Consider the following 144,179-nt stretch of genomic DNA (forward strand, 5'->3'; position numbering starts at 1 on the left):
ATAGGGGCACGTGAGGTGACAAGTGCAGGAACAAATGCGGCTTCCATACACAGCAATTAAATTATGCTGCACTTTATCAATAAATTATACTCGAAAACAAGTCAAGCGCAGAATATAGATACTAAAAAACAACAACAGTAATTTTACACACTCTGGATAATCGACTCTATATCTAGCAGTGCATATTCTGGGACAAGTCAAAACAATATTGCGCATACACACACACACACACACACACACACACACGCGTTTAAGCGACGCAAGTTCAAGTCAGTAAACAAACAGCACAAGTCTAGTGATGAATACCACTATTCAACAAAGTAAAACAATGAAATAAACACATTTACACACAACTGCAGACTCCTGTCGATAGATCGCTTTACCTGAATTACCTCATTACACGTTTTGCTGCAGTTTCCCAGTGAAATGTCCAGTGGGATGCGCCAAAAGCAAATGTAATTGATTCGTTTTAACCTAAACCTTGCCAATAGTGTCCAAAAAGCAAATGATATGTAAACAAAACATCCTCACCATAAACCAACACCTTAACTTAACTTATAGTGTCCTAAAAGCAAATGTGACATGAAAAGCACATTTTCTAAAGCAACCACGTGATTTGGTGTCACTTCTGTGACACTTTCGGCTCACATGTCAGCTTACATGCTAGGCTCCAGCCTCTGTATTCTATGCCTAAAGTCCAAAATTATGCAACCTTTAAAATGTACTGTTTTTCAAATAATGCAATATAGTAAAAGTGTTTCGATTTCATAACATAGCTGTGTGTAATAGAGCAAAAAAAATAAGGCTTTGTAAATCATAATGTGCCATTGTAGTCGTGATTTGTGTGTAAGTGAATAAAACTCACAGCTGTTATAGCGTTAATTTTCTCTAATAAAGCTCTAGTGTTAATTTCACCTGGAAACTAAGGGGAAACTTAGAACACAGCATGTAAAACTCAGTTTGAGAAATGTCGCTATAGTAACGTTAATTCAATGAAACTAGTTTGCAGCCACAGCAATGGCATAAGAAGTATTGATATATATATATATATTCTATGAAGTAAAAAGATAGCATTTTTGGGTATAAGCCCTATGTTGTTGGGGCTCCCTGTTGAAAAGAGCCTCTGTGGTCAAAAATACCACCCAAAACCAGTTGTCAGATAGAGAAAATGCAGCATCTCTGAACTACAATAAACTGAAAAAGTTCTAAATTGGCTGTTTTATCACCATGGAGAATCATACATGAAATGTGTTGCTGTACCCTGAAAGTGACTCCATTCTGCCAAATAACTGCCAAGCACCATCCCACATCAAACCTTTTTGCATCAGTTCAAATGTGTTTATCTTTTGTGGCACTACAACTGACAGCGCATTGTGTAAACAACTTTCAAGACACAGGTTCTGGTCCCCTGGAAACCAAGAAGTAATCACTTTCACATGACCAATTATGAGCGCAATTTGGAGTTTGAATTTTTGCTATATTTTTACACCGCTGACAGTTAGGTTTAGGGTTGGGTTTAGGGTTAGGATGTTTGGTCAATAAAATATGCATTTCAGTTGACTGAAAAACACAACTCGTTTTTTGTGCCACTCTGTGGACATTTCACCCGGAAACTGGAGCTCACACTTGCCCATATGATAGACATCAATTCCAACTTCAGCCAGTGGGGGGCATTGGTTTGAATTCCGGTTAGCATAGACACATTTTTAGCACCAGAACTTTTGACCTACTGTTCACAGTGAGATCAATCTGACAGTGTTGTAGTCAAGACCACCTAAACCAAGACCAAGTCAAGACCAAGACAAGAGTGTACCGAGACCGAGACAAGACCAAGCCTTTGAGGGGTTGATACCAAGACAGGGCGAGACCGAGTCAAGACCAAGACCAGTCCAGTGTGAGTTCCACACTGCATGACACACTTACGATAAAATGTGGAACATGCAAACCATATAGGCACTACTCAAATTGATCTGAAAGATCGACATTCCCATAAAAACTCCTACAGAAAACAAATGAAAATTCCTCTTCATTCACCTCTTTTATTGCCATATATATATGTGTATGTGTGTGTGTGTGTTGGTGTGTGTGTGTGTGTGTGTGTGTGTGTGTGTGTGTGTGTGTGTGTGTGTGTGTGTGTCAGTGAACCATGAGAAATGTCTTAATAAAATAATCAAAAGGCATTGCAGAGGTTAATTTTATGTGTGTGAATGTTCCTTTGTTTTCTATGAACAAACAAAAACAAACACTAAGGAGCTGAAATCAACTTAACCATCTTTATTCAACACTCCTTTTCTAAGTTTTTTATCATCTACCTAAAACAATAAAGGTTTTGTGCATCACATCAGGTTTTCTGTATGACTCTTCCACTAGAAACCATCAAGTACAGACTATATTAAACAATTATTCAATACATAAGTCTTCACTTTTCTCTGTCTTTTCTTAAGCAATATTGTAACTTTCTGAGTAGAATGGAATGCAGCAAGAGGCAGATTGCTAACATTAGCTAGTTAGCGTTGCTAGCATCACTTACACTTAGCTTACCTTTCTTTATGATTCCATTCTAAGCACCGATAAAGGTTTGACGTGGTCCGAGTTGTCTCTGTAAGCATTCCATTGTAGAATTTACATACTGATGTGTGTTTAATTTTGGATGCTTTTTCACATATTAACTCTTTGTGGTTTAGGTCAATGTTTCCCATCATTTATTTAGCCCCATTTTAAAGTTATTATATTGGCTACCCTTTAAATTTAGTTTTAATTTTAAAATTCTGTTAAATACATACAAAGCTTTGAATGGTCTAGTACTTAAGTGAACTTCTACCACGATATATTCCATTACGTTCATTAAAATCACAAAATTCTGCCTGTTAATAGTTCCTAGAATATCAAAATCCACAAAAAGAGGTAGATCATTTTCATATTTGGCTCCTAAACTTTGGAATAGTCTCCCTAACACTGTTCAAGATTCAGACACACTCAATCAGTTTAAGTCTAGACTAAAGACTCCTCTATTTAGCCAGACATACACCTAATTTATCCTTCAACTCACAATTAGGCTGCTTTAGTTAGTTCTGCCAGAACCAGAAACATTGATCATGATCTTTAACTTTGCAGTTAATTCAATGGCATCTATACTAATTTTATTCTATTTGTCTAAGGACTCCTATCCTTAAGTCACCAGAACCGGCTGGATCCAGCTCCATTCCTGCTTTGTGTTGGACTCCAGTGCTACGTGTCTCAGTGATGACAACTAATAGCAGCCATTGCCAGCCAAACATCACTTTAGTCTATTGCAATGGACTTCAGAGTATGAACTGATGCCAACTCCAATCATAAGACATGGGATATTTCATATGCCTGAACCTTATACGTAGGATAGACCTCACCGAAATTACCAGCTAGGTTGAACTGCGATGACCTCACTGATCTCTGCCTGCATCACCTTGGTCTAATGATGGACTACACTATTGAAATGAAATAGATAGACTATCAATTCATTGCCAACAAAACCCTTCATTAGCCAACTAACAAGGACAATTGCATCTTTGCAAACTTCTGCAGTTAATCCAGGATGGACTTCAAAGATATTGGTCATTAATCTTACAGTTCATACAAAATTGTTTAAACGCTGACCCTTAACACTTACTTAGTTTAATAATTTTAAACCATGACTTGCATTATACATAAGTAATATTGGCATTATATTCATGATGTTAGCCAGAGGGACACTGGCCCCACAGTGAGTCTGGTTTCTCCCAAGGTTATTTTTCTCCATTATCCAACATCTGTTTTGTGTTCCTTGCCACAGTCGCGTTCGGCTTGCTCACTGAGATGACAGATGACATACAGATGTCAAACATGAGATTCATTAGAGAATCTACACATCGTGTCACAGTGTTTTTGGACTTGTTTAAAACAGGAGATTTTGCTTTTAGTAATTGTATGTAACAGTTTCTCATATTCTTTTTATGGTTCATGAGAGAAACACGACAAGTAAGCCACATACAGATGTTCATAACATCTGTAATCTATGCTGAGCACAAATAAACAGCTTTTAGTCTTTGAGTAAAACAATACACCTGTTATATTCTATTCATTCATTCGGTTCACTGACTGAATGTATTCGGGGGGGCAGTATTTATTTATTTATTTTGAGGAATTTGATGATTTTCCTTGGCACACCAGACAATCTTTCACGGCACACTAGCGGGCACAGTGTTTGGGAAAACTGGTTTAAGTAGCCAAATTGTATTACAGAAAATTTGTCTGACATCTCTCAGCCAGCCACAGTTTCTTCTCCTGTCTCCCACATTCAGTTTCTTGGAGTGCGTGTGAAGGGAGGTGGGGAGATATGACAGCCGTTAACAGTAACAAAAATTTCAAATTAGAAATGAGTCAATGCATTTGAAGCAGGAAGTTTAACATTCACTCACAGTAATTATGTTAACAAATAAATCTCACAATGCACAGGCAATTTAGTGATATCCACACAGTTGTGGGCTTGACCAATCTTGAAATAAAATCCTGAGTCCTCTTTGTCTGTGACTGGTTTTACGAGGTTATAACTATTATAAAAGGTACTTTAATATTACTCAAAAACATCTTTCTGTTGTGTCAGTGTTTATCTGGGATGCAGACGCATGCAAACTGAGCAGTATGTATAATGAGTTTATACTGAGATTGATTGTATCCACTTAAAATATTAAAGAGGTTGAGCTTATTAACAGCTTTTACACACACTATACATAATTTCTTAGTTTAAATTTTAGCTGTCTCGAGCTGTTTTAGACAGCATGTTTTGCCATTTCAGTAACATTTTAGGGAGAGGTTAAATTACATTACACATAAAATACTTTGTCAGGGACTCATTTAGTACATCATGACATGCAATGTGTTTTTATGGTTTTAATTTGCAAGGGTTGAGTGTAAAATTAGTGTGTTGGAGAAACAAAAAGGAATAAATCAGGAAATAATGTATTTCCACCAGTATAAGCACATTTGCATAGTTTGTCATTATAAAGCACATTGTTTCTTAATAGTTTTTATTACTATTCGAAAGTATAATCATTAATTAAAGGATTTGAGAGCATAACTATGAAAGTCAACGTCACATACAGTATGCAGGTTCAAAGGTAAGTTATTTTCTTGCTTTTTGTTCAAATTTGTTCTGGATCTTATAGTTTACTATTTTGCATTTTTTTAATGAAGTTTAGTGGTATTTCTTATGATTAAAAAGCAGTCCATTCAAGACTATCAAATATGTGGAGGAGAGGGGAAGATGTTCAATAAATAATAACTTGAAAGATCGCTAGTCATTGCTTGAACTGTTGTTTTATGGTTATATTCCTTTTGTGTTTCACAGAAAACAATTATAGCTATAAAAATCAGTTTGGAACAACATGAGGGGAATGAGGATGACCAAATTTCCATTATTGGATGAACTATTACTTCTAGACAGCTCTGTATTGCTAGCCAAATAATATATTTTCAGGTTTTAATTTTGGTGGTCAATTCATTTGGTGCTGATATTTGATCCTTTCACCCTTTCAAGCTACCTTCCAGATCCTCTTTGTTATAGGTGCAAGCCCACTTTTATGATTTCCATGCCCATCCAAGTCTGTGAAATCCACACAACTTCACTGCAGTTTTGTGTGGTAGGTTTTTCTGCCAAATATTTTGCTTTGAGTTGAGCCAACATTTATAGGCCAGGCAAAGCCTCCGTCTGCCATGCTTGACTGTGTAACAAATGATGGTGCCTCATGACTATCTTGCCAAGTGTAATGGCGATCACCCACTGTGCAACAATGCTCCAGATAGTCTGGGAATGTGAATACCATTTACCTCCATGTGTGGGTTTGGGAAGGCAAAGTTTAAGATGAATTGAGTCTTTTCATTGCCTCTAGCATCACCAAGCAGAGTTGCAAAAAAAATAGCTGTTGTCAAATAGGATTCCCAAACATAGTTGCAACTTTGAAATCCACACCTGAAGTCCTTTGCATTCTACTATGGTTCTTCCAGCTATCAAGAATGCATCCTGTGTTTGTGACACCAGATTTCATTCTGTGGCTGGGCTGCTGGTGAGTTTGATGAAGCACACTGACTACCTCCTGCTGACGTGCCATGTAAAAACATAAAGCTACTTGTATTTTAAGCTTTAATTACTCAGATAATAGGAAAATACATGCATTTATTACTGAATGAGTACGGGTCATGGGATATAATTAATTTTCCAGGTTACAGTGTATACAATAAACCCCCTTAGGCTCGTACCTCTCATTTGTCTAATGCATATGCTATTAGTTATGACTAAGTATTAAGCAAATCTATATTTATAAGCCAATGAAAATGTGGCTTTGTGACATGACAGTAAAAGCCAAAGAGGTCAGTAGCATATGCATGTAATGACTCTTAGAAGGGGCTTATGCAGTAGATTGTTATACAAGTCACTCACTCAGCCAGAGTTATACATACTAATAATAAGTATGTCCACCATGATTGACAGGTCTCTGCTGTCATTGTGAATGATGTTGAAAGTACAGAATATTGATTCCTCTTCAGTTTTCCCCCCAGTGGGCAAGTAAACTTGGTTATTACAGCATCCAATTCCCTGCATATATTCATGGATGGTCAACATCAGATTTGTCTTTGGAAGTATCTTTTGAATGTTTTGCAAATTATCTTATATTGTATATATATCACTGCATATGTGAGCCTTATTCTCAAGAAAAATAACTTTCCATTTTAAGATTTGTGGAAACTTCGTGAAGACAAAATGTAGGTGAACTTTTATGTTCTATTAATAGTGATGCTGTAACTTACCTTTTGGATGACATTTTCTTTGCTTTCTCCATTTCATTAAAAGTGAGTACCCTTTCTCGTATTGACATCAAACATATTTATTCATCAGTAATGTATCGAGTTGGCCAAAATGATTGGCACCCTTGGTAAAAATGAGCAAAGAAGGCTGTTAATAATATGTCTTTATTGTTTATCGTTTTGATATGTCATTCAAAATATTCACAAAAATATATCCTCTAAAATTGTAGTGATGCTCAACCCTGTTCCTGATGTAGGTGACATCTGATTGTAGTTTTGGAAACTTTCTGACCCCAAGGCCCAACTGATTTCTACAATTCTCCAGCTGTGATCCTTGGAGAATTTTTGGCCACAGGAACCGTCCTCCTCACCATGCTAATTATTGCCCTTATGGTGGAAATGGGTATTTTCAATGCTTTAGCTATTTCCTTAAAGCCATTTTCCATTTTGTGACACTCAACAACATTTTGCCACACATCATAACTTTATTCTTTGGGTTTTACCCATTGTGATGGATGACTAAGGGAATTTGGCTTGAGTGTTACTTCATATTTATTCCCCTCTGAAACAGGAAGTCATGGCTGTACAATTCCATGTCTCTAGACAACCAGGTGTACTAAAACATTTAAAATATGAATGGGAATATACTTAAGATATATTTTACTCTTAAGAATGTCTAGGGGTGCCAATAATTGTACCAAACATATAGTTGACAAAAATATTTGTTTTTTTATTCTTCAATTGTTTTATATTAGATTATAGGAGATATATATATATATATATATATATATATATATATATATATATATATATATATATATATATATATATATATATATATATATATATATATATTTATTTATTTTTATATTTTGAAGATCAAAAGGATAATGATGATACAGCTTTCTTTGCTCATGTTTACCAATGGTGCCAATATTTTTGGCTTCCACTGTAAATCTGATAGACAGCTTAAAGTCTGTAAAGTCTACATATAAGGGATAATGTAGTACAGTCAACCAGACATTATGGTGAAATAAACCCCAGCGCAAAGTGGAAATAATGTTATTATGTGATAAGAAAGAGACTGCTGAGTAATATGAGAGATAAGAAAATTGCACAGCTATGTAGAAAATCTAAATCAAGACCATAAAATGTTGTCTGGGTCAATTGTGCAATTTAGTGGTTGTTATACAAAATTATTGATTGACCAATCAAAATCAAGTGTTCCAGAGAGCTGCATAATAAGATGGATTAAACCCTGCACAACATTCAGAAGTAATTTGGTCCTTTCTTCCTTACAGAACTGCTCCAGCTCATATTCTTATGATGTCTTTGAGTGAACGGCTCTCAGGCCCCATGATGCTCCCTCCACTGTACTTCACTGTTGGCATGATATTTTCATGCTGGTATGCAGTGCACATTTTACGCCATACGTAGTGCTGCATGTTCTTCCCAAACAATTCAACCTTAGTTTCATCAAAGGTTTAATTTTCCCAGTAGCATTGTGGAGAGTCAAGGTGGTCTTTGGCAAAATTCAGGCACGCAGCAATGTTTTTCAGTAGCCTCATGCTGTCTGCATGATGTGCATCAGAGAGTGAGTTATCGGACCGGTTATAAATTATTAATACTGAGTGCACTGTAATAAATATTGCAGATGCTAAACACAATTTACATTTCTGCCAGCATCATCAGTCTAGAAAAATGGCGTAATTATTTTTTTCCATGTGGCCTGCTGTGCTCAATGGAATTTGAAGGGTGAGCAAGCATTGAGTACCTGTGCTGCGTTGTTCCTTACTGGCTTATGTTAAAATGCTGATTTATAGCTGTATTAAAGTAGGGCTTAAGGATGCATTTCACCTTCACTAGACCAAGTTCACTGAATGGCTGGGGTTTAGGTCTTTTTAGGTGGACAGCCGCCCACATAAACAGTGCGTCAGCTCACTTGGTTCTGAGACTGCCAATAATGAAGTGCCAAGATTAAAAGAGTTGTACATCAATTCGCCAGCTACACATACTGACAAATGTACATCCTTTCAGGTCACAAATGGAGATTGTCTTTATAGGGTTTGAGAGGGGTCCAAAGCTGTATGAAATAAATAAACTTAGTTTCTCTATTGGGTAGACTGGGGCTAGTTTTCACATGGGTAAGTTGTCACCACAGCTGTATTTCAGTGAATATAAGGTGTTGAGTCAAAGGTCAATTTGCACAAATTATTGTTTTCTCTAGCAGTGCTTTTGTATTTTTGTGGCAAAATGTTTTAAAAGAATGTATTTTTACACTTTTCATGAATTACAATTTCTGTTGGCCAAAATAATTATATAATATTTTTTTGCTTTTGGTCAACATTCACTTGCATTGTATGGACCCACAGAGCTGAAACATTCTTTTAAAAACGTCTGGGATGGCATGAGGGTGAGTAAATGATGAGAGAATTTTCATTTTTGGGTGAACTTTTCCTTTAAATGTTTGCTTTCATTGATTATTTTGCTCTTATTATTTTACTGTTTACATTATAAAGAAAAAAAAAAAACTTAGGCTATTTAATGACAGGTAATGATGTGTTTAACTTATTTTAGTAATTAAACGATTTGTCAGATTCCAAACAATATATGGTTGTAAATTGATTATTGTTTTACAGCAGGGTTGCAGAAAGTGGGCTATAGGCTACCGAAATATACAGTACAGTTTATGGGAATATTTAGCGATTATCTCCGAAAGAGAATCAAAAGGGAACGTTCTAAATTAGTAAAATAATAATAATAATAACTTCCCATCTGTTCTGGGAACGTTTCTGAACCAAAAACTAACGCTCCCCAAACGTTCTGTAAATCAAAAAATTGTTAGTCAGAATTGTCTCTCAAATATAAACCTAACCAAAAAAAAATAATAATTAACTCGGGTTAAAAAAATGTGATAAGTTGACCCGATTTGTCATGCAATTCTCAATTGCATGTATTTCGATAAAAAATATAATTAATTAATAAATAAAATAAAATAAAATAAAAATGTGTTTACCTCACGCAAACAAAGAAGCGTGATTTGTGATTTGAGGGCATGTACAGTCATATTTTCTTCTTTAAAAATACATGTAGACTGATGTAGATTTCTGTATAACGCCCGGCTCTTGTCGCGTGAGCTCTGCATGTGCTGTAGGAAGCGCATGAGAGTCGCACACTGTCGTTTCTCCTGCACACCGAGAGAGAGAGAGAGAGAGAGAGAGAGAGAGAGAGAGAGAGAGAGAGAGAGAGAGAGAGAGAGAGAGAGAGCGCGCGCAACCGAAAGCATCATTACTTCACAACACCTCACAGAGACAGTCGAGAGCCTAAAGCACCTGTGTGCAAGTTCAAGAGCGACTTTTTGTGCCAGAGTTGCAGTATGTTTCCCGCTCGACATTCTGAGTCCAAACAGATTCACATGGCGTTTGCTTAAAGCGTTGATCAGTTCTGGAGGACAATTATTTTTTTCCATCTAATGTGAGATCTCAGCTGTCTTTGGAATGATGTGGACCTTACATGACAATATTGGATTTGTGCTCTTTTCCTGTTTGTCCATTCAAGTTGGATTTTCTCTTGACGGTAAGAATAATGCTTTTAAGAGGAGTCATTGAAGCCGGATTTTTTAATGCATTAAATCAGTCCACATACCATTTTTCGCCCCCAGAGAAACTCAAAATATTTTCCCAATGTTCGCTATTTTACAGTTAACAAGACTCGCTACATTTAACTCTTCTTTCTACCTCGTTATATGTGATTATAAGTTATAAATGCGCCAGCCTGTTATTGTAGAAAAAAGCTACAATAGAAAATGCAACTGTTGATTGCGGATAACTAATTAAATGTTCGCGCAATATGGTCTATTTTTTGTCCTTTCCCTTCGTATGAACAAATGGTATATGTTGTTTGCAAACATTATATGTAGTAAAATGCTAATTTTGAAGGGACTGCACGCGCGACTTGCATCTCAAGTGGCGGATGTTCAGTCAGAATTGGGCTTCGTTAAAACGGACTGCGGTTGTTTTTCAGCACCACGGACAGTTCGCATTAATCGCGCAGTTATAAAAACAGGACGTGAGGGTAAAAGTCCTCGATTTATTCTAATTTATCAACGAGTGGCACTACTGCATGAATGCGTCGATTCTTGTGTGGAAATCTCAAAAAATGTAATCATACATAACAGTTCAGTCATTGACATAATGGAAAATACAGGAAACGTTTTAATAAGTCTATTTTTCAATTGAACAGTAAGAAAAAGCATATTTTAGCCTATTGTAAATATTGTATTTAAAATGTTTGAAAAAATAAATACTTTAATAATACAAAATATGATTACATATATATATATATATATTTTTAAAAAATTGTTTTTTAGAGTTTTGTATAGTTGAGTTACCGAACCAGAATTGATTATTACAGTGTAGTATACTCTGCCTTTAATTTCAGATTGGCTTATTACATCTCTTTTGCAGGAAAGTTTACCGATTTACCTTCTAACATCACTGCCAGGGAAGGGCAGAACATTGAAATGGCATGTGCCTTTCAAAGTGGGATGTCCTCGGTTTACTTGGAGATCCAGTGGTGGTTTATTCGTGCTCCGGAGGAACCGATTACAAGTGATGAGGATGAGGATGATACAGAGGTAAATAAGTTTAATGCAAGAGGTCAAGGAAGGGTATATAACTTCATTCCATAACTACCCAGTATAGACTAGAAGTCTCTTCTCTTGTTAATCTAGTGTATGCAGTAGCCAATTGGAAAAATCGTGACAGTGATAGTTTTAGTTAAATCATGTCCTTGGCCCTTTGCATACATTTTGACACACCTATATTATGCACCATTTTATCCACTCAACTTCTCTCAACTTTTTTTTTAATGTGGTGAGCATCATGTTTAATCTACAGAAAGGCTGCTACTTTTTATTTTCTTGCAAATCCCTTCTTCTGCTAAGCCACCTCAGCTATTAGTTTCACTTGTGTTCCTTTTGTCTTTTTGAAAGGCAGTGTGTGCAACATTCCTGCATTCCCACTAATGCCACAAAATTAGAGCCCCAAACCCTCTATGTCAAAACAAGCACTTACATGGTTCACAATACATGTCAGACTAATCAGTTGTTTTGCTCAAGGATGCTGTCTTGTGAGCAGTAGCCTGATTTACTTAATGTGATTTATACCGAATGTAAGATCCCTAAAGGCTTTGAGATCAGCAAAGAAAATAAAAGAAAATTGTTGTGACACATTAATTTTGAGCTCGCTTGTCTTGATTTGAAGGACAAGACTTAGAACTGAGGCCTATCTGGGAATAACACCAAGGTTTAAAGATTGTATATGCCGCCATGGGCTAAATATCAACAAGTCTGTGTGTGGCTGCCTTCGTCTTTGTTTTGAGACAACTTACCAGTGACAAAAAGCACTGCATGATGTGGCATGATGTTTAATGACAAACAAATCTTAAAACAATTGTGAGATGTGGGTAACGTCAACATTTATCACATCTGAGTCACGGCTTGCCTTTTTGTGTCAATGTGGTGGGTTTACCTTGTCATAATGCCTGTGAGTTTTTGGCAGTTTTTGAGATGTCTTTCGGGAATAGAAATCTTGGATGAAGGTTCTGTATAGTCAGATGTGTTAGTGTTAAAGCCATTAGATTCTAGTTAGAATTCAGTCACTCTGTCAGTCATACTGCTATTACAAAGCCATTGTTGTTCTCATCATGCACATATTGCCAAGTCTTTGATCCATGTGATCTATCAATTTGGAATTAGCATGGCTTAACTCTGTTGCTGTACATGGCATCATTCAATAAATCATTCTTTTCAGAGCTCTCTGCGTCAAATGACATGCAGCTGAATCCCTGGTGAAGCAAAGTCTTAACAAAAATTAGGATTGAAGAGTCATCCTATAAAAAGACATCCTCGACAAGTCTAATAATAAAATGGGTTACATCCGCAAATGGATTCTCATATATAATATCAAAGTGTTCACCTCTGAAGAGTGGCTATTAGGAATGATATGTGACTTTCTGCACGGCACAGTGAAGAGAGACTGGTGCTAAACTGCAGCGGTGCCATCGCTGTGTCGAAGGGTAATGTATAATGGATACGATCTAACCCTGGATCTACAGGCATAAATATATTATGGCCGTCACTATTGCTGACACCAGGACTCAAATCGAAATATAGAGAGCCCACCGAGCTCACAATTCTATTAATAGGCATAAATAAGAGATGGTATGCTTTCGAAGTAATGATACATTAGGACTCACCTCTGGCTAGGCAAAGTTTTGGGCACTTAATCTGCACCAATAGTGTTTTCTCTGATATCAGTTACCTCAAACCTTAAAAAGCCAGCCTGATCTCATGAAAATTTTGTGACTGTGGTGACATTTTTGCACAATTATTTTACGTTTCATTACACATATCGTGGCAGTTCCAAGGTGAAATGTCAACTGTGTGGCACAAATCTTATGATTAACAGAAATGTAATATATATATATAACTTCTGTTGTGTGTGTGTGTTTGTGTATTGTATTTATTTATTTTGTCATAACTTTGTAAACATGTACAGTAATTATGGTTCTGTTCATTTTACCTCAAAGTCTCATTTCATTCCACTAGATGGAAGCAAGCGCTAGAAAAAAAAGTTTTTCTCTATCACATTTCATCATAATATACAGATCCGAAATTTAGGTGGCGCTATAATGCATTTTAGAACAGATGTGCTCATCAATAGACATTCAGTATAAATGGCAATTTTTTTTTAGAAACCTGCCTAAGGTAAATGCAGATATAACATTTTACATTTACATTTATGCATTTGGCAGACGCTTTTATCCAAAGCAAGTTACAGTGCACTTATTACATTGACAATCCCCCTGGAGCAACCAGGAGTTAAGTGTCTTGCTCAAGGACACAATAGTGGTGGCCGTGGGGATCGAACCAGCGACCTTCTGATTACCAGTTATGTGCTTTGTCCCACTATACCACCACCACTCTTGGCTACTTGGGGCTTACAGCAGCAGTTATCAAAACCTAACAATAGTGTCATAAAAAGCAAATGTGAGATAAAAGCATGAATGCTTGCAGGGGGCCAGGGTAGCTCAGTGAGTAAAGACTCTGACTACAATCCCTAAAGTTTGCGAGTTGGCTCTGTTGCTAGGGAGGGTAGAGTGGTCCTCGTGGTCGCCATAATGTGGTTCAATCTCGGTGGGGCATGTGGTGAGTTGTGTGTGGATTTCACAGTGGATGGTGTGAAGCCTTCATATGTGCTGTCTCCACGGTAACGTCCTCGACAAGCCTCGTGATAAGATGTGCTGATTGGCAGTCTCAGATGCGGAAGAAACTGAGATTCATCATTTGCCACCTGGATTGAGGCGAGTTACTATGCCACCACCAGGACTTGGGAATTCCAAATTGGGAAGAAAAAGGGTAAAACATTTTGATAAATAAACAAATAAAACATGATTGTTGAATCAACCATATAATTTTGTTGTGATACTATGGCAGTTTTGGTTCACGTGTCGACTCCCATGCTCTTCAGGATTTGTACTCCGGGTCTTACACACCAGAGCAACACTCTATTAGTTAAGCTACCTCACAATTTGATCGTGTTCAAACAAGCTTGTAAATTTAGTTAGTATTAATTTCACTCAGAAATTGCTGTGATAAGTGATTCTATGAGACCAAGATGCAGTAGCTTTCCATTTGCTTGGTCTCATGCACTATGTTGGGTAAATGGTTGCTGTTAACATTGTATGTGTATCTTATATCCCATTGCAAGACTTGAGGTTATTTATCAGAGGAGCTACATCTAACATAAATGCAAATAATAATGCAATTTCAAAAAAAGTTTTTTACAATTTGCATACTTATGGGAGTGTTGAGACACCTGTAGCTTCTGGATTCAAAGTTAATTTGCTGATGGTGTCAGAGAGCGAAAGCCAGAAAAAGAGACCCAAGAGCTGAGGAACACTTTAAAGAATTTATTAACAATAAATATTAACTTTCACTGTGCTGTGCATTGTGGAAGTCAGGAGCAGATTCATAGGAATCCTCAGCTGAAGTGTAGTGAGGTGCAGAGAATAATGGCCAGCAGACCGAAAGGCAATCAATCTCCCGAGGAGGCGTCCCCAGCAGAATTACCTTGCTGGAGGTGAAACTGGTCTATGAGGGTGTGGTACAGGATATCCCGAGCCAGGACCCATCATCTCTCCATAACCTTCCCAGTCAACCAGGTACTGGAACCCTCTGCCCCTCTGCCTGACTCGATCAGTCTCCTGACCGTTTACGCCAGAGAGCCCTCAACAAGACATGGAGGAGTTGGGACGGGTGTGGTGGGGTATAAATTAGAACATAAAACAGCTCAGTTGTGGTGACATGATAAACAGGGTGAATGCGCTTGAGGTGAGGATGTTTAAGATGGGACCCAGCTTAAGTGAGGGGAGTTGGAGTGGAATGTCCTTAAAGGAAAAACATACCTACTGCCCTCACACGTCAGCTGAGGGCTTAGACCGGTGCTGGTTCACCGACCTCTTAACATGAGCACCAGTCAATATGAAGGCTTATCTGGCGGCTTTCCAGGTCCGTGACCTCTGAATAAATGCGTGGGTGGATGGGACCTGAACATCGGGTTCTTGTGCGGGGAACAGAGGGGGCTGATATCCGAGGCTGCACTGGAAGGTTGATAACCCCGTAGACAATGACTGCAAGGAGTTGTTGGCATACTCAACCCATACTAATGGATCGCTCCAAGAAGACGGATTATAGAAGGCCACACACAGCAAATGTTTTTTTTTCCAATTCCTGATTCACCTGCTCCGCTTGCCCATTTGTCTGGGGGTGGAACCCAGAGGACAAACTCGCTCTAGCCCCCAGCTGTCGACAGAAAACTGCCCAAAAATTGGGGGACTCTGTCAGAAACCACATTGACCAGGAGGCCATGAATGCATAAGACTTGGATTATGATTACTACCATGGTCTCCCTGGCTGTGGGTAATTTAGGGAGGGGAATGAAATGAGCTGCCTTTGAGAACTGGTCCACTACAGTCAAAATGACGGCGTTGCAATGGGAGGGGGGAGACCAGTTACAAAATCCATGGCTATGTGCGACCAGGGTCTCAAAGGGACAGACAGCACTTGGAGGAGCCCAGGTTACAGGATGTTTTATTAGTCACACAAATGGGGCAAATGGCTATGAACTGCCATATGTCCTGCACAAGTTTGGCCACCACAATCTTTATCTAATGAGCATCTGGGTGCAAGTCGCCCTTGGAAGACAAGCGATGTTGGATGAGTGACCCCACTGTAGAATGTGCATCCAAACTGATCGTATAGATCTTGAACTTGAAACATCGAGACAATGAGTCAGGCTTGAGATTCTTGGAGCCCGGGCGATATGAAAGAACAAAATGAAAAAGGGTGAAAAATAGTGCCCAGCGAGCCTGTCTAGAGATAAGGCATTTGGTGATACGGATAAACTCTAGGTTCTAATGATCAGTCCAGACCACGAAATGTACCCCCAAACCCTCTAACCAATGACACAGCTCGCACAAGGCTAACCGGACAGCCAACAATTCTCAGTTTCCGATGTCGAAGTTCCGTTCTACTGGTGATAAATGGTTTAAAAAGGCACACAGATGCAACTTTACATCTGAGGAAGAGCACAGCGACAGGACCATTCCAACACCAGCCTAAGACGCATCCACCTCCACCACGAACTGAATTTAGAAAACAAGGCCTCAGCCCGCAGAGACCAACAAAAATCAGTGTGGGTGGAGGTGAGATCCTTCAGAGGTGTCGTGAGTTGGCTGTAATTCACTGGTTTATCCTCCAACGAAACACAAGACTGGACCAGAGAGACAACAGAATTAAAACCGTAAGGACTCCAAGCAAGAGCAGTATTAGTTGACCAGCCTGTGTGTATTGTGCATTATCAACCAAGGATGCCCCAACACTACCGGTGCCGGAGAGTTGATCAGGTAAAAGGACAACTGATCCATATGATTTCCAGAGATAACGGTGACTGGCTTGGTGGACTGGGTGATGATGGACAGGGGCATGCCACAGAAGGTGTGGGTGGTGTAAGGTTCATCCAACTGGATCAGAGGAAGCTGCCATTTGGAAACCGATTGATGTCCATAAAGTTCTCTTCAGCTCCAGAATCCACCAGGGCTGAGACCGTGTGACAGGTAGATCCATATTACAGCTGGGCTGGGAGAAGTGTCCGAAGGCTAGGGGTTTGTCCAAATGTGTTGTGCTTACCAGTAATCCCCTTTCTGCTGACAAGCGGTGTTTCTTCCTATGTGAAATCTGTTTTCTTTCTGGGCTCTGTGTCGGGAAGTGATTCTGGTGACCTGTCTGAAGAAGCGGACCGGGTAGGATGGCCAGCCGCCCAAGTAGGTAAGTGAGGTAAGTAACTTCACACCAACCAACAATCTAGCAAAGATACTGAGAACATGAAGGGATGCTAGCATGCTAATTAGTGGCATGATCAGCGTTCCCCTGGGAACAATCAATGTTCCCATGAAAACACTGATTATGCATGCCGGCAGCACTTATGAGACATAAAGGAGAGAAAATAACAAAATACACAGAACAAACCACAAAATCACCGGAGTCATGGCAGATGGGTTCAACTGAAGTAGTAGGATATATTTTATGCATTTGTTTTACAGTAATGCAATGACTTAGTTTGTCTTTTATGTTTAAATTCAGAGATTCAAAAAGTGGCTTTAGACAGTTTGACATCACTGTAATTGTGTACATGAATGTACCATGCATCCCTTAGCACTGCTGGCAGACCATCGAAAGTGAACACAGAGTAAAAGCAGAGAAAATAAGGAACTTCCAAAATGTGGATCATCCTAATTTCTCACAAACTCAAACAACATATTTTTATCATCATCATGCTTTTGCACTAAGATTACTAGTCATGACAATACCTCAATTTTTGCAATTATGGCTGCTCATCGCACATTCAGATTGTCTTTATTGAATAGAAAAGGCATTTAAAGTCTTAAAAACAATTTAAATGCCTAGACTGGCAGCATGATATCGAGGTTTCTATGTTTTTATCTTGCCCTTTGTAATTAACCTTTACATTTTTACAATAGCCATCTTTAAATATGTTCCTCAGTCACCAATAAAATGTGGCTGGTATCATAAGAAGCATCAAGATTGTATGGTAGTCATTATTTTCACCAAATCTGTGAGATATTTGCTGGACATAGAAGCACTGGGTATGAACAAAATAATATTTGCTAAACCATACTAAACAAAATAATAATGTGATTGCATCCTGCAAGAAAAGTGCACCACATACTGTAATAGCACATGTTGGCAAGTACCTTTCTTGATCCTTATCTTTGACTTATTTTTAAGGTATAAATTACCATTGGCATCTCAGACAAGAAAATAACAGTTCTTATGGCTTTAAGAGGAAAGATCCATCAGTGTAATCATAATGTACATGAACAGGGAAAGCTGTGAGACAGGAGCATGAACCAGTGAACCACAGCAAGTATGCAGCATATTAATGGGACATGTTTCTTGTTCATGACTCACAGGCCAAAATTATACAGCACAAATTCACTTTATATATCATGTGCCTGCACATCCTGAAGGACCGGATACTGATGCTTAATCTCAGACCTTATGCACTTACCAAACTTAATGTAAGGTAGACATTTACAAGTTTAAAGAGAGCTTTAGAAGTAATATGTAATACTGTTCTACCGATGTGTTTTTTTATGGTAATGTGGATAGCATTACAGCACTGTGCAAAAGTCTTATGCACGTAATATGTTTATTTATATCTTCAGCTTTAATGTGTCAACAGGAATATATATTTTAGACTCACAAACATTCCTTTTAAATAGAATAGAATAGATGAACAGGGAGCCCTGCAACAGATGACATGGTCCTCAGAGAGCCACCCATTGAACATCAAGTCATTTTGGGATTACATGAAGAGACAAAAGCAATTGAGACTGTCTACCAACAACCAAGTAAAACTGTGTCCATGTGTACCTTGGAGAATTGGTGCTGTTTTGAAGGCAAATGTGGTCACACCAAATATTGTTTTAGCTTTTTATGTTTACTGTACTTTGCATGATGTTATATAATCAATTAAAACTATTTATGGCATTATTTATGAAGAAATCCTACTATGAAAATGTTGCCTAAAACTTTTGCACATTACTTTATATTTACATATTTACAGCTATGTACAGTACATATATGCTGTAATATAGCATATTATAATAATATAAAACAATATTAGCTAATGATGAACTCAAAATTTCTCAATTCAAACAAACACTTATTTTACACAATATTTATTAAAATTTGCAAAATAAAGATATTTAAAAACAAAACGTGTGCATTATTCATTTAGATGGTTGCCATTCGATTTTGGAACTAACACTTGGCGGAATGGCCACTTCTGTTATCTGTCCATCATTAATATTTAGTAATATTTCGCAGGTGAGTTTCTCCTAAACTGATGGATCAGTGTGAGATATTTAATGCACTCTGTAATTAAACAAAATGCCTCCTTACACTTCACAGCAGATCCAATGGAGGACAGATGATTTATTATCAAACATATACCGTAAAGTGATTTTTAGATGTTTATAATGATTGATTATGATAAGATATCGTGCTGCCATGCTGTTTATAGTGCAATGCTGCATGAGATTCTGAGTTTATCAGGCATAGATGGTTCTGAAAATCAAACCCTTCTACTTTCCCAGCACCAGAAGTGTTCAATTCATTGCCACATTGCTGATTCAAAACAATCAGCTCCAATGGTAATGGCTTTAAACGTTTATTTTTGTATACATAAAAAACTAAATATATTGCGATGTTGAAAAGACAATTAGAACCGTGAACACTATCCCCTCATGTTTTTTTAAACAAGCAACATTTAAGCAGATAAGAGTTGTCCGACTCGTGATTCACCGCTGTTATTTTAAGTCCAGCATTTTGAACGTGACGTCACCTCAACTCCTGAGGGATTACGGGATCATAAAGTGTCCTGTCAATCTGCAGAATCTCACTGGGAAAAAAAGGGCATCTGGGTACTTCTCGCATACTGCTTCTTCAATACTGTGTATTCGGACATGCTACTCCATTGGCTGACTGTTTTTGGCATACTATATATTTGGGAAGTATGGATATTACTCACCTGATAGAGTGTTGGACTTGGGACTTGGAGGAGACCGAACCTTGAGCCCAGCTAATGAAGTTTGAAAGGAAGTGAAAGTGAAGTGAAAGTGAAGTGAAAGTGCCATAGAAGCGAAAATACATGATTGCTTCAGTAAATGTGTCTTAATGTAGAATTAGCATTTAAAATGCTTTAACGCTACCGGTTATGTTTAGGTGTTGGTTTAGGGTAAGGATGTATGTATTGTTCAACTCCCATTTATTTATTTTTTGATTGTATTTTTTAGGATAGGTTTAGGTTAAAGTTTTAGGTTAGCAATGTATATTTTACTCAATGTTTAATATTCAAATTAAAAACCTCATCTGATTAAAACATCATTTCACTCGATTTTGGCTGCTTTAAATTTCACTGGTAAACTGCAGCCAAATGTGTAATGAATCACATCATTTTGGTTTGCAAAAATATTGCCATTGTCACATAAATTTAATGAGATCAGTCTGGCATTTTCAGTCATTTTAAATGTAATTGACAACTGCTAATACTGCCACACATACAAGGATAGAAGGATAGAAGTGTTTTGTTATATAATATTTCACACAAATGTCTTGTCTTCCAAATGGAAATTACTGCCTAATCTAGAAAGCATACTCGCTACAAGTATACACTAATGCAAAATCCATACCATACAGTCTGCTTCTGTCCTAAGCCCAATTACCAACCATTTCTGTAAGTCCCTCCACCAGACTTTTAAAGACAATAAGCCCTGAAGGTCAATGAAAATATGTACTTCGATTGCTGTATCTATCAGGCTGGGCTATTGTTAGGGCAGACACATTTACAATCAATGTAATGCTGCTCTGATTAAGCTTTCCATCAGTTGATGGTACTGAGTTTGGACAGGTCATGTCCCTTGTGCCTTATATTTGATCTGCCATTCTCGCTGTAGCCTGATGCAAAGTCAAGTCAGGACAGTGGTTGAAAAAATTGCAAAAATGAAAAAGTAAAGAACACTTTACTGCATTAGTCAATGCAGTAGCTAAAATAAACCAACAATGAACAATATGTTTACATAATTTATTCATTATTAATGTTAATTTCTACACATTTTCTAATGCATGTATATTATTAAATTAAACATTTATATTTAACATTGGTTAATACATTATGAACTAACATGAGCTCTCAATGAAGAAAAGCATATTTCTAAATTAAGATAAAGCAAGTTTAATAAATGTTTTAATGTTCATTGTTATTTCATGATACATAATGCATTACACATGTTAACATATACAATCTTACTGTAAAGTCTTACAGAAAAAAGATGAGTTAGCACAGTAGTTAACACGAACTAACAATAAACAATACTTTTACAGCATTTCAATCTTGTTCTGAGTACATTTTTACATATACTGATAGAGTAGATGTTTACATTTCATAATAATAACATTTATGCATTATACACTAACATAAACACAAAATGAGCAATATTAACAAAACAGTATTAACAATATGAACAAAAGTTAACATTAACCAAAAGTAATAAATGCTGTAAAAAAATAAAATAATAATAATAATAATAATTGTTAGTTCATGATACATAATGCATTACAAATGTTAATATAACCATACTAAAGTGAAAATGTATTCTCTGGGACAACATTTACACTCTGGGCTTCATTACTGTATATCAATAATGACAAAAGATATTGCACCCACAACAGCTTAATTGGAAGAGTTGTGGGGCAGTTATTATATTGAGTTAATTTATAGCAGATGTATAAACTGAGACCTGCAACACTCAGTAGGCTTTAATGAAAAGCTTATTATGGTTTTGACACTTACAACTGAGTAACACAATTAATGCTTATAAAATTGCATTCAAGTCTCAGTAGTCATAAATGGGTTGACAAGCTACTCAGTCTCAAACTTTATAATGGAAATGCCACTTTTTCATTGATATATGGAATTCTGTATACAGTCGTACCATTTTTGTGGTTATAAGCAATCTGATTAGCAACATAATATGCATACAACCAGGGAGATTTTTGCAGTAGTAATGGGTACTTGAGTGTTAGCTTCAACTGCAATTTTTTGTTAGCAATACTTGGTTAAAATTCCTCAATCCCATTGAGCAATAGCACTGGAATGGATGTCAAAGTCATTAAAAAATTGGCTGCTAATTGACTTTGAATTGAGGTGCTTAGAGAGAGAAAGTTCTGATTTCAGGAGAGAAACATGCAGTTTTGTTTTTGCCATTATAAAGGAATTTAAACTGCAGTGTATGGCTATGTAAAATGAAATTTAAGAAGTATTTTTTTATTTATTTTTCCATATGGAGCAATACATAAATACATACATTTCAAATGGCTGGTACTACATACAGTGCAATGTACACACTCCATACAAAACACTCCAAATGAATGACTTTTTTTATTATTATTATTGTTAATACTATATATGATTTTAACTGTAATACCTGAGCAATATGCAGGATTTGTTTTCGTTTTATTTGAATAACAATAATTTATTTGAAATAAGCACTGTCTTTCCCAATGCAGCAAAATATGTGCGCAACCACTCAAGCCCTTTAAGATGGATGGCCAAAGTGACAGATTTGGAGTAAACTTTTACCTTCTCACTAGTTCTTAAAGTTTTAATTTGAGGAGGGAACTAAACCTAGACAAGCAATTACAAGCAGCGTTTTCTCGGAGCGGCAATCGGAATTCCCTATCGATTTATTCATGCACAAATCATGCATGCTCCGCCTATGTCTGCAAGGGATTCATTACGGCATTCATTGGATTTAGAACCAGGCTACTACCCCACATTTTACTTCAACATTAGAGCTTTATAAGCACTTACCTATTTTCCATTTTTGCAATATCTGAATTCAACTAAACACTAATAGCTGGTTAGTATGGACAGTTGGCCCCTAAGGGTAGACACTGTAGCTTAGGCATATCAAAAGCATGTTTTTCCATTAATAGCCATTCAAAAGTAGCACTGTATTCTGGCAAAATACTTTCATTTGCAAGCCATATACTGTATAAATCACAAATATCTTATTCCTCCATATTATAGTAGATTTGTCACTAGTGCCTAATTTTTGGAGGGCTCTTAAAATTGAAAAATATACTTCATTATTTATTATGTGGGTAATTGGGGTGCATTTACATCAAGACAATCAACAGTCTTACACAGAGTATCCATGACAACAAATACAAAACATCAGTTAACATGAATAGCCATTAATAATTTTCCTGTTGCTTCAAAGTGATCACTCCCATAGCATTTACTGCTGTGCGGAACAGTTTGGGAAAGGAGGATGCGGGAACCGAATGAGCAATCAACAAAATGTTAATACGACAAAAACATAAAACTGAAACATAACAACACACACAGAGTGGCCTCGTGCATCTCTCTCTCGCCCTCTGATGTCCCTGGCTGTCCCCCTATCTCCCTTCCGCTGATTAGGCAAGTCAGCGCTCCTCCTCCTCGTCGTCACACTCCTCCACCAGCCGATTCAGGCCTGGATGCCATCCAGACTGGCTTACCAATCTCTGGAGGGGAGACGGCAACAGATCCTCATTCTCATGGTTGACAGCAGCGGCTCCTCCATCTCCTTGTGGACGGCAGCAGCGAGTTCTCCCAGACAGCGTGCCCTTCCTCCATTCCCGGGTTTCAGCACCAGTGTAACGAAGTTCTAGGAATGCCTGGAAGAGGAAGCTGGGACCGGCTTGACAAACAAGTAGACATTTATTTCTTAAACATAACATAAAACAACTTCACCTGCTACTTCCCCGTAGACATGCCAAACACATACACATACAGCTCCGTGTGTTTCTCTCTCCCCATCGGCCGCTGTCTGCTCTCCTTAAATACTCCCGCCATCCCTCACTGGAATGCAAGACCGGAGTGGCACACAGGTGGAACTCATTCACCACTTATCTTCACAGCCTTGCTCTGCCCATATCCTGCTCTGCCCTACTCGCTCCCCACATTGAGGCTAAACAAAATTATAAGAGATGGCAGAAAAAGATGGCAGGATGCAGGTCTTGTTTATCTGGAAACAGTACTGTAGCCTTCTCCAGGTATTATAGAGCTCCTTTGCATCTACTTTTGTAGATGGGTTTTGGTGATGCAATATCCACATAGTGTCCTCTAAATACTGATCTCTTATGTATTCATGAAAGTATGTTGGTTTCATTATGAATGATGGACTAGTTAGTATCCTCTAGAGGCAGAAGTTGATGATGAACAATTTCAACCAAGCTTTTAAATGGCATAGCTTTCGACCTCATCCATCAAAGGGGGCTGACAAGGCAAAATCCTACATGCTCTGCCTGACACAATGGTTGCTGTGGTATTTGTTCAAGCATCATAATACATACTGACATTTGAACCTTATTTTCATTGACAAGCTGTGATAGCTGAACAAATGCTTTGATCGTAGACAGAAAAAAAAAATGTTGACAGCCCCTTTGAGGAAGGAGCTGGCACAATGCTGGCATGGACTACACCACTGAATGCTGTTATTTAGCATAACTGGCACCAAAATAATTTGGCATAGAAGAGTTATTCATTGGCCCACTGAGAAACAACAGAACAAAATTCTTAGTGGCTTAGTGGTTGATGATTTAAAGTTGAAGCTTCCATGGGATGATGAGTATAAATGTGAGTAGGCAGTGACTCTTTTAATCTTGACTCTGGGCCATTGAAGATCCCATCATAATGGATTATTTCCACAACTGCAACCAGCTTTGCAGAGAGAGAGAGATAGAGAGAGAGAGAGAGAGAGAGAGAGAGAGAGAGAGAGAGAGAGAGAGAGAGAAGGACAGGGGAAAGAGGAGTGACTGGACAGATGATCATGAAGGGGGGAGGGGACTCAGCAACCATGAAATGTGCAAAAGAGATGCCAGCAGCACAGTCCAATTCAATTTAGGAGATCAAAACAAAAGTTGTTCCGTTTGAAGACACTGGGCACTATGGAGTCCAATTAGTGAATGACGTGCATTTGATCTGTCTCTGCCACCCACCAGGGATGGAACTGGCTTTTCAACATGTGCACATGTGTTCCCATGTGTCTCCAGTGTAAGGTAAAAACTTGATGAATGTTTTGCTTTTCACAACAGCACTTTGGAAAAGAGAGAGATCAGAAAAGTCTCTATAGAGTTCTTGTTCAGGAGGTGCTCGATATGTTGAGCTGAATATTCCGTCGGTATCTCATTTGTTGTGGAACTGGAATTCAATTCTCAGATTACCAGAATCTCACCTCAGCAGGAAATCACTATGGATTTTGACTGATTGGAATCCAAGGGCAGCCAATGTTTGATTCCACTGAAGGATTACCTAAAGGTAGTGTATTGGAAGTATTGAAATTTGTTATTTTTGTTCTGTTCTCTTCTGTTGTGTTTATTCTGTATCAACAGAAATGGTATGAAATATTTTCATGTTGTTTTTCTCTGTCTACCCTGAGGAAAATTTTATTGCTAAAAGGATGTTTTGTTTTTTTTTTTTGCTATACAACATACTTTCACTGGAGTTCTTAGATCTATTTTAAGTATCTTTGTCTAAAATGTTTCTCCTTAAATTACTAAAAAGCACAGAAATAAAATAGAAACAAATGAGACAGTTGTTTGTATTCAGTATGTGTTTGGATTAATGTGGATAACATAGATCAGATGTTCCTTGCATGGATTAGTTGGAAAATATTTGAGTTCCAAATCTCTGACATTTGGTGACAGACTAAGCACATTTTGTGACATTTCTCTATTAAAACTGAACATGCATGTGATATTGCTGGGGTCTTTTTCCTAAGGGAAAAGTGAAAACAACAGGTGTTTTAAGCAAAAGTCTCAATTTGGTCTCCATTAAATAACTATTTGTCTACAATTTATGGCCAACATTATGTGGAAACATCAACACTACACACATAAATGCTTGTTAACCGTTTTGTTTTGGTAATTTTTGACATGATTAAGAGTTACAAATAGTGAAAACAAAATCTTGCAGTTGGTCAAAATGCCTTTCGATTTTCCACAACAATACATAAATGTTTTTATAATATATAAAAGTTTATGATACTTGTTTATACTTGTACAATGTTTTTGGTGTTTTTAGGGCATTGCTAGGGCATTATAAAACGTTGCTAGATGGTTGCTTAGTGGCCCAAGTCAAAAGAGACCATTCCAAAGTAACTATAATATCCTGATCCCTTGATATACATAGGAACCATTTCAGTTGAAGTCAATGAGATTTGTAATTTATTTTTTGTCTTCTTGTTACTGTGGGTTACTGTGTTACTGTGTTCAGTGTAATAAGCAAGTCTATGTCAATGTTCATGTTTATAATCAAAAGGGAGGTGTGCTGTACATCTACCCTACTCTACCACATCTTTTCTGACCCGAACAAAACGGTTGTTTGGAATTTTCTCCAAAACAGAAGGATTAAACATTTAATTTCATTTATTTGCCATTCAAATTAATTGGAAGTCTTCCCTAACAGCTTCCACTCTTCTAGGAAAGATTTGCACTAGATGTTGGAACGTGGGTTCTGGGATTTCTGCACTAATGTGAGGTCATGCACTGATGTGGGGGGATGGATTCTGGCTTGCAGTCTGAATTCCAATTCATCCCAAAGGTGTTCAGTGGGATTCAGGTCTGGGCTTTGTGCAAACCTGTAAAGTCCTTCTACACCAGACTAAGTACACCTTTTCTTTATGTACCTCGCTTTGTGCACAGGGGCATTTTCATGCTGGAAAATAGCCCTACTCAAACTGGTGCCACAATGCTGGAAGAACATATTTCTGAAAAATGTCATTGTCTGCTGAAGCAATACATCTTTTCTTCACTGGAATTAAGGGTCCCATGCAGTGCATGAAAAACCTTGTAGGGTAAAGGCCAGTTTTAAAGATTTCTTACTCTGATGTAGTCTCTTGTAATTTGTCTTATGTTTGATAATTAATTCATCATCTTCAGTGATTCATATTACAATGGAGCACCTTATGAGGTATACATTTCTCCAACACAGGTAATTATCAAAATCTTATTAAGTAAATTCAGTCAAATATATCTCTCTAGACCTTAATTAAACATCAGCAAATTATTTATTCAAAACATGGGACTTACTTGCCCCTAATATCACTTCCACATCTCTACAAATCCCCAACATGTCCATGATAATGATCTGCTCTGCCGCAATTACCATTCCCACTCCTAAGAGTCTGTTTCGTTCAAGTGCCACTGAGAGGCAGGAACCTCCAGCTTGCTGCTAGAACAGGATGAATTAAAAGCCGGTTGTGACCCTACGGCTACAAGGCCCATGAGCGTCCGTAAAGGAGATGAGTTTTCACGTATAAAGTTGGCAGATCAGATTAAACAATCCCTCTTGATGTGTGGGATGACTTTGACCCTCATCGTTCCATCAGGTCTCTCTCCTTTCATTCTTTCCAACAAAAGAAATGTACTCAGCAAGTGAGAGGTCTTGGTCACAAAGATTTTGCTCAAATAGAAATGCCAAAGAGTTTTGATATAGAATGTCAGGTCCCACTTTATATTAGGTGTCTTTAACTACTATGTCATAACATTAGAATGCATACAATACAATATTTATTGTGTAACTATATTTGTCTCAAATATTTTTCATCCAATACATGCAAGACCAAATCATCTGAGCTATGCTTTCCACATTAATCCAAATTATAATTGATCTATACCTATACTGTATGCCAACAACGGTCTGATTTGTTTCTATTTTTTTTTTTCTGTGCATTTTTTATCAATTTAAGTAGAAACATTTTAGACGTTCTGCAAAGTTCTCACAAGATTCACATTTGCTGCTACTGAAGTTGAGGTATGGGTTATTTTAGGAGTAGGGTTAGAGGTAAGGTAAACAGTGTAACTACAGATTAAATGTAGATTAAATGACTTTCAATGTAAGTACTGTGCAGCAAAACATATGTACATAATAAGTGTATCAAATGCTCAAGTACATAGTAAAGACACCTAATGTAGAATTCAGATTAGATTTCACACTATGACACTATTACTCAAACAGTAACACCACCAACTGGAAGCATTTGATGACATATAGCAGTGACTTGCACAGACCTTAGCAGGGACAGAGGCTGAAGGAAATGTAGAGAGTGGGAATAGAAATCGGTCAGCGTGTCAGCGGGGGATTGTGCTCTGGCACACACTCTTAAAATCACCTCCACACCTCCAAATCTCCTCTTCACTAAAATTGCACCTTTAGATTGGTGAACGAAAGGGGAAGGGGCTTGTGCCCCTGTAGCGCCCATACTTCGTGAGCTGGCATCTTGTGTAATAGTCAAGAGATTATTTAAATACATGTAAAATAAAATATATAGCACAAAATATATATATATATATTTACAAGTAAAATATTTCATTAAAGACAGATAGGGATATTACATGTGTGCTTCTAGTGAAGACAGCTCAGTTGTCATATGTCATGGAACTACAAAATACAGTTGCAAAAATTGTTTGCAAACCTTTTGGAGTTACCTGTTTGATTAATTACAATCTGCTGAAATGAATAAGCACACAAAAATGTTTACTTCATGTCAATACACCTCCAGGAATATGTAAATGTGCCATTGCAGATTGATCACACTGGCTGAGTCTCGTTTGGAAGGATGCGTCCTCCAGAGGTCACATTTGTTGGCCGCATACATCATCGAGGCTGTTTCGTTTCATAAACGAAAAGTAGGACACTTTGAATGCAGCCTTCGAATGCGACCTTCTTTCATGGGAATTCAGAGGATGTAAGCGGTGTATCCTTCGTGGGCATGGCAACCATGTTACATTCCTTTTTTCCTACGAAGGCCAGCTCATTTAAACGAGACTTGTTTAAAGGTGGACGCTACGTATACCACAGCCTTCAAAGGATGTGTCCTACCTAGCATGCAGCCTTTCAAATGAGACACAGCCATAGTTTCAAGATTCACAGATCAGGCTGAAAAATGTATGTGAACCCTAGGTCTAATGACTTCTTCAAAGGCTAATTGAAGTCAGGTGTTCCAATCAATGACTTGAGATTGAAGTTGTGGGGTTGGAAGTGCCCTGCTCTCTTGAAAGTTGGTAAATAGATAGGCATGAATGACATGCCTGTGGAGCTTGTAATCCATGTTGAACTGTTTATTTTGTTCTTGTAATCATTGAAATGCATTAGTGGTGGTGATAATCAAATCATGCAAAGCCATATTAACAAATGTGGGATCCATAATATTGCAGCACAACTGTAGGATACAGATAATTTGGACAGAGTAATTATTTCAGGTAATGTTCAAATAAATAGTGCCTTATTTGAAGAGATATCGAAGTTCCCCTTCTGTCACTCACTCAACATTGTGTCGAATTAAGTGACACAAGGGGTCTTCCTGGGATGCCAAACATACCTCTGAACCTGAGAAAAGGCCAATGTCAAGTTGGCAGACAGAATTTGCATGCCCCGCCTATACATACGGGTATAAAGGGAAGCGGGGCAGCGAGTGCCAGTCAGATTTTTTCTTCGGAGCCGAACGGTTGTGCAACAGCAATCTGAGTTCACCACTGTTTCACACACCTCTACTGGCGATAAGCACTGCTGTTGGATCTACGGCACGTTTCCAGCTGGCGTTTTCTCTCTCTCTCTGCACGCTGTGCAGTCTATGCCCCTGGGCGCTTCGACATCACTTTCATTGCTTGAAAGAGTGTTTCTCCTCCTAAAAAGTGTTTATTTCCTCTAAAAGAGTTTGAGTTCCCACTCATAAAAGAGCAATACACAGCAGGCGTTGAACGTCCTTTTCAGGACGCGTCTTTTTAAAGATGTCTTTCCGCCTCTGTGTAGTTCCTGGATGCAGTTGATTTCTCTCCACTTCTGACGGACATAAAAGCTGCCTCGCATGCCTGGCCCGCAATCACACGCAGGCAGTGTTTTATGAATGGTTCATGTTCTCAGTGCGAGAACATAGCCATGGCAACATTGCGGTCGCAGCTTTCTTTTCTCACGAGAGAAAACCACTTCAGCCGCCCCCCGCGTCATTCCTTCTTCCCACGGGATTGAGGACGACCCAGCTGGTGATGAAGGTGATTTGGGGATGACAACGGGCTCGGTTTCGCCGGGTAAATCCCCATGAACCACCCGCCCCCGGCACGCTTGCTTGCTTCCGTCCGAGCTCGGGATGAGAGCGGCTCGCCTTGAAGCCAGCCGGTATTCACCCTGACTTCGCCCAGCAGTTTTCGGCAGTGAAGAAGCAGATGGCACATATTCCCGCTGAACGCCAAGCCAGCACGCCCCACCTGCACGCCAAGGGCATCCCTCTGCGGCTAAACAACAGGTAGATCTGCCTCAAACCGTCTCGTTCCTTCTCTCGGGAACAGAGGTTACAACAGTAACTATGACGTTTGTGGAGCTGGTTTACTGGTATGTATATTCATCTACATTTATATTTATGCATTTGGCAGACGCTTTTATCCAAAGTGACATACAGTGCACTTATTACAATTCCCCCGGAGCAACCTGGAGTTAAGTGCCTTGCTCAAGGACACAATGGTGGTAGTTGTGGGGATCGAACCGACAACCTTCTGCTTAACAGTATAGTGCCATCTGGTTCGGAAAGAAACAGATAATAAGAAGAGATTCGCTATTAAAAGTATAATGTTGTCCGTGTAACAGGCCTTGAAGGTCCTTGTTATATGATAATAGAAGCCAAAATTAATAAAAAATCATTTTGGTGCTCCATAGCATGGGCATCTGAAGCACTGTCATGCACAGAATATGGGCTACAGAGGTGCAAGTCCCTGCCCCTTTTGTTCACAAATCTAAAGGAGCCTTTCACAAATCTAAAGGTGCCCTTGAGGTTGAGGGGAGATTTATGCGGAGGTCCCTTTGGTATCTCCTTCAAGTTTCTACTTCGAGTCCCGGACCGATTTCTCTTCCCACTCTCTCCATTTCCTTCAGCCCCCGTCCCTGCTAATGTCTGTGCACTTCACTGACTTGAAGGTTAGATTTTAATTTGTTCAATATGTACCTCAGACAAAATCTAATGATTTTTAATAAATCTGAAATTACCTAGCCCATATGCTTTAATATTTTGCCATGAAATTACTATCTTTTCTCTTAATGTTATGTAAAACGTATATACATTTTTAATTTTTAATGCATCCTGCTTGTTTGCTTGCGGAAAACTCCTATTTGACAGCAAATGCCTCTATATTGTTAAGAAGTCTGCCTTGCTTTGCCAGGTAAACCTTTCAAACTGTATAGTCACATTCACTTCAGAAGTGAGCCAGATCTGTATCAGGTTGACTGGGTTTCTCACATCTCTACAGAAAAGACAGCAAGGCTGAGAGAAGTGGAGACACACTGGCTGGAAAAAAGAAAGCTGTGGGTGCTTAGGGATGCAGGAAGACCACCTGCGCCATTCCCTGTGAGTGAAATAATTTGTTTCAGTCTGTCACTCACAGGGGAGAAGCTTGTCTGGTTAAAGTCTGAAGCCATCAATAACAGCTATCACCACTGGTAACCACATCCAGTCGCAGTGGCACATCTGCGGATACTAAATAACCTCATGCAGGGCGAAAAACTCCCCTTCTGTGTAGTAAACTAAGAACTCTTGAGGTCTCAACAAGGTGCTCTGAAAGTTCTCCCATTTTAATTGTCATCAGCTGAAGTGATTGGACACACTTTATTGCTTTATGCTTCATTAATGAGCATAAAAACAACATGTATAGTTTGAACTTAATGGTAGCATGGACATAATTTAAAAGTGGAGATGGTTTTATAAAAAAACATAGAAACCCCAAAACAGTAAAAAAAATAAAAAAAGCCCATTGCGACTTCTGACTCATTTTGATAGAGTGCGTCACATATACAGTAAAACATGGTGTAAAGCCAAGTGTATGACCGTAAAACATGACCTATAGCATTGTGTATGTGCTGTATATGAGTATATGCCTGCTGTTTTATTAATTTCCTTGTCAGTGTTGAGGAATAGCACTGTATATACTTTTTCTCTCATTCAACTACCACAAGGGTTTACCCCTCCATTAGGTCACCATGCACTGATATTATTTGTCTCCTTTTGGAAATAATAGAGCCTTCTAGTGAGTGGATGTACTGATTGCAGAGTCTAATAATAGAGAAAAGCTTTTTAATTATGCAGCAAATACTCAACCGTTGGAATGATAAAGTAAAGAACAGAAGTGAAAATAAATGCTTTTAGACCTAAATGACAGTCTTGGTGTTTAAAAAAAATAGAACTATTGTGGTGTATGCATGTATAGTACGTGTGAAGTCTTTATGTGACTATTCACCAGCTGCACGTGCATCTGTGACATTTGATATTGAAAGTATCTTCCATTTAGTGTGATAAATGTGGAATTTTATAGAAGTGAATTATAATTTTAAATTCATTTTCACTAATTTTACAAGACAGATACACTTTGCTGAGGAGTAACTAAAAGTAGAGATGCTACTAAATTAACACTTTCAGTAGCATGTCAGTAGCTCAGCTGTTTTAAAAACAGCATATTTTTTTCCAGTGGTAGCCTACTTTTTTCCCAATTGGTTGATATTTTTTAAATACATTTTAACTGTTTTTTTTTTTTGCCACATTTCTAGCATAGTATCCCCAACACTCATAATTTGCAGTAAAAAAACAACAACAAAAAAAACCTTAGCATATCTTCATAAGGTCTATCAAGCCTAAATAAATAAATAAAATACAGAGAGCCCTTTATCTGAGTTTAAAGCGTATCAGGGACAGTGCAATTCATTGTTTTCTGAATGGTAGTCATTAAGTGACAAGCCAGAATCAATCATCAGCAACACCTGTATCCCGTCAGACACAGAGCAGTTGTCAAATACAAACATTTCTTTCATGTGTGTACATATATTCACACAATGCTTAACGCCCATACTGCCGCTCTAGATGCCTGAATAATTCATGACTCACACAACTGTGTCTGTGCCCAGCAGTAAATTATACCATCCCTCTGGCATTAACAAGCTTTCTCAGTATAACAAGTATATTGGTATACCACATTTGACATGTTTCAACAATATGTCAATGTGGGAAGGGACTTTAAACAGTAAAATGGTGTAGAGTTGCAACTCAAGCACAATTTATTGCATGTAACATGATTTTGTGTACAAGAAAAATGTTCAAAATGTGTTAAATGGGTTTAGAAGCGACTAGAAAGTAAATTATGTCTCATGCATATAGTGATATGGATGTGTTGCTTCACAAATGAACTCCTCCCTTTAGTTAATAACCACTAGATAGCTTTATATGTTCTAGTTTCAACCAATACACCACAAGTCTGTGTGTATGACGTATACTGTAGGGCAGCTCTTGTTTTACTTTGTTTATAGCTGCCCAGCAGTATAATTCATGCAGTATATATTTTTCTCCCAAAATAATTTAATTCCCTTTAGTAGAGGAGGTAACTTTTCCTAGATAGCTTTTCTATGTTCTAGTAAAAGAACTGGGTGTATGAACAAATTTTATTTAATTTAATTTTACCAAACTGAACTAAGTTTGTGTCTATCAGTTTGTATTGTTAGCATAATCCTAATATTAATATCATGATGACTGTTTAAGGCTATTTATTTATTAAATTTTTTATAATTATTGTTTAAAAAAGTTTTGTAAAATCTCATGGCACAGCCCTATGCCATGCGCTAATGAAAACATAATAAGAAATATTGACAAAATTAACTGAATACAGCCCAAATTCTGATGCCAGTGACGGATGTGATTAAAAGACCTTAGTTGACTGCCATTAAATGTTGATCTTGACATTTTTAGCGGAGAACTGCTTAAGTGGTTGAATTAACTGAATTAATTATTACTTGCTCTGTTTCAGAAGCAAAGGCGGTCTTCCCATGCATTCGTTTCTTTAATGTTTTGAAATCTGCCGATGCACACACATTTGTTTTATTGCTCAGAACTCAGATGTCATTAAGAAAAGAGTTGGAACTGTTCCACATATTTGTGCTCCACCAAGTGTTGCCATGTGCTGCCTCAGCTGTATTTCATCTGGTGAAGGAATTCGTAGGATATTAAGCAAGGCCTTCATAATGCATCACTGTTCTGCGCTATATTCACACAGCATACAGGAGCAATATAATAACTTGTTGAACTTCGGGCTGCTTTAAAATGGTAAAACTGTGCAGATATGGAGAGTGTGTCGTGGACTGGAGTGTGTGTGTGTGTGTGTGTGTGTGTGTGTGGGTGTGACAGAGATAGTTTCAAATACGTGTGTCTAATCATATTGTTTGCCCTGAGAACAAAGAAACACTGTTCAATATCCTCATAAAGAGAGAGATACAGATTCATAATAATGATATTCTCAAGGTTTGGCTTTAGATATCTGAGGACTTAATCTCAATACCTGAAGTGATACATGCTTGACGGCTCTGGCCATTCAAGTGAGATATGTTTACATCTTAATATAGATGATGCTATAATTCTTCCCTGACATTAATTTAGTATCGGGGACCTTAGAGCCTTGTGCATTTTGCAAAATAATTGCAGGGACACATTTTAAAAGAAGTCAATTCTTTACTTGTAATGAAGAGGATAACAGGGGTAGATGTTAAAGTAGGGATACTGATAAAAAATTTGACTCAGTTAAAAGTCCAAGTATCTAGCTAAAAACATACTTGAGTGAAAGTAAAAAAGTATCCACATTAAATTGTACTTAAGTATTTAAAAAAGTAACTTTTCCTAGCTAGAGGATACTGTTAAAATCGATTTGGTTTAAGTCACCTTTTTACTGTCTCCGACTACAGTGGAATTCGCAAACCTGGTTATAGAATCATGTTACAATAACTACATTTTTGCTAAATTATTTATATGTGGCCTGTTGTACGTAGTGGAATGAACACTAGAAATTGTATCGATGTAGTGACACTAGGGGTCACTCTTGGGGGCCCCAAACACCTCTGATCTTTGAGAAAAGGCCAATGGGAATTGGTGAGTGGAATTTTAATGCCCCTCCCCCGGACATACAGGTATAAAAGGAGCTGGCTCAACACCACTCATTCAGATTTTTTCTCCGTAGCCGAGGGGTGTTGAGCAGCGAATTCCACTGCCGTTCCATTCATCTCGCAGACGAGAAGTGTTTGCTGTTGGATACATGCCGCATTTCAGCGGCCTTCTCCCCCTCTGCGCGATTGATGCAGAGTACGCCCCTGGGTGCTTCGACAGCTAAGATAGCATATATTCTTGCAGAAAAAGAGTATATCTCTCCTAAAAGAGTGCGCACTGATGGACAGCATTTTTTTAAAGATGCTGTTCCGTTTGTGGGTAGTTCCTGGATGCGGTCGCTATTTCTCTGCCTCTGACGGCCACAACCGCTGCCTCACGTTTCTGGACCATAGTCACATTGAGGCGGTGTTCGTGGATGGTTCGTGTTAAGGCTAGTAAAAAAATAAATCTTATTTCCAAGTAATTCTTCCTCAAAAGTACTAAAAGAATAGTTGATGGAACTGTTAAAGAACCAGAATCATCTAGAGAATCATCAAACCAAATTTGAAAAATCTCTTTTGTTCACAAAACTATCGTTGGGCTTTAAAAGACTTGGAATATAGTGTATAAGTCATATGGACTTATTTTAAGGTGCTTTTGTTTTTGGAGCCCCACATCACAATATGCTTCCTTTGTATGTGGGAAATCAGTGTGAAGTTTCATCAAAATGTCATCTTTTGCATTACTTGGAAGAAAATAAGTCATATAATAATGAGAACATTTTTAATTTTGGGGTAAAATATTTATTTCAATTATGGAGCAGGCATGGCTGTGGAGCTACTTTCAATGTGTTAATGATATAAATTGGCACCATTTGCAATCCAAGCCGGATACTACTTAGTCCGCAGAAGTCAATACTGAAAGCCAAGAACCAGTATTGAAATGGAAAATTCATTAGGCCACATTTAGCTTAATTGTATTTGATTTTAATGGGAGGCTACTGGAGGTAGAACTAAATGGCCAGCATGTTATAGCACACAACGATAAGTGATCTCAATGTAATGGAGATCAATGGCCAATATTAACAAAATGTCAGCTCTGAGTGAGTTATCAGTCTGAGCGATTCCTTCTCTGTTCTAAAAAATAACCTTACCAAATTTGAGAACGGATTCCAGTTTAAAAATTATAAAGAAAGTTTTACACCATGCCTGCACTTTTAGAATGCCTGCACTTTGCCTTGGGGATTGTTATCTTGTTTTTTATTTTATTTATTTATTTGTAACTTTTTTTATATAATTGATATTGTCCTTACATATTTTCTCTAAAACTCTTGACTGTGGCTATACACAAAAAATAGAAACTCTTTTGAGGTCTTCCTCCTTTGACCATGAAGTTTCTAAGAGTAAGTATGGATTTTTGCCCATTTTATCTCTTTTTATTTTCTAGTGGTTGAAACTATTTGAACTTCTCTGAATAGAAGTATAAAATCATTATCTGAGACTTCCTAATGCTCTGTCTGACAAAAGCATACTTTTTAGATAATTGGCCTCAAGGTTGTGTTTGATGGGGTTGATAAGAGTAAACCTCTTTGATTTACCAATTTTCTGGTCTGGAATTTCCCAACAGCAATCAAATCTGTCATGACAGATACATATATGGTAAATTTGTTTCGGTTAAAAATGTCATTTAGAACAGTGTTTCTCAACCGGTGGGTGTCGACCGAAGAATTGGTCACAGATCTGTTCTGACAGGGAGGGTCATGGATAGAACAGAAAACAACAATGCTAAATACACATAATAAAATGCCACTAAACATATACTGTAATAGTGCATAGCAATTGCATATATTTAGTTTGAACATTTGAAGGGGACAAAATGTGGGTCAGGCAGACAAGATAAATAAGATAAATAAATAAAATATATTCAAAGTAAGGATGCCGTGGTGTGAGAATTCACTCTAAATGTCAGCTTATTGTAAGTTTGAAACGTGCAATTCATGTCATTAAATAGTTTTTTCTTCTGCATCAGTTTATTAAAGCAATCCGTTGTTCTGTCAAACACCCCAACATAAAAAAATAAAAAAAATAAATGAATCTAAATACTGTCCACAACATCTTACAAATAAACCTTTGGACTATGAATAATAACAGGAACAATGCTAGCAGGCAACTTAAAGACTGATCATATCTAAAATTGACATGTATTGTGGTGAATTTGTACAGAAGCAATGCTTTAATTAATGAGGAATATTTAAGATGCAACTTTTTACTACACATAAAAAGTGGCATCTTTAATTCATCACTTTAAAATCACCACAGCTAATAATATTAAACTTACTAGTTGGATGATTAGTGGAGCATCCTGACTTCTGTCTGCTTGTTTACATACGCATAGGCTAAAAAAATCTCTTTTTTATATTATATATTTATACATTATTATATTATATATTTATACATTATATCTAATATTTTTGCCATGTGCAAATAAAGCATTCCACAGTTTTTAATATTGGATTCTAAATTATAGTTAAATTAACCGCATAATCGCGTCATCCTTAATTTGTTTAAATATTTATACACTGTATCATATCAAACATTCAGATAACCACTAGGGTTAATGTTTCAGAAAAAAATATACCCGTTCAGAAAATTACAATTCTTACCCGCTCATCTGAACTGCCTGCTTTCCTCACCATGAAAAACAAATGATAATATCTATGGAGGCCTTTAACATCTTCACTGATTCCACATACTGTATGAATCATGTGATGTATTTCATGTTTTCTAAATTCATACAAATGTTTTTTGTAGTGCCCCTGTTTCAAAAAGCCTGTCCCTTCTTAATTTGGAGAGCAAATAAGGGGGCTTAATATTATTATTAATTTCAATATTCACTGAATATTGGCTCATGGTGCATAAGAGACCATCTGAAAATCCCACATGCTGCAATATAACGTCACCAAGCAATAACTTAAATTGATTGCATGTGCTATATTAACAAATTTTTTTTTTTTTTAAACTGTTAGTTAAATTAAAAGGTTGTAGTATCTGTATAACTCACATGCTTGGACACGTCAATGTTTTATTCTACATAGAGATGGTCCGAACATGGGATCTGCCATGTTAGAAACTGAAACACATCTGAGCCTTAACTTACATTTGATCTTTTCTTGGCAAACATCCATAATTTTAAAATAAAGAAATCGTTTTTGTATATATACTAGTGCTGTCATAGTTAACACGTTATTAACGTGTTAATAACGTGTTAATAACGCATTGACATAGCATTTGTTTAATGGCACACATTTTTGAATGCACTTAATGCGTAATATGACCCTTTGAATAAACCGTTGTTCACAAGATGCGAGTCAATTCGCGCAAACACTGCTAATGTCACATGCATTGACCGTTGGGAAAACAGATGGTGGGAGACATTATGCTGAGACCAGCGGCAAGCATTTTATCAATGTAGCACAGCAGTAGAACATGCCCGCAAAGCACAGATAGAGCTTGTAACTTTGTAACATGATTGCAGTGGCAAGACAGCTGCCCACTGCGAGGCACGATAGGAAAGTTGCGCGGTGTAAGTGCGAAGTGAAAGTGTGAGTGCAAGGTGATTGTCTGTGTTCCGCGACTGCTACCGGGTTACATTTACATTTATGCATTTGGCAGACGCTTTTATCCAAAGCGACTTACAGTGCACTTATTACAGGGACAATCCCTCCAGAACAACCTGGAGTTAAGGGCCTTGCTCAAGGGCCCAACAGTGGCATCTTGGTGGTGCTGGGGCTTGAACCCCTGACCTTCTGGTCACTAACCCTGAGCTTCAACCACTGAGCCACCACTGCCCCCCTTGAACCCCCACTGGGTCCTTGAATTACGTATAACATGCCATTAAAAGCAGCCGGTGGAGTTTCTGTTGCCCCCCTAGGAAGTTGGTACCTTACGCAGACTGCAGCATATGCATATATGGAGTGGCGGTAATGATTACTGGCCAATGGAAACCCTGCTGCTGTCTCCAAGGTTATGTTGCAGTGTCTCTGTTTGATAGCGCACTAGTCAATGCAGAAGTTGGAGACATTTCTGGAATCCTGCAGGTAATCTACACTATTATTATCCCATTTAATCCTAACATTTGTCAGGTTTTAATTGAAGAAACAACATATTCAGTAGGTATAGAATATGTTTATACTATAAGGTGATTTTTGCCAAACATTCACCATCATTAATTTGTCATGTCCTGGGACATGTCTTCCATCTAAAACTTTTTAAACAGCTTTTCTAATTATTGTATTATTATGCATGCAGCTTTTATGACATCATAGTAAATGATGTAGAACATGAATATTATTTAAAAAATAATTTGTTACACTGCAGGACCATTTTAATAAACTAGTGATGTTTAAAACGTGTTTAAAAATTGCATCCTAAAAGAAATGGTAACCATTTAGAAGACCTGTAAACAAACCTTATACTGCTTACATTCTAACCTAGAATCTTGAGTCATTCATTTTACTCCATTATTTGCCATTCTAAATAACTTCATGGCTTATAGTTTGTGGAGAAAACCCAGAATACTAGGATTTATTGACTCAAACCTTTGTCAGGAGCATTTGTGTTTCATTTTTCATACATTTTTAACTCAATTTTGGTTGGTAAATCTTTGGTTGCTTTAAAAAATAATTAAAAATAAATAAAAAATAGCAAATGCTGTTTTATACGTCTACAGAGAACATTTAAGGTATAATACAGCCCCCATGGCTTGTTGTGTGATCTTAATATGGTGGCCTTCATGAGATGATCTGTTCCATGTTAGAATAAATAAATGCATGCATACAGTACTGTGCAAAAGTCTTTGTTTCACAAAAGCATTTGTCTTAAGATGTTTATTTATATCTTCAGCTTTAGTGTGTCGATAGGAAATATAAACATTACTTTTGTAAATAGAAAAGATTATAATAGAAGAACAGGGAGCCCTGCAACGGATGTCATGGCCCCCACAAAGTTTTCAAAGGGCTTATAACGTCTGTTCTTTCTGTTTATATTGAATTTCAATATGAAACTCTACTGAAATCCACATAATGTGTGCTCTGTGTAGCTCTTACCGTCTGTCATTTTTTGAGAGACTTCCTCGCTATCCTTACATGCCCTTGTTTTTAACCACAAAGCGACTCACAGCGTTTCATCCGAATGTTATTCATTTCATGTGGCAGTGCAAGGTTCCTCTGTGTTGAACCCAGTCAGCAAAGCCTTTCTCTGCAAAATGCCATTTGGCACTTTTTAAAATATAAATAAATGATGCCTACTAAAATCAATGCATAAGCATAGGCGGCTGTAAATCTGGGTTCAAATAGCTCAGAACTGGCTCATAAGGCAGCATGACTTCTTTTCACTCAAGCATATTTTCAAGGTCTTCACTCGAAAGGTTACCTAGGATGAATTCTGAGCGTTTAATACTTTAAGAGAGCTGCAAGCAAACATGACATTATTGGCATTAAGGGTGAACAGGTTTACCATGAATCTAATCTGTTCCTTATTGCTTAATTTAAAACCAATTGCCTCAGATCTCTACCAAATGAAGTTCGTTATTCAGCTACGCATTGTCAAGCGGAAGCATTATTCCTTTTTAGCCTGATGGATTTTGAGCTGATAGTTTTTTGATGTGGTGCATTTTGAATATTTCAAACTCCTTAAAGAGCAGAAAATGATGTCTGCAGTGCCATCTGTTCTTGTGCCTGTTTTAACGAATCATTGTTCAGTTTAGCTTTCGAGACGGAAACTCACAAACTGTACACTATAATTTTTTCCTTCCCGTATACAAACAATTTATATATATATATATATATATATATATATATATATATATTTAATATGTTAAAAAGAAGTACAAAACCTGCCATAATTAATAAAAAAGAAGTTGACAATATCTTGGGATAATATATGCAAAAGATATATATATATAGAGAGAGAGAGAGAGATTTATCAACAATCTTAGTGGGCTAGTAATTTTTGACCAGAAACACAAAAGTTGTTAGCACAAATGAACATAACAAAAGGGTTCAAATCGGTCTAACAACAGAATTATAGTTCAATCAAGAAAACTCTGAATGATTTTACATGATGATGTGGGTATGACGCATTGATAGGACATTGATCGTGGTGTACTAGATCTGCTACGAAAATGGGCCCCCCGGTGTGAAAATGGTAATAATTTTTAAACATCCATAGAACCACTGCAAATGTGATGAGCAGAATAATTCTTTTTTTTTTAAAAGAAAGCACTAAAAATGAAACACTATACTCTATATCTCAATAGATGACAAATAACTTCAGTTATTTTAGCTTTTCAGTCCAGTAGCTTTTCTTTCCCAACATGAAGATGTTAGGATAATATGTACATGCATGCATAAGGAAATTTTCACCTTTTTTATCACTTTTTTCTAGATGTACAAATAAACCAATGTCTCAATTAATATGAGGTCATGAAAACTGCAAGTATGATAATTACTTGCAGTTTTACAATACATTTTACAATAAGGTTTGCATTAGGAAATGAACAATGTATAATACAATTTTCCAGCATTTATTAATCTTGGCTAATGTCATTGTATAAAAATACATTTGTTTATTGTTTGTTCATGTTACTTCATATTATATTATCTAATGTAAACTAATAAAAAAAATGTATGTTAAAAATTGACTAGTATATGTAGAAATAAACATTATCCAATATTTAAAAAAATGAATCATTGTTAGTTAATGTTAACTAATATTGTTAACTAATGTTAACAAATACAACCATAAGTGTTACTCATTAAAGTAACACAAATTAAGAAAATGCGGTTTAAAACAGTTTTAGATAGTTTTAATAGTAAAGGACACTGATGACAATGTTTGAAATTCTATTTCAACTATCCACATATGTGCATGTTTAAAATATTTATTTTGAGCAACAAAATCAATAAAAAAAAAAAAAAAGTTAAAACATCAGGGAAAATAAGGTAACTACAGCAATGAATAATGTATAATTATTAGGGCTATCGATTTAACGCATTAATTCAGTGTGATTTTTACGCAATTAATCGCATGCCCATGGACCATAATAAGGAATATTCCTGAGAAATGCAAGCTTGTAGTACCACCTGTTTACTCCAGAGGGCAGTAAGTGAAATTTCAGCTGTATGAGCAATGCACAGTTTATACAGTGAAGAAAACACTTCAGTAGGCAGAACAACACAAACATACGTTACGTTCTTGCGTTCAAAATACTCAAAGGAGCACAAATGCGATCTAAGGGATCTCAAGATGTGTTTAAAGATTGAGTATTAAACTATATTTAACTTGACATAGTGACCTAAACATTTTATTTTATGACGCAACACATGCGTCTGATGTAGGTGTAAATTGACGGGCCCTTAAACAAGCCCTCATAATAAATCTCCAACTGATTGACAAATTCACTTGTGAAATGGATTGCTGTGAACTGTATGCCAATGATTGACTTATGATCAATAATTTGGTAGTAAACAGTACATTGTATTCTAATCCACTATTTGTATGGCCTTATCAATGATTACGTTTTCTGCTACAGGAATGTAAAGCATTTTAATAACCTTTAATTGTGATTTGTATGTTAAATGAGAAGGTCTACGCGCATTGAATAATTGCCTGAGTCTGTGCGCGATAAGAACCATTGGACTGTGGATCATTTCAAAATAAAAGTAATCAATGTTTCTTAATCTTATGACGTGTTCACTTCACACGTGTTCGAGGGGCCCCTCAGGCACATCAGGGCCCTAGGTTGCCACATGTATCACCTGTAGGACGGGCCGGCCTTGGCTACACTGCTGCAGAGCAGGAACGGAGACTTGCTACTGCTAGAACATACACAGACATGTTGAGTTAAGTATATGGGAATGCAGTTGCTGCTGCACAATATTAAAAACACAAGGCATGCTGCATCAAGCAAGTATTATATAATTCTGCACAATTAGGCATAAATACAATTCCCATGTAGCAGATCTAGTCATGTGGAGATTGGGATTGGGAAGGGGAGGGTGTCATTGAAAAACTCTCGCAGCACACTGCAGTGAAGCCGCCTTTCTTCCAAACTGAGTAAATTTGAGTAAATTTAAATGTTAGGCAAAGAGTACACAAGTTGATTGGCTAACCAATTAAATATCAAAGAAATATGTACTTACACAATGTGATCTGATTAACTTGACATAGCACATGTGAGCAAGCTGATTGGCTAACAAATAACAAGCCTGATCAGCTTGTGCCATTCAAAGTTTCATGCCTGATCTTACTCATCAAAGATCAGTGCTTCTGAATAAATATCTATATTGAGTGATTCTATAATTTGGCTGCTCAATAAACAAAAGAACATTTGTGTGGAGCCCTGATTGCTGTCTAAGAGTGGTGAAATTTAACTTTTCTTGAAAGTTGAAATTGAAAGTTTCTTTTCTGTCACTTCAAATATAGTAAACTATAAATATTTCTGTTCTTGTTTTCTCTGATCTTCAGATGGAGCTGATTCCAGAACCAGACCCTGATGAAGAAGGAACCAAAATAAGTGTGAGTATGTAATCTATGGCTGTATTTGGAATGTAAAGCTAGCATTTGCTTACTGCAAAAAGAAAATAAATAAATAAAATAATACTATGCAAAACAGTAGCACTATGCAACAATAGTAATCTCAGACATAAATATGGTTATTTTGGATTTTGATTACATTTTTGTATAAACGTTTGAGTCAAGATTTTGTGTTAAACTATTTGTTGGCAGTTCAGAAAAGTCAAGATATAGATATTAAAATTAATGATTCATATTGCTTCATTTGTTCACACTGAAAATGGAAATTCAAACTGAGTGCATTGCATTGTGTGACAGTGTGACAGTATGGTCTGGTTGTGTGCTGAACATTTTAGCAAATGTATGGCTGATCTAACTTACTACTTAGTGTGCAGTATAGTCTATACTGCCAACAATATTTTTAACATAATGGACCCTATTTTAAGAGCACTAGCGCACCACTATGCCATTAGTCATACACGCTACGTCAGTGGGCATGGCCAGGAAGTTTTGTATTTTCATGCAAGCACATGCTAAGTCTAGGCACAAGTGGGTTTGGTGAAATTGTGTGTGCAAAACGCTAATGGGCTGGCTCATTTGCAATTTAATGCTGAGGTTCTTCTCTGGCACCATCTGTGTCCTATTTTATAGACCATTCCCTGTCAAGCATCAGCAATAGAACCAAAACTGCACATTCATAAGAAGTTGGTAGTGTAAATGTGTATGTAATGAATTAGAAGAATATAAATATGGAATTACATTATTGTGTGCATTAACTACATTCTTGTCGAATATCAGGCATACTTCTTTGATAGTGACACACTTTTATATGAATGGAAAATGTAGTTCTTGCCATTTCCTTTGGAAATTTAAACCTAATGGGAAAAATTCATTACATATTTAGATTTTTTCCTGTTTGTCTATACCAAGTGCCACATGAAGAAACACTACACAAATTGAAATATCTCAATTTAATTAAAGACATAAAGAGGCTATATTTGACACAAACATTTTATTTGTTACAACAATATTAACAGCTAAAAGCATGCATTTTGCTGCTGAGGTATTAATGGAGCATTCCAATTCAAAATAAAGTGATAGTATATGCCTTTGTGTGAGGTGTTCCAAACGGACACTAGATGTAGTGTTTGTAGTGAGTAGGGGATGCTCACTTTGTTTTAGAATTTGTCTAGTGAAACAGTAGGCATTACTTCACAATTAACTTACATGGCACATTGTTGTCACATGACATCATCACGTTGTATGTGAGAGTCATCCAGTAATTGTCTTGGAAATAAAAAAATAGCTATTTTGCATTTTAAATAAATGTTGTGTATAAAAAATAATAATACTTTTTTTTTTTTTGGGCTGTACAATTATGGCAGGATGGCCTATTACTAGTGTTGTCAGTCGATTCTTTTTTGTAGATAATCACGATTAATCACAGTTTTTGAAAATGCTGAAATTTGACACTATATATACTTATTTTCCTGTCAAAATGCATTTATTTACATCTTAGGGTAGAAAACAAAATGTAACAGTATAATGTTTATTAACATTTTCCAAACAAAGCCTTCCACAATAAAGATAGTAATGCACTAAAATAGCAATTCAAGTAACATTCAACATTTCTAAGTGGGAGTTGACTAATTGAAAGAACTGGTCTCCCCATGGGTTGCGTATTCAATGCAGTGGGAATTAAATCTCTTAAACTCTCATCCTCCACAATATTAATCTGCCAGTTGACTGTGGCTTTCCTACAACAATCATGAAGCTGCGTTCATGATTCACGTCAGAGCGTCAACGACAGTGACACTTTGAACTCTACGTGAAGAGTGCTTGCAGAAAAATACCTCTCATTTTGTGTTTTCATGATAGTTAAGACTTGACATGCTTATATGGTCATTCAAATGCTTTATTTCTAATAACAAGTCCCATCTGGGCTTGTTTTGTACATCAAATAGCATTAAGAGGTCCTTTCTTTATCTTTTTATCATGGAAGCGCTGTTGTGTGTGCGAGTGCAGAGGTTCTTTTATTTATTGAGATAACGACCTCCGCGGTACTATCAAAGGAGAGAGCGTAACGGACCGCCTCATTATGCTATTTTATACTAAGCTTGTAGGCTCAGCTTGGTATAAGGGCTCTGTCTGTTTGTGGTGTGTGTGTCAGTGTAATGACTCCGGGCAGACACATTACAAATGTTCCACCCTACCCAACATACATTTATATTTATTAATGGTAAATGCGTTAATCTCGATTAAGAAAAATATTACGTGTTAAGTGTTTTAAATTAATCACGTGTTAATGCGTTAATTCTGACTTCTCTACCTGTTACATATGCCAAAATGTGCAGTATACAGCAGAGAACACTACACGTCATAGTATTATGTGCAGTTCTTCTGTTGTATTCTGCACATTCTGGCATATATAGAACATTTGCAAACAGTGCACATAATACATTATATGTAAGAGAAGTATGTTAGTATGCTACTTGAAACATAGCCAAAGTCTTCCGAATGTTCTATGCTTAGAGAAAATGACATAATGAGCACAAAATACATACTATATACTGCAGAAATAATAAACATAGTATGCTAGTATGATCCTGAACACAATATTCAGTAGAAATGTCATAAAATATCTATATATCAATTATTGATTGCTAGTTATTTTATTACATTTTTGAGGCATCGATATATTAACATCAACTGACATTTAAATTAGAAGCCTTATTTGTGTGCTTTCAGTTCAATGCCAGTAGCATTCCTTTCAAACTAGTCAGATGTAATAACTTTGAGAGATCACAAGGTCACAGCATGGACCAGCTTCCAGAAGCTGGTCACACTCACAGCATGGACAACACACAGATATCTCACACACATCATGATCTGATGGCTGTCCAAAGTTACAAAGGTTTTTGTATTTCTTCAAGATTAACAGTGATATTGATGAGTTTATGAAACTGGTGTAGCTGTTTAAACGGAACTATTAGAAACGGCAATGTTTATTATGCAATTTCTCTGTATGTAGCACTGAATAGGTATTTCATTCAAGCTGTCAAACCACAAAAAGACATGCTTGTAACTGAAAATACATTGTGTAGGCTCTATAAAAGATGGATATACACAATATATTATCCATTAATGACTAGGGTAAAAAAATATATGTCCTTTGAATATGATTTGGATCGAATTTAATGGAAAAGTAAGAAAAAGAAGAGTTGAGCTCTATGGTGCTGCAGCATTTTTAACAGCCTCTGGAGATGGGGACTCGGGGAGCCCATGGTGTGTGTGTGTGTAGAACAAATAATTTGTAAGAATTTTAGAATGTGCCATGTTGTCTGCCAGATGTGTCTGGTGTGTGACCCTTTTTTAATTTACCCTTATGTTGAGAAATATATTTGAAAAGACAACGACTATTGTGCAATGGGTAGCCCTATTTATATCTGAAAATCCTGATTTATACCGATAATCATCTGGAAAATCTTCTGATTATCGATACATGAAAACAGCATCGATCCAAAGCGTAGTATTCAGTATATGAAGAGTGCTTTGCTCTCCAGATTTGTTGCTTTTTAAAAAAAAATTTTAAGAAGTTTAGGAAATCATACACATCAGTGCTCAAATTGATTCCAGTATATAACATATACTATACTGTATATGTTATATAAGGAATGGTTTACCCAAAAGTTTAAATTATCTCATCATGTACTCACCCTCATGCCATCCCAGATGTGTATGACTTTCTTTCTTCTGCAGAACAGAAATTATGATTTTTAGAAGAATATTTCAGCTCTGTAGGTCCATACAATAAAAGTGAATGGGTGCCAACATTTTTACGCTCCAAATAGCACATAAAAGCATCATAAAAGTAATCCATAAGACTACAGTGTTTAAATCCATATCTTTATAAGTGATATGATAGGTGTGAGTGAGAAACAGATAAATATTTAAGTCCCTTAAATATTTCTTTTTGCTAGAAATTCTTCTCCCTGCCCAGTAGGGGGCAATGTGCATGAAGAATGTGAATCACCAAAAAACACAAGATGAAGAATGTGAAAGTTAGTGGAGATTTACTGAGCAGAGATGAGCATTTATAAAATAATAAAAAAGATTTAAAGGTGCATTCAGTAACTTTTTGCTCACGTCATCTTGGACTTACAGTGACATCTAGTGGTGTGAATGCAGCATAATTCAAAATCAATAAATTTCAATTACAGATGCCATTGCAGAAATTCACTATTTACAATCAGCCATGATTAATTTAATCCAAGAGTGAAAGTGTCCAATAACAAGATGGTTACTGAGATTAAGCATGTAATATTCAGCTGGTCATGTGATTCTAAAATGGCAGCCCCCATGAGGGCACCCCTGCCCCATGTAGAATAAAACAGCTTTAATAAGGTTACTGATCTCAAGTGAGTGCTCATGATTTTATACTGTTTCAGAATTACAAATCATTTATTTAGGACTTTTTAAACCTTTTTAATGAAGAAATAAATATTGAGTGCACCTTTAAATATTGATCTGTTTCTCATCCACACCTAACATATCACTTCTGAAGACATGGATTTAAACTCTGGAGTCATATGAATTACCTTTATGCAGACTTAAGTGACTTTTGGATCTTAAATGTTTTACTTGCTCCCTTTAACTTGCATTGTATGGACTAAAACAGTGAGAAATTCATCTAAAAATCTTAATTTGAGTTCAGCAAATGAAAGAACGTCATACACATCTGGGATAGCATAAGGGTGATTAAATGATGATAATTGAAATTTTTAGGTGAACTCTTTCTTTAAGTCAGATAGGGCTAAAATGATTAGTTAATGTTATTGACAATGAAAAATTGTCTACAAACATTGTCGTTGTCGAATAGTTATTTGATCTAATTTAACATAACATGAGATCAGATATTAAACTAATTATGGCGCGTGAGGACCTGCCCGAAGATGAGTGATGGCTCATGCCTGATTGAGGAGAGAAAACACAATTTACAGTCCAGATGCACTCCAAACTTATACAATATAGCCTTATACAATATTTTACTTGAAAAACCACAATGCCCCCCCTCTCTATGTCTTTGCTGAGACAATTTTTTTTTAATTGCTGAAAGGTTTTATTTTAGCCTTTAAATTATTGCACTAGCAGATAAATATATCAGCAAAAGTAATATATCAGTAATATTCCTAGTTTATTTGAGGATGTTTCCTCTGTTTTCTCTACAGACAGTTAAGGTACAGGGCAATGACATCTCCCACAAGCTGCAGATCTCTCGGGTGAGCAAAAATGATGAGGGCTTGTATGAATGTCGTGTCACAGATGCCAACTACGGAGAACTCAAGGAGTACAAGGCTCAAGCCTACCTGAAAGTCAACATCACTATCCGACCCCGCAATCGGGCCATCAAGAAGACCTCGCCACTGCACTTGACTGATAAGAAACCCCGCAAGAGCAGCTCAGCTCTGGGACAGGACAGCAACGGCATGAGTTCGGACCAGAGATCCCAGTCCACTTCTACCTCTCAGACATCACACTCCAAAACAATTAAACACAGCAATGGGTCAGGTAAGACAGACTTATTCTAGCCATTAAGAGATTTATTCTGTCTTCTTTTCTTTCTTTTAATTTGTTTTGCCTTGTCTACAGTGTTAAATCACAGTGTAGCTGTTCATTGTCATTAAAAAGTATGTAGAATTTTTTTTGTTTTTTAGTTTTTTTAACATGCATTTGCAAGTTAGAAGGTTTAAGGTTTATGTAATGCTAAGCATTTAAGCATCAGTATTGTTGTCACATAACATAACATCTTTGATATGTTTAAAAGTCATGGTTGATATTGATGAGAAATTCTGACCCTATTGGTCCATTATTAGTCCTTATGTTTCAAAATGCCTGTGCAATGCCAATAAAACTTATGATTGCACAAAATTCAGAATTCCAATTTAGATACACGTACATATTGAGTTTGACTTCACATAGAATATACTTTTCATTCATTACGGACACAGAGACTGTGTCCAAAATTGTTCACTCATTCACTATTTCCTATATAGTGAATAGCAATGAGTGTACAATATCTCAGCAAGAGTGCACTATATCTCAGCAGTGAGAGAATGAAATGAGTGAGTGAATTCGGACGCTGACGTATACACTGAGCAACGGAGCTCTGGGGGTGTCGCAGAAACAACGTCACATATTAAATGTACTTGTTATTCTTTATAAATAATATATTAATATAATAAATCTGTATTCTGTTTGTCATTTTTATATATATATATATATATATATATATATATATATATATATATATATGTTGATATAAAGAGTAAACACATTTTAACAAATGTGCATTATTGTATTTATTTTGTTATAATTTAGTATCTTTAAAATCCAATACAAGCTGGGTAGCGTTTCTGGGTGCATAGCGCCCTCATCCACAGAATCCACAGAATTATAATTTCCACTGTGTGCAGTCTCCTGACTTAAAATAATATCACCTAAGTAAATAAAGAATTCTTCAGTTTAATAACAATATTCTGTATAAATATGAATAAAGAGTACATTATATCTATATGTTTTGCCTCTCTATATTTTACTATGTTATTTTAATCATGTAATGTTTTGTCAAAAAGTAATTTAATACATTCAGCATGAAATAAAACATTGCAGGAGTGAAAGAAACTGTTTGCGTCTCTCTCTCGCGCCCACTCGCTCACTCTCGCTCTCTCTCTCCTGCACAAGCTCCCTCTCCTAGCTCGTACATCTTCTCCATGGTGGATTATGGGCAATTGACATTCATTGAATGTATACTTGAAATTAGAGTGCATTGTGGGTAAGAATGAGTGAACAAAACTAGGGAACGACTGGCTCACTCAGAATTCAGACACTCCTACAAAATGGTGGACACTAAATAGTGCACAATATAGTGGATGGGGCGGTTTCAGACACAGCGAGAATATTAATATATATATATTTACACACACTCACCGGCCACTTTATTAGGTACACCTGTACATCTACTTATTTATGCGATTATATAATCAGCCAATCGTGTGGCAGCAGTGAAATGTATAAAATCTTGCAGATACGGTCAGGAGCTTCAGTTAATTTAATCAACCATCAGAATGGGGATAAATATGATCTCAGTGGTTTAGACCGTGGCATGATTGTTGGTACCAGATGGCCTGGTTTGAGTATTTATGCCACTGCTAATCTACAGGTATTTTCACATGCAACAGTCTGTAAAGTGTATAGAGAATGGTGCGGAAAAACAAAAAACCTCCAGTGAGCAGCAGTTCTGTGGGCCAAAATGGCTTGCTAATAACAGAGGTCAGAGGAGAATGGCCAGACTGGTCAAAGCTGACAAGAAGGTGACAGTAACCCAAATAAACATGCGTTACAACACTGCTATGCAAAAAAAGAATTTCTGAACATACAACACGTCAAATATTGAGGCGGATGGGCTACAGCAGCAGAAGACCCCTCTGGGTACCACTACTGTCAGCTTTGAACAGGAAACTGAGGCTGCCGTGGGCACAGGCTCACCAAAACTGGACAGTAGACAATTGGAAAAACATTTCCTAGTCTAACAAATCAGGATTTTTGCTGAGGTACACAAATGGTGGGCCCACTTCAGCCTCGTTTTTCTGTTCTTGGCTGACAGAAGTGGAACTCGACACAGTTTTCTGAAGTTGTAGCCCATCCACCTCAAGTTTCGACATGTTGCACATTATGAGATGCTATTCTGCTCACTACAAATGTAGAGAGTGCTTATCTGAGTTACTTTTTAGCCTTTCTGTCAGCTCAAACCAGTCTGGTCATTCTCCGTTGACCTCTCTCATCAACAAGGCATTTTTGTCCACAGAGCTGCCACTCACTGGTTATTTTTTTTGTTTTTCGCACCATTCTCTATACACTTTAGAGACTGTTGCATGTGAAAATCCCAGGAGATCAGCAGTATGCATGTGTGATATATATATCACACATGCATACTACTATATATATATATATATATATATATATATATATATATATATATATATATATATATATATATATATATGTATATATGTGTGTGTGTGTGTGTGTGTGTGTGTGTGTGTGTGTGTGTGTGTGTGTGTGTGTGTGCATGTGTGAGTGCGTGATACAATACACCATCAGTGATATAATACAATATACAATACCGATCGATATACATGTAATTACTTTAACATTAAGGTAATACATAATTTAAAACAAATAAAATACTTGTGTTTATGTCAGTTTCAGAAATGTCTGTGAGAGTTTCAATGTGCAGCCTTTCACAATTCAACTAAAATGTTATTACAACTGCTTAAAATAGTTACATGATAAGACTGTGAATTTAAATAAAAACGTAATAGAGTTTGATTTGCAACTGTAGCAGAGCTAGAAATGGAATTTATAGTGGCTGCAGTAATGGAGTTTATAAACCATCTCAGCAGGCAGTAAAAGCTACATTTTCACTCCTCGTTTTGTTGATCTATGTATTGCAGAATATAATTGACCACAAAGTAGAAAAACTGTGATTTGCCTCAGTTCTTAATAAGAGATCATATTAATAGCTCTGTGAGATCAACATGCACAAATCTGATTTATCATTTGATATGCCTCTGAAAATCATGCATAACCTATACAGGCAGCAGAGAGTAAATAAATATATAAATCTTGTCAAACGTGAAAATATTTGGATCAAAGTTGGCATATCTGTCCCACTAAATATTTATTAGCATCTCAAATATTAATAATCTACCATGATATCAGGTTTTTGGTTGGAACACAAAAGTGGCTCATATTTAAGACTGGTTTAAGGTTGCTGCCCACAAGGACATTATCAACATAGCAAACAGCCATTTAGAAATTTAATAAGAATGCCTTTTAAAGAAGTAGAATTAAAATGGCAAGAGAGAGAGAGAGAGAGAAAGAGAGAGAGAGAAAGAGAGAGAAATCAATTAAATTAATTGAACTGTAGTTTTTATTAATATTTTTAATAGTAATACAAATACTAATATTTTCCAGTACCAATTACCCAGAAACATGCTATTATACACACAGCATTTGGGGTATTTCCAGAAAAATATGAAAATCAATTGCATTTCATGCTCATTAGTTCTGGTGGGGCAAAAACAAACACTTAACCCAACGTGTCAGGTGTAGCGTTAACCATAAATTCTCCTTCATTTACTGATTTTGAAACATTGATGATTATTCAAAATGCTGTAATTTTGGATGACAGAAAAGAAAAAAAAATTACAGAGTGCATCAGTTTTGAGTCTCTCTCATACACACTCCCACTGTGTCCTTGTGCCCTGTTTGTTCCCTGGTGTTAAGATGCATATATATGCGTCATTACCATTTACACCAGGTAATATGCATCTATTTTGACCAATTGTGTACAGATTCTGAGGAGTGGTTTGCTGATTTCATCACTGCATACATCATTATTTCAGTGTGATAACGTCTTGGTTACTGTCATAACCTCCATTCCCTGATAGAGGGAATGAGAAGTTGTGTCAATGTAGTGACACTAGGGGTCACCCTTGAGAGCCCCAAACACCTCTGATCTTTGAGAAAAGGCCAAAGGGAATTGGCGAGTGGAATTTGCATGCCACTCCCCAGGACATACAGGTATAAAAGGAAATGGCTCGCAACCACTCATTCAGGTTTTGCGCTGAGGAGCCGAGACAGGGTCCCGGCCATTTCAGTGGGTAGCTCAGCGTTGTGGCAAGAGGGACACTAGGGGTCCCTATATGAAATGCCACAACCAGCTGAATTGTGTTGCGCAGGTGCGGGCAGACCACTGTGGACCGATTTTCTCCAAAAAAATTTAAAGTCATGAAGGGGGGGAGGGGTGTCCTTTACCAAGGGGAAATACAACATGTAGACCACACCCTGCCCGAAGATGAGGTAGCATTTGGAGAATACGTCTCATGGACTTACAGACCGGCAGTATCACATGTGGAAGAAGTACCTCGGTAGGTCCTACCTGGCAGGGAGGAGCTCTACAAATATGCCAACCGGAGGAAGAGGGAGCTCTGCCCAAGGGAGATGCGGATTTACCAACAGGGAAACCGTACCACAGAAAATACATCACAAGGGGATAAAACAGATAGCCAGCACATGTGGAGCACCTACCCCTTACTTGGCCTGGCCACGAATTCCTCCACTGAATTCGCCTGCCACCGGGCTAGGGAGGAAAGACATCCAGGGTTCTCGTGAACTTGCATGGGGGGAAAAAGTGCATGTCTTCCCCTCCGGGAGGGGAAAGGCGCTGTATGCAAGTGGTACACCCGGCCAGCTTCCCTGCATACTAGCCTGTTCGGACCAGACAACACACAGGAAGAAATCGACTCAACCCGAAGATTATAAAATCTTGTGAAGGTATTGGGTGTTGCTCAACAGATGTCTGCTATAGAGGTGTCATTGTCTAGTACCCAGGAGGACACCACACTCCTCATGGAGTGTGCTCATAATCCCAAAGGGGAGGGCACTCCCTGGGTCTGGTATGTGAAGGCGATGGCATCCACGATCCAGTGGGCAAGCCTCTGTTTGGAGACAGCATTTCCTATCCACTATCCGCCAAAGCAGACAAAGAGCTGCTCAGAGTGTCTAAAGCTCTTCGTCCGATCCAAGTAGATGTGCAAAGCATGCACTGGACACAGCAACGACAAGGCTGGGTATGTCTCCTCCCAGTGAAGCGCTTGCAGGCTCACCACCTGATCCCAAAAAAGGGGTCATGGGAACCTTGGACACATAGCCTGGTCGGTGCCTCAAGGCCACGTGAGAGGACTCCGGACCGAATTCCAGGCAGGTGTCACTGACAGAGAATATCTACAGTTCCCCAACCCTATTGATGAATGTGAGCACAGTCAGGAGGGCAACCTTTAGCTTAACTGGCAATAGGGGTTCAAACAGGGCTCTCCGCAGGTTCAGCAGGACCATAAAGAGATCTCTGGGGGTCTTCACATCAGGAAGAACACCTATTTGCGACAAATTCCACTTCAAGGAATACAGGCGCCTCATATAGGGAGCTCTGGCCTAAATGATCATGTCTACCACCGCCGGTGGTAGGCCACTTACGTCTTCTGCGTACCATCCAGGGCCAGACATGGAGATTCCAGATATCTAGTCATGGGTGCCAGATGGTGCCCCATCCCTGAGAGAGGAGGTCTTCCCTCTGGGGAACTTGCCATGAAGGGGCTGTCGCGAGGAGGTCCAACAACCAACTCTGGGTGGGCCAGTGGGGTTCCACCAAGACGACTTGTTCCTCATCCTCCCTGACCTTGCACAAAGTCTATGCAAGCCAGCTCACTGGGGGAAATCGGACCAACACGGACCAACACGTGCTAGCCCTGGATCAATGACCGAAGCCTCTGCAGGGCCAGCAAAACTGCCAGCAACTCGAGGCAGTTGATATGCCAACGCAGTCGCGGCCCTGTCCAGGAGCCCACGACTGCATGCCCATTGCACACGGTGCCCCAGCCTAACTTGGAGGCATCTGTTGTAACAATGACACGCCTGGACACTTGCACTAAGGGAACCCCTGCCCGCAGAAATGCAAGGTCCGTCCAAGGGCTGAACATGTGGTAGCAGTTCGGCGTGATGGCCACTCGATATGTGCCATGGCACCACGGCCATCTCAGAGCTCGAGTCTGAAACCAGTGCTGGAGCTGTCTCATATGCATCAACCCAAGGGCTGTGACCGTTGCTGAGGATGCCATATGCCCCTGGAGCCCCTTAAACTGTTTCAATGGGACCGCCATTCTCCACAAGAATGACTTCAGACAGTTCAGCACTGAATGTGTGCGCTCGTTCGTGAGGCACGCTGTCATAGAGACTGTGTCTAACTCCATCCCGAGAAAAGAGATGCCCTGAACCGGGGAGAGCTTGCTCTTTTCCCATTTAACCCGAAGCCCCAACTGGCTGAGGTGCTTGAGCACCAGGTCCCGCACGCAACAGGTGCCTGCGCACCAGGTCGCGCACACAACAGTCTCGAGAGTGAGCTAGAATCAGCCCGCCATCGAGATAATTGAGGATGTGGATACCCACTTCCCTTAGCAGGGCATGGGCTGCCTCTGTGACCTTCGTAAAGATGCAAGGCAACAGGGACAGACTGAAGGGGAGGACCTTGTACTGATATGCCCATGCCACCGGGGGATGGTGTGGTCTGTATACTTGCTCCGGGACTCCAGCGGGCCTCTTCCTCCCTGGGTCGCTGTCTCAGGGGTCCTTGGAGACCTTCCTGGGGTTTTTAGCACCGGACCCTGAGACGGGGGCATCAGCATCCTGTGGGGGGGCTCTACGCTGGGCTGTTAACCAGGGCTGCGGCGGAGCCATGCTGGGGCAGGATGTGTTGTATTGCCTCCGTCTGCTTCTTGACCCGCGAGAACTGCTGAGCAAAGTCCTCGATGGTGTTGCTGAACAGGTCAGCCTGGGAGATGGGGGCGTCAAGGAAGCGTACCTTGTCGGCATCCTTCATCTCGACCAGGTTAAGCCACAGGTGGTGCTCTGGACCACCAAAGTGGACATCGCCTGCCCGAGATCCTGCCCAAGAGCCTGCACGTAATGCTCCTGCATTGCTCCTGGGTCAGGACTACCCTCGTGCAGCTCAGCATCAAATCGCCCCCAGCGCTAACTGATGTGGCCCCGTACATAAAGTAGAAAGCCACCTCAGCAACATTGCCATGGTCATTATCTCACAGTGAGAGCATTAGCCATCCATGAAAGCTGTCTCAGTGCGTCTGTAGCCCAGATATGTGAGGCAGCGATTCTGGCCTTCAAAGGTGGAGAGGTAATGACCGCAAGCAGGAAACATACACAGACAGAAAGTCATCTTTAAAATGCTATCTGTCAGTGCCACTCTTTTAGAGGAAAATATACTCTTGTAATATTAAAATATATACACTGTTTTAGCTGTCGAAGCGCCCTGGGGCGTTCTTTATTCGTGCACAAGGGGGAGAAACCGCTGAAATGCGGCAAATATCCAACAGCATACGCAGAGGTGAATGAAACGGCAGTGGAATTCAATGAATGAACACCGCTCGGCTACAAAGAAAAATCTGAATGAGTGGTTGCGAGCCAGCTTCTTTTATACCCATATGTCCAGGAGAGTGGCATACAAATTCCACACGCCAAATGCCATTGGCCTTTTCTCAAAGATCAGAGGTGTTTGGAGCTCCCAAGATTGACCCCTAGTGTCACTACATTGACACAATTTCGAGTGATTGAAAGATAGGGAATGCATGATAATAAAGTGCAAAAAAGTATAACAACAAAAAGAAAGTGCCAACGCTTGCATTTAATATAAGAGTTAACATGATGTTTGGAGCAGAATTCTCAGTTATTTTAGTGGAGTACCTGTAAGTGAGCTTGCGAGATGTGTGATCACTTTATGTTAATATCAGGCACACTAAAATAGTTCTGTGAAATTTTGCATGTATGAATGGGCTTTAATCGGCAAAGTTTAAAAAACTTTTTATGGCACAGCGGTTGATTGACAGATAAAACGTTCACCCTAGAACTCATTGGTTTCACCAGACTCAAGCATGAATAGTCAAAAAATCATATAAGTTATGATTCTTAAATATCTATTTCTTAAAATAAATTAATGGTTGTGCATTGCAGTTTCTTGTTGGGCACATCTCCATCTGCCCCTAATGTAAAGACACCACTGATGAAAAATATCAAGGTTTGAAGTGCCACCTACAGACTTTTGTAATTGAAATGTAAAAATGTGTTCCCTTTACAAAAGGCTTCACTACAATGTTGCGCTGCTAAGCGCTACGGGGAGACACGTCTTAGTGTGACCAGCTGAATATGTATGCAACACGTCAATGAACATTGACTGGAATTTATAACCTCTGCCGATGTAATCATTGGATGCACCTGGCACAGTGGCTATAAATAGATGCGTCACCGGTGCATCATTTACATTTACATTTACATTTATGCATTTGGCAGACACTTTTATCCAAAGCGACTTACAGTGCACTTATTACAGGGACAATCCCCCCGGAGCAACCTGGAGTTAAGTGCCTTGCTCAAGGACACAATGGTGGTGGCTGTGGGGATCGAACCACCGACCTTCCGATTAACAGTTTACCAGTTATGTGGTTTAGACCACTACACCACCACCACTCCTATCATCACACATTTCGTCTTGAGAGCCATTCTGTTATGTGTGCTTTCACAAATCTGTCAAACTTTCTTTCCTCTGTTAGGAGTTAGATTCCGTTAGGCAGTGTGCAGTTGATACCTTTTCTCCTTTCTGTTTCCTCTGAAAAGAAAAGAAAATGCAAATATATATATATATATATATATATATATATATATATATATATATATATATATATATATATATATATATTTCGGTCATTTAAAAAAAAAAGAGAGAGAAATGACTGAGAATCAGGGCAAGCGTGTCTCCCTGTCTCCGCTTTTTGCCCGAGACGGACACGCATCAGTTTTGTTTAATTTGTTTGGGGAAGAGCATGCTGCTCTCAGGGCAGTCGCGAGCATTGTGATCTGCTTTCGGGCAGAGTGCTTGGCTTCGCCTCGCTCACTTCGGGAGTAAGCGCCCACACTTCACTCGTGGGGCTCTGCATGGATCTGGCGGAGGAGCGGGAGGCGGGTTTTCCCTTTCGCCCGCTCTCTCCACAGATCCAGCCAGTCCTTCCGTGATCTTGAAGCGCTACGACGCCTCTTCAGTTCATGAGGAAGACCGCGACTCACTTGGTTCAGCGGAGCTACCCACGCCGGACATTCCGTGCTTGATAAACCAGCAGAGGAATTGCTCGACGTGGTTTCTCATGCTGTGGCCAAGCTTAAATTAGACTGGCCACGACAACAAGAGACCCCCAAACATTCCAAATTGGCAGATAGATTTTTGTCTGGTGGCGGGGAAGGAACGCCTCATCAGTCCCTTCCCTTCTTTAATGATCTCCATGACGAGCTTTCTCGTTCATGGAAGAGACCTTATACTTCCCGTCTTCACGTGCCCTCGACGTCTATATATTCGACTATCGTGGGTGCTGAGGCACGGGGGTATTCGATGATGCCGCAGGTTGAAGAGACACTTGCGGGCTATCTCTCACCAGGCTCGGCGTCATCAATGAAAAGACCCTCACTCCCCACGAAGCCGTGCAGGACCACCTCCACGCTAGTGGGGAAGGCATATCAAGCGGTGGGTCAGGCTGGTGCTGCCCTGCACACCATGGCGGTCTTGCAGGTATACCAGGCCGATCTGCTTAAGGACCTGAGTGCAGGTTCCGCGCCCGACGAGGAAGCATTTTCTGAGCTTCGTCGAGCTACGGACCTGTCTCTTCGTGCGACCAAGCAGACAGCCCGTGCTATTGGCCGGTCTATGTCCGCATTGGTCAGCACGGAGAGACATTTATGGCTCAACCTATCAGGCATCAAGGACAAAGATAAAACTTTTCTCCTTGATGCCCCAATTTCGCCATCTGGGCTTTTCGGAGACGCTATGACGACGGTTATCTCCAGGTTCCAGAAGGCAAAAAGCCATGAGGGAGCGTTTGGGCAATTCTTCCCTCGCCGCACTCAGGGGGCGGGGCCATCGGCCACCCAGTCCCACCCCGGTGCTCTTAGAAGAGAGGCTCAAAAACAGAGCGTGGCGGGCCGTGCTCCCCCTTGTCAGGACTGGGGAAAGGCTCATCGCCCCCGACAGCCTCCAAAGCAAGATCACAGGGCAGTTATCTCAAGGAGGAAAAACCCTGAGTGTCTTGCACTTAACCCAGTGGGGGTAGCTCCCCTCGGGACGGGGCGCGTGTTCTATTCACTACGCCCCTCCCGGTACCCTCACGAATCCTCTCCTTCCCGCACGCCTTTGGCGTTTAGGAAGCAGAGGTTTCTAACTAAAAGTTGGGTGTACCGCTGTTCCTGCCTTATTTCAGGACGCGGAACACCTGACACCCCTCAACAGGAAGTGTTCAAATATAATACCCACCTCTGCCGGATGTATTCTTTTCTGTGGGTCTTATAAGGGCGTCAGGATTTAATTCACTCGCCGTTTTTTCCGTGCTTCAACAGTATGTTCCCACTACTGTGAACTGGATTTCTTCTTATGTAAAAAGAAAAATCAATCTCCTGGTTAAAGGGGCCACGGTATGTGTTCCCCTTCCAGAGAGAGAGTTAGGCTATTACACTAAATACTTCCCGTTTCCCATGGAGGGTGAGGGGTGGCGTCTGGCTTAGATCTTAAAGCTTGAACTACCCGTGGGTGTTCAAGTCCAAGATGATGCCTGTTAAGACGGTCGTGTCTCAAGCCCTACAACTCGTTCGGCTGGTCACCATCGATCTTATGACGCACTTCTATACTTCATTTAGAAGTTCTGCCACAACATGGAAAGTTCCTGAGGTTCACTTTCGGGGGCAAAGTCTTCCAGGGTCAGGTTCTTTCTCTCAGCCTAGCCCTTTTTACCCACACATTCACAATGCATGATGTAGCATTGGCTCCTTGCGACTCCGGGGCATCTGCATTCTGAATTATGTAGACGACTGGCTGATCCTAGCGCAGTTACAGGAACTGGCAGTTCAGCACAGGGACATCGTCTCAGCTCATTTGTTTCTCTGGGGTTGAGGCTCAACGCCAAGAAGAGCGTCCTCTCTCCCACTCAGAACACTGTCTATCGGGGCATCGCATGGAGTTCAATCTCAATGCAGGCACAACTGTCTCCCGCCAGTATTGAGTCCATTTAGATCACCCTGAGCAAAGTCAGGCTAGGTCAAGGTTGCACTGTTATCAGTATCAATGATTTCCAGGTCTCAGGGCGAAGGCGTCCACAGTGATCCCTCTGGACCTTCTGCTCATGAGACCGTTTTTGTTGTGGCCAAAAGCCAGGGATTTCTTCCAAGGGCCAAGACCCCTAGGCTAAATAGGGTTACGCGCCTCAGGCTTCGTTCCCTTTCTATGTGGTTCAGACCCCGGTTTTCTGCCTTGGGTCCCACTCTAGGTGCGTCTTGTTGTCGCAGGCTGCTAACGACAGACGCCTCCCGATGGGCGGGTAGCGACCTTAAGTGGTCAGTCCAGCTTAAGGGGATAGGAGGGTCGTCAGCTCGGTTGTCACAGTCACTGTTTCGGGTTGATGGCTGTATTTCTGGCCCTGAAATACCTCCTCCTGAGGCTGCCATGTCTTGGTGCGGGTGGACAATGCAGTGGTAGCCTCTTACATAAATCATCAAGGAGTCCCACGTTCTTGTCAGCTGTATTTCTGACATGCTGGGTTCTCCTTAGGGCCCAGGGCAAGCTCCTGTCACTCAGGCAGTTATATCCCTGGATGCCCGTATGTGGGAGCAGATTTACGGTCCAGACAGAAAATACCAACAGGGGAGTTAAGAACTCCACCCTAAGGTAGTAGTTGCCCAGAGTTCACCAGCAAGGGTTTTTGCCTCTTACTGATAGCACCACGCCGGACGAACAGGGCTTGGTTCTCGGAGCTAATCTCTTCCCTTGACGGCTCGCCTTTGGCGGTGCCGAACAGGAAGGATCTTCTGTCTCAGGCACAGGGCAATGTTTCATCCCTGCCCCAAATTGTGGAATCTTTCATGTTTGTCCCCTAAGGGTACCAACTGAGGGACACAGGGCTCTCTCCTGAGTTTATCGAGACCTTTTTTAAATGCCGGGCTTTTTCCACTTGGAACAAGTTTGGGTGAGATCTTAGGGCAGAAGAGGACCTCTTCGCCTCTATGAATAGCGCAATGTCTCCTCGACTTCTCCCTGAAATCACCCAGCCCCCTTGGGTCTGGACGTTAAAACACATACATGGCCCAGATTGCGTCTGTATGCGTTTCTTTCCCCGGTTTCTCTGCTCCCGGGAGTCTTGGCAATGTTCACCAGCAAGGGTCTTGCCTCCTATTAATGGCTAGCGCTGGCTGAACAGGATATGGTTCTCGGAGTTAATATTTCTCCTCGACGGTTCGCCTTTGGTGATTCCGATCAGGTAGGACCTTCTTTCTCAGGCTCAGGGGCATATTCATCCCCGGCCCGAATTGTGAAACCTTTCATGCTTGGCCCCTGTAGGGTACCAACTGAGGTTCACAGGGCTTTCTCCTGAAGTTATCGAGACCATTGCAAGTGCTAGGGCTCCCTCCCTTGGAACTGATCTGGGTAGATTTTACAGGGCAGAAGAGGACCTCTTCAGCCTCTGTTGATAGCGCAATGTCTCCTCTACTTCTCCCTGAGTCACCCAGTCCCCCTCGGGGTGCTGTTCGATGGTGCCGCATACATGGCACAAATGCGCCTGCATGCGTTTCCTTCTAATAAGTTCAAATTACAGAACCAGCTAACTGCCAGTTTGCTTCAGTTCTGGATTTTCTGTGGAAAGAACTGTCAGCGGGCACTTGCCTCGCCACTGCCAGGTTCTATGTGGCCTCCACTTCGGCTTGCCACGCCTTGGTGGGCGGGGTGCCCTCTAAGAGGCATCCTTGCTAGGACCTCTTCATAGGGTAAGACCCCCCTTTTTAAAACCTCTAGAGTCAGCGTTTGGTAGACTTCTGACTCTCAAGATGGTTTTTCATATGGCAATTACATCTCTAAGGAGACTTGGGTAACTACAGGCTCTGTCTCTTTTGCCGGCCTGTTTTGAGTTGTCCCAGGTAGGACCAAGAGCATTCTTTGCACCCTCACCCTGACTGCCTGCCCAAGGTGCCTTTCTCGACCCTTGGCCAGTCATTCTCTAAGCCTTCTGCTCCCTGCCGTTTGTAAATGCCAGAGCAGCTAAAGACTACTCAGACTTTGTCCAGTCTGTGCCCTTCAGAATTATGTCCACCGCACTTGCTAGTGGCGTAAAGTCAGGGCAGCAGTTCTTCACTTTGAAGCCGTGACCGGGTTGTCACTTTGGGTGAGGGACCTTACTGCCCGGGCCTACTAGGCGTGCGGTCAAGCTTCGCCAGTAGGTTTTAGGGCGCACTCTACCAGAGGGCTCTCCTCCTATAAAGCCTTTGCTAGAGGTCTCCCTCTGCAGAAAGTTTGTGGTGCCTCAGTTTGGTCCTCTCTGCGCACATTCATTAAACTTTTATGGTCTGGATGTTCTTGCCACTCTAGGTTCTTACGCCCTTGAGTTGACACTGAACAAGTCTGTGATGCGGAAGGCTGGTCCTCTCTGCACACATTAATCAAATTCTCTTGGTTTAGATGTTTATGCTACTCCGGGCTCTTACGCCCTTGAGTCGACATCTCAAGCTCATGTCTGAGACCTCTCGTGTTTTTGTGAGCACACCACAACCGTAGGGGTCCGGACAGCCCCAAGTGCGGCGGTGTGGGTATTGCGTTCCCCGTAGCGCTTAGCAGCGCAACATTGTAGTGAAGCCTTTTGTAAAGGGAACGTCTCGGGTTACATGTGTAACCCTTGTTCCCTGAAAAAGGCGGAACGAGATGTTGCGCTGCTTTGCCGCACTGGGACGTCCCAGGACTGCTCTTCAGACGAAATATCTGATGATGCACCAGTGACGCATCTATTTATAGCCACTGCGCCAGGTGCGTCCAATGATTACATCGTGTTGCATACATATTCAGCTGGTCACACTAAGACGTGTCTCCACGTAGCGCTTAGCAGCGCAACATCTCGTTCCGCCTTTTTCAGTGAACAAGGGTTACACATGTAACCCGAGACGTTTTACATATCAGGGAATAAATAGACATAATTAGTTAAAACTCTTATTATTAAAAACTTGTGTTAATGCAATGCCTTTGTTGTGTGAATGTTGTATTTCTTTTAATTGCAAATTAAATTCCTCTTCCTGTCATTCCAATTAAAATTCCAATTCAACATTCTTTGTGGCCAATTTAATTCAAAATTCTTGTTTGTGATTTCAAATTGATTGCAATGAGTTTCTACTGTGTTATAATTGGTACAGCAGGTAAAATGATTCAAGGTCAGATTAATTGTCAAATTTAAGATACATGTTGTATACTTTACCTTTTCACAATTAACTCGTGATGGAATTCTGACATGACTCATACCCTTCTTTACAGCTAATCAGATGTGACTGGTAATGAATGTATAGATGCAATGCATAATCAACAGCGCATTTCTGCTCAGAGTAAAAAAGGACCTGCAGGAATGATTAATTATTCCCTGCGAGCAGCAGAAGGGAGGGAAGCTTCAGCCCGATTCAATTGCTTGTTTCAGAAGCGCTCCTGTTCAGCTTGATCACCTCAGGCCAAATGAGATATGGCAGAGAGGAGCAGAGGGTCATGAGCCCTCCTCTTCCTACTCTCCAGTTCTCTAACCCTATATAGAGCTCGACTAAAGCTCCCCAGATGCTCCCCCAACCCTCTCGGAACATTGCCGTGCTTGGTCTGACAGAATAATCCTGTAAATGTCACTGTGATTTAGTGAATATTTCATTTTCCATTTCTTATTAGTTGCCTTGTTTTCAAAGTTTTTATGGGCAGTATGCAGCCTTGAGTTTTTCCCTTCTTTTATGTAGGCAGGTATGCAGTAAGTTCAGAGAGGAATCACAGTGATGTACTTAGGGAAAAAATTGTACATAGGCCAATGTACAATCCAGCTAACATACTGGATACACACAAGAAAAGGACTGTTAGTTCTTAATTCTCTGAAGGTTTCTGCAATGTCATTTATGGCTTTTGGAATCCTAATGTTCCTATACATCATTGCAACACTAAATAACTATTTAATCGAATTAGAGCTTTTTCTGCTTCTAATCTTGCCTCCAACCCATACCTATAGAAATATGCATTCTGTTTCATAACACAGCTGTCAGCACATGAGATGCTTTGAATATACTATGAAAAGCCTTTAAAGAAGGCAGGACTGTGAAGGGAAGCAGTATGCATTAATCCCTTCACACGGTGTAATGGCAGTTTTCAGCGTGATTTATAAGGGGAGGTTTAAGCACAAGGTTTCTAGGTAGATAGCATCTTCTTTATTTCAGCAGACCAAGATAACATTTCCATTTTGTGGCACTATTGAAATGCATGCTCATGTAACTTTGGTAACAATTTATAAAAAAATTATATTTGTTAATATTAGTAAATGCTTTAGGTATCATGAATTTACAATGAGCAATATATTTGACAGAAAATAGTAATCTTGGTTAATGTTAAATTATAAAAATACAACTGTTTATTGTTAAGTTCATAATGAATTGACTAATGTTATCATATACTAATAAATAAATATATATATATATATATATATATATATATATATATATATATATATATATATATATATATATATATATATATACACACACACACTGGCAGGCAAAAGTTTGGAATAATGTACAAATTTTGCTCTAATGGAAAGAAAGTGGTACTTTTATTCACTAAAGTGGCATTCAACTGATCACAATGCATAGTCAGGACATTAATAACATGAAAAAAACTTTTAAAATTAGCAAAACATATGCAGTAAACTACTCACGGGGGCCTGGGTAGCTCAGCGAGGATTGATGCTTACTACCACCCCTGGAGTCGTGAGTTCGAATCCAGTGTGTGCTGAGTGACTCAAGCCAGGTCTCATAAGCAACCAAATTGGCCCTGTTGCTAGGGAGGGTAGAGTCACATAGGGTAACCTCCTCGTGGTCGTGATTAGTGGAGCTCCCTCTCAATGTGGTGCGTGGTAAGTTATGCGTGGATCGAAGAGAGTAGCATGAGGCTCCACATGCTGTAAGTCTCCGCGGTGTCATGCACAACGAGCCACGTGATAACGTGCGGATTGACGGTCTCAGAAATGGAGGCAACTGAGACTTGTCCTCCACCACCCGGATTGAGATGAGTAACCACGCCACCATGAGGACCTACTAAGGAATTGGGCATTTTATTTATTAAAATAAAATTCCTCAACGGGCAGCAATGACAGCTTTGCATATCCTTGGCATTCTAGCTGTTTGTCAAGATACTCAGGTGACATTTCACCACATGCTTCCTGTAGCACTTCCACAAGATGTGGCTGGTTTGTCGGGCATTTCTCATGCACCTTACAGTCTATCTGATCCCACAAAAGCTCAATGGGGTTAAGATCATAACACTCTTTTCCAATTATCTGTTGTCCAATGTCTGTTTCTTTGCCAATATCCTTTTCTTTTAATTTTTCTGTTTCAAAAGTGACTTTTTCTTTGCAATTCTTCCCATAAGGCCGGAACCCCTGAACCTTCTCTTTACTGTTGTACATGAAACTGGTGTTGAGCGGGTAGAATTCAATGAAGCTGTCAGCCGAGGACATGTGAGGCATCTATTTCTCAAACTAGAGATGCTGCTGTATTTATCCTCTTGTTTAGTTGTCCAACTGGTCCTTCCTCATCTCTTTCTGTCCTTGTTGGAGCCAGTTGTCCTTTGTCGTTGAAGATTGTAGTGTACAACTTTGTATGAAATCTTCAATTTTTTGGCAATTGCAAGCATTGTATAGCCTTCATTCCTCAAAACAATGAATGACTGTCAAGTTTTTAGAAAAAGATGTTTCTTTGAACATGCCAGTCTATTGCATACTGTGGCTACTCAAAAACAAACACAAAGACAATGTTAAGCTTCATTTAACAAACAAATAGCTTTCAACTGTGTTTGATATAATGGCAAGTGATTTTCTAGTACCAAATTAGCAATTTTACTGGTCTTACCCTATGAAGAGGTCCTAGCAAGGATGCCCACCCACCCACTGAGGCGTGGCAAACCGAAGTGGAGGCCACATAGAACCTGGCAGTGGTGAGGCAAGTGCCTGCTGACAGTTCTTTCTACAGAGACTCCAAAACTTAAGCAAACTGGCAGTTAGCTGGTTCTGTAATATGAACTTATTAGAAGGAAACGCATGCAGGCACATTAGTGCCATGTATGCGCCACCGCGATCAGGGGGGGGGGTTATTGACTCAGGGAGAAGTAGAGGAGACATTGCGCTATAAACATAGGCGAAGAGGTCCTCTTCTGCCCTGTAAAATCTACCCAGATCAGTTCCAAGTGGAGGGAGCCCTAGCACTTGAAATGGTCTCGATAACCTCAGGAGAAAGCCCTGCGAACCTCCGTTGGTACCCTACAGGGGCCAAGCATGAAAGGTTTCACAATTCGGGCCGGGGATGAAGATGTCCCCTGAGCCTGAGAAAGAAGGTCCTCCCTGTTCGGAATCGACCAAGGCGAACCGTAGAGGAGAGATATTAACTCCAAGAACCATATCCTGTTTGGCCAGCGCAGCGCCATAAGTAGGAGGCAAGACCCTTGCTGGTGAACATTGGCCAAGACTCAAGGGAGCAGAGAAACCGGGGAAAGAAATGCATACAGACGCACTCTGGGTCATGTATGTGTCTTAACGTCCAGATCCAAGGGGGCTGGGTGATTTCAGGGAGAAGTAGAGGAGACATTGCGCTATTCATAGAGGCGAAGAGGTCCTCTTCTGCCCTAAGATCTCACCCAAACTTGTTCCAAGTGGAAAAAGCCCGGCATTTAAAAAGGTCTCGATAACCTCAGGAGATAGCCCTCAGTTGGTACCCTTAGGGGCCAAACATGAAAGATTCCACAATTCGGGGCAGGGGTGAAATATTGCCCTGTGCCAGAGATAGAAGATCCTTCCTGTTCGGAATCGCCCAAGGCGAGCCTTCGAGGGAAGAGATTATCTCTGAGAACCAAGCCCTGTTCGGCCAGCGCAGTGCTGTCAGTAAGAGGCAAAAACCCTTGCTGGCGAACTCTGGGCAACTACTACCTTAGGGTGGAGTTCTTAACTCCCCCGTTGGTATTTTCTGTCTGGACCGTAAATCTGCTCCCGTATACGGGCATCCAGGGATATAACTGACCTGAGTGACAGGAGCTTACCCTGGGCCCTAAGGAGAATCCGCCCGTCAGGGAGGCATCTGTCGTTAGCAGTCTGCGACAACAAGATGCACCTAGAGTGGGACCCAAGGCAGAAAACCAGGGTCTGAACCACATAGAAAGGGAACGAAGCCTGAGGCGCATAACCCTTTTTAGCCTAGGGGTTTTGGCCCTTGGAAGAAATCCCCTGGCTTTTGGCCACAACAAAAACGGTCTCATGAGCAGAAGGTCCAGAGGGATCACCATGGATGCGTTCGCCCTGAGACCTGGAAATCGTTGATACTGATAACAGTGCAACCTTGACCTAGCCTGACTTTGCTCTGGGTGATCTGAATGGACTCAATCCTAGCGGGAGATAGTTGTGCCCGCATTGTGATTGAACTCCATATGATGCCCCGATAGATAGTGTTCTGTGTGGGAGAGAGGACGCTTTTCTTGGCGTTGAGCCTCAACCCCAGAGAAACAGATGAGCTAAGACGATGTACCTGTGCTGAACTGCCAGTTCCTGGAACTGCGCTAGGATCAGCCAGTCGTCTACATAATTCAGAATGCAGATGCCCCAGAGTCGCAAGGAGCCAGCGCTACATCATGCATTGTGAATGTGCGGGTAAAAAGGGCTAGGCTGAGTGAAAGAACCTGACCCTGGATGACTTCGCCCCCGGAATTGAACCTTAGGAACTTTCCATGTTGTGGCAGAACTTCTAAATGAAGGATAGAAGTGCGTCATAAGATCGATGGTGACCAGCCAAATGAGTTGTAGGGCTTGAGACATGACCGTCTTGACAGGCATCATCTTGGACTTGAACACCCACGGGTAGTTCAAGCTTTAAGATCTAAGCCAGACACCACCCCTCACCCTCCATGGGAAACGGGAAGTATTTAGTGTAATAACCTAACTCTCTCTCTGGAAGGGGAACACATACCATGGCCCCTTTAACCAGGAGATTGATTTTTTTTTGTTTTTTTTTTTTTTACATAAAAAGATAATCCGAGAACACGCCGTTGAAACACGGAAAAGCGGCGAGTGAATTAAATCCTGATGCCCTTATAAGACCCACAGAAAAGAATATATCTGGCAGAAGTTTCCATGCTGCCAGGACCTCTGAGATGGGTATTATATTTTAACACTTCCTGTTGAGGGGTTGTCGAGTGTTTCGACATAAAATGCAGGAACAGCGAAAACACCCAATTTTGACGGAAGCCTCTGCAACCCGAACCACCAAGAGGTGGCGGGAATGGAGGGGCTTCGAGGGGGTACCCGGAGGGGTGAAGTGAAGCACACGCCCCGTCCCGAGGGGAGTTACCTCCTAATCTAGGCGCAAGACCGTCAGGGTTTTCTCTTACTAGAATTTATAGTCCTGAGGTCTTGCTTCGGGGGCTTGCAAGGGCAGCGAGACTGTCCCCAATCCCTGGGAGGAGGAGCATAGTGTGCAGAGCAGCATAGTGTGCAGAGCAGCACCAGCCTGACCTGCTGCTTGATAAGCCCTTCCCACTAAAGTGGAGGTTGTCCTACAAGGCTTTGAGGGGAGAGAGGGCTTCTTAAGTGACGATGCCGAGCCCGGCGAGAGATAGCCATAAGCGTCTCTTCGACCGCGGCATCACTGAATACCGCCGTGCCTCAGCACCCACGATAGTCGAATATAATGACGTCGAGGGTATGTGAACACGGGAAGAAAATATATATATATATTTTTTTTTTGTTTGTTTGTTTGTTTGGTTTTTTTTTTAGGGGTTCTCCATGAGCGAAAAAAGCTCTTCATGGAGGTTATCAAAGAAGGGAAGGGACCCATGAGGCATTCCCTTTCTTAGACTGGAAGATGAAATCTATCCCCTAATTTGGAGCGTTTGGGGGTCTCTTTTTCACGTGGCCAGTCCAATCTGGCAACAGCACGAGTAACAACATCGAGCAATTCCTCCGTAGATTTTTTTATCGCGGACGGAAAGCTCGGAGGCGGGAAGAGAATCGCGATCCTCCTCATGATCCGAAGAAGCATCGGAACGCACTTCGAGATCTTGTGAAGGACCAGCTGGTTTTGGGGAGAGAGTGAGAAAAAGGGATCAACCCGTCTCTTGCTCCTCAGCCAAATCCATGCAACAGCCCCACGAACAATCTTTTTTTTTTTTTTTTCGTGAGTGCTGACTCCCGGAAGCAAGCGAGCACGACGCACTCTGCCTGTTAAAGCAAATCGCATTGCTCACACCCACCCTGCTGCAACGCGAGAGCAGCGTGCTCTTACCCCCAAACAAACAGAGCAAAGACTGATGTGTGTCGTCTTCAGCTATAGAGCGAGATGAGGGGAACACGCACCGTTTGCGGCTTTCAGTCATTCTCTCTTTTTTTTTTTCTTTTTTTGAAATATATATATATAATATTTTCTAAACAGAAGAGAAAAGAGAACAACGTTCACTGCACGCTGCCTAACTGATTCTAACTCCTAACAGAGGAAAGAAAGTTTTGACAGGGCTTGTGAAACACACAGAAACAGAATCGCTCTGAAAAAAGAGTTTCTGACAACACCTGGTGACGTATCCATTTATAGCCTGGCCGCAGGTGCATCTAATGATTACATCAGCCGAGGCTATAAATTCCGGTCAATGTTCATTGACGTGTTACACACATTATTCAGCTTGGTTCACAGCTAGAGTTGTTACCCATAGCGCTTAGCAAAAGCGCAGCATCAAAGTGAAGCTTTTTGTAAAGGGAACTGTACATTGTTCCAAACTTTTTGCCACTAGTATATATAATTAAAAGTGGTTTATTTTGAAATGAACAATAACCAAGATGTAACACTTTACAATAAGGTTGTATTTGTTAACAATGGTTAACTACATCAGTTAACATTAACTAACAATGACCAACACCTTTATGGCACTTGTTAATCTAAGTTAATGCCAATTTTAAGATGTACTAATACCTTTACATTAAAAGTTGTATTTGTTAACAATAATATCTGTATTGCTAATTAACAGTAAATGTATTATTCTTTCTTAGTTCATGTAACTATTGCGGTCAACTGATGTTAAAAAAATGCAACCTTATTGCAATGTTTTATCGTAGCATCATTTGTAATGTGGAATATCATTAAATCTGTAAAAAGGAAACCTTTAATAGAATATCCAACATGATATTTCTATATAAATGAATGGAGACTGGAGCATGTGTAGCTTCGAAAATGACAAAAAGCAGCATACAAGTGCAATAAAAATAGTCCATGAGACCCATGCGCCATATCTCAAGCCTTCTGAAGCTCATACAAAGCTATTGTATGGCTTTAGAAGACTTGGAATATGATTATTTGTTGCATTTTTGTCAGCCCCAACCTCTTCATTGAATGGAAAGGGTCAGCTGAACATTCTTCAAAAACTTAACTTTTGTGTTCCATGAAAGCAAGAAGGCATTGCAGGTTTGAAACTGCATAAGGATGAGTAAATAATAACATTAGCTTTTTTAGTTTAAGTGTTTCTGTAAATATAGGACATTACCATACAATAAATACTGTATATATACACAACTACACTACTAAATCTAGGAAATAGCTTTAAACAGCTTTAAAATCTCTCTCTCTCTCTCTCTCTCTCTCTCTCTCTCTCTCTCTCTTTCTCTCTCTCACACACACACACACACATCCTTGTTTCTCCAATAACTTGCTAGAAACAGACCAAGCTGTGATACTAGTAGTTCTAAAGTGATGTTTTTAAAGTAGTTCCAAACACAAATGTGTTTTTTATGACTGTACTTTGTTTTGCCTAATTTTTTTTTTTTTAAATTGACTTGTTCATTGAACTGTTGTATATAAGCAATATCACACTTGCAATCGTGCTATATGGACCTAAATCAGCACTGCAGTGATTATCTGCGGCCAAATCAAAGCAGTGCTGATGTAGGGCCATATCACACACTTGCTCTTGTGATATTGCTTAAATATATATATATATATATATATATATATATATATATATATATATATATATATATGTGTATGTATGTTTTTAGCATTGTATTTCTCTCAGTAATGCATATTTAAAAATGTAAAGTCCTATATGGAATGTATTAGTTATGCCCGATAATAAGTGTCTGCTGTTTTCCCTTTTGCAACTTTTAAGTGACAATAATGCCCTATCATTTTTCCCACAGGCACGAGGATAGCCACAAGTAATGGACTTGTTATTCTTCTCCTCACATCTGGCCTCATGAGGGGAGCATGGTTATAGTTCCAAGACAGTTACTCTTTTTTTTTTTTCAGAATCACTTGTTTTTCAGAGCCAAGAGAAAAATGCTTGCTATTCGGATGGAGCGGACAGCACAGTTGTCCCTTACTTCAAACCACTACACCAAACCCAATGTAGTCTAATGATCGTCACCAGAAGCACCTTTGTTTCAAAAGCCTAGGAAAATAAAACTGCCATACTGGACACGTGCTTAGCACTCCAAATCAAACAGGAGACAAAAATGGACACAGACTCTTATGGGATATATCACCAATATATATTTTTCATTCGTTTTTGTTCTATCTCCAGCTGTGAATTTAATACATTGCTCTGAAGTTCGGAAGAGTCTATATTTGTGTAACATATGAATATATGAACAGATATACAGTATATATAAGAATGTGATTTAAAATGCCCCTTCACTCTGTACAGCTGCCATTTATTCAAGTACATTCATATGCAAAGACAGCTTTGAAAGCAAAAGAAAACAAGAAAACTACAGTACCACGGCTTAGTACATAATGTCTCGAACGCTAATTGAGCTCTGCTTTACTATGTGGCAATTCACAGTGTTTGCATTAATACAGATTTAATGTGTTTATTTTTTGGCATAACAAATGTGAGAATATTTATTTTTTCATCCATCCTATGAGTTTATGTTGTATACTCAATGACAGCAAATGCCATATGTAAAAGTCATGTTGAGTTAGCATGTATAGAAACTAATTTAGCATGTGAGAAAAGTAGTCTACAACTGGAATCTAAATCACACACCATAACACCATTCAAGGGCATTGTTGAATTTCAGAGTAGTTTGTTTCACACCTCGAAAGATATTGTTTGTGTTCATTTTAAATAAATATCCCAAGACTTCAACCTTCAAACCACTAAAGGTGTTATATGACCTTTAGTGCTGTTGAATTTTGTGATTATGTCCTTCGAAACATCTCAAGGATGATTCACCTGCATTTAAGTGTTGAAGATGATTGCTTTGCACCACTTGAAGCAACTGTCATTTCCAATGTGTTTACTGTCAAAATCACGTCGCACCAGACCATTGGATTTCCTCTTTAGCTGACAAAATCAATAGTTGGATTGGTTTTCTCAAGTTTTTAATTAATCGAGGAACATCTTAATTCCTTTGTTACAATCCAATACATTCGTATTCCCCTGTTTCCATTATATATTTGCAGAGTGACATTGGGAGAGTTGGCTTTGCATGATACCTCTCAGATCTACTGAGGTTTTGTTTTAGTCTATCCAGTTTTGCTTCGTTCTGATGACACTTAAGCACTAAAAAATCCCCACTAACAAGCTTGAAACCTTTGAGCATCACACAGTGGAATCTAATGATAGCAGGATTTTTATGTGAGGCAAAGGTACAGTGGGGTCCAAAAGTCTGGGATTTTCTGGATTTCTTTTCATTTTATTTTATGTATTTCATTTTAATTAATTAATTTATAGCTGGTAATAAACACATTTATAAGGATTCTGCAACATTTACAACAACTGAAATGTTATGACTTGAAATTAAAAATAAATATTTAATATTACACATAATTCAAACACAGCATAAATCAAAAGTAATCAAATTTGTGACATTGACCACATAAACTCTTTTGTACAAAAGGTCAGATTTTTATGCTGGATAACACGGATCACCAGGCTATCCATTAACTTGTGGAGTTTATGCCAGCTTAAGCTCGCAAAATATTATTTAAATTGTTGATAATATAATTTTATTTACAAATTGTGTATTGCATTAGAAATCTGCTAAATGCATTTTCATTAGTAGTCTTAGGCTGGGTTTCCCACAGCATTAAATAGAACTTTATCTAAGTAGTACGTAAAAACGTTTGTGATTTAACAAAAGCTTTGAACCACTCTTAAGTCCATTAAGTGCAACTTTTTCACATCTTTCACAGTTGTTCAGAGACAACAGTAAATTTAATCAATTATATTAATATATTTTGATCATTGGAAAGCCATTGTACATTGTTTCAGAGGATAAAAAAATGAAATCAGCTGGCAGTCTCCGTAGACTGCAAATGCAATGAGATATGTTTAAATTAGGTCTAGAGATAGGTCTAAATTTACATTACACATAATATAGTATAACGTTTTATTAGCCTTCTTTGATAATCATAACTATGAGAGCAATATAATGACGATATGTTCTTTTACTGTTTTTCTCCTGTTCCTCCTTCCAATGGCTGGTTCAAATAGTCCTATAGTCTGTTTGCATGCACTGTAAATCCTAATACTCAAAATAATTCATTGTTTCAGGGAGTAGAGAAAAATGAAATCATACAAATTAGTTAAATTAACCTTGATGTGTATTTCAAATGTTTGAGTTCACAAAAATGAAACATTTTAAGTAATCTGAGTTGTTTTATTGTTTTATGTTTAATGAACTTACATGAACTTAAAGTTAACTGAAACTTTATATTTCCAAGCATGCTTTACATGACACTTGACAGGGAGAGAAAATTTTAAAATTAAGTGTTATATAATGTGTCTTTGTACAAGATTAATGTTTATTGTTATTTAGAAGAGTTTCTGTTATATTAAAGATTTTTGGGATTACCATTATGGTAAAGAGTGGAGCTTGAGCTTAGGTTGAGGACATGTACAATTTAAGATTATTTTACAGTACATTACTAAACTCCCTGCGCAATTGCTATGCTAATCAACACATAGTGTTTCCAATTCAGCATGCTAGCATGCACTGTGCTAGTTAGCTCTAGCTAGTACTAGCTAGTAGTGATGGGATGATTGGATCATTTCACTGACTTGAATCTTTGAGTCTTGTTTAGCAAAATGAAGAAATGTTTTTTCAAGTTATTTCATTCATTTGAGCAGAATTAAATTATAATGTCACATTTTCAGTAGCCAAAAAGAGAAGACAAACTCCTAGATATTTTGGAGAAATTGATCAGCACCTTTGACCGGACAGCTTCTTTAACGAAGCACTTATGTTTTACTTTATAACAAGTTATTTAAATGCTTGTTTGGGAAACAGGCATTACTCCAGTGTAAAAGTATATGTTGCAACGCTATCGGGAAATCCAGCCTTAGACTTTTGGGCACCAGTGTATTTTTTATGTCCAGGATATACAAAAGGCCTTTAAAATGATATATTCCTTAAGATCTCCCATGGTGCATGCATCAGCATTTACAAGCTGGTTAAAAATAACAATATCTGACATTAACCAAACACTGTGTTATCAAGAGCAACAAGACATCCCAAAAGGAATTTCAAGGTTTTGAAAATAAAGTGAAGCTGTGGCTGATGGAACTCATTCTATTTGGCATTCTGCTCTTGCATTGATGTCTGGTGTTATGTATGCTTTTTTATTATTGTGATTTAACCAAAGACTGCTGAGATGAGCACATTGCAGTATTGTTTACAAAGTACACGACTCCCATACCATGTATTATGCCAAATGCTCTGTTTTCAAAAACTAATTTTCTCACATGGTAGAGTTGTGCTTTGTGTTTGTTCTTCAATGTTCAAAGCAATTGCATTAGGGTTACAGTAGGATTTAAAAACATAAGTAATAGAATCTCACAACAACAAACACAAAGCCAACATAGAATGCTGCTAATTTAAATACAAAGTTTATGTCACACTTTACATTGCAGTGTCCATGTTGCACTTTACTTACTGTACATGAGAAAGTTTGCATAAGTAGCCTACTCACAAACAATGCACTTCATATGTAATTAATTTGTGGAGCAGCTTGTAATTACGCATCATTATTGTTTTTGCTATTTTGATAGCTGGCTATGTGTAACATTGACACAGTTTTTTTTGTACTGTTATGGCTGTATAGTGACTGATCCATAAACCACAAAATAAGAGGCCATGAAACAAAAAATATAACATGATATTTCATTGAATAATGCGACAAGACATTGCCAAATTGTACTCTTTATAATTGGAAGGCTAATACCAAGACATAAAACCAGCTGTGGCCTCGAAATTCATTTTATATTAATTGGGTAACATGACTTCAGAGCAGCTGCTATCTGAGAGTCCTTCAATATTAAAGTGCAGTGTTGGTTTGTTGAGTAGGCTTATCTACATAAAAGTTTGTTACTTTAAGAAATCACTTTAAATGGGGCACACAATAATCCAAATGTATGTGTGATGTAAATAGACAAAACACTTTGTCAAAACCAATCAGCTGAATTTTTACGCAGAACACCTGTGGTTTCATTTTAGATGTTAATCAACAATCTAGTTTGAAATTATAAAACTACTGTAACGTACTTCAAAGTACAAAGACAAACTCGTTTCATAAATAGGTTTATGAAGTGGAGCATTTTAAAAAGGATTTAGATCAATATATTTGATGCCTTGTACAGCCTGTGTAAAAGTCAATGTAAACTTAACAAACAGCATGACTTATTTCCATTTCTTATTCTTTCCTTTTTTATTCAGAAAGGAAGAAAATGTATATGTGTATGGAATTACAATTAAATTAAAGTACAGAAATGACATATGTGTGTTTCTGTGTTGCCATCTGCTCAAAGATCTCTGCGGGAAAGACTTCTTTCCTTATACCGCCTTTGGGACATTGTTTTGGCCACACCTCTCAAGATATCGACCCAGTTTTGGAAAGCCAAAAAGCAGCAGTTGAGTAGCAGAGATTATGTCTGACAAAACAGGGATGCATTCCATCAATGGGGCTTTGTGTGTTCCCAAAACAATAGCTGAAGATAGATCTGCTTCTCGGATCTCTGGATATTGTCTTGGATTGTTCTGATTAGAAATGTGGTGTTTTCTGCATGTGATACTAAATCAATTGTATAAGCATATGGGAGACAAGTCGAATCAAACCCACTATGAGAAAACCCAGGATTAGTTTTTCTAAAAAGTCCTCATTCTGGTTAATCATCATTGGCAACACATGGACTTAACAGTTGTATAGGTTTGCCATCTTGTTTTAGTCATAGTTAAATGTTTACTTGACTGTTTAAAATACATGACACAATTATAATTTTACTAGTATAATGTAAAGCTGTCATGGCAGAGCAGAGCTGAATTTTTTAAGACAACACCAAAGAATCCACATTTTACAGGATTTCTAGAAACAGACTTTTATGAAACATAACTTTACAGCATAATTTACATGCTGTTTAAATATCTCTGGCTCTTATTTGTTTTTATTGTTAAAAGAGTGACATGTATGTGTGTATCGTTTGCAGATGTACTTTAAAGCATTTGATGTTTAGGAACATCCTGCCAAATAAGAATTTGAGCAAATGACGGTTGATTGATTAGTTCGAGAGGAAAGATATGACACAACGTTGCATAAACTACTCAAAGACGTTTCCCCCAAAGTCTTCACAAATGTAAGATGTAATTAAATTGCTTTGAAGCATTGCCTTCATTTTGATTCATTGCACCTAAAAATATTTTTACATTTGAACAATAGACACCCCATGTTCTTCTAAACTAACTGTTTGAAATTAAATATGTGTTGGTGACATGATACAGCCAACTTGACAACCTCAGCTCATATTCGGTTCCAAAATGAAAAGCTGAATGTGGTTAAAACCCTGTTTTTTTAAGTCTTTTATTCATCCTGAGAGATTATGTTGGGATGTTAGCAACACTTTAGAGAATATTCCTCAGTTTCCAGGACTGAGTGCTGCAATATCTCCCTTAGACCCAAGTGTGACTGCTATGTGCATTTTACATGACCCTTTTTTTATTTGTAACTAGTAGCCCCTATGAAACATGCTGTAATGACCACAGAGAGTCAGGATATATATATATATATATACACACAACGATCAGCCACAACATTAAAACCAACTGCATAATATTGTGTAGGTCCCCCTCGTGCCACCCAAACAGATCTGACCTGTTGAGGCATGGACTCCACAAGACCTCTGAAGGTGTCCTGTGGTATCTGGCACCAAGACATTAGCAGCAGATCCTTTAAGTCCTGTAAGTTGCGAGGTGGGGCCTCTATGGATTTGACTTGTTGGTCCAGCACATCTCATAGATGCTCAATGGGATTGAGATCTGGGGAATTTTGAAGCAAAGTCAACACCTTGAACTTTTTGTCATGTTCCTCAAATTACTGCCAACCATATTAAAATAAAATTTGCATGACAATTCTGAATCTATCTACTGATTATCATTGTCACATCTCTGAAAAACATGTTTAGTGATCCAAAAATCATCAGTAGCCTGAAACTACAAATTTGACTGGATGTTAGGAGTGAATGCACTTACCTGCATAGGAAAGCTATAGGATATTCCCTGCTCCCTCACTCCCTAATTAGGGAATAATTAACCTCCAGTGTACTGTCTGTCTGCATTGGTCTCAGAACAGTTTGAAATGTTTGAAACCTTATCTCCATATGCAGCCTCTGAAAGCAATATTTTCCAACTTGTTTCTCGATGTGATAATGCACAGTGAATATAGTATATTTTAAGGAATATTAGCCTATAGTCCACAGATGTGGTAATTGTATTTAACATCATGCAGTTTTATGATGAATCAACATTTTAAAATTGCATATCAAATTAAACTAAAGACTCTACTGTTTTGACTCAAACTGATTTTAATGTAAAAACTTAATTAGGTTTGTTGGCATTTCTCCCAAAGAAAAACCCAGCTGAGATCAGCGCTATGTTGTTTTGTCACATGACTCATGTGTCGAAAGTTGAACCCTTTAATGACAGCCTAGTGTCTCCTGAACTGAGATTACTTATAGTTTGTCTCCTTTGATTTACCACAAAAACATGCCATGCACAGAAAAACACTTGTGTTGATGCATTGAATGTGCATTGATGTGAAGAATTTTAGTGTTTGTCTGCCGGGAGCCCGTGGATGCATTGCAAGTGATGTGAAGAAGGTGAGCTGCTCTCTGAAGGTGGTGTATTTGGACTCAAGCAGGTATGAGAAATCCATTATACCATAATAATTTGTGATCGGGAGCCTGCAGAGATGCAAATTATACATCATCACAAGAGGTACACTTCCACGATTGTGTACGATTGCGTTCATATCAGCAGCGAACAGTACTGGAGTTCACATGAACCGTACCCTAGACCACCTTTTCAAGTGGACCTGGGTGTGGTTCACGGGTGTTAACCCAAGAACAGCGATCACATTATCCAAAAAATCTAACTTTGACATCATTCTATCCCGGTTAGCACCAAAAGTGCTAGTACGAAAGCACCCATACATTTTCAAGACAGACCTACCAAGGATGTTAACAAAAAACAAATATATGTAAATAAATAAATACAAATAATAACAAATATATAAAAACAAATGGGAAAATATACTTCTGGAACAAAGATGGCTTAAAAAGTGGATGCATAATGTTGTTCTCTATTTGCATCATTGCAATCTCTTTATGCCAAAATCCAAAATGATTATTATTTTTCTTCATACATATACCTGTAACGCAATTGGTGGAGCAAATGGTGCTTGCAATACCAGGGAATGTTTTAACTCATAAAAATGATTCGTTTTAATGTATTGTAAGTTAATTTAAATGAAAAACATTTGTCAAATAAATAATACTAAAGGTAAATATAATTACAGTAAAAGTAGCACTCATAGATAATTAAACAATGTTGATTAAAGCTGTAAACATTTGTTTGTTAAAAGTCATTCACATTTCCCGAGCTTAATATGCAAAGTCAACTTTAAGTCAGATTAATTTCACTTAAATGTGAAATACTGTGACTCTGTGTAACAATCAAAACTATCCTTTGTTTTAGTGGTAGGTCCAGCCCTAGGAAGCAACATTGAGTTGACAAATGGTGAGAGTTTGGGGCAGGACATTGAACCAAACGTTGTAGTTAACTGCAATCTTTTTCTCAATTCCATTTGTAGACACTAGTGGGTCAGACATTACACATTTTAGCTTAAAGCACTAAGGAAACTGTACAAACAGGAAGTCGGCATGTTGTGTCCGAAAGTTCCAGTACCATAGGATCGGCCAAATTATGCCGAATCACTGTCAAGCGCCATCTCCTATCAGAGATTTTTGCTTCTGCATTAACTATCCCATGTGTCGCGACTGAAAGTGCTTTGCATAGGCAGCGCAGTAGACCTGGGTTCACATCCTGCATTGAAACCAGGAAATATTTGTGTATCATAATCAGGTGATGAGCGCAATTCTGAGGTTGCATTTCCCCCCCTACTTTCCCCACTGGTGGACATTTTAGAAAAGTCAACCTACCTTTACAATTTTACTTTGAGGTCAGTCTGGATGAGTGCACTGTGAATTCGAAGACAGTAGATCGAGAATTCTGTTGCTGAAATTTGTCTGTGCTTCCCGAAATGTGTATTTTTTTTTAAATAAATGATGTTCTACATTAAACAGTAATGCATATTTTATTAACCACATGCCCTAACCCAAACCCCATCCCTAAACTTAACCATCAGTGAGTAAAACAATAATTTTAGAGCAATTATGTATCTTCATAATTTAAGGTAACCATTGCTTATGTGAACAAAATTACTTCCTGGTTTCCATGAGACGAGAACCTGTCTTGGATGCTGCTCGCGGAACACACTATCAGTAGTGCTAGAGGAAATGGTGAACACATTAGAACTGATGCAAAAATGTCTGATTAGGGATGACGCTTGTCAGTAATTCAACAGAACATAAGGAACAATATTTCGAGTTCCTGCGTGATCGTGTTGTCATATTTTAATCAGAATATATTGATGTATATTGATGTATATATTGATATATGATGTGTGTGTGTGTGTGTGTGTGTGTGTGTGTGTGTGTGTGTGTGTGTGTGTGTGTGTGTGTGTGTGTGTGTGTGTGTGTGATGTAGATACTGTGGAATATGCTAGTCCCAAAGTTACTAGATTTACTCTGGACACCTATGGTGACACAGGAGTTAAGATGTTCAATTCTAATATACATTGATATTTTGTGGAGAATATACAATACTAAGAGAAACCACTGTGCATTTGCTAGTTGTAGTGCAATGCTTTCAGCAAATTCTCTAGTAATTATAGGCAACTAATAACACTCAAATTGAAGGAACAGTATGCCTGGAGCATTCGGGATTAATGACCTTATTCAAGGGCGTAGTAATGACAGAGCAGAATTGTAATATTGGTACCTCTCCAGTTCCTTGGGTCATCTGAACTTATGGCCTTTGTGCTAGCAGCACAGATACTTGCTGAATACATAAGATAAAGACAAAACATAAACACAACTCCTTTCTCCCAGCATGCACACACACTTACAAATGAGATACCTGCATGTTTTATTTGTTCTTGTTAAAAACAATCCATTTGAGCTGACATTGATATAGGGTTCTTGAATAGCACCCTTAGAAATCATTCACATTAATAAACTGTCTCTAATGTCAGTCTATGATGAGATTGTATTTGTCTACCAAAAGAGGCAACAAAAAAATAAATAAAGGAAGCATAATTACGTCAATGTAGATCAACGAAAACACATTTTCCCTGTGGCACTTTTTTATAGAACATCCACTGCTAAACACATCAAAAGAAAAATGTAATGTTTAAAACACATTGCATGACACAGGAATGGCCTTGCCGTAGGTTTGCATGACTTGAAGACAGACAGATATTCCTGTTTTCCTTTGTGCGTCTGACACAAAGCTGAAAATTTCCCTAATTCTCAGAAAATGAAATTGCTGCGAGCCATGAGTGGGTGTGAGTTCTATAGGGAGGTGGGGGTGGGGTACACCTACAGTATATAGAGGTTTTGATACAATGAGGACTTGTATGTGCTTTTAAAGTGAATAGAAAGAGGGTCAAATAACATCACGAGGATTTGCAAGTTTTCTTTTAGAAGACATGTGACAGTGAATGCTTGGCGATGCTTGCATCCCGCAAAGTGCTGTACACGCACTCTCCCCATGTACACGCACTGTACAGTCTCTCTGCACATGCGTCAAGTGTGAGAAAGTGTAATCAAGCGTCAAATCAGGATCGGGCCTAGACTGCAGATGGGAAGTTTTATAGTGAAAAAGGAGTTGCATGTTGGTCTGTTTCTCACCCAAATTAGATTGTATCTCTTCAGGAGATAACCACTTGAGTCATCTGAATTACTTTTATGATGTATTTACAATGTATGGATATAAAATCTCCATATCATAAATAACATATCTTTGTTTCAGGGCTCCTTTGTAAAAGAGACTTGTTCTCAAAGGATTTCCCTGGTTAAATAAGGGTTAAATAAAATAAAAAATGATGTACTTAAAAAGAATGAATATGAGTTATATGAATTTGAGATGGCATAAGGGTGAGTAAATTATGAGAGACTGATCATATTTGGGTGAACTTTTCCTTTAAGTGCATCATTACAGGAGTTGTCAGGCCAAAACTTTCACCAATATCACCAACAGTTTGCCTTGAAAACAGTGTAAAAATAATGACATACATGGAAATTGCATGTTATTTTGTCAAAATGCTATAATGTATTAAACATTACTGAATATAATAAGAAGACTATGGGCTCTTGCTATATGAATGTTTTCCTGTGAATTCGGCGTCAGTAAGTCAAACGTTCTGTTGATGAAATTGGACTGTTCTTACCAACAGTCCAATTTCCAAATTGGCCAAAGCTAGATGTGTTGTTGAATGTATGGGCACATGTGAGCGTCAGATTCCATGTGAAATATCCACATAGTGGCACCATATGCAACTTGTATTTTTCATTGTAAATTATGTAATACAGTCGACAGGAATACATATTTTACTAACCATAACCCCAAAACCAAACCCCAATCCTAAATCATCAGTTGGGTAAAAATTTAATTTTAGAGCAGAAATGCAACCTTCGAAACACACTCACCATTGTTTATTGCGAACGCAATATATTATTGGCTTCCATTTGACCTGAACCCTTGTATCTACGTAGCTTGTGCAATGTGCTCAACTAAATATAAAGGTAACCACAGTTGAAATGTTGCAAAAAATTTACATTTCCAGAAGTAACTTGCCGATTTTCTGTGTGATCCTGCTGACCTAAATGCTGCATCTCATCATTGATTAACTTCATCAACATGAAATGCAAATTGACCCTATTTACTTTCGTAATGCACTTTTCTGGTCTACAGTGGCCGAGGGGTGCACTGCACAACAACATTAGCTGAGTGAATAAAAGCTGAAAACTAGAGCTGTCGGAATTAATGCGTTAATCACATGCGATTAATTAAAAAAGTTTAATGCATGAATTTTTCTTAATGGTGAATAATGATTAATTTACCATTAATACAGCATAAACCAGTATAAATACTTATTGGGATGATGGAAACTTTGTAATGTCTAAGCACAGAGTCATTAGGGAAGAGGTTTATGGAGGCCAGAAGTAGGTGCTCACCCTGTGGTATATGTGGGTCCGAACACCCCAGTATAGTGATGGGGACACTATATTGTAAAAAGGCACCGTCCTTCAAATGAGACGTTCAACCGAGGAACTGACACTCTGTGGTCATTAAAAAAAATCCCACTTCTCGTAAAGAGTAGGGGTATAACCCCAGTGTCCTGGCCCAATTCCCCCCATTGGCTCTTCTCAATCATGGCCTCCTAATAATCCCCATTAATTAATTGCCTCTATAACTCTACTTTATAGAACTCTATTCTATATTGCAGTTAAACACACTCAATACTATCTGGTGATTGACAGTAAGGCCTCCCTTTTATGCTACCCTGCTGCATGCGTCCGAAACAGACGCCAGAGGTTGCTTTTGGTATCTGTAGATTGATGCACTGGGCTCTTGCACAAGCTGAAGTATTTGATGCCTCAGGACTGAGAACAGGTTTTGGAGAAAAGACCTCTTAGTGCTATTATTTGATGTACAAAACAAGCCCGAATGGGACTTGTGAAATCAAGTATTTTCAGCACATATTAATTACCACTGAAGCATGACAAGTCTTAACAATACTTACGCTTTTTCAAAGTGCAGTTCAAAGTGTCACTGGACACTGGTATTGAAGCTCTAACAAAATTCATGAATGCAGCATCGGAATTGCTGTAGGAAACCGGATAGCCACAGTCTACTGACAGATTCATATTGTGGAGGATGAGGGTTTAAGAGGTTTAATGCCCATTGTAATGAATACTAAACCTATGGGGAATAAAGCCATCTTTACTCAGTAAAGGTGGCTGTAACAGGTAAAGGTTCGGCAAGGAGGAGGGAACCAGCTGAACAGTAAACGTCAGGATTAATGTAAAACTCAGTTTAAAACAACATAAAACCTCCAGCCCTTGGCAGATGGAACCGCTTCTCCCCTTTTTGTCAGATGGCCACGGATCCTCCAGCTCACGGGGGCCGGCTGCAACCCCTCCATCCCCGCTGCTCCCCTTGTGGATGGCAGCAGCGAGGACTCTGCGACAGCGCATACCTACTCACTCCCGTGTTTTGGCACCACTGTAACAGATAAAGGTTGGGCAAGGAGGAGGCGGGAACAGTAAACATAAAACTCAACTTAAAACAGCATAAAACATAAGACAAGCAGACACATATGCAATGCGGCCGTGTGCGTCTCTCTTCTCTCTTGAACCGGCATCTTCGGCCACCCTTATCTCGCTCTCCAGCTGATCATCTGATTCAGCGCTGGCCATGCTCCATCACAGCCCGGCCATGCCCTCCTCTTCATCACACTGGCACAGAAGCTGCATCAGATGTGGTAATTTGATGTATTCTCACAGATCAGGAATAAATGCTTTACACAGCAAACGCATAACTAATGATAAGTAATTCATATTTTAAATTTAAAATAATGAATATAGAAATATGAAATGAATGAAAACATGAATGAATACTCAACCTATGAGGGTACTAATTCTTTCAATAAGTAATCCTCCTAATTGGGGAAACATTTAATATTGCTTGAATAGGTGATATTTTAGTGCAATTCTATTCTTTATATTGTGTAAGACTTTGTTTGGAACATATAAATAAAGCATTATATTGTTACATAATATTTTGTTTTCTTTCCTAAGATGGAAATAAATGCATTTTGACTGGAAAATAATAATAATAACAATAAGCCACAGCACAATGGAAAAAAGCCATAAAAACAAAATTAAGTGTTTTGTTGTGCTATGGCTTACTTTAATTGTATTTGAACTTAGTTTTGTTGTGAAGTGGCTTAATTTTGTTGTGTATTCAGCCTTTATTTGCTTTGCTAATTTTGTTGTGTTGGTCACCCCTGGGCCACTACTTGTCTTATTGTGAACATTCATCAGAGCACGTTATTACAAAGAATAATAATAAAAAAAACGTCTTTGTAATCTATCATCAAAACGCAATATTTGGTTCCAGGGCTGGTTTTGTGTCGAACTCTGTTTCCCCATCGGGATCTGTTTCCCCCAGCAGATCTGTACGGGTGAATAGTACCTGATGGTAAAATTCTCCGCTGTCAGAATGCGTTCCCCCTTGCACAATCCTAAACCTAACCTAACCCTTCCCTACCCTACGCTACCTACCCTAACCCTAACCATCATATCCCCATTCACAATCAGGGCTAGGGGGAAACCGATTCAGATGGGAAACACAATTCGACACAACACCAGAGTGTCTAATCGGGAAGATCGGGATAATTCCAGCTTGGCGTCAAAAAATGGTCAGGTTAGGTTTGCATGTTCATTGACAAACTTTCATCACGTGTTGCATAACAGTTGCCTACAGTCCGGGACATCTGGTATTTAAGGGATCAGAATTGTGTTCTGCACTATAGCGGACGCAGTCTGTATTTTATCATCTCACACCCAAACAAATTAGAGAGTAGCCTCTGAGAGACGAAACTGATGTTGCTGAAGCTGATTTTGTGCTGCTTCACTTGACAGTGCAGGAATGATCATGGAAGATCTATCGATAACAGATAGGATACTAATAGATGATTGGATGAACATGCTTCAGGTATAAGATAATCACAAGTTTAATACTGACTGTAGTCTCACAATCTCAATCAGTTAATCTCTGAAATCCTCTTCCCTAGCAGAGCAGAATGATAATAACAAAATAATTTTTTGTAACAAAATAACAGAATACTTAAAATAAACGAATACAGATGCAACGGCATAACATGGAATTAAAATAATGGGACTTTAAAACTCTCAAAAGATTAAACTCAACAAAACAACTGCACCGTGTGCCTTCAATATTGTATCAGCAATATAACCCTCTTAAAGAGACAGTACATATTTTGCCTTTGTATTTACATTCCAAGTAAAAATAAAAAGATAAAATGTGTTATATTTAGTTCTTTATTTCACTCTTGTTATAAAATGGCACACTTTTGAATGGCATGTGAAAATGTAAAATCAATATCACATAAAGACAACATTAGAGTAATCCATACAACTCCAGTGGTTTAATCTATGTCTTCAGAAGTGATATGGTAGGTGTGGGTGAGTAACAGATCAATACTTAATAACCTTTTTTTTACCATAAATTATCCCTCCTGCCCTGTAGGGGGCAATATGCATGAAATGCACAACAGGTCAAAAGTTTTTAAACACTTGACTGAATTGTTTCTCATGATCTTAAAAATCTTTTGATCTGAAGGCGAATGCTTAAATGTTTGAAATTAGTTACGTCACTCACATCATATTACTTTAAGGACATTTTACTCTAAGTCCACTCAAAGTCATTAAACTTGATGGCATTAATGTAGTTGTCGAGTTGTGTGAAGGAAGGGGGTTTCAAGCCATTCTGAATAAATTTACCAAAACAAAAAGTTACAAATTATCTACAGTTCAATCAAAACCCCAGTAGAGTGTCAAAAATAAAGCAATCTCATGACAATTGGGTGGGAGTTTTTTGTCGCTTTCTGGATGAGATAAGCATTTAATTGCCATACGGAAAGGCTTTTTTGCTTAAACACTATAGCCAGCTATTGCCTGGTTGGCATTCTATGACTTGTCTCATGTCAAATCAAAAGATGTGTGGTTATACATTATTACAAATTATTGGTGGTGATAACTTATGCTCTCCAATACTGCCATATTATATACAGTCCCAAATGACCTTATTAGTATTAGAGTTTGTTATTATTTTTATTTGTGGATACCAATTGATACATGCACTGCAAAGTATGGACATCTTTAAAACCTTAATTAATTTATGCAGGTACGATTGTAGAAACATACAATGTTTGCAAATATATTATTTTAAAAATGCATTTACCTAATTTGACATATATCTGATTTCTAAAGACCGGCCTCAACCAATGTGACAATAGTTCTGAGCGGTCTTCAGAGGAATCATAAACATTTGAATGTCTCTAAATGTGCACATACATTAAAACATTTATGTTTTAGATGCAGTCTATACCATGATATTTTATATTTCCATATCAATTCAAATGTTCAAAAATGTACATGCACATTTTTTAAATACCTATGGATATGCATGATATCATTATGGCAACTGAGGGAAGTAATGCAGGATTTTAAGGACACAAGATATTGGTATGCAGAGACTTAAAAGTTTGGATTCCTGCGGCATCTGAATATTGACAGTGTCCAAAGGAGAAGGCTCATTTGACCTATAAAAAGGACTCTGACTCAGACTCTGGCTTCAGGGATCCTGTCTAATTAACATTTTAATTAACACAAAATATTGTTAACTAAGGGCCATTCTCTGAGCCTCAACTCAGGCTGTCTAATTAAAGATGTTCACCCTTCTCAGATGGCCTGAAAAGTGAGAAGAGAGACGAAGAAGAGGAAGAGGAAGAAGAAGATGAGTTGGAGGAGAGAGAATAAATATGACACCCATCTTACCAATAGACACAAAATGGAAGACTACATTTTAAAATGCAAATACATCTAATTTAAAACTCTTAAATTATACCTGATTCTATATGGCATCAGAGATTATGACTTGAGAGCCTGGGAGAGAAATATTGTGAGAATATCGATTTACAACTTCTTAATTTTAAGTGTGTCCAATTTTCATTTATTGTAAACTACCCCTTTAAAGTTGTACTTGTATAAAAGTGTTTATGTTTTAGAAGATGTCCATATGTTGATATTGTACTCATCAGTGTCTATCCAAATGTAAAAAGATGTATGTCTGCTAGAAATACGTTTTTCATTTGAATACCTATGGATACCAATGAGATCAAGTTAAACTAGTCCACCCTCGGGCACACTTTATATATGCCTTTATTTTTCAAAGAAAGGAATATTATTCTACTCTGGTTACCTGAACATGGCAAATTCCCCATAGGCCATCTGAGAAGAGTTGCTGTAAATAGATGTTGTTTGTACAATTATTTGTTTTGAGGACATGGCAGATAAATCTATAAAGGAAATATTCACTGCCAACAGGAGGTCCATAATATTGATTGAGGATGTAAGGTACAGTGCCTCAGCTCCATATTCTCTGATCATTAAGAAGTGGTAGAATGTCCGATTCTGAATTAAATTTTGCCACTGTATCTTCAGCAATCAATAACATTCATTACTTTCTTTGGAGGGGAAATTTTCTGTAGTTGTTAGTCTAATAATCTATGAAGAGAAATCACTGAAAAATTAAAACACATCAGTAGTTATCAAGACTACAGTATTTTTAGATATAAGTGAGAGGAAATCATCTGTGTTTGGCAGCATAATTTCAACCAAATAAAAAAAAAATAATGAAAAATCAAATACTGTGAAGGGGGTTATTTGTATAACCCCCTTCACATCTTTCCTTGTTAATAGATTTGTTATCAACACTGAAATTTATTTATAATGGGATTCCTTGTAATTGTGTTACAGGATGGGTCAATTACAGTTACTTATTATTAAAGAAAATAATAATAATAATTAATAAATTTTCAAAATGCTTTTCCATTCACTGGTAAGAATGTTGCAACTATCAGATTTTATTTTAAAAAATACTATCCAATGTAAAAATGTCTCCAATAATATAATAAATGTACTGAGGTTTACAAGGAGGATTTGGGAACATTGGACGAGTGACCCCACTGAAGGAACATGCGTTCGATCTGATCGTGGAACAAACAGCTTACCCGCTACGCATATGGCAGGCGTTACAGTGTTGCGTAGCACAGTGCGGACTTTAGCCTCCACCTCCCAGGATACCATGCCCACTACTTGAAGAGCGTTGAGGATGGCATCCTCGAAACATCGAGAAAGAGAATCGATCTTGACGTTTTTGGAGTCCGGATGATAAGAGAGGGTGAAATCACGTGTGGAATATAATGTCCAGCGTGCCAGCCTAGAGTTAAGATGTTTAGTGCTTTGGATATACTCTAGCTTCTTGTGATCAGTCCAAAACACGAAAGGTATCCCCGAACCCTCTAACCAATGACGGCACACACCCAAGGCCAACCGGACAGCCAGTAATTCCTGGTTACCAATGTCGTAATTTCATTCAGCAGGAGTTAACCGGTGCGAAAAGAACACACAAGGATGCACCTTTCTATCCAAGGGAGAGCACTGAGGGAGAACTGCTCCAACACTGACCTCTGATGCATCCACCTCCACCAAGATCTGTAAAGCATGGTCAGAGGTCACTCAAATGGGTGTAGTGGAAAACCGCTCCATGAGTTTTGCAAAAGAGGAGGTGAGATCCATCAAGGACGTGGTGAGTTGGCTAAAATTTCTTACAAATCTCAGATAAAATAAGCGAACCCCAGAAAACTGTGCAAAGCCTTGCGAGAATCTGGGGTTGGCCACTCAGCAACAGCTTTATCCTTAGCTAATCTTATATAATACTAATATATATATATATACATATATATATATATATATATATATATATATATATATAGTATATACTAGGAAACACTATTATAATAGATGTAAAAAATCCTCCCATTTCAAGTGAGGAGATCCACAAAAAGGAAATCATGCTGTGAGTCTGATTAGCATTATTTGTTTATTTGTTTTGGTTTAATGCTCCACTTATTTCAGCATACTGCTGTGTCTCTCCAGCCATATGCAGCGTTTGAGCTATTTTCTCCCCCTGGATTACTGCAGCCATACGAGACTATGTGTGATAGAATGGCCACTCAAGCAGCCAATGAAACAGCACAGATTTCCCTCATGCAGTAACTTATACCTCAGCACTGAAGCAATGAGGCTGTGCTTTCAATGAAACAAATACAGTTTGAGAAATACATGAAATTCTGCAGGTTAAGCCAGTTTTTGCACTAAGGCATAATTATTTGCACAGTATATGGTGTGTGGGTGTTTCTTTAACTAGGGGCACTTTCAGCCCTGTTGTCTTTTGTAAAATAAATTTATTTAAAACCCCACTCTCGCTAGTTTATTTATTTTGTCTATACATGCATATATACATATATATATACACACATGCATCACTGGAGAATTCAGTCTTTTATTTTTTAATCAACAGTATTCTTTTTTTCTGAACCAACCAATGTCATTTCCACCACATCTTTTTTTTTTCTCTTTAGAAGAAATTACATTTTAAATATTTTGTTATAAAATATCAAGTTTCATATCAAGCCTGTCTATGGAGTGCCAAATTACTCCAAATTAAATTATTAAACATTTAAACATTTAAATATATCATTAAATACATTATGAAATCATTAAAAATAACTTTAACTCATTGCATGTATCATCAATTCACAAGACATTGAATGCCCCATGTATCTCATTTTATCACTAAATTAAAAATCAACCAAAGAAGCACATGGTTAAATTAAACATCAACCCAGAGATAATGCTAAAATGAAAATGGATGTAAACAAGAGATATGTATTGATTTATTTAGTGATTTAATGATTAATATATCTTTAATTTTTTTTTATTTAATTTGAATTTATTATGCATTTAATGCGTTATTTAAATATGTATTTTATGGTTTAATTTCTAGTATTTGCCCCTCCATACATGTCATTCCATTGTCTCCTTGGAAAACTTACATTTTATGGCAAACTTGATAAGGAATAAACATAACTATTAAACTAGTGTATGCTTATGCACTTTTAGATTATTATATTATAGTGTGACAGGGCAGAGGGCGGGCCGGGTGGTAATTCTACACACCAGTGTAAAGGAATTTAGATGGGCAAGGAGGAGGCGAGAAATGGCTTGACAATATAATTAATAGTTTAACCAAAATACACAAACACCCACATGATGGTCAGCTTCCCATAAAAGATCTCTCTCTCTCTTGCACCACCCTCCGCTGTAGGCCATTATCCCTCTCGGAGGCTTGATTAGCTTGATAATTAGCCTCTCCTCTCTGTGTAGAATCACCACCTGGCCCTGCCCTCCGCCCTGTCACATTTAGGTTTTAAGATGTTAATGATGTATATTTTATGATGAATTTTCATATATTATGATTTAAATTCTAAGACAAGGGTAAAACAAAATCTATATTTAAAAGACATTTTAGAAGTTCTAAATATAAATGAGGAATTTACCAAAACTGAAATAAGTTGAAATGTATATATTTATGTATGTGTGTGTGGCAGCGGGGGCATGGTCAAGCGCCCGTCCGGGAGAGAAAAGCGGTAAGGGCGCTTACACCTGAGCTAAATTATACCTAACACCTGTGTCTAATTTCAGTTAGCACGGGGAGAGCGGCATAAAAGTGGCAGCCACAGAGCCTTTGAGAGAGAGAGTCTGACACAAGGAAGCCTGCTGTGTTCCTTAGTGTGATATAGCCTGAGAAGTTACCTGTTTGTGTAAAGTACTGTGTATTTGGGAAGTGTGTATATTAAAAGTCTCACCTTGAGCTTGAAGAACTGCCTTCTCGTGTCATCCTTGCTGGAAAGTGTCACACTGGTAAGGAAGATTGGAAAAGTTTATTCCAAACAATGGAAAAGAATCGCCCCGTAGAGTCCTCCAATCCCTCGCTGCATTACATCAGAGCTCCAACAGTCCCTGCTTGAGCTCCGGCAGGACAAGGATCGTCGTTTTTTTTAGATTATGCAGGCTCAAGCAGAGGACCGGCATGCTATCCAGAGTCTCCTCAGCCAGGAGGCCACTTAAGCCACAACCGCGACCCGGACACTCGCGCCACGCTGTCCCCGCCCACGCTACAGAAGATGGAGGCGGCAGACGATCCAGAAGCATTCCTCGACCTTTTCGAGCGCATCGCTGGAATTTGGGGCTGGCCGCACGGCCTGTGGGCGGCTCGCCTAGTGCCTTTCTTGTCCGGGGAAGCTCAGCTCGCTGCACAGCAACAACAGGCAACAAGCCTCCTAGCCTACGCTGACCTCAAGAAGGCCATTTTGCAACGGGTTGGTCGGAGCCTGGAAGAAAGTCGCCAACTCTTCCGGGGTATGAAGCTGGAGAAGCCAGCCTGTTCGCTTGACGCCTGTCGGAGGTGGCTGCTTGTGGGGGATCGCGATGTCGAGGGACTGGTCGACCAGGTGGTGCTGGAGCAGTTCATCCAACGCTTGCCCAAAAGAACGGCTGAGTGGGTCCAGTGCCACCGCACGGCGTCGCTGGAGGCAGCCGTCCGTCTTGCAGAGGACCACATGGCGGCGATTCCGAGGGTGGATGATCCCTCTCTCTCTCTCTCTCCTTCCCCTGTGTCATCCCCTGTTCACTACCCCTCCTCTTTGCCCTATCCTTCTGCTCTCTCCCCAGGGTTCATTCCTGCCCCGCGCAGTTGTGGAGTGAGCCAGAGACCAGATTCCCGGCCTTGGGAGAATGTACCCGCCCCTTCCCTGTCCTTCAGCCGCTCTCCTCCTCAGGTGGTGGCGCCCCTAAGCACAAGTGCGGGTGTAACGCCTGGGCCGGCCTGTTGGAAGTGCGGAGACCCGGACCACTTCCGGGATCAGTGTCCGCTGATGGAGGTGGGGACAGTGGTGCGGGTCTCCGACGTCCCGCAGGCTGTCCCCGAACGGGCTGGAGCATATCGGTTTTCGGTAATCAGACCACCATCCACCAATGCTTGGTTCAACCCGGGGCTTTGGGTTTAGCTAAATTGGTGAGGGTGAGGTGTGTGTATGGGGATGTTCACAAGTATCCCATGGTGACTTTGGCGATTAAAATCAGGGGAAGAAACCATAGTGTGGAGGCAGCGGTTAGTTCCCGCCTCACTCATCTGCTAATCTTGGGTACTGATTGGCCGAGTTTTAGAGATATTTTAGAGGGTATCTGCGCTGATGAGTCCTGCATAAAGAGGTGTGCAGTGTGCGATGCTCTGGCAGGGGAGGCGGAGCCAGGGCCGTCCTTGGCTGCTCTGAATGAGGAGGGAAGAGGCGAGGTTGCCGCCCCTCCTCTCAGGGAATTCCCTGAGGGGGACTTCCCTCTAGAGCAGTCCCGGGACGAAACCCTTAAACATGCTCTTGACCAAGTGAGAGTAATTGATGGTCAACAGCTCCGGCCGGGTGTCGCCACTTCATATCCCTATTTTGCCATGATTAAAGATCGGTTATATAGAGTGACACAGGACGCTCAAACCAAGGAGGAAGTGACCCAATTGTTGATTCCACGGAGCCACTGGGAAATGGTTTTCCAGGCGGCTCACTATAATCCTATGGCTGGTCACCTAGGGGAACGAAAAATACTTCTCCGTCTAATAGCCCGTTTCTATTGGCCGGGCATTGGCGGTGACGTCCGCAAGTGGTGTGCGGCGTGCCGTGAATGTCAGCTGGTAAACCAACCGGCTACCCCAAAAGCGCCATTGCGCCCTCTACCGTTAATCGAGGTCCCCTTCGAAATAACTGGGATGGACCTCGTCGGGCCATTAGAATGGACAGCACGCGGACATCGCTTTGTGTTAGTCCTAGTGGATTGCGCAACGCGATATCCGGAAGCAGTGCCCCTGAGCAACATCTCCATACGTAGTGTTGCAGGGGCACTCTTCAAGATAATCTCCTGGGTGGGGATTCCGAAAGAAATCCTCACCGACCAAGGCACGACTTTTATGTCACGGACACTCCGCGAACTTTATGAACTGTTGGGCATTAAGTCGATTCGCACTAGTGTTTACCATCCCCAGACCGATGGCCTAGAGGAACGATTTAATAAAACGCTAAAAAATATGATTCGCAATTTCGTACACGAAGACGCTAGGAATTGGGATAAGTGGCTGGACCCCCTGTTGTTTGCAGTACGAGAGGTCCCGCAAGCCTCCACAGGGTTCTCCCCTTTCGAACTGCTGTATGGGCGAGAACCTTGAGCTTGAAGAACTGCCTTCTCGTGTCATCCATGCTGGAAAGTGTCACAGGGTGTATTTATTTATTTATTGAAGTATTTAAATGTTGATTTAGTTAGTTATAATAAGTATTTAGTTTAGTTAGTTATAATAATTGGTTAGTTAGTTAGTTAGTTAGTTAGTTAGTTAGTCAAAATGAATGGGACATAAACATGCCTGAACAAAAAACATCCATATATTCTCGATAGAACAATTGCTTTTAAAAAATATCAATAGTCTGTACATTAAGGGGTGACCAACTTGAATCAGGAAAACTCTTTAAACTGCAATATCCTGGGCTGAGAGTTCATTTATGTTTTCATTAGAGACAATCCTCTTCTGATGAAATGGTTTATTTTAATATAGTTCTCCCTGTAGAGATAACTTATTCAAGCACTGGAGAACAAACAGACCCTTGAGACTGCAAAGGACTGGCTCTCATATGTGGACCTTTTTTAGCTTGTGTTCTTTGAAGAAAAAAAAAGCTTTGGGAGTTGACTTGTAAGGGAAAAGAGTAATCGAAGTATGACATGCATACTTCATCTAGTGCTAGAACAAGCTGAATGTAGTAGAACTATATTTTAATCAGTATACATGTCTGCTAAATGTGGTGTGCCATTTACTTTATGAATGAAAGGCTACATTAGAATAGTGTGAATGCAGCAGATTCACTCTTACTTATTAATTATGAGCTCAGTCATGTACTAGAGTACCTGGAATGGATTGCATCTTGCAGAAATTGTGTAAAGTATGTAAGTGCATAGTATGTTTTACATACAAAGTATGTAAAATATTTTCTCCTGTGCAACTTAATATGCAGAGACAACTTCAAGTAAACCATTCGCACAACCAATGGCGTGAGACCAGGGTGGGTGCTATCTGTTTTTTTTTTTTTTCGTTTTTTTTCTGACCAATGGAAGACAGGGGGAGTGTTCGGCAACAATAATTATTTTTGCAATTGTGTTTCAGATACAGCTCAGATCTTTTACATTGGCAAGAAAAAGTTTGTGAACCTTGTGGAATTAGCTGATTTTCTGCATTAACTGGTCATACAATGTGATCTCATCTTCACAAGTATAGACAAACACAATGTGCTTAAGCTAAAACAACACAAATGTTATAATTGTTCATGTCTTTGCTGAACACATCCCACTGAACACTCACAGTGCTGTGGAAAAAGTAAATGAACACTAGGATTTAATAACTGGTCGATCCTCCTCTGGCAGCAATAACCTCAACTAAGTGATTTACGCCGTACGTAATCCTGCATGTTCTTCCCAAAAATTCAACCTTAGTTTAATCAGTCCTCAAACATTTTTCCCAGTAGCTTTGTGGAGTGTAAAGGTTGTTTTTGGCAAACTTCAGATGCGCAGCAATGTTTTTGTTGGAAAGCAGCGGCTTCCTTCATGGCAGGACACCATGTCTGTTGTTTTCCATATAGTAGACTCATGAACAGAGATGTTAACAAGTTCCAATGATTACTTAAAGTCTTTAGCTGACACTTTATTGCGTTTTTTCTACCTCATTGAGCATTCTGCGGTGTGCCCTTTGAGTCATCTTGGCTGGAAGACCACTTTTAGGGAGAGTAGCCACAGTACTAACTCATCTCCATTTATAGTCAGAAGAATATCTAAGCTCTACAAGATAACTTTGTTACCCTTTCCAGCTTCATGCAAAGCAAGAATTCTTGATCGTAGGTCAGCAGATGCTTCTTGTGAATAGCAAACTTAAAATGTTTGGGTGCTTTTTATAATTCAAAGTAGCTCTAATCTACACCTTCAATCTCGTTTCATTAATTGGATGTCAGGTTAAGTCCTGACACTAATTAGCCTTTGTTAACATCATAAGCCCAGGGGTTCAAATACTTTTTTCCAACCTACACTGTGAATGTTTGAATAGTGTATTCAATATGTACAAGAGAAATACAATAATTTCTGTTTTTGTTAGTTAAACAGATTGTATTTGTTCATTATTGTAACTTAGATGAAGATCAAACCAGATTGTAAGACATATTTATACATAAATGCAGGTGTTTCTAAAGGGTTCAGATATTTTTTCTTGCTGCTGTATTTCCCTTCAGAATGACTAGATTCCATAAGGATGTGTATTACTAAAACACCATACCAGTAAGACCATGTGTTTCAGCATCACCCTGGAATTGGAGCTCATTTGCCAATCAACCGTGCAATGCAGGTGCTGATCGGCATCACGTGGGCACGATCAGCTGGAGGGCATTTAAATGCCGGAGGAAGAGGAAGATGGTGAGCATCAACTCTAAGGCATGACACTCACCCCCTTTGTGGGACTGCACTTGAGAATAATTGTCTGTGCCTCGTTCATCCTGCCACAGAGTCAATAAATTGATATCTGACCTCACAAAATGTAATATCATCACCTGGTTAACTTCACTAAAGTATTGCTTTGTATCACATTATTTTAAGTGTTTAGGAACACAAGGATAAGCTACATTGGTTTTAGATTTTGTCTTGAAGAATAAAGCATATCACTGCCAAGAGCACCATAGTTCACTGGGTTTTGAACTGGTACAAAAATCACCTTTTGAATTATTGTTGTTTGTGCCCTTTATCCACTAGAGTTAATACAATTGAACATTGGTTGAGAGCGGAGATGATCTCCCTTAGAGAGCTACGAAAATTGCTTCTTGACAATACATACAGCAAACAGCCTCCCAGAACTCTTAAGATCATTAGAGCGAGGTGATGCATCAGACAGCAAGTCTGGCACGAGCAGATTAACCTCACTGTTTTTAAAATAACTGTCTCAAAGCGCATTCTCTCAGCATTGATTTGACTTTCCTTGAGTGTTTCTGAGTGTGGGGGTATGAGTAAGTTTGTGTGTGTGTGTGAGAACGAGAAGCAGATAGAAAGAGACCCAGAAAGAGAAGAGGAAGCCCATCATTTATTATCAGATGACTGTGATAAGAGCATAGATATCAAGCCAGTTGTAATAACATTTACATTTATAAACATATAAAGTACTGAAAAAAAAACTGTTACCCCTAAAAAAAATGTGCTTCATGCGGTAACATTTAAATTTTACAAAAATATTATTTCTGAATCATCTTGAATACATTAGGTAACACCAACAAAACAAATTTTTATGATTAAATATTATTATTACGTTATTATTAAATATTAATATTATAATCAAGCTGAAAAAGCTCCTTCATGTATTCATTTGTTTTGTATTCACATTTTTGGATGTAACTCATGTCCTGTTGCCACATCAACTACGTCATACCATGTAGCCACGTCTGCCTCATCATTCCATGCTGTTCCACCTGCCATGTCAAGCCAAGCCATTACGCCTGCCATGCCTAGTCAAATAGCCCCGCCTTGCCATGTTCCCACATCTACCTCTGAGACTTACTCTGCCGTCCAGAAGTGGAAGAAGAGAAGGGCTCCTACTCCCCAGTCTCTGCCAGTGTTCATGTATTTAAGCCGTCCAGTCTTTGCCCATGCTCATGACCACTGAGGTCGTTCCACAGTCTCTGCCAGTGCTCATGACCACAGAGGTCGTTCCTCTGTCATGGCCCATGCTCACTAACATGAAGGCCGTTCCCCAGTCTCTGCCCACGTTCACGATCACAGAGGTCATTCCCAGTCTCAGCCGCCCCTTGTGGGGGGGATATGTAACATTTTTGGTGTTGTTCATGTCTTTTATTTTGAAAACTAAGTTCCTTGTTCCTGCCATGTTTTCATGCATTTTGTTCTTATTGGTTCCTTGTCATGACTCTTGTTCCACTATGTTTATTAGTCATGTCTCTTCATTGGTCTATGTTTAATAGTCTTGTTATCAATCCTGTTTTATCATTGGTTTGTGTATCTTTGCCTTGTTTTCATGTTCATTAGTTTAGTCTTGTCATGGGTTGTCTCTGTCTCATAGTTACCCATGTTAATGTAAATAAACTGCACTTGGGTTCTCACACTTCATTGTCTTCATCTGCTCCTGTGTCTTCAGCCTGCCTACACGTTACACTTACAAGTAACATCCCCTTTAGACATTTTTACATTAGTTAATAAACACCTTTCCCTCTTGTGATAGTGATAGCACAATGTGTGAGAACCTTCAAGATATGGGGTCTGTTCCTGTGGATACCCGTAAGTAATTTTGTCAATATAAACAATGGTGAGCATGATTCTGAAGTTGCATTTTTTTTTCTCCACTGATGGTTAAGTTTATGGTTTGGGCTTGTGTTTGGATTAGGGATTAGGTTTAATATGCATTTCTGTTGACTGTATTATATAATTTACAACTGGAAATATAACTTGCTTTTGGCACCACTCAGTAGACATTGCACCCAGAAACTGGCGCTCACACGTGCCCATGCATTCAACAACACTTCCAGCTTCAGCCACTGGGGGCAGTGGTTAAAATTTTGTTAAATACAGACTGATTTCAGCATCAGAACTATTTACCAAATTTCACTGAATTCACAGTGTGATCCTGTGGGTATCAATATTGTTTTGCGGGTTATAGACAGGAGAGCCACATTTATCTGAAATGCCTTTTGTAGGATTTCACAATTTCATCCTAAAATGATACAAGCTGAAAACTAATCAATGACAAAAGAAAATACATTTGAAATTATAATCTTGCTGTGGTAACGCTTGCATTAATTAAAACGTTGACAGCACAAAATGTTAATTGGAGACTTGAGGAAAAAATTGTTAATTGATGAACACATTCACCATCTAATTTTGCCAGAATGTCATTTTAATTAGAACAGTATATCACAGCACATTTACGTGAGCAACCATCAGTTTCAATACTTTGTAATCCAGACAATCTCCTTATTCAATCAGAAAAGATGAAAATCAGTGGGATAGAGAGAATCATTATACCTATCTTAACATCATTTAAACTTGTGCTTGTAAAAATTACTTGTTTGTTTCACATCACAAGTTAGAACCGCACCCATTACAGTTTAATGATGCAGCTTGCCTTTGAAAGAACATTTTCCTTATTTTAACTTTATCTGAAAACAATATTTACACCTCTGTTGGTAAAAATCCTTTTACATGTTTTATTTTATGCTTTTAGCTTTAATTGGTTTTGTGAATTATTTTCAGACTAATTAACATAAGATAATAAAAAATAAGATAAGTGTAAACCAACAAGTTACATTTAAATTTAAAACTGGTAGAACTAAAGGTTCTGCACACCTCAGCTAAAGAGAGAAAAAACAACACCACATCCTTTACTATTCATATTCACATAACTAATACACTTGCACTTATCTCAATACACTACAACATGTATAACACTTTAACAAACATACACACTTAATTAAAATATTGCAGCATTATGCTTGAAAATTAATGTAGCTTAACTGGAAGCACAAGAACTACCAATGACAAGCTCATTGGGTCATTTTCCACACTGCTAATGATAAAATAGACAATATACCTTGAATGCAATGAAAGTCACTTTGGATAAAAGCAATAAGTAGTCCATGCACATTCAAGCATGCATATATAGAATGTGCTATATGAAAACTATATAAATCAGTCTCATGATTTTGGCTATTACTATAACATGTATTATAAATATGTGCAATACAGCTAAATTTGTTTTTTGTCACAGAGTAGTCCATATGTATTTACCATTACATCTATACAGATACTTTGCTTGTTATTTAATCTGTTTTCTTTGCAAAGTATGTATTCATTACTGAACTAAACTGAAATTATATTCACACTGGCCATGCATGTAATTATCCAAAATGAATACAACAATGATGACCAAAAACTAAAAAATCTGTTATTCTATAAAAGAGAGATTCTGACCTCTAAACAAATATATTATTCTAAAAGTGTTTAAGCTGAAAGCAGAGAGCCCATTGCAGCGTTGTACTCTGTGGGTTGAAAGCAGGCACAAGATAAGCTTCATTGATCCAGGTGCTAGAACTGTTGTGCCCCAACACGATTTACAATGGTCATTACATAAACTATTATAACCGGGCACCCGGTAGCCATCTATCAGCTATAACACAAACTGTATGTAAACTCAGAATACTATGAGTGTTGGCCCCATGCACTTTCAACACTGAATTATTATTATAATGTACTATTAATACACACAATATTAAAATATCTGTGAGTATATAGAGAAAAAGAATGAAATAGATAATAGAGATAATAGATAACTTTTTCTATCTATCCGTCTGTGCGTCAATCGGTCAGTCGGTCGTAGATAAGAGAGAGAATACTTTTTCTATCTATCCGTCTGTGCGTCAGTTGGTTGGTCGGTCGGTCATAGATAAGAGAGAGAATACTTTTTCTATCTATCCGTCTGTGCGTTGGTCCGTCCGTCCGTCTATCTGTCTAACTGTCTATCTGTCTGTCCATTCATCTGGCCTGTACAGTTAAATTCAGCAGGTATTGTTATATGGTCTCTCATCATGAGGATAATAAAAGACTGTCCTGCCATGTACTGCAAAACAAATACAGACATGAATAGGAAATGAAGAATGACAGAGGAGGATGGTAATTGTTGTTTGGCCAACACAATTGGGGCCATCTGTGTCAGATGATACATTTAAACAGCAGGCATATTATTCTGGATCATTTCTTTGGGGTGATTACTGAAAGTCACCCCACCATCTACTGGCACCTTTTGAAAGCTACTAAATAGTAGTTTCATTATAGTCCTAATATATGGCCTCAACACAGTGAAAGAGTGTGTAAATTACATTTCAAGCAGAAAATGGCCAGAATGATGTCTACAGTGATTTAAAGAATGGCAAAGAAAATGGTCAGACTGGTTCAATCTGACATAAAGGCTAGATAATCCCTCCGTACAATTTTAGTGAGCAGAATAGCATCTCAGAATGCACAAGTTGAACCATGAGGCGGATGGGCTACAACAGCAGAAGGCCACGTCGAGCACTTTATTAGGACCAGGGGATTAGTGTTCCTAATAAAGGGCTCAGTGAGTTTTTTATATTTTACACACACACACACACACATATATATATATATATATATATATATATATATATATATATATATATATATATATATATATATATACACACACACACACACACACACTGGTGGCCAAAATTTGGAATAATGTAGAGATTTTCCTGTTTTGGAAGGAAACTGGTAACTTAATTAACCAAAGTGGCATTCAGCTGAGCACAAAGTATTGTCAGGACATTACTCATGTAAAAAAACAGCACCATCACTATTTGAAAAAAGTAATTTTTGATCAAATCTAAACAGTCCCAATTTCCAGCAGCCAACACTCCAACACCTTATACTTAAGTAATCATGCTAAATTGCTAATTTGGTTCTAGAATATCACTTGCCATCATATCAAACACAGTTGAAAGCTATTTGTTTGGTTAAATGAAGCTTAACATTGTTTTTGTTTTTGTTTTTGAGTTGCCACAGTATGCAATAGACTGGCATGTCTTAAGGTCAATATTAGGTAAAAAATGGCAAAAAAGAAACAGCTTTATCTAGAAACTCATCAGTCAATCATTGTTTTGAAGATCGAAGGCTATAAAATGCTTGAAATTGCCCAAAAAACACTAAAGTCTTCAAAGACAAAGGACAACTGACTATAATGTGGACAGAAAGAGATATACAACTAAACAAGATATTCAACTAAACAAGAGGATAAGTACATCAGAGACACTAATTTGAGAAATAGATGCCTGAAATGTCCTCAGCTGATAGTTTCATTGAATTCTACCCACTCAACACCAGTTTCATGCTCAACAGTAGGGCTGAAATTATTATGTTTACATTTACACATTTGGCAGATGCTTTTATCCAAAGTGAAGTACAGTGCACTTATTACAGGGACAACCCCCCTGGAGCAACCTGGAGTTAAGTGCCTTGCTCAAGGACACAATGGTGGTGGCTGTGGGGATTGAACCAGCAACCTTCTGATTAACAGTTATGTGCTTTAGCCCACTACACCACCACCAACGTTATCAGCAACGTCGACAATAAAAAATTGTTGACAAAAATGTTCATTGTCAAATAGTCTTTTGATCTCATTTAATTTAACATGAAATCATATGTTACTCTAATGATGATGCGAAAGAGGAGAACAACAGATCGACTTGAGTTACGTAACTGTAACCCCTGTTCCCTGATAAAAGCGGAACAAGATGCTGTGCTGATTTAGCGCTTTGGGAACGTATTTAGGAGTGACCAGCTGTGAAAATGTGTGCAACACGTCAATGAAATTGACTAGAATTTATAGCCTCCTCCAGTGACATCATCAGGATGCGCCGGTACAGGGGCTATAAATAGATGCACTACAGGTGCTTTGTCAGGTATTTGTCTGAAGAGCAGTCCTGGGGCATCCTCAGTGCGGCAATGAAGAGCAGCATCTCATTCCGCATTTATCAGGGAACAGGGGTTACAGTTAAGTAACCCGAGACGTTCCCTATCAAAAAGCTACACTTTGATGCTGCAATGATTTAGTGCTTTGGAAATGAGAATACCCACGCCGCAGCACTGTGGCTGTACGGACACCCTACGGTTGTGTAGTTGTGCTCACAAGAGCACGAGAGGTCTCAGACATGCGCTTGTAATGTAGACTCAAGGACATAAGAGCCCAGAGTGGCATGAACATCCAAACTATAGAATCTTATGAATGTATGGGGTGAGGACCAGCCTCCCGCATCACAAACATGTTGCAGAGGAACACCTCTGGACAAAGCTTTAGAGGAGGCGACCCCTCTGGTAGAGTGAGCCCTGATACCTACTGGCGAAGCTTGACTGCATGCCTCGTAGGCCAGGACAATAGCATCCCTCACCCAATGTGACTTAGTTTGCTTGATGGCGGCTGCCCTTTTGTTACGACCCCCATGACAAACAAATAGTTGCCCTGACTTATGCCACTGGCTAGTGCGGTGGACATAGTCTGAAGGGCATGGGAAACAGTCCGTGAATTCTTTCCTGCTCCGGCATTATAAATGACAGGGAGCAGAAGACTTCAAGAGTGACCGGATGTACGGTCGAGAAAGGAACCTCAGGCAGGTAGTCAATATGAGGGTGCAATATTGCTTTAGCCATTCCTGAGGCAAAATCTAAGCAGGTTAGCAAGATGGACAGAGCCTGCAGATCCCCAATTCTTTTTAGAGAAGTAATTGCCATAAGAAAAACCATCTTGAGCATCAGTTTATCAGACGCTGACTCTAGAGGTTCAAAGGGGGGTCTCATGAAGGGATCCTTGTCCTAGCGGGAGGTCTCAAATGCATGGCTCCACGAACTAAGCGAGCGAGCAGGTGGTGTTTCCCCAAAGGCATCGCGTCAATCAAGGCGTGGCAAGCCGATAGAGCGGCCACATAAACCCTGAGACATGGCAGCCTCTCAAATACTGGAGGAAGTATTTCAGAGCCAGAAATACAGTCATAAACTCAAGGCAGTTGATATGCCAATCGAACTGATGACCCTCCCATTCCCCTTGAGCTGGACAACCACTTAAGACTGCTCCCCAGCCCATCAGGGAGGTGTATGTCATTAGCAACTTGCGACGGCAAGACACACCTAGAGTGGGACCCAAAGTGAGGAACCGGTGTCTGAACCACACAGAAAGGGTTTGAAGCATGTGGTGCGTAACCATTGTCTGCCTTAGGGGACTGGCCCTTGGATGAAATCCCCTGGCTTTGAGCCACAACTGAAATGGTCTCATGTCAGAAGGCCCCAAGGCCCAATGTGATCATTGAGGATGCAGATGCCATGAGACCTAGTATTCGTTGATACTGACGAGCAGTGCAACCTTGGCCTAGCCTGACTTTGCTCAGGGTGTTCTGAATGGTCACGATTCGAGCAGGAGACCATTGTACCCGCATCATGATCGAATTCCATACAATCCCCAGATAGGTAGTTTCCTGAGTGGAATGCTCTTATTGACGTTGAGTCTCAGACCCAGAGAAACCAGATGAATTAAGATGATATCCCTGTGCTGAAATGCCAGTTCTTGTGACTGTGCTAGTATCAGCCAGTCGTCTATATAATTCAGAATACGGATGCCCTGGAGTCGCAAAGGAGCCAGTGCTGCATCCATGCACTTTGTGAATGTGCGGGATGATAGGGCTAGGCCGAATGGATGAACCCGATATTGGAAAGCTTCGCCCCCAAAAGCGAACCTCAGGAACTTCCTGTGTTGTGGCAGAATTTCTATATGCATCCATGAGATTGATCGTGACCAACCAATTGTGATGTTGCATTTGAGACACGACCGTCTTGACAATTAGCATCATGAACTTGAACGCCCTGACTGATCGAATTAAGCCTCGAAGGTCTAAAATCGGACGTAACCCCCCACCCTTCTTGGGAACCAGGAAGTATCTGCTGTAATAACCTGACTCGTTCTCTGGAAGGGGAACGTGTTCTATGGCCCCTTTGTCCAAGAGATTTTGGAGTTCTTACCGTTAGTGAACACCACGCCATTGAAACGCAGAGCACGTCGATCGAATTGAATTCTGTAGCCTTTTTCTACTGTTCTTAGAACCCACATATAAACACCTGGCAGTAGCTTCCACGCTGCCATGTTCTCTGAGATGGGAATTAATTTTGACACTTCTTGTTGAGGGGATGTTGAGTATTCCGTGTCCTGGACTACGGCAGGAAGCAACGGAATACCCAATATTTAGCTGGACACAAGAGGTGGCAGGAATGGAGAGGTTTCGTGGGGGTATCGGGAAGGTACAGGTGGATGTTTTATGCGCCCCGACCCGAGGGGGGCTACCCCCACAAGAATGGGTGCAAAACCGTCAGGGTTTTCTCTGGTTTGAGATGACTGCCCTGAGGTTTTGCTTTGGGGGCTACTGAGGGCGACGAACCGGCACCCAGTCTCTACAATGGGGAGCCATGCTTTGTTTTTGAGACTCAATTCTAGAAGGGACGGGGCAGGGTGGCCGGGGTACTGCGTTCACCACAAGCGTAGAGGTGGTCCTGCATGGTTTTGTGAGGAGAGTGGGTCTCTTTAGCGATGATGCCGAGCAAAGCGAGAGATAACCCGCAAGTGTCTCTTTTACCGCCGGCATCACTGAATACCCCCGTGCCTCAGCACCCACGATAGTCGAATATGTCAACATCGAGGGCATGAAGACATGGGAAGTATAAGGTAAAGAGATAGCTCGTCATGGAGGTCATCAAAGAAAGGAAGGGACTGATGAGGCGTTCCCTTCTCTTGGCCACAAGACAGAAATCTGTCCTCCAGTTTGGAGCACTTGGGGGTCTCTTGTTCGCGTGGCCAGTCTAATTGAAGCCTGGCCACCGCACGAGTAACCACCTCGAGTAATTCCTCTGCCGCTTTATTATCTTGCGCGGAATGCTCAGAGGTGGGTAGCTCGAAGTCTACAGACTCAAGAGATTCAAGGTCCCCCTCATGAACCGAAGACGTGCCGGAGCGCACTTCAGGATCACGAGAAGGACCAGCTGGATCTGTGGAGAGAGCGAGCGATAGGGGCGGACCCGTTTCTCACTCCTCAGCCAGATCCATACGAGAGCCCCATGATGGAAGAGTGGGCCGCTGACTCTCGGAAGTAAGCAAGACGAGTGCGAAGCATTTTGACCCAATGCAAGAGCAGCATGCTCTTCCCCCAATCACAGAAAACAAAACTGGTGTGTGTCCCTCTCAGCCATAGAGCGTAAACATGGGAACACACACCCCTTGCCTTGTTTATCAGTCATTCTACTTTTTATTTTTTTTGAAAAAATTGTAACTGCTAACAGAGGAAAGTAGAATGTTCTGACAGGTCAAGAAGCACAACAGAGTGATCTGAAGACAAAAGATCTGACGATGCACCAGTGGCACATCTATTTATAGCCCCTGTACCAGTGCATCCTGATGATGTCACCGAAGGAGGCTATAAATTCTAGTAAATTTCATTGACGTATTGCACACATATTCACAGCTGGCCACTCCTAAAGATGTTCCCAAAGCGCTAAATCAACACAGCATTAAATTTAAGCTTTTTGATAGGGAACACGCCTGACTGAGTAGAGGAAGGAAACACATGTCCAGATGCACTCTAAACTTTCCAACAGCTTCAGGTGATGTAGATCACAAAATTTTATGGAGTTATAATGGGAAAATGCTAAATAAGGAAATACAGAAGTACTGTCTTCGTGAAATAAAGCAGAGACGAATCTGGCATTCAACTTAAGTAAAACCTGCATGTCAGAGCATCTAAAAAGTAAACAACCTTGCATTATATTTTGAACTTTTCTCCCTTCAGGTTGCCTTGCATAGTGTGACCAGGTGTTTGCTATTTGATTAATTAACTGCTACTTAAAATGTACCTGTGACTTTGATTGTTACACACACCCTGACGAAGGCTTAAGCCGCAATGCGTAGGTGTATCTGTCACCAATTTTACTGCTAAAAGCCATGATTTAATAAAGGCTTTTTAACTTTTTTCTACACAATTCGAGTGCCTTGGAATTTTTTTTTTTTGTTTTTGAGCTTAATTATCCCAAGCAACCAAAGAGCACCGAGATTTTACACCATGTGCAGCACTTCTTTTGCAAACCTTGCATTATATCTTTAATGATCCTTTATTAAAGTTCAAATAATTGTGCATCATAAACAAACTAGAAAAATTTCTCAGTGCGGTCAGAGCCACGTCTGAGTTGCGTGAAGGAGAGATTGAAACTGCACCCAACTGAGGCATGGGGTGCCCATCCCTCGTGCGCGTTTGCTGTAGCTAGATTAATAACGTGATGGATTGCGACGTATTGAAATATTCTACAGCACACCACTATCCCACATCAATATTTTTCCTTTTGAAGAACTTGTCCATGTTTTCTGTCTGTCTTAGTAGCATATTTACACATAATGTTTGAAATTCAGCAAAAAAAAAAAAAAACATGTTACATACAGTGCTTGCGTTAGACTTTATCATTGTCCATCATTTTGATGGACAGGGTCATAAAAATTCAGTCATAATCTATTATTACCATCATTTTAATTAGCATACTTTAATGATATTAAGACATTTAATATATTTTATTTTTGTTCACAAATTCACATTTTTGTTTCACATTTTTAATCATGAACTTACAGGATGAGCATATAGCAGATTAGGCATTTATTTATTTATGAAGAGAACAGATGAAAAACAGAGACACCACACGAAGCAGATGAATGTTTTTTCCACCGCAGTGACAGCGGAGGCCACTAAAACATGAAATATGAACAATATAAAAAAATATGATTAAAATATGATCAAAACATGTAAAATATTAACTGAACAGAACTCAATCTACAACTCAAACCTTCCTCCTGGTCCACATCGACTTAAACTGGGTGCTCGCCTGTGCGTAATCAAACACATCAAGGGAGACTGATGCTAAGGCTATTGTCATTAGATTTTGCATTTGTGCCTCAGACAGATGATTTCTCATGGCAGTTTTAATTTGCTGGAGGCTGAACCCAGCGTCAAGGGCATCACCCTCCACATGACAAGAGTTGCAGAAAGCATCACAAAGGGGCGATTTTACGAGTTTGCCACGTAAAAAAGTGGGAGGTGTGCACAATAAACATTGAAAGCATGTATTTAGAAGAAAGAGAAAACGCTTGCAGTTGCTCTGATTGCAGAAAGTAATAAAATGACTCATTTATGTTTAGGTCTAAGCCTTTTCTTGGTGTATTTAAATTAGTACAATAACTGGGGTCTCTGATATTCATAAACAATAAGGTCATATTCAATTAAAAGAAATCATGAGACATTAAATGTCTCCACAAATTTGGACAGTTTTGAAATATTTATTGTTGCTTAGTACTTAGCAGACATTATTATTGAAGCAAACAAACGTGTGTGAAAAACACTTTGGTGTGATGTCACTTCATAGACTTCAACGTATTCGCTGATGCGAGTCATGAGAAACGCATATAAATATCATTCACGTTTGCACATTAATCATTGTTCCTCACAATCACAAACATGACCGATTATGCTTTCAAAATGCCGAATTTCTCAGAAAGGTGAGAAGTCTGGATCCCTGAAATTATTTATTTTGTGGAATTTTATAATTTTCCACAGCACACCTGACAATCTTTCACGGGTGTGCACAGTACACAGTGTTTGGGAAACACTGCTGTAGCCTATGTGTTATAAGTGTATCTTCTTGTGAATTAAATCGGTGATACACAGCTCTATTAAGAAGATAGAGTTTGTTTTTGTGAGTTAAAGATGGATCGAAGCGAAAATAAAAGTGAAAGAGTGTAGTCTTCCATTATACATGGCAACAAAGTTTTGATCAGACTTTTTTTGGATTGTTTTCCAAAAATAATATCTAAAACTGTACATTTATATTAGTAGCTATACTGCAGAAGAAAAAAAATTGTTATTGGAGAATGTTGAATACAATATTTAATATTCTAAAAACAGCCTACTTAAAATTAGATATATTTACCTAAGAAGCAGCATATAAGATATTTAGATTTGCTTTTAGAGAATATGTGGAAAACAAAACAAGACAAAAACTCTTGATTAAAATAGGTTTTTTTTTGCAGTGAATTTTTACTGAATTAAACTGCATAATTTCCATTAATTTTTGGAATTCAGAATGTCATTTAGATATATTTATAGACATAGAAGATGATTTTGTCCTATTTATTGTTAGTTAGCATGTTTAATCCAACCTTTTAAGTCTAGGCACTAGCTGAGTAGTCGGTTAAGAGCTAATGATTAATTGTTGCAATAATCAACCGAATAGTCGAATAATTGTTCTAATAATCATCAGATTAGTCGATTATCAAAATAACCGTTAGTTGCAGCCCTACTCAAGGGAGCAGGCCTATCTATGGAAGTGCTACAGGAAGTGTGGGGTGAAATTTCATGTAGGATTTTTTTGATGATAACCCTTTAAAGTAGTTTAAGAAGTTCTGAATTTTTTTTAAAATTGTAATAGTAATTTGTCACTTTTAAATGTCCTGACTATACATTTGTGATTAGTTGAATGCCACTTTGGTGAATAAAAGTTCCAATTTATTTCCATAAGAGCAAAATCTGTACATTATTTCAAACTTTTTGCTGCCAGTGTATATATACAGTTGATGAAAAAATTTGTAGGCCACCTATGAAATTTCAATTATTTTTCAAATATTTCCCAAGTGATGTTTAACAGAGCAAGGGGATTTTAACACAGTATTTCTTATTATATTTTTCTTCTGGAGAAAGCCTTATTTATTTAAATTTGACTGGAATCAAATAATTATTTAACATTTTTTTTTTTTAAATGCTAAGGTCAATATTATTAGCCCACTTAAGAAATTATCTGTTTGATTGGCTACGGAACCAACCACTATTACCAATGACTTGCCTAATTAACCTAACTCGCCTAATTAACCTAATTAAACCCCCAAGCCTTTAAGTTGCACTTCAAACTGAGGATTATTATCTTGCAAAACAACTAGTGAAGTAATATAAAACTGTCATCATGGCAAAGACAAAATAAATTTGCTTTGACTTGAGAAAAATAATTGTTAATGCTCACAAAGCAGGAGAAGGATATACACCTTTATCAAAGCATTTTCAGGTGTCAAGAACTGCTGTGAGAAGTATTATCAAGAAGTTTGAAGAGACCCACACAGTGGAGAACAAGGCTGGCAGAGGCAGGAAGCAAAAGATTTCAAAAACCTTGGAAAGAAAACTGGTGAGATAGGTTTCTAAAAAGCCAAGAACAACTGCCAAGACACTAGTGAATGATTTAGCCAAGTCTGGGATTGATGTCTCAACGAAGACAGTTACTAGAGCCCTGCACAGGAATGGACTACGAGGTTGCAGACCAAGAAAAACTCTTTTACAAACTTTGCAAACTTTGCCAAGGATAAACTAGAGAAAAATTATGCATACTGGAAATGTGTCCTTTGGTCAGATGAGACAAAACTAGAGCTCTTTGGCCATAGAGATGTTGCCTATGTTTGGAGAAAGAAGGGAGAGGCACTCAACCCAAAGAACACCGTTCCCACAGTGAAACATGGCGGTGGGAGAATAATGCTGTGGGGATGTTCCTTTATTTTATATATATATATATATATATATATATATATGTATATGTATGTTATACAAGTTATGTACAGGTATATAATATATGTGTATATATATAAAGGTTACATTCAATTTTAAATCTTGTATAAAAATTATTGGAACCTTTTTAAAGCCATGCCATCAGATTTTATTTATTATTATAAATTTTTAAAGTGCCAAAACAAGTAAAGTATAAAAAATAATCATTGAAAATAATTTTTATCTAAACAAAGAGTGAAACAAACATAAACCAGGTCAAACGTGCATGTAGTTGAAGAAACACCCAAGGAAAGGAAAGGATAACAACTAATGACAACAGGACGGCTGCTGCAACAGAGGTGGACAGAAGGTAAACGTTTTTTTTTCTTCTTTTTTTTCCTGTTTGTTCTGTTCTTCTGTTGCCCCACATGTTATCTGCGGTCACTTTGAGTTAGTCTGAGAGAACTGAATAATGTCAGAAATCAAGACATTTGTAGTCAAAGTGTTTGAAATACTATATAAAGCTATAGTAAAATCTTGATGTAAAATCAGCTTGACAGCTTGTCTGGTTATTGTAATTTATAGGGAGGCATTTCTTTGGCTGCTTCAATCACATTTAATAACATTCAGTTCTATGACATTTTTCATTATACAACATTTCAATTGATGGATATACATTTTTGTTAAGGAGGAAGGGGGCAGTTAACTTGGGAAGCCTATTTGAAAATAATTGGCTTGAAGGCAACCATTTCTCATATTAGGAATTATTGAGAATTATCATTAAATATGCAACAGTGAAACATCCATTGTGTTAAAGAGATTAGTAAACACGAAGATCATTTAAATTATGAAATATTTACTGAAAACAAGGGATGTTGTTTCTAACTTCTAACTCTACCCTTAAATATGATTAAATAGGGTCTAAATGTCCAAGACCAAATTGAAAATCTGGATATTTAAACATGGAAATAAACCAAACGTTTTGGAAAAGGTAATAATAATAATAATAATAATAATAATAATAATAATAATAATAATACATGAATAAGAAATATTTGAAAGTGTGACATTGACCATGTTAATTACCTTATACAAAAGCTGACATTTTCTTCCTTCTTTTGAAACACACAAAATCCTCTTTGGAACATTACAAAATCATACTGGAATAAAATGGACCATAAGGTTTTGCACAAACGTGTGTAGTCTAGTTTATTTATTTTAAAACAATTTATTATAAATGTATTTAACAAACTCTTTATTTTAGACAATTTTCTTTTTTATTTATTTTAATACATTTTTAATTCAAATTGTATTCTTATATATTGTTCTTAAGTGTTTATAAATATTTGCTATTTATATTAATTATTTCTATGTAAAGCACATAATTTCCATTATGCATTAAATGTGCTGTAAAAATAAACTAACATTGTCTTGCTGAGATTAAATTAAAAGTAGTCAAACCAAACACTAAATTCTGAAATTCATGTAAATATGTTCAATATATAAACATTGAACATTTGCAAACAGATACCATGATTGGATCACATGTTCCATCTGTATAAACCATTGAAATGAGACGGAAATTGCTCCATAAACAGCCTAGAAAAAATGGCACATTAGTCAGCATTGTAATGAGGGAAAAACATTACATATCCCCATAGAACAGTGTAATGTGCTTGAGCGATTTTTGCCATCTGTTGACAACCTTGCGTCGGCAGGTAATTTATCATCACAAACAGCAGGTCCACAAAATTAACACATTTATTTATGATCCTGTGTGAATTCGAAGTGTGTAAATACCATTGGTCATATCCAAACAGTGATCCTGCCAAATAACACAAGTGTTGCAGAGAGAGGTAGAAACATACAAGGCGTTAGAGACAAATAAACCCAGGATGATTCTCAAAATCCTTTTAAAAGAGAATATCGATTATGGAGAGTGGGGTATATACATGAGTTTCAGTAGTGTGACAGTCAGAATATGTGATTATTTTGGGCAGTATCATAAGGCAAACATTGGTTTGCACCAATGCACCACCAACGTGTCTCTGGTGCCGTTTTAAGTAACATTTGTCAGCATGCCCTCCAACTCTCTCTCCCCTCCCCCCACACACACACACTCTGCTCTCTCTCAACAGCCCATCCCAGTACCCCGGAGGCATGGAGTTGCAGGGATCAGGGACAAATCCGGGATCAATACCCCATGATGGAGCTGCGAACTGTTGTCTGGATCCGGAGCCGGAGCATACAGAATACCGGTAAGTGTCGAGAGGAGTACTCATCAAGCCTTGGTGATCACATCCACAGGGTTTTTCTCGTTCAATCTGCTGTATGGTCTGTGCCCGCACGGCATGCTCAACATCATACAGGAAACTTGGGAGGAGGGACCTTCAAAGAGTAAAAGCGAAATTCAGTATGTTCTAGATCTTAGAGCAAAACTCCACACCCTGTGTGAGAGATCAGCCAAGCTTGGTTCCACGCTCCACTCAATGATCACTCTCCCCGGATGACTAATCACACACACCTGTTCACTATTAGCAACCTCATCAACACGCACTATAAATCACTCACCATAACCCCAGTTCAGCGTCAAGCCTCCAACAGGAACAGACCTCTCTTCTTCGTCTTCTGAGACCCTGAAGCATCCTGATTGCTGAAAAACGTAACGTTTACTCACCTGAAAACCTCTAACCCCTGTGTCCTCATTCTGTTGTTCTCCAGGACTCCTGCTTGTACCCCCTACCGTCTGTTCTCCAGTATCCCTCCGATTCGCCAGTTAGTCTTCCGAACCTGATTGCTAAGACTGCTTCTGAAAGAGAGGATTGATATCACTAAGCTGTTACTACCCGATGCCCATATTCCCGAAGTGTTTGTGCTTACCTGTTGCCTGCCCTGCACCGAGTGATCTTCACAGTATCTGCACCTGAACTTACTATATACTCACCTAACACTCTTGCCACTGAAAATAAAGCTGTGTTTGGATTCACTTACCTCTGCCTCCTTGCTTATATCCTAACACCCTGGGTCAACTAACACAGGATTATTTGCTCCAAGCTCAGGAACATCAGGGCTGACTGTATAACAGGGGTACTCGGCTACCGGAATTTGCACCGGGAAATAAAGCTCTCATATTACTATATTACTTCCCAAGGACCCTTTGAGGTCACATGACGAGTGGGAGATCTCGATTATGAGGTGAAACAAACCGATAGAGGGGCACACATCAAATATACCATCTCAACCTCCAGAAATTATGTTCGGGAAGAATAAGATGCAATGCTAGATATGGGAGTAATAGAGGAATCCCACAGCGATTGGTCCAGCCCGGTTGTTCTAGTGCCTAAGGGTGACTGGTGTGTACGGATCTGTGTGGATTGTAGGAGAGTCAGTGTGGCATCTAAATTTGATGTGTACCCAATGCCTCGTGTTAAAGAGTTGCTCGATCGGTTGGGCAGCACTCACTTTTATTAGACACTGAATTTGACAAAGGGGTATTGGCAGATCCCCTTAATGGCAATATCCCCCACGAAAAAAACGGCCTTCTCAACACTGTTTGGATTACACCAATTTTTGATGCTTCTGTATGGTTTGTTTGGAGCCCCAGCTACGTTTCAGTGCCTCGTGGACCGAATCCTTAGACCGCACTCGGCTTACGTCGCTGCTTATCTGGATGACATCATTATATACAGTAATGATTGGCAGCGGCACATGCAGGATATGTTGGTACGGTATCTGGGGTTCCACTTGGGCCACAGGCAGGTGCGTCCCCAAATTGACATAACTTCTGCAATTGCGACCTGCCAGAGACCAAATACAAAAAAGGGGGTGATACAGTTCCTGGGGCTGGCTGGCTATTATCAAAGGTTTGTGTCTAACTATTCAGACTTCACCAGCCCACAGACTGATCTCACTAATAAGGGAGCTCCAGACCCGGTCCAGTGAATGGAGTCAGTGTCAACATGCATTTATGAGCTTAAAGTCATGCTTTGTGGCGGGCCGCTCTTACATTCACCTGATTTCTCTCTCCCTTTTATTCTATAGATGGACGCTTCAGACAGAGGGCTGGGGAAATGCTCTCGCAGGTGGTGGAGGGGGAGGAGCACCCGATGCTGTACATTAGATGCAAGCCCTCGCTGAGGGAGACTAAGTATAGCACCATTGAAAAGGAGTGTCTTGCCATCAAGGGCGGTCCTCATTCTCCACTACTACCTACAGGGGTGGGCCTTCACACACTATTCAGATCACTCCTCACTCCAATGGCTCCACTGCATGAAAGATACCAATGAGAGATCACCCTTTGGTATCTGGCTCTTCAGCCGTTTATGTTACTCAAAGACCGGGAGCGCAGATGGCTGTCTCCGACTTCCTTTTCAGAAATGGGGGGGGGGGGGAGTGGTAGTAGGAGTGTACGGATGTGCTTGACATGGGTTTCTAGAGTGGGTGAGTAGATTAAGATGTTGTCAATGTACACAAATATGAACTGTCTAATCATGAAAGCCTGAAACACAGATGGTGAGTTGGACAGGACAAAGTGCATTACTTGATATTCGTAATGCAAACGTTGTGTACTGAAAGCTTTCTTCCACTCATCTCCCTCTCAAATTCAGATTTAATTATAGGCATTATGTAAATCCAGCTTCATGAAAAACATGAAGACCCCGGTAATCGATGCCAGGTCTGAGACCACCGTCTTCTCCATGAAAAAGAACCCAGCCGATGCAAGAGATGCAGAGGAACTAATAAAACACTACTTCAGAACCTCGTCAATATAATTTTCCATGGCCTGGGTTTCGGGTAGTGATAATAAGTAGATCTAGGCACAGTACCTGGTAAGAGGTAAATGGCACAGTCACATATTCTGTGAGGAGGTAATTGAATGGTGCAAACTTAAGGTCTTCATATTCTGAGGGAATGTGAAGGAACAACAACCGATATCCCAAAACTAAAGTTGAGTGGAGTTCGAGTGACCAGAAAAACTGTTCTCAACGTGAATGGCACCAACTTGAGTTTTTATGGGAGAGGTAAAATGGTCAATCGTTACCAAGCTGAGTGGTTGTACATCTAATGCTAAAACATGAACAGAGGGAACACAGGGATGAGTAGGAATCTTTAGTCACACCACTTACTCCTCATCAATAAGATTACCAGCAGCACCTGAGTTAATCAAAGATTCAGTAGTGACCTAACTCCCATCTAAAAAGGAGTTAATAATATTAAGAAGAGGTTCTGAGATTACTGAGAAAACCTCTTTTAAGAGCTTAGTTGGTACTGGATCTAACATACATGTTGTGGCTTTTGATTTTTTATAAGCTTTGTTAGCTCTTCATGACCTATGACAGTGAATGATTGAAGTTGCTTGTGAGCAAAATTATGAGATAATGTTTTTTTAGGTGCTGATTTGTTGCAATTTTTTTTTATATATTTCAATTTTATCAGTAAAGGAAAAAAGTCATTACTATTATGCTGCAACGGAATATCTTGTTCAATCAATGATTTATTCCTAACCAATTTAGCCACAGTACTGAATAAACACCTAGGACTTTTGTGGTTATTTTCTATGAGTTTGCTAAAATATGCTGACCTGGTAGCTTTTAAAATCAACTCCATATGACAGGATTAAATCTAGTGTATGATTATGGTGATGAGTTGGTTCTGTCACATTTTGTCTGACTCCAAGAGAGTTGAGAATATCAATAAATGCTGATCACAATGTGTCATTTTCATTATCTATGTGAATGTTGAAGTCACCAACAATTAAAGCTCTATATACATTAACTACTATATGAGATAGAAAATTTGAAAATTCACCAAGGAAACCAGAGTAAGGCCCAGATGAGCTATATACTGTAGCAAGGGCAAAAGATGACAGATATTTTTTTTTTATTTATATCTGACGGTATCATATTAAGCATTATTAGTTCAGAAGACTTAAACTTATATCCTGTCCTCTGAGTAACCCCAGAAACCTCACTATAAATCATAGCAACACCTCCTCGACCCTTCAGACGAGGCTCATGTTTATAACAATAACCTGGGGTAGTAGTATAATTTAAACGAATATGTTAATCCTGTTTAATCCAGGTTTCAGTCAAACAGAGCGCAAACTATGATCTCTAATAATAGTGCTTTGGTAGAGAAAGATCTAATGTTTAGTAGCCCTACCTTTATATCATGATTATCTTAATATATTTTTTTTTAAGTTTGACCTTAATCAATATTTTTCTAAATGATTTTGTCAGACTTGTGTGTTTGGTAGATCAGAGAACAGACAGGTGATACAGTCTCTATGTGTTATAGATATTGTTACCTGTGTGACGTCTCAAGGCAGCTAGCAGACGTTCGGATTATCCAGTGTGTCTGCTTCCTGACCTGGGCCCTAGTTAGTCAAATACTATCATTATTAAGACTTTGAGCCAAATTACTAGAAAGGAGAGCAGCACCTTCCCTGTCTCTCTTTAGCAGGTCAAGTCTACCCCCAAAACCTTTCCAATTGTCTATAAATCCTATGCAATTCTCCGGACTCCACTCAGACATCCAGACATTCAGTGACACTAATCTCATCACCACGATGAGCAGGGAGGAGGCTCGAGCATAGTACAGTGTCTGACATCTTTCTGACATCAGGTATTTACCTCTTTAACATTATCTCCTTACAATATAATCACCAATTATTAGGGCTCTTTCAACATGATTCTCACTGGTTGCATCACTGAGTGGGGAGAATTAACTGGACGGCGTGCTTGTACGTGCTCATTGCCAACCTGGATAAATAAATTGTATTTTCTAATAAAGAACGTTGTCTTACTCTTAATTATATATATTTTTTTCTTTTTAATAAATAATTGCTAAAAATATATTATTATTTTAAAGAATGTTGTTTCTAGAGTAGTAACAGTAATGTTTACAACAGCAAAGTCACTATGTAAACTCAATATCTCAATATCAATAAAATAACTGTATCCAATGGTTGTGAAGAAAGCAGGGAAGGCTGTTATCAAGGGGCTGTTTTTGATGTCAATCAAACTGTGCACACGTGGGTCAAGTACAGGTGGACCTGCCACCATCTTTGCTGCCTAATAGGGGTGTAACGGTATGATAACCATCACAAACTTTAACACGGTATTACGGTTTCACAGAATTTAGGTGCATTGATAATATTAAAAGCAGTTCAATATTTGGTAATAAAATATCATTAATAAAATAAAATTAACCGATAAATATTTTGGTTAAAACCAATTCATAAACTTTATTTTGGATTTCTTAAACTTTAAACCTTTAACTTTTGATCTTGAACATCAGGACACACTCTTAATACGATGAGGTAAAAAAAGAAAAAGAAACATGTACAATAGTCAGATGATTATGACAAAAAATATTTTGTTATTGTTATTTTATTATTTATTCAAATTAATTATAATGATTTGTAATGATTATTGCCCAGGTTAACACTTCAAATATGCATTTGCATGCATTCAGTAATTTGTTGCATTTGTGATTTAGTTCAATTCTACAATACCTCCTGAAAATATATTATTCATGTGCAGTTTATTTTTCTGCCACGGTTTCACTGTCGATTTCTTGCATGCATATTGTCAATGTAAATTTCCTGAACACCAAAAGCTATGCAATTAATAAACCCTATTTAGTACAATATTTTAGAAATAAAACATATGATTAGTATTATCAAACACATTGGCCTGCTGTTGCGCTGCACTTTGGCAAAAGAACAAACAGTTGGCACATCGTAAATTTGAACGAGGTTTTAAATCTGTTTGCTGCATTTGTGAATGTGACAGAAAGCATAAACATAACTTTAGCCTTACTAGTCATTACATATCATGTAAAACTACACTGAATCTTATGTTTTTTGTGAAACAGGCTGTAATTAATTATCCCATGAACTGTATTGCCACATACATTCATCTCCGCAAATTCCGAGGGATGGTGCTCACGGAGAATGTGCTTAAGGTTTGAAGTGTTTCCCGCCTGAGCCGATCATTTTTGCAACAAACTTTACAGACTGGGTAGCCATCAACATTGATGGTGCTTCGTGGGTCTTTTACAAGTAATCCCAGACAGCAGAAATAAAGGTTCAGGCTCGCCCGGACATGTATGTATGTGTTGTGCTCATGCTGGACTTCTGATGTGCTTGTGATGCGCAGTGCTCATGACACCTGCATGTCACCTTTAAACTTGAGTGACAGTCAACTGTAACATGAGGAGGGCGCAATTTAAAGATTTATTTTATCTAGCTATAGGTCTTTATCTTCATGTAATACTGTCAATGAGAATATTTCAACAGTATAATAACCCTCCATTTTAAAACCGAGGTATATAGTGAAACCTTGAAACAGTTACATCCCTACTGCGTACATGGCAGGAGAAATGCGATGTTTATTTTTTTAATTAGGTAGATCGTGAGGCATTTTGACTATCTAGTCAGTCCCGCTTTACATTAGCTGCACAATGCTCATTGTGTGTGTTCCGCACATCTGATTGGCCAGGTGTTTTGACCGCACCATTTACACAATAACAGCAGGGATGGGGATCAGAATCAGATGACAAGGTGAAATGTGTTTTAATTATACCAATTCATGTATTTATCATGTAAATACATATACATTCTATTTTCAGTGATATAAGTCAGTAAGTATATTGTTGTACTTGATCCCATTAAGGGTCAACCACAGACCTTTGCATGGGCCATCTGCACCCTTTGACCCCCCCCCCCCCCGACAGTGGGCCTGCTCATCGTTCCATGTCCTCCAGTTCTCATCTCATTGTCTGAAAGAGTCCTAGATGGCCCAAAATATTTCCATTGTTCAGTTTTTCAAAAGAAGAGTGCATTTGCTCTCAGATGCATTAAAGCATTCTGAATTAGTCTGCACAGAAAGCATCCTAACCTTCATTTTATCAACAGTGGCATTGCAGCTCAAATGGGTGGTTGAAGGACAAGTTCATCCAAAAATGAAAATTATTTAATATGTACTCAGCCTCATGTCAATAATACAGGTACACACTGCAGCTAAACATGGTTTTCACTCTTCTTCTTAGTGCTTAATCACATTCTGTACACACAGAGATTGGTTATTCATGAGTGAGTGAATTCTACAACTGAAAAATCCAGAGAGTGACAATCGCAATCACATAAAATCGGCATAGAGTGTATAGGACTCAACAACTTTTTTTATAATGCACTGAGCAACTCCCTTCTTTTCAACTCTAATAGCTGGAGGTGCCATTTTAGAAAATGACAAAGACGAAGGGATGTGTCTTGACATATTTTTAAATTCTGGATGCAAACATGGCCAAACACTCAAGCTTAGGGATAAGGCAATATTTTTCATTCAAGATTTTTTATTTAAGGTTGACTATGTTTTTACACAGTGAATTTTGACAATGTCTTTGTCATGCTGAAATAGCACTGCAAGGATTTCAGGGTTGACGAGATGTGAAAATAAGCAGTTATACCATGCATTTGCTGTCACTTGTCATATGACGGATCCACTGTATACTTTCAGAACTCAATGTAAATCTGTTCTATGCTGGAAGGCTTCTGCAAATATTTGTACCAAACACAAAAGGGATTACTGGATGTATGATGTCCAGCCATTGGAGATTATGCGGAAAAATGTGCTGAGAAGGGCCACTCTAAACATCTTTTGAGGACAGCATGCATTTCCCCATAGCACTTTACAGACATTTATGAAACACAAACACAGTTTGACAAATATGAAACTTTCACTATCCGCACGTCATTTTGGAGCTTGCCATGGCTCGTGTGGATTTAGCACGGCTGGAGTTACAGTTGTAAAATGTATTTCTGTCACACTGCGGATGTCTGTCGACAGATAAACCCAAGAAAATAGAGGCAGTCATGATGAAAGGCATGGCATATCTGCCAGCGAGGTTAATTCTTTCATAAATTGAAATCTAACTGAAAAGATAAGTAGTCTTTTTATTTTTTTAGTGCTGTGGATAAGCTGCAATGTGGGCCTTTCATCAACTCCCCCATCCCCTGCCCAGAATGAAGAAGACACACACATGAGCCATGAACCTACTTTTACAAAACATACAGCTCTACAAATCTGTAAAAATCTGCATACTTCTTTCACAGAATAAGAAGTTTGATTGCATCTTATTTTATTGTAAAGCAAAAAAACGAACATTTCCTGTAGAACAGGAATATTTAATTAAAAGGTTTCCTTAAAAACGTATAGGTGATATAACAGAATGAGGTCCCATTCAGTTGATTTTCTTATTGAGCAACACTTGAATAGGTTTAGTTTGCAAGTCTTTACACTGTTGCCCTGTCAAAAGACTGCTAACCTTGGGGAGAAGTCATCAAGAAAAATCGACACACTCGACAGATGATTCTAGTTACTTGTTCATACTGTACCTTGATTACTACTGTCCTGTTGTAGAACTCAGATATATAGACAACTCAGCAACTTTACCTTCAATAACTTCTCAAACAGCTCAGGTAAGAAATATTTTTTGCTGCTGTTTTTGTATTTGTTTTTATTATTGCAAAATATTCCCATGTTGGTCAGACAAACATATATTTATGAATATGAATATGACATCTCTTTAGGTCCATAAAATTCAAGTGAATGATGGACAGAACTTTGAAGGTCTAAAAAGCATATGAAGGCAGCATAAAAGTAATCCATACAACTCCAGTTGTTAAATTCATATCTTCAGAAGCAATATGATAAGTGTGGGTTAGAAAGAGATCAATATTTACATGTAAGTAATTTTTTACAAATAGTCCACTTGCACTTTCACATTCTTCTTCTTTTGTCTTCTTTTGAATGTGCGATTCACATTAATTTTTCATTTCACCACATACTTGGCCGGGAGCAGAAATATTCTAATAAAAATATTTGTATGAGCTCAGCAGAAGAAAGAAAGTAATACTGGGATGGCATGAGTAAATGATGAGAGAATTTTCATTTTTGGGTGATATATCCATATTAACAAGCACTCTAAATAAATAATATTATTTTAGAGACATGTGTAACCCATCAATGTAGGAAGTAATTACATTAATTGAAAGTCAGTAACTGTAATCTGATTACAATAATTTGAAATGTAATGCAGTACACAACTTTTTTTTACTAAACAGTCAGTAGATTGCAGTAATTAATTACTTTGTAATCAGATTACACCACTAATTTTCTGTCTCACAATGTTATCAGCACTTGTAGTGCTTTATAATTGTTTAATGTGCTGAATGTTGTACAACAGTTAATGACAAATCTGATCATACGTTGTTAATAGATTGGTCGTGATCATTTTTATGAAGGGGGCCATCAATATTTAGCACCTGATACAGTTATTAAAAGAATTAAGCCACTGAAGATTAAATTTTCAGCAAGCAATAAAGTCCACATTAAGTCAAAATAGACCCTATTTACAGTATGATCTTAATACATGTTCATGTTGTTACTGTGCTAAATTCATCTTATTATAATTAAGGTTAAGTTTATATTAGCAAAAAGTGGTATTTTGACAAAGAATCCTTTTCAATGGGTTATGTTGAGATGCTCTACCAGCAATGTTTCAGGAAGAATGTAGTCATCTACAATCAACCACAAATTCATGTTCAGGTCTGGCTCCATTCTGTTATGGAATACCGACTTTTAACTATCCAATCAATTCATCAAGGATACAATCAAGTCCAGTCATAACTTATTATTATTATTATTGTTATTGTTATTATTATCTGGTTACACTAAGAAATCCATCACATTTATGGAAGTAAAATGGGAATACCTCATGCTACTTCAAGCATGGTTTATGTGAATGATTAAATGTCAGTCAAGTTAAACATTAAACTCCCAGCAGACCATTGGGTATTTGAGTCCGTTGCATGGACTTAAATGAATGCCTTGAAATTCACCATTCTAATTTGACTCTTCCTTTAGTGTCATGCTACAGTATCTCATTTGGAGTCCCCCTGGCACAGCCAGAGCATGTCTGACCAAATAAAACCAATGGCTGAACTCAGGAACAGCTGTTATAAACCACCAGCCGGCTTAATTTACAAGGGGCAGAGACGTGAGTTGACAAGGCCTACCCTCAGTGCGGGATAAATGCCCTCAGGCCTCCAGACTGTAATATAATAATTTATCCAATTGATAACACAAGCCACTTAACGAAGATAAGTAGTTCTTGAGGATCCTGCGAGCCGAATGTGCATTGCTATGTGAAAAATGTCAGAGAACATGCGTTCTGCTATGAGCCCTTTTGGGACAAAGAGAAATGCGCACTTGACACGTGTTCATATTAGAATGCTGAGACAAGTCACTTCAGGGCTCCCCTCCAACACATGCAGGGTTTTTCCTGCATAGAGAATTATGAGGCGGCCACCCCCGTCAAAGTTCATGCCCCTCCGAAACTCAGTCAGGCAGTAACACGCACAGACAGACCCCAGGTGGTGCTCAAGCACCCACCCTCTTTCACAAGTTAAGTGCCCCTTTTTGCAAGTAATTTCTTACATTTTTGATGTATATTTTAGTTTTATAAAAATGTGGCCATTGGCATCAATTCTCAATTAAACGTGTGCCCGACTTCTTCATTTAAATTGTAATTCTGCGAGACCACACAAGCCCCAGTCCCTCCCCCTCTTTGACATTCTTTGTCAAAGCCGTATTTTGACGGATTTTCTTAGTGCAGGGTCGAAAATGCCCGCAAAATTCTATATTTGAATTTCTCCTGTTTGAGTTGTTTTGTTTTATATTGATAACATAACTTAGTCAATCCTCTGTGGTCACCGGATGCTCTGGCGCGATCACATGACTTTTCCCCTGATAACAACAGAAAGAAATACTAGATATAATTCGAAACTAAAAGGGTTTACTTTGATTTGTGTACACTGACAATAACAGCAAAACGTTGTGGTTTTGTAAAAATAAAGAAATCTTACAGGATGCGCTTTCTGCATCTCGGTCTCCGTAAACTTCTGTCTGGAGTGTGTCATGAAAATGAACCAATACTCAGCATATACTTGCTTCGCAGACATGACAAATATGTCTATAGAAAGCTTGAACTGTCTACTTTTAAATGAACCAATTCAAATTGAAAACAAATATTTTCTGATTGTACAGTCTTTCCCGTTTGAGCTCATTATCATTTTTGGAAGAAGACATGCTGTGAATTTACCTCAGAAGAAGAGCGTGATGCGATACGGCCTTTCTAACACAAAAAGTGTGGCACAAAAGTACATTTTGTGACTGAAAACTGGAGTCTACAAAATCTATTATGTGTTTCATGGCTTTATTTCAGTGACTTAAAAATTACTAACAAGCATAATCTTGATTTTCTCAAAAATGTCATGTTATGTTACAACACTGCTGAGAACGTGATGCAGTTTATTTATTAATTTTGTTAATTATTCATGCTTGATGACTACAATCATGTAATGCAAGTAGCTAGAGTCATTTCAATATTTCATGTATCCACATTTATGTACTAATATCCACATTTATGTACTCAACTATAATCAAAATATAATCATATACTTCACATTCGTGAAAAAAGCTTCTATAACATTATCATTGTATTAAGACTCCACGTACTCCTTGTACAGTATTATTGGACACTTAGTATATGAATAAGTTGCCCTTTTGACCTGATGAGAGCTCAGAACTGGTTGCAAAGCAAGCTAGGCACCATTGTAGTTGCACACACAGAGGATGTATGGCAGACATGTGTGTGTGTGTGTGCAGCGTGTGATATTTACAAGCGTCTGGCTGAGAATGTATGTACGGATTTAGCAAGCCACTTAATCACAGCTGTCACACTTCAATAGGTCATGACAATATGACCTGACAGCCTGAGTTATGACCTCGTCATTTGTACAGAACGTACCGTACCAAGAATGGAAATCTTCTTGGTACAATCTCAAGAGGGTATAAAACCCTAAAACCTTAACTTTGGTCCTCATGAGAGTATAACTGCTCAACTATCTGGCTCTACGCACCTGTTTCCAGCTTTGAGGCCTCATCTCATTATCTGTACTTTAACTTATTTCATTTATTTACTTTGTTCTTTAGACAAAGGCATTGTATTATTATTAGGTTAACTCCAGGACTTAGTCCTAAGATATATCTACTTAACAATATATAATCAATTATATATTTTTCTGTATTATTGCATTTATTCTCATTAATTCATATTTGTATTCACTTTAATTTTTATTCAGTAAAATAACATTTGTTATTCCTTCTACAAATCATCTGATTTACTGAAGTAATTTTCCATCTGCTGGATCTCACTGCACCATCATGCCATCTGTATCTGGTCAAAATGTTGTATTGTTATCTCAAAGCGAGTTATGGCATTTGGAACTAAGGTAGCCTTTTTTTTTTTCAAAAGTTAAAAAAACTCTTTAAACAAGTGATCTGATCCAGCACTGTTTCAGTTGTGCACATGGTAAAACAAGACCTGTCAATCTAAGCGATCAGTCCAATCCAAGCTGTATAACAGTTTGCGATTGGTCTCTACACATCGTCCCTTCCCACCATACCCACCCATATACCTGTGATCAGAGATTATCGTATTATCGGTTTATCAAGTTTGCTGTTTGTTATCTATAAATGAACACATTAGCTTTTTTATTTAATTTAATGTTGAACAGGTTAGATTTTTTTTATTAAATATGCTATATGTTGATAATTGTCATTTTCTTCTATAATCTAATTAGTAAACACCTAAAATATGTTGCTTGTAAGTGTTTGCTTCAGCTGGTGGAAGGCATGGGACAAGTGTATGTGTGCACATGATCAGGATGGAACACCTCTTCCTCATTTTGAGCCAGGAAAAACCCTGACATAGTATCAGGGTATGGCATACTGCATGTACAAGTGTCCATTGAATATGACTCTTTTAGTTTAAAAACTGCTGTAATGTGGTTTGTTTACTACATCAACTGTTGTTTTATACATACTGTTAGATCAACTGTTCATGAATTCTCTTGACCTACATATAATTGCCATCATATATGCTAAATGTTTGTAATTTTCTGGTATACCAGGCAATGCAGTTGAGCCATGCTCTAAGCAACCACTTAGATTTTTTTAATAGTGGTGTTTTGTTTGGCAATGCCACTATTATTGCTAATATTTGGGTAAGGTTTTCTAACATGGGTATCAAAGATAACCTGTCCCTAAATGGCACATAACAACAAACAAACAATCTGTGATTGCTCACTTTACAGTAGGTGTCAGTTTGACGGCCCTTCATGTCTAAGTGGGCAGTTCTTGGCCAGTTTAAGATGCAATAAACCCCAGTATGAGGAACTGTAAGGGTTTAATTAATTTAGGTGGGTAGAATGCTAATCCGTTAAGGGGCTCCGGAAAGAAGTGTGACAGGAGACAGTGAAACATTCAACTCTTTATAAAGTCTTCCGGCTTACAGCAATGAACATCCATTACTTACATGTCATCATGCAATCTTTGAGTATTGCACAGCGGAGATATTGAGCACAGATGTGGTTTTGTTACATATACCTTGTCTTGTTTCTCTGTTGCCCTTTGTCTGCCATTTTTGTCACCTTTGCATTCCTTAGTTTTCAATTTTGTCCCTTGTGTAGCTCCTTAGTCTCTTTGTTAGCTTTCTTGTTCACTTGTCATTGTTTAAGAACTACACTTCCCAGCATCCACCTGCCATCATCACTGCCATTTTGTTCATTGTTCTCACCTGTGTCTTATTCAGTCATCACTCACTGTGTATTTAAGCCCTGCTTTTTGTTCACTCCTTGTCGTTCCTTGTTTGTTGTTAGCCTGGTTTGTGTTCCCTGCCCGAGTTCTCTGTCTTGTTCCTTCGTGTTTAGTTTTCAGTTTTCAGTTCTATTTTCCCCATTGAGGGTTGTTCCTTTGTGTTTTTCTTGCTTGTTTATTTAATAAAGTGAAACTGCATTTAGATCCGCATCTCCTCGTCTGCCTTGCTGCTCAAGCGTTACAGGTTTACAGGTGCCACTAAGAATTATAAGGATGTTTCAGATATATTCCAATGATTGATAAAATGCAGTTGCAAATAAAGTACAAATGTGGTGACAAATATGGTTTTATCTGAAATAAACAGAACTATACATCAGAATATGTCTAAGATCTTCAAACATGAATAATTACTTAATATACACAATATATGTGCACTATGATTATAAGGAAAGGGTTAATAATGGTGAACATATGCACACACATCAATGCACATAACTTGCATATTACATCATCATTCACAAAATAAACTTCAATGATACAAATGACAATGACATAGATAATTAAAACCAAAAAACAAAATTGGATAATATAAATAGACTTAACTGTGTATTGCACATAATTATTGCTCAATGGGACAATTTAACTGTTCATGAGATTGATAGCCTGAGGGAATAAACTGTTCATGTGCCTGATGGTTCTGGAGCTCAGAGCTCTGAAGCGTTGGTCAGAAGGCAACAGTTCAAAAAGGTAGTGGGCAGGGTGAGAGGGGTCCAGAGTGATTTTACCAGCCCTTTTCCTCACTCTAGAAGTGTATAGTTCTTGAAGAGGGGGCAGGGGGCAACCAATAATCCTCTCAGCAGTCAGAACTGTCCTCTGTAGTCTTCTGATATCTGATTTCTGTGTTGTAATCCAACCACGTTGGACTGTTGTGTATTTACGGCATCACGGATGAGACCGGCACACTGTGTTTATCCATTAAAGGACCAAAGGCCGTGGGATGGGTTACAAGCCATTCACCACATCTCTGAGTGATAAACTAACAGTTGCCTTCTCTCCCACGATCGCGGAACCGGCTTCAGCACCGCCACTTTATTCTCTCCCTCTCTATCTTACTAACCACACACACACACACACACACACACACACACACACACACGTGTGTGACCCCTCACAAACATTTGGCTAGTAGATAACTTTGTGATAAAGCTCAGCTTTGTCCCCATGTTATCATGCATGTGGAGACACGCCGTAAACGGGCAGACGCCATTAACCGGCTTCTCTCCAGCCACATTCGCGGCCATACTCTCTGGCCAGATATCTCACGATATCTGCCATTTTGTGTGCGTCACTCCTCACACACACACACATACCGTCCTCTCATATGTTATAGGCTTATTTTGGTTACCATATCTAATCACGTCACTGTTTAGTTTGTAGTTGTAGGTCGGAAGTTTATTTACTGCATTGTATTAATTATTAATTTATATTGACTGCATCAATAAACTTTGTTATATTTCTAAGAGAAGTGTTTTGGTTTGTTTGCATACACAAAGTGTGTCAAAGGCTGGCAGGGGATGCCAGTGCTCGAATTCAAACCTTCATTGTTTTCTTTTGTATCTTGATGATCTACGGACATCAATTTTCCAAAGAGAACAATCTAATATTGAGACTGTTATACCAGTTATTAGTCCCTGATTCCAGGGTGGTGCCCAGTCGACATTAATCCTAATTAATATTCTATTGATTTTGATAATGGACAAGTATCTTTGATGATTGTTGAATTTGAAGGATCATTAAGCTTGTGTTAAGTCTAATCGATGTTTAATTAATTGTAATAATTAATTATTATTTTTGATAATAATTCATATTCTATTGAATTTGATGATTGTTGATTTAAAGGATTAAAAAGCTAACATTGATTCTAATCAATGTTCTATTGATTTTAATAATTGATAATTATCTATGATAATTATTCATTATTGCTAATAACCAAACCCGCTCCTAAACTGTGAGCCCTACACACATGCCCTCACAGAAACTGATGTATGATGTAGCAGTATCTGTGAGCTCGTTCAAGTCTGTAGCTGCAGCTTCAAAAACACTCTAATCAGTGAAATCAAAGCAGGCTTGTAGCTCTGCTTCATTAGTCCATCTCTTTACAGTCCTTACAACTGGATTTTTTTTATTTTAATTTCTGCCTGTAGGTCGGAAGAAGATGAACCAGACAGTGATCAGAAAGTCCCAAAGCTGCACGTGGGACAGAGCGATATGCATCCTTTATTGTTGTGTAGCAGTGATCCAATATATTCCTGTCTCTGGTGGGGTATGTAATGTGCTGTCTGTATTTGGGCAGTTCACGTGTGAGATTTGCTTTGTTAAAATCCCCAAGAGTAATAATAACTGAGTCCGGGTATTGTTGTTCTGTGTCTGTGATTTGATCAGCCAGCTGTTGCAGCGCTATGTTCCCAGACCCTTTTGGAGGGATGTACACACACACCAGAATAAACGAAGAAAACTCCTGCGGAGAGTAGAATGGCTTACAGTTAATAAAGAGCATTTTCAGATTAGGACATCACATCCTCTTTAACATTGTTACATCTTTACACCAGCTTTCGTTGATGTAAAACCATGTTCCACTGCCTCTCGTTTTCCCTGTTAACTCTGCGATGCGATGCGCTCTGAACAGCTGGAAGCCCTGCAGATGTAATACGCTGTCCGGAATGGCTTCATTCAGCTAGGTTTCTATGAAGCATAGTTCAGCAAAGTTTGAGAATTCCTTATTAGTATATGTGTGGAGATGTAGTTCATTAGTTTTGTTGGGAAGAGAGCGGAGATTCGCAAGATGAATGCTTGGCAGTGCTGTTCGAATGCCACGCTGATGGAGTTTAACCAGCGCACAAGCTCTTTTCCCTCGCCTGCGTCTCGTAGCGCATTTAAACAACACAGTTGCACCTCCGACTAAAATGTCCAGCAAAATGTCTGAATATTCAAAAACTGGGAAAAGATTATCTGGTATGTGCTGCCGAATGTTCAGCAGTTTGTCCCTAGTAAAACTGACTGGAAAAAGATTACTAAACACAGGACAAACAAACAAAAACAACAAAAGAATTGGAGAGTTCCACAACGAGGCGGCTATCTGCGGCGCCATCGTTGATGAGAGTAGTAAATATGCATACATCCCTTAAAACAGAATATAACTAAATAAACTTACATGCATTCATGCACATTCACACCAAAGCAAATAGCGGAGCAAACAAAGTGAAAGCAAAAACTGGAATACCGGAATGGTGGAAACTTACGACAGCTAGCAGCATACAAATTAAAGGTTTCAAAATAAAAGTCTTCCCAGTATACACATAGGGAATTTAGAACAATTGCCATCAGATTAGCATTGTTTATATGTATAAAGATAAATTCCCTAGTCTATGGGATCAGTTTCACCTCCATCTGGAAGTGCTGGAAGTCAAACAAATTTGTCCACAGGTCTTAAGTACAGATGATCATAGACTTGATCTTGAGCTGACCTGATGTGTCCGTCAGTGCTGGGTATCAATTTGACTACCAGACCAACTGGTCAGTGAGCTCGGAGAATTTGCAGATCCACTACCATCACCACAGCATTCTCAATTAGATCCTGAGTTTCCTGCTGCCACATCTAGTGAGTTTGGAAGCCAGGGAGGTAATAGTTTGTGCAGTGTGACTAGAAGTGATCATTAATTGTCTTAGAATGATGCCATTGGCATTTAGATATAGGCTCTGGAATATAGACAACTTGGGAGAGCAAAGCATCATGCTACCCCATGAGCAGCAAGTTAGGGGTAACTGGGTCTAAGTCTGCCACATCGGACGAGACATATCCTAATGGCTTGCTGTTCAGGATAGCCTCTACTTCAAAAATACCATGTGTCAGACATATTCTGGGACAGGATGGCACCCTACAATGACCTGCAGGGCAGACTTTACGGATCTGACCTCACATTCCCATGCACCCCCGAAGTGAGCGTAGCAGGAGGATTAATCTGGAAGGTGATCTGATAGTAAGCCAGTTGTTCTTGCTTTGGCTCCATTAGCCAGAAGGCTTCCCTTATCTCTATATCGGCTTCCCGGAAATTAGTCTCTTGGTTCCAGAGAAGTTCAGATGTGGTATCCTCTGCATTCTATGAATCAGCTCAGTGACAATTTCGATGTCTCCACCTCAAAGCCATATTGGATGTAACATATGGGAAGCTCAATCTTGCTGAGGTCAGCTAACTCCTTCTCCCACATTTGTAATCTCTCCAGAATGTCTGTGGGAAGGTTCAGGTCAACCCAACTCCTTGGTTTAGCCCATAGCTTTTGAATCAGAACTTTGGCCCTCGTGGTGAATGAAATGATGGACTCAGGGTCAGAACCTTATAAATGTTCCTCATTGTTTTGGTGTGGTCCCCCATAAAGTGGTACCTGAAGCCAAGTCGATCTCTTGAACAGTGCCACATCAAACCCAGAGCTTGTTCTAGGGGGTCAGCCTGGTTGCAGCTCGATACTCCCTGAAAAAGCACCTGAAGATTGGTTCTGTACAACTGAGGAAACATTACTGGCCCTATGTCTTATTTCGAATTATGAGGCGAGAAGAGGTCTTGTCGATCAGTTTCCTGGCTTCCTTTGTGGTGGCATGGCTCTGTTCATAGAACTCTGCTCTTAGAAGCTCTGCTCTATCGACTGCTTCATTCCCTGGCTGCTGGTCACGGACATGCGTCTGCAAGGTGAAGGTGGCGCAGTATGGGCTGCAGGTTGTACTTAAGGGCAAGACCTGTAACTTGTAGATGTCAGGCTGATCTTCCTTCCACATGATCCTCCATATCAACTCTACTCAACATGCAGCCAGGAGGCCACATGTGGCCCTAAAGTGATCTTTTACAGCCCGCATTATGATATCATCATCAGAAATATATTTATCAGCAGCCTATCACATCTGTATGAATTGTTAGTTGTCCATTTTCATGAGGATTTACTAGTTCTCTACATTTCTAAATCATGTTAGAGAGGGAATTCAACTGCAAGAGGATGTTACAAAGAAAAAAAACAAGAAGAAATAACAACATCAAATAATATCTGAGCATGTCTGATGTTATGAGAGCAGAGGTGAGTCTGCGAGTGCATTCATACACAGTACATGTGCTCTCACGCGTGGTCTGTCAATCAAACGTGCTCGCAATCTCACATGAGAGTTACTCAACATGCTGCGAATCTGTCCAATTTCTTGAATAGCTCATCATAGATACTGAATGTACTGGTCATGATAACAGTATTTACAGTAAAAAACAACAGTTTTTTCCTGCAGTGATGGTGTGGAGATGCCTTCACACAAATGCTTTGTAGTGATCTACATATGCCGAGTTTACACTACACTTTTCACTCGCTGACAGTTTTGTGGAGATCGCCGACAAAAGCTTGAAATCATAGGCAAATCCGAGCTTTCTCCCGTGAGCGACGATCGCGATTTGAGAGATTTGCTGACGCGTCGCCGTTGTCAGTGAGATATCTAGAATGTTAAATGTCTGGACCTGTCTGTGACTCCAAATCGTGCAATGTGAAATATGTTTTAAATGAATACAACTGCAGCATTGACCTACAGCCAATGAGAGAGCAAGAAACGGGGCATGGGAAGTCACAACATCAACTAGCATGTCTGCGGTATCAAGAAAGTCTCATTGGACCGAAGAAATGGAGGAAAAATAAGTGGAACATTAGCAGCAACACCAGTGCCTATTTGATGTTTCATCTGAACTGTACCACAACCGGTTGGAGAAAGAGAAGTGTTGGAGAGAAATAGCCAATTCTCTTGGACAGTCAGGTAAGCAAATAGGTAGATTTTTCAGTAGGAGGTACTTTTTATATTGTAACCAGTAAAATATATGATGCCTTTAGGCCATTAAAAACATACACATCATTTTCTGAAATGCATAACATATGATCATGCATTTGTTCTCATATCTCGTGTCACTTCTCGCATGTATACTCTGTTGTAAAATGTAATTTGGAGTCCAGGCAGTGTAATCTGGGATTCTTCAATAGTGAAATGTTTTGTAATGTGTTCACCGCTTGTTGCTGATTCGTCGTGTAATTTGAAAACTTTACGACTTCCATGACAAGACAGACATTTGTGTAATATGAACGGTACCACGATCCAATGTCTTTGAAAGTCTTGTAGTGTAGGAGGCATTAGGCGCAAAATGCTAAGGGGGGTGAACAAATCTTTATGACTTATCACTGGAGGACTTTTGGTGCTAATTTTGGATATATCGCTCTTGCTTTTGAACACATCTCTGGTATATGTGATGCTGAAAATTCATTGTGTTTTTGAACCCATCTCTGGTATATGTGATGTTGAACATTCATGGTGTTTGTTAGTTGTCAATCACAATGACAGCAGAATTGATCTATATCAGAACATCAAACTGTTACACCCTTTATGTTTAAAATAATTATTATGAGGGATAGTTGACCCAAAACTGAAAATTCTTTCATCATTTCCTCACCCTCATGCCATGTGTATGACCTTCTTTCTCCTGCTGAACACAAATTAAGATTTTTAGAAGAATATTTCATATCTGTAGGTCCATACAATGCAAGTGAATGGTGGCCAGAACTTTGAAGCTCCAAAGATCATAAAGGCAGCATCAAGTAAATACATACAACTCTAGTGATGTAATCCATGTCTTCAGAAGTGATATGATAGGTGTGTGTGAGAAACAGATCAATATTTAAGTGCTTTTTTACCATAAATCTCCACTTTCGCATTCATATCTGTAAGTCGCATGTGGTGCCCGTTTAGTCTCACTTTAACATCTGAAAGTGAAAGAGATTTATTTTAGGGGTGTAATACCCTGTGATAATGGGTAGGGGTTGATACGGGTCTGGCACAGGCAATGAATGGCACTGTGGCTGCATCTGTGCAGTAAATAAACTGATAAACAGGTGGCACAAGAGTTGTGTTTGTAGCTGTAACTATAGGCAGTATCACTGAGGCAATTGTTTGTGGCAGAGAGATGAGGTGTGCCACTACTGAAACTATTTTGTAAGCCTGCAGACGTGATGAAATATGACATGTTCTTGCATATGAGCAAGCTGGATATGTGGTGTCTGGAGAGTAAAATTGCTCTGTTGCTTCATATTACCATAATGGGTGTAGCATTCTGCTCGTATGACCAAAATGTGAGGAACTGATTGGGTTTAATGAATTTAGGTGGGTGTAATGCTAATCCACTATGGGCCTCAACAAGAAGCGTGACAGAGAATCATTCAGTTCTTTATATATCCCAATGTATACGTCAATGAAACAACTGAGTGTTCAGTTACAAAAATTAAATATGCATACATCACTTATAACAGAGTATAACTGAACAAACGTACATTCATTCACACACATTCACACCTGAAGAAATAGCAGAGCAATCCAAGTAAAAGCAAAAAATAGGTATTTTGTACGTCAACTAGCGACATACAAAATAAAGGTGTCAAAATAAAAGTCCTCTCAGTATACACAGGGAATTTAGAACACCTAGCTTTTGCCAAAGTCAAAGGTCTGGCTATGCAGTTTCCCCTATTAATTATATATTTAAATCAATGAACAGACACAATATCATATTAAACAAATTCCATCCCCTATACTACACTTGCTGCAATCAAGTCCGTTATTAAAAATCAATCGCATATAAACGTGCTTTGTGTTTCCTCCCTCACAACTGTCACACAATCGCAAATGAGAAGACTGGGACTTCAAGTCTTTCATTAAAGTTTGTGTGATTGCCTTTAAGATGTTCAGAGTAGCATTGAACATGAAAGAAACACTGCCAAATGTGTCAAATCCCAAAAATTATAATTAATTTTGAAGAGTTCTGACATTATATTGAGGAGGGTTACTCATGTGGGTATTAAATCAATATGACTTGTAAATCAAAAATAAATTGGTTTTCCTTTTGTTTTCCACACACTATCATCTCAAATTAATTGCTGTACCAATTGTATGTTTTTAAGAAATTCATCAGCTCTGATTGGGTATGTTTTACACAATGCACATAGAGTATGCCAGGTGTAGTATCATTTATTGCACAGTTTTAAGGCTGTTTATATCATGTTCATTTTCTACCAGACACAGTTAGCTTTCAGTTGCTTTTTGCAACTGATGAGCTCTTGATTGCTCTAAGATAGCATGGATTAATTTGGCTCAGCATCGCTCACTCATTATGTGTACAACTCAGTGCCTGATGAGTCTGAGTTTGAAAATGGTGCATTGTTGCATTACAACTGTGTATGAATATAATCGGCAGTGCTTGTGGCTGCGTATCATATCAAATAGTGTCCAATAGGGCTTTTCCATGGTGGTCTATATATATATATATATATATATATATATATATATATATATATATATATATATATAATTAACGCAATTAATCACAATGTCCCCAGACCATAATAAGGAATATTCCTGAGAAATGCAAGTTTGTAATACCACCTGTTTGCTCCAGTGGGCAGTAAGCGAAACTTCAGCTGTATGGGTAATGCACAGTTTATACAGAGAACAAAACAACACTTCAGCAGACAGCACATCACGAACATGCGTTACGTTCTTGCTTTCAAAATACTAGATGGAGCACAAATTCATCCAAACTTATTTATAAGTACTACCTCACTATTTATTTTCTTGTAGAGAGATTTAATTGTGATGTCGATATATTATGTACATTTTGTGGTCTGAAGGAGGAAACATTTTTTCATTTATTTTGGAGTTGTCCCTACTCGACTTGTTTTTGGTCTGATTTATGCAAGATTGTTAGAGATCATATTATTCCCAGCTTTCAAATTTGCTTTGAAAATGTTTTATTTGTTAATTTTAGCTATGACATCTCTCTTCATAAGGAATATTATTTTATTGATGTTCTCCTTTTTTGGCAAAGTTTAGTATTCATAAATGTAAGTATGGTGGTTATAAACCATTCGTTTTAATTTTAAAATTCAGAGGTTCAGCAATACCTAAGAACAATTTCCAATTTGAGTAACAAGAAAGCTGTAAAGTGTATTGAAATATGTAAACAATTTGATATTTTTATTAAACTTTTTATTTATTTATTTTCCTTTTTGTTGTTGCTTGTTTCAATATACCTCTTGGCTCTAGATGTAAAGGTTTTGTAAGAATTAATCAAAAAAAATTCTTAAAATAATTTTTTTTATAAAAAATCACATGGCAGTTGCTTCAATGCATTTAGGGGTGTGGTCCTGGTCAAAACAATCTCCTGAACTCCAAACTGAATGTCAGAATGGGAAAGAAAGGTGAATTAAGCAATTTTGAGCGTGGCATGGTTGTTGGTGCCAGACGGGCCGGTCTGAGTATTTCACAATCTGCTCAGTTACTGGGATTTTCACGCACAAACATTTCTAGGGTTTACAAAGAATGGTGTGAAAAGGAAAAACATCCAGTATGCGGCAGTCCTGTGGGCTGAAAATGCCTTGTTGATGCTAGAGGTCAGAGGAGAATGGGCCGACTGATTCAAGCTGATAGAAGAGCAACTTTGCCTGAAATAACCACTCGTTACAACCGAGGTATGCAGCAAAGCATTTGTGAAGCCACAACATGCACAACCTTGAGGCGAATGGGCTACAACAGCAGAAGACCCCACCGGGTACCACTCATCTCCACTACAAATAGGAAAAAGAGGCTACAATTTGCAAGAGCTCACCAAAATTGGACAGTTGAAGACTGGAAAAATGTTGCCTGGTCTGATGAGTCTCGATTTCTGTTGAGAAATTCAGATGGTAGAGTCAGAATTTGGCGTAAACAGAATGAGAACATGGATCCATCATGCCTTGTTACCACTGTGCAGGCTGGTGGTGGTGGTGTAATGGTGTGTTTTCTTGGCACACTTTAGGCCCCTTAGTGCCAATTGGGCATCGTTTAAATGCCACGGCCTACATGAGCATTGTTTCTGACCATGTCCATCCCTTTATGGCCACCATGTACCCATCCTCTGATGGCTACTTCCAGCAGGATAATGCACCATGTCACAAAGCTCGAATCATTTCAAATTGGTTTCTTGAACATGACAATGAGTTCACTGTACTAAAATGGCCCCCACAGTCACCAGATAGAGCATCTTTGGGATATGGTGGAACGGGAGCTTCGTGCCCTGGATGTGCATCATACAAATCTCCATCAACTGCAAGATGCTATCCTATCAATATGGGCCAACATTTCTAAAGAATGCTTTCAGCACCTTGTTGAATCAATGCCACGTAGAATTAAGGCAGTTCTGAAGGCGAAAGGGGGTAAAACACAGTATTAGTATGGTGTTCCTAATAATCCTTTAGGTGAGTGTATATATATATATATATATATAATTTTAAAATATTTAAAGATAACTATGTATAATTATATATTGATATAAATATGTATAATCATTATATATTTAATTATACAAAAAGCTTCACTATGATGAAAAACTGATGAATGTGCACGAAGAGGACCAGCCTGCCGCGTCAAAAACTTGTTCAGGCATGAGCTTGAGATGTCGACTCAAGGACGTAAAAGCCCATGTAGCATGAACATCCAAACTATAAAATCTGATGAATGTGTGTGGAGAGGACCAGCCTGCCGCATCACAAAACTGCTGCAGAGGGACCACTCTAGCCAACGCTTTAGAGGAGGCGAACCCTCTGGTGGAGTGAGCCCTGACACCTACTAGCGAAGCTTGACCACGCGCCTCATAGGCCAGGGCAATAGCATCCCTCACCCAATGTGACATAGTCTGCATGGTGGCGGCTGCCCCCCTGTTGCGGCCCCCATAGCAGACAAATAATTGCCCTGACTTACGCCACTGGCTAGTGCGGTGGACATAAGTCTGAAGGGCACGGACTGGACAGAGTCCGTGAAGTCTTTCCTGCTCCGCCTTTAAAAACGGCGGGGAGCAGAAGGCTTCCAGAGTGACAGGACATAGTGTCAAAAAAGGCACCTTAGGAAGGTAGTCAGGATGAGGATGCGGAATAGCTTTGACCATAACTGGGACAAATTCTAAACATGCCAGCAAAACAGACAGAGCCTGTAGATCCCCAATACTCTTAAGAGAGGTAATCGCCATAAGAAAGACCATCTTGAGAGTCAGAAGTCTGTCAGATGCTGACTCTAGAGGTTCAAAAGGGGGTCTCAACCAGACCCTCCAGGACTATTGCTAAGTCCCATGAAGGAGTTCTGGTCCTAACAGGAGGCCTCAGTTGCATGGCTCCACGAATGAAGCGAGCGAGTAGAGGATGCCTCCCCAAAGGAGAGTCAATCTTGCCCGTCCATCAAGGCGTGGCAAGCCGAAATGGCGGCCACATTAACCCTGAGAATAGTGGGGCATAGGCCTGTTGACAGTTTTTCCTGCAGAAAGTCCAGAACTGAAACAATTTGGCAGTTAACTGGATCTGCACAATGTGAACTGCACCACTTTTCGAAGACACCCCATTTATTGGTGTAGATTATTCTGGTAGAGGGAGCCCTAGCACTAAGAATGGTCTCGATAACCTCAGGTGACAGCCCTGTGTCCCTCAATTGGTACCCTTCAGGGGCCAAACATGAAGTTTCCACAATTCGGGCCGGGGATGAAATATCGTCCCCTGCGCCTGAGACAGAAGGTCCCTCCTGTCCAGAATCGCCCAAGGCGAGCCGTCGAGGAGAGATATTAGCTCCGAGAACATACCCTGTTCAGCCAGTTTGGCGCTATCAGTAAGAGGCAAGACCCTTTCTGACGAACTCTGGCCAAGACTCAACGCATACAGATGCATTCAGGGTCATGTATGCACCATCACGTCCAGACCCAGGGGGGGCTGGGTGACTCAGGGAGAAGTAGAGGAGACATTACACTGTTCATAGAGGCAAAGAGGTCCTCTTCTACCCTGTGAAATCTCACCCAGATTTGTTCCACTACCTAGGGGTGTAGTTTCCACTCACCCGTCGGTATTTTCTGTCTGGACAGTAAATCTGCTCCCACATACGGGCATCCAGGGATATAAACTGTCCTGAGTGACAGGGGCCCCAAGGAGAATCTGACGTCCCAGAAATTTAGCTGACGTGAACGTGGACCTCCTTGATGGTTTATGTAAGAGACTTCCGCTGTATTGCCCACCCGCACCAAGACATGGTAGCCTCTGGAGGAATTATTTCAGGGCCAGAAATACCGCCATCAACTCGAGACAGTTACTGTGATAACTGAGCTGACGACCCTCCCATCCCCTTGAGCTGGACAACCACTTAAGACCGCTACCCAGCCCGTCAGGGAGGCATCTGTTGTTAGCAGCCTGCGACGACGAGGCTAAGAAACCGGTGTCTGAACCACATAGCAAGGGAATGAAGTGGATGGTACACGTGCCCCGTCCCAAGACGAACCACCCCCACAAGGCTGGGTACAAGACCATCAAGGTTTCTTTCTTTTAGAAATCACGACTCTGAGGTCCTGCTTTGGGGGCTGCTGAGGGCAACAAGCCTGTCCCTAGTCTTTACGAGGGGGAGCACGACTCGCCACGCTCTGCTTAGGAGAGTCAGGGCGGGACTGGGTGGCCGACATGCAGCGAGGAAAAAAACTGCCCGAAGGCTTCCTCGTGGCTTTTTGCCTCCTGGAATCTGGAGATAACCATATTCATGGCATCTCCGAAGAGACCGGAAGGCGAAACCGGGGCATCAAGTGGGAAAACTCTGTCCTTATCTTTAATGCCCGAAAGGCCATAAATGCCTCTCCATGCTGACTAAAGCGGACATAGACCGACCAATGGCATGGGCTGTCTGCTTGGTCGCATGGAGAGATAAATCTGTGGCCTGTAGAAGTTCAGAAAAGGCTTCTTCGTCGAGCGTTGCACCCGCACTCAGGTCTTTCAGTAGGTCAGCCTGGTACGCCTGTAAAATGGCCATGGTGTGTAGCGCAGCACCAGCCTGACCTGACACTTGATAAGCCCTCCCCACTAGCATGGAGGTAGTCCTGCATGGCTTAATGGAGAGAGCGAGTTTCTTGAGTGATGATGCCGAACCCGGTGAGAGATAGCCAATAGCGTCTCTTCGACCAGAGGCATCATTGAAGACCCTCGTGTCTCAGCACCCACGATAGTCGTGTATAAAGATGTTGAGGGTATGTGAACACGGGAAGTATATGGGTTCCTCCATGCGTGAGAAAGCTCGTCATGGAGGTCATCAAAGACAGGAAGGGACTAACATAGCGTTCCCTTTTTCTTTTCTTTTCTTCTTTTTTTTATTATTATATATATATATTTTTTTTTTGGCCACCAGACAGAAATCTGTCTTATAGTTTTGAGCGTTTGGGGGGGGGTTCTCTTGTTCGCGTGGCCAGTCTAGCTGTAGTCTGGCCACAGCCCGAGTAAACACCTCAAGTAATTTCTCAGCCGCTTTATTATTATGTGTGAAATGTACAGAGGTTCGGCGCCACCCTCGTGAAACGAAGAGGCGCAGAGGCGCACTTCAGTTTATGAGAAGGATCAGCTGGATCTGGGGAGAGAGCGAGCGATCTCCCCAGATCCAGTCTCTCGCTCCTCAGCCAAATATATGCGAGAGCCCCACGGTGAAAAAGTGGGCACTGACTCCCGGAAGTAAGCGAGGGAGCGCGAAAGTAGGTCGCAAGGCGCGCACTCGCCCTGCCCCAACGTGAGAGCAGCATGCTCTTCCCCCAAACAAACAAAAAAAATTTTATGTCTCTGACAGTCATAGAACGTTGACAGGGAAACACGCATCATTTGCTTTGCTTCTCCGACATTTTTCCACCTTTTTTTTTTCTATTTTTTTTATATATATATATATATATATATAAAGAGGGAAAGGAGAAAAGGTCCACAGTGCACTGCCTAACAAATTCTAAATCCTAGCAGAGGAAAGAAAGTTTCTGACAGGCTTGTGAGACACATAGCACAGTTTGCTCTGAAGAAAACGGATCTGACGACACGCTGGTGACGCCTCTATTTATAGCCTGGCCACAGGTGCATCTAATGATCATCACCAACCGAGGCTATAAATTCCGGTCAGTGTTCATTGACGTGTTACACACATATTCACAGCTGGTCACAATGCAGGATTGTAGGGTATGCAGGTCAGGTTTGGGGAAATGTATAATCAATTTCAATGATCGTAAACAATGATTAATCATACGATTTGACCCGGATACCAATACATGTAAAAACGCCCCAAAAAGGGCTTATATAGTCCAGGAGTCTGCTTCAAATATATGTAGATAATTAAACACAACGAATTATAATTAATTAGGAATATACATTATATGCAGACAGGCTATATTAATTTAATTAAACCCTCAATGGAATTGACCCGTAGGCTACCGCAACCAGTCAGTTCGTCCAGCGAACAGCTTTGCTAAATATTCCTGATCAATTCTCTTGAAGGTTTATTCTTAGTTATAAGCTGACTCATCAAAGCACGTTAACTTACTTTGATAATATCAGCTCGTAGCTTAAAATCGCACATTAAAGAGGCTTTGTTTTATGACCAACAAACACAGACAATCAAGCATATAATTGGGTTTAATACAAGGAACTAGGATATATCACTACACTTGACAAACAGACACTTAACATGTAACATAAAATAAACATAAAATAAACAGAGTAGAAGCAATAAGGAAAATAAAGAGATTATTAAGGATAGCAACTTATTACAACAGTTAACCCTTAAGAGCCAGCAAATGGAATTACACACTTTAACGCGTTTGGATTTCAGATGAAATAATACTTGCAAAATGGACCTTAGTGTGGCTGAGCAAGACTGCCTGTATGTCGTGTCCTCGTGGCGTTCTTGAGACGGAGGATTTCGGTTCGGTGTTTCCAGAGCGTGGAGTTGAAACTCACTTGAAGAGAGAGAGTTGAAGGGTTGTTCCGAGAAGTTGCAATGTTCAGCAGAAGAGAAGAGAGAGATGTAAGATGGCTTGAAGAGGTCCGGGAGAAGTCCAAGGGAGGTCCAGAAGTGAAGTGGGGAAGTAAGAGAGAAGAGAGGAAGAGAGAGAAGGGCCAGTGTTGATGCAAGTTATACCCTTAGAAAACGGGTCCCACCTCTCATTGGCTCGACCAATAAGAAGAGTGGAAGTTCCAGGCGGGAATTTGGTTTATTGCCCTTTGTTCTAAGAGTGTACCTATTAGAACTAGGAAATATTCTTGTAATACTAATATGATGTTTTTTATCGATATATCACGTACACAGTCATTTCAATCTTCAAAATACCAAGTTATAGAGACCAAATATGACACACATATGATTTCGGTTAACCATAGTATGCAAAGTCTGAAACATTAACCCATTAGAGTTTGCAAGAAAACATAGATCAAACAACATTTAGGAAAATCCTGAGATGGAACATTAGATACATGTTAATACATTTATCACAGGGATATATACATATAGGATATATGGGATTAAAAAGTGTTCATTTCTCCTTCTCAGTAAGGACTGAGTGAGCGTCAGCCCTCTCTAACATTCCTTTGGAGGTCGTAAAATTCTCCTTTCTTTGGGCAGGAGAATGATTCCTTTGTCCCGTCAAGGCTCATTTGCATGTTTATGACCAGGTTTATGACGGTAAGAGATTTTGGGCTGAATGACTCAAAAGATGGTAAACATAGCCGAAATACCATTCTAAGGTGATCTTATATTTATTTTCGGCTAGGACAAATCGTAAGGTTTAATTTGATACCAAGAAAGATGTACTTGGTACACTTAGACGTGGATATACACTGTTAGGCTATTAAATATAAGTTCACCTTATTAACTATAACAGGTTTTACTACACTACTAAACTAATTTCAACTAGTTTTGATCTATCATCAGACAAATAAACACACAGGGATTAAAACATATTTCATTAGACATACATTTCTAAGTTTAAAACTGAAAAACACACACACACATTTTTACGTTCAAGATCTCACATGGTAAAGCATGCGGTGTGAGGCGAGTCATATGGGAAAGGGGGGGCTTAGCAGTCACGAGGATTTCCTGTCAATAGTTCCTTGTCTCTTTGTCAATAGCGCATTGTGCTGTGGAGACTAGTCGGCGCTATTGCAGTAATTAGGGGAGTTTTAACAGTGGGTTCTTTATTGTTCAGGACCGGCTGAGTTAATGATTATCCTTCACTGATTCCTCCAGACGCTACAGTCCCCCTTTTCCCAGGGGATGTCCCTGTTGGAGACATCATCGTGCGACAATCGTCACAATGGCGGATGGCAGGTGAATCATGAGGGTTTTGTAGCAGGTGGTTATTCGGACGGAGGGTTCAATTCGATGAGGTTCAAAGTGGTCTCTGTCATGGTCCCCTCTTTCCGGGGGTTCCGTCGGAAACCTACAGACATGGCTTTCGTGAGCTTGGCTGTGGATGTTTGCATCTCGTTGAGCCTCCTGTACAGGAGGAAGGCCAGGCCTAGTGTCAGGAGGTGGCTGATTTCCATAGAGATACACAGCGCCGTGTCCGCTGCGGTCCAGGCTCGGACAACAGGTGAGGTGGTCAAGATGGGCATTCGAGACAAGGCTTGGAGGGCTGTGTCGATAGGAGCAATGTCAATTAACTGGGAGCCCCCCCTTTCAATCCATAGTTCAAGTTCTGGATCTAGGGTGAGGTATTGATTCTGGAAAAAAGATGGGATTTCCAGTTCTGTTTCGTACTCTTTACCTGGGAGATGGTATAGTGCCAGGTCATCGAGGTGGAGGATGGCACCTTTCGGGACTTGAATCCACATGCTCTGGTTGGGCAAGGTGAGACGGGTGGCGGTGTCATGCTGGTTGTAGGTGAGTGTAGCTGTGCGCACAGTAGTGTTAACGAGCCACCTGTCGCCTACGATCTCGGCTTGGGTCTCGGTGACTTGAGTGCGAGGCTTGGCATCGGCGGGGCAGCGGGTATCGCTGCCCAGGTGTTGCAGCCCACAGATTCCGTCAGTGTTGTCTCTGAGGAAGGGTTTACTGGGGCAGAGGTAGTGAATGTCTTTGGTCAACGTGCACATGTGCAGTTTTGGGGCCAGGTACAGCCGTGGGTCGCTGTTGTGGTAGGCCACCACGTCTGGGGTGTGGATCTTGATGTGTGTGTTACTTTTCCAAAACCCGATGTTGACAATGTCCTTGAGCCGGTAGATTTGGCTTGACTCTATGATGGGTAGGTTCAGGAGAAAACCCACTTCCCTCTGCTCGGGGTCAATGTAGAGTGGGATGGCGCTACCCAGAGAGTAGGCAAGGTGTAGTTGTAACGGGTCAGTTGTCGTTGTGATGGCGGAAGCCAGCGTGGTTTGTACAAGGCTTAAGGGTATTGGGTACGGTGGAATTCTACCCATGGCTAGGCTGTCAATGGAGGAGCTCACTTCCTGCAGCATGTCTGTCATCAGGGCTGTGACCAGCTGCGTTTGAGCAAAGTCGTTCTGGAAGACAGTAAACAGCTGTTTCATGGAGTTCACTGTCTGGTTCAGCAGAACGCTGTGAGTGTTGAGAATTACCACAGTTCCTCTCAAGGTCTTGCCGATGGTCTGCAGGGATGCACTTTGCGTGGTGAGTTGCTCTTTTAGCTGTGGTATCTCAGTCTGAATTTCGGCCGTAAAGTGAATGCCTCTGTCTGAGTTGACTCTCAGGGGCAGTCCGAACCTGGAGAAGATGTGGTTCATCAGGAGGTATGCCGTGGTCTGGGCAGTGTCGTTGGGTGCTGGAAGACACTCTACCCACTTTGTGAACTGGCACACGACTGTGAGGAAGTATTTGTTGCCCCTCGTCGACCTGGGCAGAGGTCCTACCCAGTCGATTTGGAGGTCGGACCATGGGAATGTGACTCTCCTGCATTGCAGTGGAGCTCTGTGGTTTGGGTTTGCCGGTTGAAACTGGCAGCAAACCAGGCATTCTCTGACATATTCTGTCACATGTTCCTGCATGCGGGGCCAGTATGCCACTTGTTTCAGTGTCTCATAAGTGGCTCTGGCACCGTGGTGTCCAGCACATGGTGCGTCGTGGGCATAACTTAGCATGACCCCCCTTAGGCACTGTGGCACCACGAGCCTTGGCGCTGTGATGTCATCAGGTGCATACCACAAAATGTTGTTGATCACACGCAGCATGTGCTTTATGTCATGCAGTTGTCGGAGGCACGGGTTGTCAGTGAGGTCAGACGGCGGTAGAGGGTGGTTGGTGGGGTCAGAGAGGTGGTTTAGGAAAGTCTTTATGGATGTGTCAGAGGCTTGCATGTCCGCTATGTCGTTGTTTGACATCTGCGGAGCCAGCGTTAGAGGCTGTGAGGGTGGCACTGTTGCAGGAAAAGTTATTTTGCTACGGGTTATCACTGCAACGTTCAAGGTGGGCGGGAGGGTTGGAGGTGACCATAGAGTACCGTGCAGTGCGCCAGTCTTGGCAAGTGCATCGGTTTGGTCATTCAAGTCTTTGTCAAGGCCTGGTTGCCTTGAGTGTCCTTTCACCTTCTTCCAGTAGACAATCATGTTGTGATTTCTTGTGACGTCATCACATTCTTGGAACAGGTGTTGGTGTTTGATAGGCTTGCCGTTCGAAGTTTTAAAGCCATCATGTTTCCAGTTTGTAAGGTGGCATGTGAAGCTGAGTCTGGTGTTGTTGGAGTCTGTGCAGATCAGGAGTTCTCTGATGTTATAGGTCGATGCGATTTGTAGAGTTATGAGAATGGCTGCAACCTCTGCATACTGTGATGACTGCGGGCCCAGCTTGAAGTGTTGTGGTGGGCACGGCAGGTCATTTACCCATAATACACCTGCTCCTGCTTGACGAATGCCCTCTTGGTTGTAG

General features: G+C 39.4%; 1 protein-coding gene across 1 annotated transcript; it reads left to right on the forward strand.

The window, feature by feature from the left end:
• Window positions 1–10,166: 10,166 nt before the first annotated feature.
• vstm2a (V-set and transmembrane domain containing 2A) lies at window positions 10,167–76,015 on the forward strand. The gene is made up of 5 exons (XM_052113451.1): window positions 10,167–10,392; window positions 11,283–11,452; window positions 43,476–43,526; window positions 48,752–49,091; window positions 71,456–76,015. Exons 1-5 carry the CDS (start codon window positions 10,314–10,316, stop codon window positions 71,530–71,532), a joined length of 717 nt encoding a protein of 238 aa, XP_051969411.1. The 5' UTR covers window positions 10,167–10,313; the 3' UTR covers window positions 71,533–76,015.
• Window positions 76,016–144,179: the final 68,164 nt, after the last annotated feature.

This window comes from Xyrauchen texanus, chromosome 41 (genome assembly GCF_025860055.1).
Source record: "Xyrauchen texanus isolate HMW12.3.18 chromosome 41, RBS_HiC_50CHRs, whole genome shotgun sequence".
In the NCBI taxonomy this organism is placed as follows: domain Eukaryota; kingdom Metazoa; phylum Chordata; class Actinopteri; order Cypriniformes; family Catostomidae; genus Xyrauchen; species Xyrauchen texanus.

Excerpts from the sequence above, each read along its gene's own strand:
- vstm2a (XM_052113451.1), top strand. The coding sequence starts at position 10,314 with ATGATGTGGACCTTACATGACAATATTGGATTTGTGCTCTTTTCCTGT. Across the intron at positions 10,393-11,282 it reads AGTTGGATTTTCTCTTGACG|GAAAGTTTACCGATTTACCT; the intron begins GTAAGAATAATG and ends TCTCTTTTGCAG. Across the intron at positions 49,092-71,455 it reads TAAACACAGCAATGGGTCAG|GCACGAGGATAGCCACAAGT; the intron begins GTAAGACAGACT and ends TTTTTCCCACAG.